The sequence below is a fragment of the Manacus vitellinus genome, unplaced genomic scaffold (genome assembly GCF_001715985.3).
Source record: "Manacus vitellinus isolate BGI_N305 unplaced genomic scaffold, ASM171598v3 scaffold_46_pilon, whole genome shotgun sequence".
In the NCBI taxonomy this organism is placed as follows: domain Eukaryota; kingdom Metazoa; phylum Chordata; class Aves; order Passeriformes; family Pipridae; genus Manacus; species Manacus vitellinus.
The window spans coordinates 1,460,395-1,602,945 of NW_021940578.1; the positions used below are offsets into that span (position 1 = coordinate 1,460,395).

The following is a 142,551-nucleotide window of genomic DNA, read 5'->3' on the forward strand; positions in this document are numbered from 1 at the left end:
TCTTCTGTTTTGTGCAGAGCTTTTTCAGCATAGAAGGTCTGTAATAGAACAGCTTCTCTTCACAGGTTGACCTCATGGTCATGAGCTAAGAGCATTCTCATTTCCTCACCCTAGAGCCAGTGAAGAATCCTGGATTTGCCTGGGACAAGGCAGCAGCCACCCATCAGGCAGCTCCTCACAGTTTGATAGCTGTATAAAACCACTGTGATTTGCTTCAGAAGACAACTGTAGTTATTTGTTCTCTGGAGAAACAAAGCATTCCTCTCCCTGATGAAGCCTTTAACCTCGGATCGAACTGACAGATAAGAGTCTGATGTGGAGATAAACAGAAAAGTGCTGGGAGATGAAGGGCACTGAAATGCTTGGGGAGCTGAGCAATCCTGGGAGCCAGGCAGGTTTCACAGTATCACAGCCAGGGATGGTTTGGGTTTTAAAACACTCTGTGCCCAACTGCCAGTGCAAATCCAAGCCAGCCTGTAACAGTGCAGGCTGTAGGACCCACAGGCTGAGAGTCACCTGTATTTGCATTCAGTGACTTTTGGGGGGTTAGTTTTACCACAACTATCAGCAGATACAAATAATTTACCTGTGAGAAAGAGGGAGAGACTGAGCTGTGCTTAGGGTGCCTCCCAGAGCAGCATCTCCTGAGCAGCTCTGACTGACAGGCTCATTCACAGCTCGTGGCAGTGTCTCCAGAGCTGCCCACAGATAATGCCAGGATAGCTGCACTCCCTTGAGGAGACTGGAATTGCTCCCCTCCCACCTCTGACAACACACGGGCTGAGGGCCCGTCTGAATGAATAAAGGCACATATTTGTCCCCTCGCAGCATTAGAAAGGCTTTATTTTTAATTGTTCCAGCACTGGTTCAGTCGATCCAGAGCTTAGTTTACCACCTCTAAACGTACTGTACTTATTCCAACCACCTGAGTGAGCACTGCTTTTATGTATTTCACTACTTTCAAAGACTCAAACCATAAAGAAATGTAACTTCCCTGATACCAGATCCACCTGTGAAGAACTTCTATTCTGCCTCGCAGCGGTTTTGAGGGAACACAGGAGCTGCTCCTCTGGGTAGAACCCCGCGAGTGCCGGCAGGAATAGCATCACCCAGAGAGCGGGTTCCGAGGCAGGGGGACCTTTGCAGCCCCGCCGAGGCTGGGGCAGAGGCAGGGGCGGTTCGGAGCACAGGCTCCCCCAGCAGATGGCAACAGAGACACAGCGCAGGGACGAGCGGCAGCCCGGGCTGGGACCGCGAGTGCCCACGGGCTGCTCCTCCGGCTGCCTTTGTGCCGCTGCCCACGGCGCGATCCCACAGCGCGATCCCACAGCGCGATCCCACAGCGCGATCCCACAGCCTGCGCAGGCAGCAACAGATGCGTGAGGGGGACAGCGGGAACGCTCGAGGGGGGAGATTTTGCTGGAGGTGGAAGAAGAAACAGAAGGTAACAGGTGATCTGGTTTCTAATCCAGAAAAAACACCGATTCTGCAACAGAGTCCAGTCAGTGCCTGTTATCTCGTTTTCATAGTTAACTTTTACCACAGCAGCAGAGCTGCCTTATAAACTGAGTATGCAGGTAACACTCCCCTTTTTATTACAGTCTCACGATTGACCAGCACAGAGCAAAGAAAGGTGAGGCCCAACTGCAACATTCCCACTGCCAGTGGAGCACGACCAAAGCAGTGTCTGAAGGACAGATCCACAGATTCACAACCTTCCACACAGTTATCCCAACAAAACTCCACGAAGATAAAGACAGGTGGCTGTCAGTACTTCATGACTCTAAACCAAAATCCCTCTCCAGGGCCAAAGGCTGTGTGATCTGCAGACAAAGTGCCCCATTGCAGGTGTCAATTCAGCAGCAGGCTCCTGCCCTCCAACAGATTGCACTGGGAATGTCTGTGCCCCCCTAGGAGTTAGGAGACTAAACACCTTCAGGCATCTTGGCACAGAGCCTCCAAAAACTACATTACAATACACTTCACTAAAAAAAACAGGCCAACAAAACCCCCAACCAAACAAAACTAAGGAAGAAATTAACCTAGAAAGCCCTATAGATTTTCATTGCCTGTTGAGTCTATTTGGGCTAAATGGCAAAGCATAAAAAGCTCATTTGATTCAAACTAATCTCATTAAGGAAACAAATATACATTCCTCAATGCCAGAAAACAGGAATATATGAGTCACATCAGCTGAAAGACAAGACACCAAAGCTCAGCAGACCTTACCATAATTATTTCAGTTCTGTATGGCTGAGGTTGAACATTATTATTATTATTATTTGTATTTCAGAATAGGTAATAAAGACCCAAACACAGCTGGGAAGTGTCTGTTGTGCAGTTCCCGTTTATAATCAAAATAAGAGACAACAGAAGGGTGAAGTTACAAAGGCAGCCAAACAAGAAGTCAGTAACAGAATCAGAACCAGAATGTGGGTCTGCTGAGCAGCCCAGGATTGTATCCTTAGACTTGTATCTCTGTTACAACAGTCTGTGGGCTCATTAACATAAATTAGTATAAGCTGACATTGCCAACAAGGGAACAATGGTGCATTCTGCAAACCTCACTTGTGCATTTCTGCCTCTGCAGCGAAAAGGAGGACAAACAGCAGCTGGCAGTGCTTGTTCCACTACAGCCTTACCCTCCACTCAGGGAGCAGAAAAGGTGTGGAAAACACAGAACTAAGTGGAGACTGTGCAAAAACTTCAGGACTCGGTGCCACAGTTTTGTAGCACCCACTGTAACAAATCGAGGGGAACTGAAAGTTCAAACACCAAAGGGATAAACAGCCCGTTCAGATTGGATTCAAACTCACCACCAAAACCCAAACCCAAAGCAGGTGCTGTTCTTCACTCACTCACTCCTACAAGCAGAACTGGTAGAGCCACAGTATCAGGTCACACTTTATTTTAACTGATGGGCAGTTTCACAGAAATCTCACTTGAATTCAAGTGACTTTCAGACAGCTGGTGCCAGTTCAGTAACATCCCCTGGGTGCCTGTTCCTCAGCTCAGCCTGTCCCAGGTTTGGGCTGGCAGGACCTTTGCAGGTCCCCCAGTGCCAGCCCTGCCAGGGCAGCAGCTCTCCTGGGCAGGCAGATGTTCCAGCCCCAGCTGAGGGCCAGCTCCAGCCCTTCTCCAGGCTAATCTGGTACCACATATCTGAGCAAACAGGATTTTGCATGTCTGTGCACAGCACTCTTTCATCAGATTACAAGGGAAGAGTGAGTCTAGACATGTCAGAGCGTATTTGAAAAATAGAGGATTACCGAATTTGCCATATACCTCCTGGATTCTGGACTCTCCCAATGCTGCTGTAATAACGTTTAATGACATTATATATAATCAAATTATGTAAAAGTTAATTGCATTCCACTCAGATTTCCTTTTTACATAGCAATCTTCTGCCTCATCCATATACAACCTACGCAGACAAGAGAAGTTTTTACTCCAAAAAAAATAGAAAGGCAAGAAGTTTTGAAAACTGTCTCAACTGATAAAACACCTCAAAGCTGCACAAGAGTGCCAAGAGTTCCAAGCCATCTAAGAGGAGTAAGTACAGAAGTAGATTGCAGGTAGCTACAAAACTCTGGGGCCAAATGATCAATTGAGAAGCTTTTATTTAACTGCACTGGATTTGCTCCAAGCAGTGATTTTACTCTCCAGCTCCATCCTTTCCTAAGTTTTCCTGCAGGTAAACTCACCCAAACAAGCAAAGGAAAGCATCCCATGTGGGAGGCTGGGCTGGACTGTTATTTGTGAGGGCCCAGCTGCCCCAGCAGCAGCTCAGCAGGGCCAGGTCAGTCTGGGCAGGTTGCTCAGCATTGGTTCCAGTGCAAAGGAGGGAAATCAGAGCTGTGCCTGCACTCAAACCAGTCCTGGAAAGAGTTAAAGAGGGGGTGAGGCCAAGCTCGAGTGGGTGCTCTGACCCAGCCTGCAAAGGGATTCCTGAGCCCACACCAGCTTTTGTTCAGGTCCAGCCCCACTGGCATTGGAATGCTGGAAGTGCTGCCTGTGCACAATGCAGACTTTCTCTCCCTCCAGCTATTCCTGGTTTCTTTGCACTTTGTCCCAGGTTTGCACACTGGCAGAGCTTTATGTCCAGGAGTATGGAATGCACAGTTACAGAGCCAACAAACCACAGACAGAAAATGAGTTCCCTGAAAGCCAGCCTGGGTGATACAGCACCAACTGGGACACACCATCTCACTGCTGCAGTGCCAGGGATGGAATCCTCCTATTGCACCTCCACATTTCTGCACTTCCCTTTTTCAAACCTCTTGCAAATCGATTTATGGAAAGAAGCATGTTCAGACAATGATAAAACATGATGGCTACCTCCACCAGGGAAAAAAATAATATTACTGAACATATAAGAAAGATAAGAAGAAGTGTAATGACAGTTAATCATGGATTATATTCCATTGACAGGCTATTTTTAATACACCTGTATTAAAGATACACATGGATATATTCAGCTAGTAAAAAATATACTTATCAGCCCAAACTGGAAGCCAGCAGAAAGCTAAACTGATCTCACAATTGCTGGAAATTTAACCAAGACTACCAAGTTAGTTCCTGTGAGCCAAAACTTTTAGTGTTGTCTACTTCATGACTGTAAGCAGTAAATGAAATGCATTTACAGCAAATGAGTCCTATGTTGAATAAATGAAGTTCTGATTTAAATATTGAGCTAAATCACCTCTTTTTTTTTATTTTAAATGCAAAAAACCAGCTCCTTCTCTCTCAGATCTCTCCCATAGCACAGATTCATCTGCCACAGACATCAGTTACACAATTCCCTCCCTCCTACCCATCTCCAGTCTGCACTTGATGTGCACAATCACATCTGTAATCTCCAGAGCTTCCTAAGAGAAGAGCTCATTTTCCTCTGCCGAGCTGTCAACACTGAAAAAAGAGCAACAGCCAACAATAGTTATTCTTTGGGCCCTGCCTCTCTCAGCTCAGTTCAGACCTCGTGGCACAGAGCCACAACCCCAGGCACTGTAAATCCCAGTCTCATCAACTGCAAGAAAGATTTTCCAGAAGCACTTGAAAGAATCAAGGAAAAAAGTTGCAATCTCTTGACAGTCTCATCCTACACTAATTTACTTTTTTTTTCAAATTTTAGGAATTCTACAGATGAGGGTCCCTTCATGTGACTGAAACCTCACAGTGCACAAGCAAGGACAGAAGAAAGATTGATTCCAAGATATCCTTAGTGTGCAGGGCAGTAGTTGTCTTTTTAACACACTTTACACAAACTTTAGTCACCATACCAACCGCACAGAAAAAAGGGATTGAGGAACACACAAGCACAATTCCTTCCAGTTTAAAGACAACTAGAAGTCCCAGATGAAATCTCAATGCAATAAAAGTCAATTTGAAGGAAAAGAAAAGAATCTCCTCTCAGTACCAAACTCAGATGAGGGAACAGGAACCTTCCACTTACCTCCCGTGAGGCTGTTTGCAGAGAGGAAACGGAAGCAGTTCCTGTCGTGGAGCGTGGATTCTTCCCTCTGTGTCAAATCCCCTGCTGCAGGTTTTGGAGAAGGCAGAGCCATCTCCAGCTCTCAGAGCAGCACAGCCACAGAGCCTGCTCCCAGCAAACAAAGTAGCTCAGGGCAGATATCTGCAGAGAGTCAGGCGAGGAATCAAAATATCCCAGAAAAAGCAACAATTTCAGGATGTTGCCGGCTTGCTTTGGAAGGGACAGTGAGGGCCTTCCCTGGAATTCCACATTCAGGAGACTGTCCTGCTTCAATCCTGCTGCCACATATTCCATGCATTGAACAGACTTTGTGGTATCAGAGTGGAGGAAGAACCACCGAGCTCAGCCCTGACGGGAGGGATGCGATGGCCTTTCCCAGGAGCACAGGAGTCACCAGCATTCCATGGACCTTCCCAGCACCTCCTGCATGTTGCTAACCTGGAGAAGACAATTTTTGTAAATAGTGAAACTTACTTTAAGTGTTTATTATACAATATTTACTAGAGGAACACAGCTGGATGACTTACAATGGACTGACCCCAGCAGACAGAACTCTTCTTTCCCTCCCACCAGTATTTTCACAGAAACCTCTGCTCTTCCAGCAGCAGCTTCTCCAGAAGCCAAACTGCTCGTTTTATACACACACAAATATATATATAACAGATACACATACACCTGACCCAGCCATTCTGCATAACAAGTGACTGTCTCAGCTGTATTCTCAAAGGACAGCTCTGAGGGCTCTGTGTGATGTTGGCTTCTTCACTCATCTCTCACCCCTAAAGCTCCTTTCTCCTCTTACCTGCTGTCTTTGCACTGCATCCTCTGCCATTGCCTGGCATTCTCCTTCCCTTTTCCCACCTATCTTCTGCCCACTGGATACAGGAGACCCAGCTTTCCCAAACTCTCAGTAGGCACCTTCCTCAGAGAAAGAAGGTCAAAGAAGGCTCACTCCAAAACACCAGACAGAGACCTGGGATCCTACCTAGTGCTGGTAACTGTTTGAATCTCTGGGAGTCTCCTTCAGTTTGTAATTACAAGCTGAGCTCTGAAACATTGCCCTAACATGTTGTGTTGTGAAAGCACAGATCCAGTTTGACATTATTTTAAAGAGAGAGGGCCATGAGGCTCACTATTAATTTGCAGTGAGCAGAAATAGAGGAGGGGGTTTGAGACATTTGTAGCAAACCCTGAGTAAGAGACATCCCTGGTGGAGCACCTGCCTGTTTGAAGCTGTACCTCTCGTCCTGTCTTTGGTCCCTCATTCAGCTTCTTTGGGAAGTCACCTCCTCCCTGCCATTATCTTTCCACCAAGCCCCACCTTCTCCATGCTCTGTGTTGTCCAAACCTCCTCTGTTGAAAGGGAACATGTCAATCAGTGAAGTAACACCCACACGTGGAGCCAAATGCATGGAAACTCATCCAGGGCACAGCAGTGCTTAGCAATATTAGTCCTGGAGGAATTCAGTGTCAGTAAAATCATTTGTTTCCACATTTAAATGGCAAATAGCTCAGGGGGGCATCCCCGTGGCTCTGAAAGAGTTTTGGGCATATCAGAGGATGACATTCATTTGGTGAAGAATGTGTTTATTCTGGAGTCACCAAAACCAAGATTATCAACTTAGGGCAGATTTCACAAACTGACTGGAGGTAATAGATTATCAAAGATACCCTTGTATGTGCTGTCATCTGTAATTGTACCCCTTCAGCATTCTCTGACACATATATAATTGGTTAAAGGAATACAGAGCAAACATGCTGCTTTAGGCTGAAAAAAAGCAATTCAGACATTTCCATGTATTCATTTTGCACATCCCCAAATAAATGTTTGTGGGGTTTTTTTTTTCCTTTAAACTAATCCTTGAATCAACACCAAAAATACATTTACTCACACAGAGCTGAGTTGTTTTTTTAAAACAGAACCAAAACTAGATATTAGATGGCATCTCAGAATTTAAATCAGCTGTGTCCACTGCAAAAGCCAAAAGTGCACTGGACAGCACTTGTGGAGCTGCTGCACTGCAGCTCTGGGCAGGTCTGGGTACAGCTGACAGGCACTGCCCCACAGCCCGGGAGGGATCCTCTGCTCTGGGCAGCTCCCAGCCCCAATTCCATAGCCACTGGCCACAGAGGGCCATTTCTGGCATGAGTGCACTGGGTGTTTAACCCGAGGTGAGTGCAGGAAGCCACAGTTCCCAGGGCAGATGGAACTGCTTTAATACAAGATCAGCCCGTGTCCTTCTCAGAGAGCTGAACTGGGGGGTAGTTACTTGGTCAGACTCTCTCACCTCTTTGCTTCAGGGGTTTTTTGGAGGGTCATTTCCTGTGCTGGAAGTTCAATCACTGTGACTCATTATACACCAAAGAACATATCCATGAGGGTGAGGAAGAGTGACTGGGCACGGATGTTCCTGCTGGCATGGACTGGCACCATTTCAGTGAAAGCAGATGAGCTGCAGTGCTTTATGGTTCTGTGGCTCATTAAATATTTTACTGCCTTGAGTTACATCAAATTCATGTTCTTTACTCTTTTTTTTCTGCTGTGAAAGTGAAGCTACTTCAGGCAGCTGATCTCTGAACATCTGTTTTCATACAAAAGATGTTCTTTCTTCACTCAGCCCTGCCTTTTACACCTTATTACAGGTCCTTAGAGTTCCCTTCTTCCCCTCCTTCTCTGTTCAGAATACCTGTATTGTTACAAAAAAATCAGCAAACTGAATGTCCCCATGTGCCAATGGAAAAGCACACAATTAATCCTTAAAAATACAAACTGGTATCTCAGAACAAGATTCAGGGGCCAGACTTCCTATTAAAGCAAATGAAAGGAGCTCAGTTGGCTTCCCTGGAAAATTTCTTGTGAAGATTGTCTAATGGAAAATATCAGTTACATTCTCTGAAAATATCTGATCTTTGTTACACTGGGAAGCACTCTGGCTCTGAGAACAGCACTGCTCATTGACAGCAGACATCAAATAGCCAAAAGAGAGCAACTCTATCTGTTCAGACCACACCAACAAGATTTAAACCGACTGCTCAGGCTAAGAGCCCTACCTGAGTGTTATTGTGTGAGGTTCTGTATTCCCTTGGAAAAAAGGGACTTAGGCCCTAGAGGCAGGATACATATCACTTACAGACAAAAGAAGCTGTGTATGCCATAACAATCCTCTAGCCATTTTTATATCACTGCAGTATTAAAGCTTAACCCCACAAGACCTGCTTTTGTTCAGGGAGGTTTTGTGTGGCATCCACCAGCACTCAGACAAGCTCTGATATCCTCCCAGAGCAGACACCCTGATAGCGGGGATGAAACACAAACTGAGGCACTTCAACCTGAACAGTTTGATCAGGAAGCAGATCAATGGATAAAAGATCAAAGTGTTACCAAATGGGAGAGGAAAGAAACTACTTCAGAGCATTTAAATGTGAGAGCCGGGCTTTGCTTTCAAGCTGTGTGCTGCGGTTCCCTCTGCCACGCTGCTCCCTGGAGGAATGCGGCTCCTTTCCCGGGCAATCCCATCCCAGATCCCCTGCACGCCCGGGCATGTCACTGCACTGCCAGGGAGCAGCCAAATGAAAGGAGTCTGGTGCAGTCCTATGGAACAGGGGTGAGCCCACACCTCCGGGGGTGAGCCAACATTCCTTTTCCCAAGGGACAGAGCACACACAGAACACCCTGACATGCCACCGAGTCCTCTGGCAAAGGGCTCAGCCAAAAATGGAAGGGGAAAGTGGGGAAAAGGCAGTCAGGAAGAGAGGACTTGGGAATACCTTGCTGGCAGCCTGATGGGTTCACCTTCACCCAGAACAGAGTCATCCCACTTGAAAGGAACACTCAACATTTGTCAGCTTTTCCTCACCCGCCCCTTGCAGCCTGAGCTGGAGCTGCACATGCCAGAGAGCCCTGCATTTTTGTTGAATGATGTAACTGAATATTCCTTATGCAAGGAAGGAGACATTATTAAACCCAAATTCTTGATTTCAGGTTCATAGGGACTGTGCCATATGACTTTATGAAACCAAACGTGGCATTTGCAACAATTTCTATATATAGGGGATGGACTTGTTTCTAATCCCCTTCTCTATTTATCCCAAATTGCCAAAACCTCTCTCGGTTTCACCAGCATTATTTATCACTCACCAGCTCCCAGACTGTCTGAAGTGGCAATGGAAACAGCACACAACAGCCTCTTGCTTCTGAGGAACATTTACATTTCATATTAGCAAGGGAGAACTGGAAATTTCTACTAGAAGACCAAAGGAACTCATTAAGCAAAGCTCTAAATCTCACCCAATAGCTTGAGTCAAAAGTACTTTGAAAATACAGGTTTTGTACTGCAGACCACAAAAAACAAACAGCCTCAGAGGAGAAATGGGGAGAGGAAGATCTCCTTGTTTGGAGACAGATGGGAAATGATACTCTGGAAATGGCTCTGCTCACTTGGGAATTTGTGAGTCATGCTGAGGAGGAGATAGACTATGGCTCCAATGCCACTTGTAATCAAGTGATCTATAATTCTGATAATGTTCCTGCTGTCAATTATGCTGCCAGTCTTGGTCACTGTCCAGATTTATTATTTTTTTTTTTTCTTCAAACTCATCTAAAGGAGCAGGAATTTCTTTTAAGAGTAATGCCTATGAGCTTTAACCAAAGTGCTTTAGTTCCATGCAGCAGTTTATTGCTGCTTTGATATTAAGGAATAACTTGTGCTGGGGGACTTAGAATGGAGGTGGCAACTTGTGTCCCTTTCCCAAGTCAGTGGCAAACAATCAGCTTTCTGAGGGTGCCTGGTAGGGCCAGACCCCAACACTGCAGACAAGAAAAAACACACTCACACTTGGCAACCCCACGAGGAGGCTGCATTTTTTAAATGTTTTCTTTTGCCAAACATCCAAACTAATTTCTTAAATTAATGAATATCCTTTTTCATTAGCAGGAAGGGGTCTGGGAACCACTCAGTCCACTCTCATTTTGCCAAACAGAGACGTGCACAAATGGGAAATACAAGGTAGCAAGTCCTGGTCCAATAAATGCCAAAGTCCAGCTCTGCTTTGCTCACCACCTTATCACGGACTTCAGTACCTCATTAGTCAATAAATAACATTACTCCCATAACCTCATCTCCCTCAGAACCTGCCTAAGCCCACAGAAGCAGGACAGGTCACTGCAGGAGACAAAAAGCCTATGAAGTTATTTAACAGATGATCCAAACCCACAGACTGCAATCTCACTGCCCAAGGCACACAGCTCCAAACCCACTGCACACAGAACACCCAGAGCCCACATGCCCAGGGCAGAGGGCAGCTCTAAGTGGGCAGTACAACAGTTGGGAAATCCCACCTTTAGCCAAGGCTCACTCCCAAGCCAAGGCAGTTCATGAGCTTCTTCCTGGCACTTCCAGCCACCTGAGAGCCCCTCTCCCTCCCCTCACAGCCACCTGCCTCCTACAACCCAGTGTGGTCACATCCCTGACGCACCAAACCAACCAGAAAACATCTCACTTCGTTCTTGCAGCAATCCCACTAAACAACAACATCATAACACATCCCAAAGTTGTGTTTTTGAGGTTCTCCTCTGCAGGCAATAAGAGCTTCTTCCAGGCACCTCAACTGCAGCTGCCATTGTTTCCTCAGGCTCCATTCCTTGCTCTGCTCTTGTTTAATTAAATAGAACACGAATTACATGTTTTCAGTCAAAGGCAGAGAAAACTTCCAGAAAATACATTCCAGCATCTAAGGGCACTGGGAAATCTGGAATAACAAGCTGTAGGGGGGAGTCACATTGAAGGGGAGAAGGGGCAAGGAGAGCTTCTTTTAAGTTACCTTATGGTAAGTAGTCCTGCAGGGAGAGCTGGGAAGAGACATCTCTGAACACCAGATTCAACACAAAAAGCAGTGTTGCAAGTCTGTGCATAACGGCCTTTGGCAAACACAGCCGAGGGGATGGGAGCTGCTCAGGCTCTGCAGCACCTCAGTCTCTCCCAGCAATGTTAACATGGAAAGCTCCTTCACCTTCCCACCTGGTTTCCCTTGTAATTCCTGAGGCAATCCAGAGCTCCCTGACAACTGTGAAGATGTCAGAAGAGTCTCCAGGAGCCATTCCCTAATTAACTGGAAACAAGTGGGGCTGTGATAAACAATAAAAACTGTGGGGCCAGCTCAGAACCAGGTACACAAAAATCAACCTGTCAACTTTCATGCTGTGTTTCTGATGCAGATGGACCTGCAAACCTCGCTCAGGTCGTGCTTGCCCTGCTGTCTGCACCCAGAATTCCCCTCAGCCAGCCTCATGTGCCTGACAGACAGTGAGGCACAGAAAAATGGGAGGCAGGAAACTCAGAACTCTGCCTAAGCTTGTGTAAAGATCTGTCACAGCCTGCACTGCTCAGGTACCTGTCCAATGACTCTGCTGTGCACCCACTGGGCTGAGGGGAAGTGCTCCACCCCCACAGAACGCAGGCAGATTAAACAATGAAGAAGAGCTTTGGAAATTCCCGGCGGATTTAGAGTCCTTGGAGACCAGAATTCCATAGTGACTTGCAGCAAACCCTGGGCTGAGATGTTCTCCCAGGTGGTCACTGACAGCTGTCCCTCTGGCAGAGGGCTTGGCTCGTGTCACACAGGGCTTTCCTCTCCCCCAGCTGTTCCTGCTGCTCCTTGCACAGCTGCCGTCAGGAATTACCCCCGGGAGGGACGGGAGGGTTTGCCACCATCCACAGAGCCAGGGGGATCCTGGGAGCAGAGCTGAACTCCCAGGGAAGGTCAGGACAATGGAAGTAAGGGAAAGAAGATTCTTTCTTCTTCCAGAATCTATTTCAGTTGTAAGATCAGATTAATTTGGGCTTATCATGGGAAGAAGTGGCTCATTTTGGAGATAACCAACGCAGAACTGAGATATCTGGGTGCAGGAAAATTGTGTTGCAGTCAGTTCAGCTGATCCTCAGTAACTGAGAGACTGTCTTTACCAAAAAATCTCTTCAGCCTCATCCTGTTACCCACTCAAGTTCATTTATACAGCCATTTTCTCAGCTCTGGACAAATGAACAAGTTCCAGTGATATTCACAAACAATTTGGCCCCTTCAAACACTATATTTAGGAACTGAGGGCTCTGTGCAATTTATTTCAAAACCAAACTGACATTGTGGTGTTGTGAAATTGTGAGTACAGAACCCTACACCCTATATTTTTTATTGCTTTATTGTTCCTGCAGCACCATTCACCAAGGTGCTCTCAGACATTTTAGGGTGAGTGTGGAGTAGCTTTTAATTGAGCTAAATTACAGAAATGGTGAAGGCCACATAAGAAAAAAACAAAAGCCTTTTCAGATAATGTAGAAGGAGCTTGGCCATAAACTAGAACATTATCATCATTTTTTTGCAAGGCCAGAACAAAAAGCAACCAGGAGCAATGCATGGCTAAAAATTTTGCAGTGGTCTCTAGGGCATGAATTTAATGGTTTTCACCAAAATTTGCAAGCAAGACATTCCCTTGAAAAGTCTTTTTTACTTACCAATAACAAGGCATGAGTTAACAAAGAAATCCATGCATCTGTGCCCCTAGAAGACTTGTGGCTCTATAAGAGGAGAATCTCCATAAGCTGAGATGACAAAAAAAATAACTTTCCAAGACTAACATAAAGACTGGACAAACTACTGATCAGAATGATAGATTTTTTGAGCTGAGAACAATCAAAATACAATGCATTACAGGAGCACATCTTCCCAACACAGGCATTGAAGATAAGAGTCAGCAGGCCCTAGTGTTTCATGGTTCAGTTGTACAGGTTTATGTATTCTCTGTGACAGGTAGTTCTGGTAGGAGAGCTTGTTCAGTGAAGAAGCCCCTGTTAACTGCTCTGCTGTGTCAAACGTGTCTGTACCTGGTCGTGCCCTCAGTTCTCTACACAGTGAGCCCTCAGTGCCCCAGAGCAGAGCCTGGACCAGGCAGTGCTCCTGCCAAGGAGCTCAGAGCCCAGGGAACACCTCTCCCTGTCCTTCACACTGGCTCTGAGGTCCTCAGAAGGCAGGAGCCCCCACAGCCTGGCCTGCAATGAGATAACTCACATTTCCTTGGCCCTCACAAGCCCTGTCCTTCATTTGCACTAAACTGTTCCCCACAGCTAATCTGACTGGGCAAAAGACAATTCCCCCCAGCTGAAGTATCTTCCTGCTCAGTAAGGACAGAAAAAGCTCTCTTAATAGCCAAAACTTTGACCACATTCTTTTGAACAATAAAGAAGCGAGTTAACTTTGAGCTACATTCTGAACACGGCATCAGTTTCCTATCTCAGACTAACCACAGTCAGGAGTGAATCATACTTTACTTCTAGGTTATTTTTTAGCAGTTAACCCACCTCTGCCATGAAACAAAACATGACTGTAGAAATTATCACCCTGAGGATTCGGGGTATGTTTCAGCCCTACATCTAAACTCTGGAGCCCGAGGCACTGGAGGCAGATGCAGCACTGGCAATCCATCCATCCTTACTATTTGCCATATCTCTGCAATTGTAACCCGGAATTTTCTGTTCTTTCCTGCCATGAAAGGTTTCTCCATAGCCCAGAAGAATGACCAAAAAAAAGAGAAAAAGAAATGCATACTCTTTTGAAGTGTTGTGCATGTCTTTCCTTCCAAGTTAAGACTTTGCTGTTCAGTCACAGAACCATATATTGCTTAACCACTATTTTATTTAAATACCTGAAGTTTCTTTTATATCCAACCTCTCCTATCCAAGTCACTTTTCGTTCTGGCTCAGCACACCTGTGAAAGCTCAGGGCTCAGGTTATCACTTCAGAGTGAATGCACTGGTTTCTCACACCAGAAAATGCATTTCTCCAGTTAGAAAAGCCTAAACCTGAATCACAAATGAAGTTTGCTTCATCCCTACAAGCTCAGAGTCTAAAAACCTAGGACTAACAGAATTCCAAGGACCAAGGACCAAAACATTCTCTCTCTTCCGAAAAAAAAAAAAAAAAAAGAGAGAGAGAGAGAAAAGCAAAAGTAGTAGCAAACTCTTGCAAGCCCAAGGCTGGACAATTCCTGCGGTAGCCCCTTAGAAACTTTGTTCCTAACGCCCAAGAGTGAGAAAAAGTGTTAAAACTACACCCAAATGCTCGCTGGAAGAGAAAGTAGCCAAGCAAACCCCGAGCACACACCTCTGTCTCTCCTGGGCGGACGGGCTGTCCCGGCTCCTGTGCGCGGAACATCGGGACCTTCATCCCCGGGACGAGAACGGGAGGAGGGACCTGCGGGGAGGGAGCGAAATCCCGCCCCGGTTTTACATGTTGAGGGCTCTCAGCTCTCTGATCACAAAGCGGCTTTACAGCCCCTGTTCAAACAGTTCAGCTCCAGGGTAACAAGTTCAAAGTGGGAGGAGGCAGAAGGGACCGGAGGGTGGTAACAATCCTGCACAGACGTTTCGTTCCCTTTCCATCTGCAGAACCTGTTCTTCAGGTTGGGAACTGAAACATCTGCCTGCTGCCCTGTTTGAAAGCTGCACTCCGAACCTCTTCTCTCCTAACAGGTCCGCGGAGGTAAAATCATATTTTATAATGCACAGACAAGCAGCCTGTGGGAGGAAAAGTTAATCATTGCTGTGCACCGAGTTTGTTTTACATTTTGGACTTCCTTGTGGTAACGTCGGTGCAGCAACTCACTCCCCTGTCGGGTCTGTTAGAAGGAAAAGCAGAGAAGCATCCCATGGAAATTAAGTCTGCACAGAAACCACACTTTGACTGTGCTGTTAAAAATAACTAACTCCACCAAAAAGAAATAGAGTGTCATTTACCACACAATCCCCCCCAAATAACAAACTTTTAAGGAGTGAAAATCTGACCTTCAGATGCCTGAACTTGTCTTCAGCTTCATAAATGGTTTCCAGTCTAATAGTTAAGTGGTCATTAGCCAGGATTTCAGCTTTGGAAAAAAAAGCTCTCAAGCTCTTCTTTGCTTTCTTGACCTATGAAATGAGAACACAATATTCACCCACCTCAATAAAACAGCAATAAATATGTACCCTGCCCACTTAATAAAACACCTCTCTCTCATACAGAGAACAAATGCCTAGCACAAGGGTCGACTCCTCTAACAAGTGTTCACAACCTGGATCTAGCCCTAAGATAAGTCAGCAGCAAAATGAAACCGTGGTCAGGATGCACTTCTTGTTCTGCCTGTCGAAATAGCAACCAATACTTTTGTGGTGAGAAAAGTTATCGAGTGCTCTAATTTCAATCACACTCTCCCCCTGTTTGGTGTTTTTCTCAACAGCTGAGACACGTGAGAGGCACCGTGGAAACCACGAACACCGAAACACCTGGGAACGAACTGGAATTCCGAACAAAATCATTCAAGGATTGGTCAGCTAATTTTAATTCTGGTTTTTGGGGTTTTTTTTTAATGTTGTCGTTTAGGGTGGCAGCTTCAAGTCTCTTACTTTTGGGACGCAGCAGATCCTCAGAAGTTACCGTGGGACCATCCCATTCCACAGCCCCTTTCCCGCGGGGTTTTTCCTTATGCAGGCGCGCCCTCTATTGTTGCGCTACATAAAAGGCCCCAGCGCTTCCCCTTGATTCCATCGCTCCTGCAGCTGCGGAGGGAACCGTCCTACAGGAGGGAACAATCCTACAGGAGGGAACCGTCCTACAGGAGGGAACCGTCCTACAGGAGGGAACAATCCTACAGGAGGGAACCGTCCCCGGCGCAGTTTGTGCCGCACCCGCTCCCAGCGGGACTGCACCCGCCCGGGAGCCCTCGGGAGCTGCACTTTGAGACCCCAAACACCTCACACTTCCCTTACCCTGTGTTAGGTGCCCCTTCCCCTCCCTTTCCCCTTTCTTCTCTCCTTTTCCCGCCCTTTTCCCCTCCCCTTTCCCCTCCTTTTCCCTTTCCCTCTTTTCTCTCCCCTTTTCCTCTCCCCTTTTTCTTTCCCTTTTTCCCCTTTTCCCTCCCCTTTTTCTTTCCCCCTTTTCCCCTCCCCTTTTTCTTTCCCCTCCCCTTTCCCCCTTTTTCCCTCCCCTTTCTCCCTTTCCCCTCCCTTTTTCCCTCCCTTTCCCTTTTTCCCTCCCCTTTCCCCTCCCCTTTTCCGCCCTTTCCCGCCCCCCCAAGCCCGCCGCGGTGACGCGATATCCCTGCGGCGGCGCGCGGCGCTCCGCCTCCGGGGTGCCGCGGGCCGCAGCCGCTCGGGCCGCGCGCCGTGTCCGTCCGCGCGGGGGCGATGGCGCCGGCGGGCCCGTGCGCGGCTGGTGCGGGGCGGGCAGAGGACGAGCTGTAACCGGCCGGCTGCGCAGCGGGCCGGCACCGCGCTGCGGGCTGGCGGGTCATGCCGGGGGGCGGAGGGGCGATGGGCTGGTGCCGCGCCCGGAGCAGCGGCCCCTGGGCCGCACGGGTGGCGGTGGACAGCGCCCCGTCCCGCAGGTGCCCGGCCCTGCTGCACGTGGCGGCGGGAGGTGGAGCTGCTCTCCGATGTGGCCTATTTCGTGCTCACCACGCTCTCAGGTAACCTTTGCTACCAGTTTTTGTCATTTCTCTGTCGTTTCTCCCAGTACGTTACAGCGGCTGTGCTGGGGATCACCTGCCGAGGCTGCTCCTCGGTTCTCTTTAACGAGGGGGTCTGTTAAAACACCTTTTATTAAACGTGAAACCACTAAACTGTCCAAGCACTTTATCAGCACAGATTCATGTTCTTCTAAAAGCAAAAGCTTTTTACAAAAGGGCTGTCTGACACCATGACAGGTACCCCACTTTAGTCCTCCATCCGCTGCTGATACCGATGCTGCAGATGCTGATGTAACCAAAACACTTGTTAAACATGAAAAAATGCAATTATTTCTCAGAGTGCAAAGCCTGCTGAGCTGTGAGCTGAGCAGGCTGTCCCCACAGACGGATCCTGCAGTTGCCATCTCACCCTGGTCTCTGTTGCACATTTACCCAGGGTACCAGACTCTGGGCGAGGAGTATGTGAACATCATTCAGGTGGACCCCAGCAGGAAGAAAGTGCCCTCTCTGCTCCGCCGGGCCGCCTTCATCTCCCTGCACACCGTGGTGCCCTACTGCCTGGAGAAGGCCCTGCTGCACCTGGAGCACGAGCTGCAGGAGGAGGGTGAGGAGTCCCGGAGCCCCGGGAGCAGCCCAGCACCGGCACTGCCCAGCAGGACCTTCCTGCGCAGCTGGATCCGCAGGCGGCTGGGGCAGCTCCCGGAGCAGCAGAGGAAAACGGCCTCCCAAGCTGTGTATGTCCTGAAACAATCCATCCCCCTGCTGCACCGGCTCCACCTGGCGCTGTTCTACATCCACGGCACCTTCTACCACCTCTCGAAAAGGGTCGCGGGCATCTCGTATGTGAGTGGCGTGTTCCTGGTCCCGTGTGTGAGTGGCGTGTTCCTGGTCCCGTGTGTGAGTGATGTGGTGTCCACAGCCCTGCTGTGGCCTCTCCTGGGATGCCACGTGTGTAACAGGGATAGGGATGTGGCTGTGGGTGATTATAATGGGAGGGAAGTTTTTTGCATCCCTGCAGTCGAGAGGTTACGGGTAATAAATGTGAATGTCAGAAGCTGTAAGTTCTGACCCTGTGTAACTTCAGTGTGTCTGCCACAAATACACCAAAAGTGAGAAGGGACTTAATAAACCCGCAGGAAATAATGAAATATAGTTCTGAACAAAAACCAGTGCACATTTATAGAGCATTTTTCTGTAAAAAGAGCTTAATTTTGTATCTTTGCAAAAAACCCCATCAGCCACTGGCCCAGAAATGCCTATAGACACAAGACTCCTCAACAGTTCCCAGTGTTGGTGTGGAAAAGAGGTGTCTGACTGTTTGCTCAGTGACACAAGAAAATCAAAACAATTAAAGCTGCAGTTTTGATGGACAGACAGACAACTGATCCTGCATAGCCAGCAGCTAAGTCCAGGCTGACTGAAGGTGATCAGACCTCCTCAGACACAGCAGCTTGAGAAGCCCTACAAACATGTCAATTTTTTGGACAGAAATGAGAATCCCAAATCAAGTTTATTGAAAGAGGGGGGGAATAGTTTCATAAAACCCCATCTCTGTTTCTGTGAATCCCACAGCTGCATTTTGGAGGACTGCAGGGAGAAGATCAGAGTGTCCGGACAAGTTACAAGTTCCTTGGAATAATCTCCCTCTTCCATCTCCTGCTGACCATTGGAGTTCAGGTGTACAGCTTCAAACAGAGGCAGAGGGCGAGGCAGGAGTGGAAGCTGCACCGCAACCTCGCCCACCAGAAGTGAGAGGTGGCTTTTACTTACTAGGAAAGAGGGGGGAGCAGTGGTGGGAATGGCAGAGCTGCCACGGACAGGGGGAGCACGGGACTGACACACTGATTTAAGTTAGAACTTGATGTTATGTTTAATTAATTAGCAAAGTTAATTCCTAGCTGTTTTAAGCATCTCTTAGTTTTCATGCTTTGGTGGTTCTGAGCAAGGGTTAGTACCTGAAGATGGTGGTTACTTTAGGATGGTGTTACCAGCTATCTCTCCCAGGCAGGCTGCATCATTAACCTGTGACTCTGTTCATTAGGAACACGAGCAAGGACAAGGCTCCTGGGCGCCAGTCCCGCTGCACCCTGTGCTTGGAGGAGCGGAGGCACAGCACAGCCACCCCCTGTGGGCACCTCTTCTGCTGGGAGTGCATCACTGCCTGGTGCAACACCAGGGTGAGTGCAGGGACAGGCACACACTGCTGAAATCTCCACCTGAAAACACCCCTCAGCCTGGCTGTTGTACCCCTTCTCTCACTGAGGCACCCAGAGTTACCAGGACATGTTTACTGAAACAGAACGACCAACATTACATTGGGAAGGTTACATGTAAACATTTATAAACAGGGGGATTATATTTATAAATATATAAAATATATTTATAAATATATGAATTTTATATAAATAAATAAAAATATTTATAAATACATTTAAATAATATATAAATAAGCTGAGCAGCTTAAACTGGGCCAGCTCAGAGTGCTTTATGTGGCAAAAGCTCGTACCACAAACAGGACTGGAAAAATGGTTTGTGAATTTTGGATGCTGATTATTTTCTAAAAGTAGCTGAAGTTATATTTGGATGCCTTTAAACTTTTCAGTAGAACTATTTGGTATGTCCTGTATCTGATCTCTTTTCTGCAGGCAGAGTGCCCACTGTGCAGAGAGAAGTTCCATCCCCAGAAGCTGATCTACCTACGGCACTACCAGCTGTGAAGGACAAACCCATCCTGGGCCCTGGCAGGGCCTCAGCTCCCACTCTGGACTTGCCACACAGCCCCAGCTGGGCCAAGGAAAGGCTTCAAGGACCTGGAAATGCCCATGGCAAGGTGGCACTTCAGTCCTGGGTTGCAAATAAAGCCCTCTCTGCCTCTAGCCTTGTCTCTTTGGATATGGTTCCTGACCATATAAAAATGTGTTTCTAAAAAGTGTTGTTAACACTCAGCTGTTCAGAAGGAGTCATCCCAGTTGGGAATTTTAATACTAATAAATGTCCTGGTTTTCTCCCTGATTTCTCCATATTATTCAGAAACTCCAGCAAGCCTGAAAACAGCTTCTCCAAGTCAGGGCTTTCACCTTTTTAGGCAACAAACCACATCCACGACTGGTGCTTTTATAAGGCCTGTTCTGGATCCTGTTTCCATAATTTTAAGTGTTTACATTCCTAGTTTTCACACTGCTAATAAAACAAAACACATGCAAACAAACAGAAAGCAACGGGTCAATGTGAGCTAAAACTACCTGTCATGTTCCCAGGACTGCTGAATTCCAGAGCTCCACAAAGACTTCACTTGACAAAACCAGAGGAAAAGGTGCCTACATCTATTTCCCAATTAGGTGTCTGTTGAAGCTGCCACTGTTCTCCATTCAGAATCTTCAAAAAGCTGATCTTTTCCTACCTTCTGCAAGTGAATGGTCCCTGAGGAGTTGGAAAAGGCATTGCATGAAGGTAAGTTGAGGGTAACCATTACTGAAAAGGAGCCATAAATGCTGTTAGATCAATAGATGTATATAAAGATAGAGAACAAGTAAAGGGGAACACTGTCTTTTAATAAATTTTGGAATTAAAAAGTCACTTAATAAAACTGCAGTCGTATCACATGAAAAAGTTTACATGCAGGTCATTTATGTCTTATTTCCCCCCCCCCCCCTTATAAAATGAAAATCTGTGTTAAAACCCCCACCACTGTCTGTTCTGGCCAGTTTGGGTACTTTCTGTGGGGCTGCATGAAGTCAGCTTAAATTATTCATGAAACCATTAAGTACGAAAGAAACTCCAACTAAGAACAATTAAAATATATATTTTTATAATTCCAGGTCCTCAAAGGAAATTGTGATAAGAGTTTGAACAAAGTTCTGAGTCATCACGAAAGAGCCCAATTTTAGCATCTGCTCGGAGATGGAACAGTGAAACTGGCATTGAAACCCAACACAAACGAGTTGCTTTAGAAGCTAAAGGAGTATTTTTTTTCCCCTACTGCAAACCCATAATTTAGTAGATTTCTTATTCCTACCTATTGGGTTATAACTCAGTAATACCATGCATTTAGGAAACTGGCTTAAGTTCTGCAGCTATTTAAGTCTACTGAAGGTTTCTATGAGAACAGCATCACGTGTGCCAGCTTACACTTTCCTCCACAGATGTGCCCAGCACTTCAGGGTGATGGTGAGCAGGAGAGCTACGTAAAAACATCCAGCTCTAGGCCATTAACCTCTCCAGTGCAATGGATCTTGAAAGGAATACGTTAGCCCAGATCCGTGGGATTATCCAAAGTTTCTCCAACTTCTTCCAAAAAAGAGAATAAACTCAATGCAATTTGGTTAGAATGCCAGTTTCCTCAAGAAACTGAGCTGATACTTCAGATAAAAATAGCAAGATCCTCGTAAAATGAAAATTCAACTGCTTTGTCACCACTCTGTTAATCATTTTATGAAGAAAAAAGGCATTGTTACAATGGCTCAAAATCGTTCCTTTAGTGAGCAGTAGAACTGGTCAGCAGGGTGTTGCTCCCTCTAGCTGGCAAAGGTCTTCCCCACATCCTCCTTCCCTTTGTATTTCCTCTTGCCATGTGTGAAGGGTATATATCTGTACTTTATCATGTGCTGCAAAGAGAAAACATCAAGTGTTGAGGCAAGAAACTTGGGGAATATTTAGACACAATGTTTTATAATGCACATCGTCCCCTAGAAAGGCAGTTCATTCTACACCAGTTTAAATCCAAACAGGTGTATGAGATCAGCCTCACAAATCTCAAATCTGGGTGTACCCAACAACTCCTACAGTACAGTGAAGGTCACTGACTGAGGGACCACAGGAAACTGGGCAGAGCACAGAGGAACTAATTCTTTACTACCCTTTAATCTTAAATTTCCCACTCAAATCACAGTTTCTGTCCAAAATTCTGAATGTCTGGGAAAAAAAATAGCTTTTTAAAATGCCAACAAACCATAAGTAACTTGTTAAAATGGTCAGGATGAGTTGTCTCTGTTCTGCTTCCTCTTTCCCTCACCTACTTTCTTGCACCAACTTGTCAGAACTTCCCTTTTCACCCATCAGAGATTGTACCACACCTCTTCATTAAAAATAGCCACAGTTAGGACAGGAAGTGGATGAGAACCTGCATAAACACCTGATCTTGCATTCTAAAATCAAACCCTTTTGAAAGTGAGAATAAAAGCTGCTCAGAGCTGCAGATGTACAGCACAAACAACTCATGTCCAGGTGCTGGCTGCTGGAGTTGCTGCAGGACCACGAGTGTGTGCAGCACATTTCCCACCAAGGGCACGGCCAGGCTGGAACAAAGCTGCACCTCCTGCCCCCACAAAAGCTGCTCCCTGTTGCTGGGGGGTTACCTTGATTTGCCTCTTCATAGTGATGCAGAAGAGCATGATGAAGTACATCACCAGGATGGGCCAGAACACAGGCACGTTGAAAGCCTCGAAGAACGTACACGCCATGGCAACCAGGATTCCTTTGGTGGCAGAGTGCCTGGAAAACAACAGCCACAATCAGTCCTTGGAGCCCAGCTACCACTCATTAGAGGCAGGTATTTGTATTTTGCAAAGCCAGAGCATGGGCAGACGGATCCACTCACCAGAATTTGAATTCTGGGAGCCTTCTAATGAAAGGCCGAAATTCTTCGTTTTGCCTTGTAGGTAAGGAAGGACCATCATCTGAAAATAACAGGGAAAAACCAAACCACAAACCCCCTCACAGTAGCTTTCCACACTATTCAGACTCCTGATTTTTTTTTACTTTTTATCTTAAAAAAAAACCCTAAAAAAATGACAAAATGAATCCACACCCAATTTCCACTGCTACACTTAGATCCCAGTCACAGTTTAATGTAACTAAGCACTGATTCCCCAAAAGAAAATAAGGAACAGAAATGAGTGCCAGGTCACTATGGGGAGAATTTAAGTCACATAAAGCTCCTTTCAGAACACAGAAAACTAATACAATATGGAATATGTTCAAGTCCCACGCAAGAGAGGACAAATTTTATGGTAACTCTTGATGTGAAGCTGCACAGATTTTTTCCAAGTCTAAAAAACACAACGTCCTGCTGACATTGCACATCTTTACAGACTTCATCAGCCCAAGGGGTCTGGAAGTTTGGCTAAGTTCTGAACTGTGGCAAAATGAACTGTTCATCATACCTGAGTCTTCCATTAGAGAGGGGTCTACCTTTGGCGACAGGAAAGCTATGAAGAGGTTTAGGTGGTAGATTCCCAAGGCATATGTCACAATGTACCAACCCTGCACAGGGAGGAACAGCCATGGTTAAAGTCTTCCTGAAAGACACTTGCTGATACTTCTTTTTTAACAAGATTAAACAACCTGGGTTCTTTGCTTCCTTGAGAAGCTTTTCTACCTCCTCTCCTTAACTGAAAGGTTTCTGGACTAGAATATTAACAACATAAAAATAAAAATATTAACAATTCTGACAATATTAACAATATTAAATAAAAATATTAACAATTCTCACCTATCAAAACATGTCTTAGAACACAAGAGGAGTGCAAATCCCTCATGTACACAAGAGCTGCTCTCTCTTCAGGTTATCCAATTTACCTTCTACCATGAGCTAAACGACACCACACGTGGTTCTAAAGTAACACCACACTTCAAAAATACTCTTAACAGGACACACAGGCCAGGAGTGATAGTAAAAATCCCTTGGCAGTAAGTGCAGTGCTCACCTGCAGTAAATAAACTCTAATCATGTAGATAAAGCTCAGCCCCAGCGTTACAATCCATCGCACGGCCGTGTAGGGGGTGGATTTGTCTAACCAGGACTGGTAGATCTGGGAGGAGACAAAGGGACACGTGAAATACAGGAGGCACAGTGAGCACAGTTCATCACAGGGCAGCACTGGCACAGAGAAGCCTTTGGGAAGACTATTTTGGGAAGGGCAGTAATGTGAAATATCTGTATTCTTCATGAATAAACTGAATCACACATCACTGTACTTTGAAAAGTTCCGTGTTTTTATGAAACCCCTAATGCTTGGGGCATTGTACAGCAATTTAATATTTCTGTATCTCATGCAAGTTACTTTCCTTAAGATCAATTTGACCTGAAATCTGAAGTCACTCCTTGTTTTTGACAACATATATTTTCACTGTGCAACGTCACACATACACCCCTTAAACATTCCAGTAAGCTATGTGTAATATTTATCAGTTTTTAAAGGCTTCAGAAGAAATCTGAAGATTTTAGCATTTTAACAACTCATCCAAAAAGTAATGAGCTTAAGGAGCCACAGTGAGATCTACTCCTAAAGCAGTCAGAAAAATCCTTCCCCAAACCAACCTGTCCAAGTCTTGAGAAAAACCTATAGACCACGGAGGGTTTTCCATGCACAGACTCCCCAATGCTGTCCCCTTCTGACATGGTGGCTGTGGAAACAAAACATGGGACACAGGGAACACTGAGACCCAAAATCTGAGCTCAGAAAGCTTTAAAGCACATTCTCTGAACCAGCATTTACACACAATGTTCTTTGGGCTTGCACTGTTCGAAACAAGTATTTTGAACGAAGTATTCTCAAAGAGGGGACACTTATGCAAAAATGAATTAATTTTTTCCTAAAGTAATTGTCCAAGGCAGCAAAGAACAGGGTGTTTTACAAAGGCAAGACAGGATGCAGTCCATTCTGGGAGGGAAATAAAGAAACCCATAGAGAAATGCAGGAAGGAGCCTGGTTGGACACCCCCTTGCTAAGGCAGAGGCTGAGTTACAACATCTAAATGGTGAGACAGGACCTGCAGCACCTCCCTCCTGCCCCCTCAGTCTCCAAAGGCAAAGAACAAAATCAAAATAAATATACATATATTTTTTTTAAAGCTGCTTTGGATTTTAAGTGCTCAGTAGCCAGACAGTGAACAAGGAAGTTCAGGACTGCACATCAGTGCTTTCAGCCTCTGCCAAAGCACCAAACCCAGAACCTTGCTCACACTAGAAAGAAGGCAACGACTTTCTCTGTCTCTTGAGCATGAAGAGCTGAGCAGTAGCAGGAAAGTTTTCTGCAGGAGCAAAACTGTGCAGTCAAAGGGCCCGAACTCAAGTAAAAACATCAACCAAGGGGGTTATTTTTCAGCCCACGCTTCTGCTACCGATTTAAGAGCTTTATTTTCCTTATCAGTTAAGGTTAACTGGGTTGTGCAGCTCCCTTCGAGGTACAGGCCAAATAAACTCGATTCTAAACAGAAACGTTTTGCCACATCACCGAAAGCAATCCCTGACACTACTTCCTGGAATCCTCAATTGTGGGTGGGACTATGTAGCCCTGGGATACTGGGAGCACTTTCAGCCCACTCAAGAGCCTCAGAGGATAATAAAGCTGTGTGGAACATAAATAAATAAAAAAACCAGTACATCATCTTAGATGCTGCAATATGAGTGACTGCTGCAGAAAATTTGAGACCAAGGACAATCTGGGGAGGCACAAAAAGTTGTGTATTTTTCCTGCAGACATCCGAAAACTACATCCTATGGAATCATTAGGAAGTAAAAAAAAAAGAGTCCTGCTACACTTCAAAAGCTAAGGGGTTTCATCAGGAGGCTCCAGGAGCTGAGTCCACTTTAATTCAAGCTAGAGTTGAAAAGAAAAAAAGAATCAAACAGAAACTCATACAATATACAGATTTTTCCACTACAGGCAAAAGGAAGTGATTATTCCTCTCCCCACTCTCTGCAGGGCAGAAGTTACTCAGCCTTCTCAGCTGAGCATCATTTTGGGCTTTATTCTGGTTTTCTTTTTTTTTTAGAAGTCCTGAAGTATCAAGGACTGTAACCAAAAGATATTCAGCCTATTGACCAGAGACCAATGAAAACTCTCACATTTTCAAAATTAATTGTCCAGATACATCCAAATATAGCAAATATGGGCTACAGGCAGACCTAAGGTGACAGTGTTGTAAATGCCACCCTGTGCAGAGCAAGTGGAAGATCAAGATGTGAGGCTCCTGAAGGCTTTCTGCTGCAGCAGGGATTTTGCTGGGTGAAAAAAATTATATGTGATTATGTATGACTGTTTCTCAAATACACAGTTCTTCCAGAGCAGCCCAAGAAACACAACCAGCTGACACTGTTCTACTGCAGAGGGGCTCTCTACAGTTCAGAACACTGGGGTTTTATTGGTTTAAGGGAATAATTAATATAACCAGTTGCAATCATGGAATGGTTTGGGTGGGAAGGGACCTTAAAGACCATCTCATGCCATTCCACCCCCTGCCATGGGCAGGGACACCCTTCCACCAGCCCAGGTTGCTCCAAGCCCCATCCAGCCTGGCCTTGGACACTCCCAGGGATGGAGCAGCCACAGCTTCTCTGGGCAACCTGTGCCAGGGCCTGCCCACCCTCCCAGGGAAGGATTCCTTCCCAACATCCCATCTCTCCCTGCCCTCTGGCAGTCTGAAGCTGTTCCCCCTCGTCCTGTCCCTCCAGGCCCTTGTCCAAAGCCTCTCTCCATCTTTCTTACAGATGTAACATAAATTCACTGTTCAGCACGAGGAGCTGTGACAACCCTTCAGCACAGCCAACAATCAGAAAGTCACACATTAATACAACAAACGAGTGAATAGGTCACTGCCAGCAAAACTGAGGCTGCTGCTAAAACTAAACCATGTTAAAGGAGTTTCCTCTGCTGAAAACACCAGGCAGGTGAAAGCAGGACCTTAATAGATGACCTTTTCACCACAATTGTTATGGTAATGTCGCTACAAACATGATCGCTGAGTGCTCAAAACCAGAACCTGGGGCAGTAAAAACATTCACTTTCTGCGGTGACACACAGACGAGCCGAATTTCCAGAGAGCTCTGATTATGTGACAGGTTTTTCTTGAAGTTAAAATACAAACGGAGGACACCGGCAGCAAACCCACACTCCTGCTCGCACAGCCTTCCTTATCTCGTAGAGGAAACACCTTCGAAGAGCAACACACTCGAGGGATTTACTGTAACAGGGTGAATGGACAACCACGGGGCACGACCACGCTGGTGGCACAGCTTGGGTTTTTCACGCTAAAAAAAGACACTGTTTCATTTTATCCGTTCCGGCAGCAGCCGAGCAGCACCTGCGGCTCCCGGGGACTTCCCCGGCCTGGGCTGGGCTCAGCCCGGTCCAACGAGCGCGGGAGCGGCTTGGAGCGGGGCCGGGCGGACCGGCCCGGGGAGGCCCAGCCCGCGCAGCCCCCGCACCCCGAGGGCCGCTCGCCCCGGGCTCCGCCCCCCCCAGGCGGGTCCCGGCCCGCAGTTGCCCGCCGCGCCCCGCAACAGCCCCGGGCGGCCTCAGTACTCACAGGCGGCCGAGCCGGTCCTTCCTCCGCTCCCGCCCCTACCACACACCCGATATGGCGGCCCGTCGGGACGCGCTTCCGCTCCGGGGCTGGGGTGGGACGAGCCCGAATGCGGCCCCGCGGTTGGCCCCGGGGGCAGCGAGGCGGTCCCGGCGGGGAGGCGGGAGGCGGCGCGGGCGTGAGGGCGGGCGGGACGGGCGGGGGACAGACGGGGCGGCACCGGCGGGACGAGCGCCGACCGGGCCCGCCCCGCTGCCTGAGGGGCGCCCGGCCCCGCCCCGCGCCGGCGCAGCCAATGGGGAGCGCCGCTGAGGCGGCGCGGCGCGGCCAATGCGGACGGCGCGGGGGGCGGGGCTGAGGCGGGGGGCCGGGCCCGAAGCCCGAACGGAGCGATCCCGAACCGAGCCCAGACGAATTAAGCCGAACTGAGCCGAATGCGGCCGAGCTGAACCGAGCCCAGCCGAGCTCAGCCGAACGGAGCCCGACCCGAGCGGAACCCGAACGGAGCCGAACAGAGCCGAGCCCGACCCGAACGGGGCCGAGCGGAGCCGCCCTCACGAAATGAGGCGAAAAGGTGTTTAAGGGATTTTGAAGTTTTAAGGATTTCAGTGTGTCATTCCATGAACACGTGAACGCTTAGGAATGAAAATCGGTAGGAGAAAATGAGAAACAGTTGTTAGAGACAGAGGTGACACAAAAAGTCCCCACACGCGCTGTGGTGGGTTTGTCCCGTTGCCACAGAAACACTGACAAACAAACGGGGGGGGGCTCGAATTTATTACAGTTTATCCTCATTTATTCCCCTCTCACTGCTCACGGGCTGGTCTGTGCAGTTCTGTACCTCCGCTGGGCACCACTGGGCGTCTCCCCAGCACCTCTTTTGGGGCGGAATCCGTAAATTCTTCAGGCTCAGTGGCTGCTCTGGCACCGCAGCACTTGGGACTAAAGTTTACACTCAATATGTGCTCAAAAGTGACAACAAAAAGTCCTGACACTCCTGAATGTTGATCTAATATTTATGTTATGCAAATATAGGTATATATTTATTTATTTATTTAGTACATATATTAATTTTACACTTATATGTAACTATATAAATATGTAGATATATCAATATATAGATAAATAATCACATGCTACTATATATGCTAATAAAAATATACAAAATATATATAATATATCCATAGGTATATATAATAAATACATATTTATCTATTTACACATATTATATATTTACACGTATATGTGTATATATATATATATATATAAGTGATCCCTCACCACATACTGCTTTCAAATTATATGGCATAACATGAAACAATAAAAACATATAAATATTTTTTATTTCCAGGCAAAATAACAGGTTAAAGTTCCCTTTTAACCTCGTTAGATTTATTTATTTATTTATTTATTTATTTACTTACTTACTTACTTATTATTTAACCTGTTCCCATAGATTTATGGAAGAGCTGACCAGCTTTCTGGGGAGGATCTAAGACAAACCTGTGAGCTGCACCTTACAGGTGAGTGATTCAGCCATGGGATTCTGCAATTTTAACCTCTGCCCTGCTTTGATGAGCTGTCATCAATGAAAACCTGGTAGAAACTATGTGATCAGTCAGTCTGTGGGTTTGTGTGCACAGGATTTGATAAACCCCAGTTCGCACCAGCCCATCCCCACCCCTTGGGGTAATGGATCAGTGCACACTGCAGTCCACCAAAAACCAAGGCACGCTTCCAGCAAAACGTGAGCCCACATAGTGTGGAATAAACTGGAAATATGTGAGAGCTGATTAGAGTCAGGGAATCCTGGAATGGTGTGGATTGGAAGGGACCTTAAAGCTCGTCACTAGAGGAATTATGTCGGGGCAGCGCAGGGGACAAAAACCTGGTCATAACAGAAATGGTAAACCTTGGTTTGCAGCCCAGAAAAGGGCAAATTTTTAAGTGAAGGATCTGAGAATTCTGTCAGCTTCGTCCACGTAAGGCTCTGCACGTGAGATTTTGAAATCTGTTTGGCTGCTCAGAATGTCAGATGTTATTGCTGGTCAGTCAGTGTACCCAGACATCTTACAAATAGCTCTGTGCTCGAAAACTGCATAAAACTGTAGGAATTTTGGAAAAATCTGGGTTGGTTGTCTTGTTTTGGGGTTTTTTTTACCTTTAGTGAAACAGTACCTTGGCCATCCTGAAGTAATCTGCTGGAACAAAGAGAACGTGGGCAAATATTTCGAGCCCCAGGGTATCCCAGCATTACTGCTGTGGGGTACAGAGCAGGCTCAACCATGGCATTAATGTTGAATTTGTCCTCAGTTTTAGCTGCAGCAGTGTCAGGGCTGGATTTTTAGATCAGTCTGGCAAGTGGCAATTTTTAGTGAGTGGATGCTGTCAGTTGTAGTCTGGGAACCTTCAGAGGTTCAGGTCGATGAAATGTCCAGTAAACAAGCAATAATTACAGCTGTCAACAGAGGAGTCCCAAAAATAACAAACAGCTCTGATTTATCTCCTGCTTAACCATAAAGCTGATTTCATATTGGGCAAAAATGTTATGAAGAGGTGCAAGATAGACACTGCAGCTGAACAGTAGGGGACATGAAACAACACAAAGTGCCTGAAAGCTGCTTTTAAAAATAAATAAATGAACAAACCCCAGTGACCTGTGGCGGCCTGTCTGGTTTTCCTGCATTTGTATGTGCACACATTTGGGAATGAAAGGGAACAATGACACGTGAATGCAGTTTGCAGAGGCTAATGAAGCAAAACACTAATTTCTGCCATGAAAGGGTTTCCTCTCTGTGATGTCTCCTCACCTCCCAGGAAGCAGATGCCGTGTTCCCCCCTGTCCCTGGCTGTGTTCTGGCTGTGTTTGCTGCTCCCCCTCCCCAGAGGGAGCCCTGCTGTGGGATGCACCTGTTAACAGGTTCAGTTCTGGTGCAAATCATTTAAACTTCTGGAATTTCGGTTACTCTGAATTATGCTGGATGCGAGTGGAAAATATGAAATCTGAAGACACAATAAGTCTGGATCATGATTATACTTGCAATACAATGATGTATATTTTTATGTTATAAAAATATAAATAATGCTGTTGCTGATATAAGGGCCTTGAATGAGTTTCCCCACTAGTAAGTGTTGAGCTCTATTTTAATTGCTTGTGGAGGGCACCACTAAATTCTGTTTAGTAAGAGACTACCCTGAGTACAGCTGCATGTGAATTTCTGTAGTTAATTCACTACTGTTTGGTTGTTTTCTTAGAAGTAGTTGTTTCAGATGAATAAATCTGTAACATCTCAGGTTTTTCAAACACAAAGTGATTCATGCCAACCTGTTTTCATAGGCTGCTGCAGAAATGAATTAATATGATAATGTGACTCTGTGAAATTACTACTGTTCACGTACTAAATGTTCTTATTTATTACCCATAACATTTAATTGTAGTTTAAATAAATTCCATATAAACACATTTACTGCGGAGTTTAGAAACAATCCACAATTACACGGTGCAGTTACAGGAACAAATTCCCTATCACTGATTCCTAGGAGAGGAGGATTTCTGGGGTTGATGCTGAGCTGCTGATAAACAGCTTTGCCTTCATCAGTTCCTGTTTGTCATGAACTCTTCATAGAATCTGAAATGATTTGGGTGGGAAGGGACTTTAAAGCTCATCCAGTCCCAGTCCCTGCTGTGGGCAGGGACACCTTCCACTGTCCCAGGTTGCTCCAAGCCCCTTCCAACCTGGCCTTGGACACTCCCAGGGATGGGACATCCCTTTCTGTTTTGTCTCTCTCAGTGGCTCTGTGTCTGTGGCATCCCGTGCCTGGGAATCACAGAAAACACAGGACCTTGCTAAAACATGAGGATTTTGGTGTGTTTAAGGCAGAATTTCCAGTTCTCGTTGAAAATCAAAACCCAAGACAAACAGAACCCCCCTCAGCATAACTGAGCCCATCACTGGGAGCCTGGGGGCTTTCCCCTTTGCCCTGTTCCTGCTCCCTCTGGGCACCAGTGGCTCTTTTCCTGGAGGCCCCGGTGTCCCTGCGGGTGTTGAGCCTTTGTCTCTGCAGAAATGTGTGATGGGGAGATAGTGCTTGTGTGGACGTCAGCATTTCCAACCCTTGCATGTGTTGCATTGCTAAGCAACTTTTAGCAACACTTCTCCCGCGTCCTTATGCCATCTGGAAAAGAGGATTAGACAAGGAAATGTGCCAGGGAGAGACAAAGGCACATGTAAGAAAGAGGTGGCTTAATTACTTGGGAGGATGAGTGACATTAATAGCAGGCAATCAGCAGAAGTGATTGAAAGCAGGCACAGTGCTTCCCAGGTAGTGAGAAGGAACCTCTGGGAAAGGTGGCATCTTTTATACCCCCTGGCCTTTCCCCTCCCTGCAGGAGCTGAACCCCAGTGCTGATTTCATGGATAGTTTAGACAGAGCTCCAGTGACAGAGTCTCTTCTAGACCCTCTTCCAGTTGTTTTGTACACCCTGGATAACTGGCTGCCTGCTGCTTGAAGGTCCCTTCCACTGAGGCAGAGGAGGTTGTGGAATGCCAGTGGAGTGTGGAGCTTGTGCACATTAGTTCCCAACAGCCCTGCTCCCCTGGGATAACTGCTGGGGATGCTTTGAGGGGATGGAAGGGATAGACTGGAGCATGTGGTGTCAGAAGGGTATTCTGTCTTTGGTGTCATCTTCCAGCACACCTGTAACTGCTAAAGGTGCAAACAGAATTTTTACTAAATCCATCTGGAGCTTCAGCTGAGTTCACACACATTAGAGAACTATAGGAGCACTTTTTTGGTACCTCTGCTGTTACCACACAAAAAGCCAAATATCCAACTTAGTAGAAGAATGACCACTTCAGATTTGAAACATTCCCCCTCTCTGGTTCCTTATGCACTCTACTATTGGAAGAATGTTGCCTGACAGCTGAGCAGGATTTAGCACCACATAAAACCAGCAAGGTTTGTTACTGAGTTGTTTTACTTCCCATACCTGGACTTTTGACTGCACTTTGCCCACTGTCTGATTATTTCTGTGCCAGTTGTGACTCTGAACTCTCCCAGTGATATGGAGCAACCCACACTAAGGTTCAGTGCCAGCTCTGTGCTGCAGGGTGGTTTTTACACATACTTTGGAACAGAGCTGTGGACCACAATGTGCAATCCTACACTTGCTCCTCCCAGCTGGAATGAAACCTGTGCTCCTGCCATGCCCTCCCCTGCCTGACCCTGTGTCAGTCCATGGCAGTGGAATGGGGGCTGTCAACTAATCACCTGAAGGTCGTGTTGGGTGGCAAAGGGGACCCTGGAGACACTGCACCTTCCTCATGACATCACACTGGGCTGCAGTTACGTGGGCAAGGTTAATGTTGCCGGAGACTTTAATTGGCTCATTCCTAAGATTCCCTGGTATTTGGCTCTGCTGCCTTAGGAGTCTTTAAACTTTTCTGCAAAGGGAATACCTTGGGTGAAATGCAGACTGGATTTAAATAACCAAGGCTTTTTTGAATTGAATTTGGTACACTATTTCACTTTTCACAACCTTTAAAAGCAAAATAATGTGTGATTCTGTATGTGACAAAGCAGTTATTCATTCTTGCCATGTAATTTAATGCGATGTTCTATATGAACTGAAGGGCTTCACATAATAGTATCCCACAGTAACAAACCTTGGGCAAGAAATGTTTGATTCTCCTCCCTTTCCCCTTTCGAGGAGTGCCACATAATCCTTGGTTGTTGTGTGGTCTCCTATTCAACTTTTCACAAAAATGTTGGAAGGGTATTTATAAAAAGCCTTGAGGACCACCCACTATGCTATTGAAATTTGGCTGAAATAATCCCTTCTTTATAATTTAGCTGTGGTGTTGTCGAAATTTCAGTTCCATGTGGGTTTCTGTTTAAAGGGGCAGTGGGGAAATGACGTCCTGGATGGACAGGGAGCCGTGGCCAATTGTTGTGGTGACACCTGTGATGGGCTGGGGCTCAAAAGCTGGCTCAGACCTTCATTGTGCCCTCCAGTTATTAACAGGACTTGGACATAATGCCTTGGTTGTCCCTCTTGTGATGAATATGATCTGACTGTAGTGTTCAGCATCCTCTGAGTTCTCAGCTCTCCCAGAACAGCTCCCTCTCTGGAGCAGGAGGGACAGAGACCTTTCCTGGAGTGAGGGAGCTGCTCGTTCAAAGGAAATGCAGAGCTGCAGTGAGGTGTCCAGTCTTCTTGTAATGGATTTTTATTCCTGTGATGAGAGAGTGGGTTTTTTTGGGTTTAATAATGTGGATTTTTAATTTTAAACTGAAAGCATTTTGGAATTAAGAAGTTGGAAGGACAGGAAAAGAACAGGCTGTGTGTGTGCATGGCCTGTGTGTGTATGAGAGTCATCCCAGGCAGTGTAAATTCTGTCACTGCACACAGTAAAGAATTGCTCAGCAGGTTCTAGTTTGGTAAGCACAGAGCAGGAATGAATCCCACCCCACTGCAGAGCCATGGACTCCCCAGCTGCAGGGAGAGCTTGTCTAATCCAATTGACTCCTGTGTGAGGGGACTGTTGGCACAGCACACGCGGTTCCAACCGGAGCACAGCTGGTCAAGAGGGGCTCACAAGTACATTTTTGGATTGCCTCACTCAGATATGAATGTATCACCTCAAAGGAAATGATCCAAAAAACTTGAAATCCAGCATGTGTGCATGTACTCTTGGTGTCAGGCAGCAAAACATATGGAATGGAACTCAGAAGGACAGATCTGTGCAGCAGCACAGCCCATCTAAAGAATATTTGCACTTCAGAATCTCTACTGTGGGATGTTAACACTCCCAAAATTAAATATTTAATAACAAAAATCAGAGGAATATAATGCACCTGATTGATTTATTTCTACCTTTAATACTAGACATGCTTGTGATTCTAGGTCACGTTTTCTGAACCCAGAATAAAAATGTTTGGTTTCAGAAGCATTTCCTGTGAAGGAATAACTTTTTGTAGGTTTCAGAAGTCTCACAGTAAAGTGCTTCTTTAATCCAGCCAAAGTTGATAGTAATCAAAATTCATAGCAATGTTCAAACCCTCTGGAATGTGGGGATGGTCTGTTCCATGATTAGTTAGCAGATGTTAACTTTAACAGGCCCTTTTTTCTGGCACTGTGAGCTGAACAATAAGGAATTGAATAGGTCTTGAAGAAATCGCTACACAATCACGGGAGTATTCTCTTCAGATTACTATAAGGATATATTTGAAGAGAGGAAATTTGTTCCTCTCCTGTTCATTGGGTATTTAGAAGACTTAATTTTCCCTTTTCTCGGCAGTGCAATCATTTACATTCTGCACTAAGAAAGCATGATATTCCTGTTTATTGCAAAAACTTAATTGTTTTTTAAATCTTTTTAAAATGCCTTTTTGAGGTTATTCACAGGACTTCAGTTTAAACATCTAGATAAGCATTGCAGGCAGAATGATAGTTTGGCTTTGGGGAAGGAAGTGCCTTCATTAAAGGGAGTGAATTTATCTTCTTCCCATCCCTCTGGGAAGACAGGTTTGCTTTGCCACTGCCCAGGAGTGAGGACTGGGGGAAAGGAGTGCAAGAAACAACCCCATGGAGGGCCCCACAGCAGGGCAGGGGATGTTCCCGGGGGGAACTGCTGCCCATGGAAAGCCCAGGCGGGAGCAGCTTCTCCCCTCGGGAGCTGTGGGTTGTGGAGGAGCTTTGCTGAAGAGGGGAACACCTGAGGAGGGAGCAGCAGCAGGGAGGGGATGTCCTGGACCCACCACAACCCCATCCCTCAGCCCCCGAGCCCTGAGCGGGGAGGGACAGGAGCTGGGAGTGCAGAGATGAGGTTTTATACTCAGAAACTTTACCTGAGTTTGTGATGTTGTGCCACAGTAACAGTGAGAGGTAATTCAGAGACAGTTGGGACATACTGTTTGTTTGTTGCTCTGTTGGTGATCTGTGAATAAACATGGTGTGGAAATCGGGGCTGGCATCAGAAACCACCCAATCCCATCCAGGTCTGCAACCAACCTTGAGCTCCTTGGAAGAGCCAGAAGAAAGCTCTGCTTTGAACTGCTGTGCTCGAGCAGTGGGGCAGAGACAACTTCATTCTACTTGCCTTGAGTGTGTGTAGAATAACCCAAAACCAGGCCTCACAAATTACAGCAAATGTGCAAGTGTTACTCCCTAAAAACAGTGGCAAATACCTTTTTTGAGATGCTGGGGAGTTTTTGTGATCGTCAAATATAATTTTATAATACAATATTCAGCCTTTAAAGAGTGCAAGCTGTTCACTGCCCTCCCTTGCCCCATCTGGTGGCTCCTGACTATTCAGGGAGGGTACAGCAAGTTCTGTCTACAAAAATTCGGACCATAAAAATCATCCTTCTAAATACTGATTTGTAATCCTAAATTAATAATTGGTTTCTGAAGTATTGAAGTCTCTGGAAGCTGCTGACTGTGTTAGTACTTCTAAGAAGCCAAGAACCTTTAAATCTCACTGAAACTTGTTTCAAAAATCTCACCCAGCATTTGGTTTCTCTCTATATTTTTATAGCAACATTGTTCTTTTTTTCCTTGTCAAGGATAATAGCTGATGTCAGAATTGTAAATACTCCACAATAATTATTTGAAGTGCAGAACCAGATGAAATAGACCCTACAGTGAAATATTTCTTTGAAGCTGTGAAACTTGATTCTTTGTTTATTAGGAAAGTCACTGCTTTAACTTTGTACAGCATTTCAAAAGACTTGGAAAACACAAGGAGTAATTTAAATGAATTCTAAACCCCCATTTGTCAACTCCATCTCCAGTCTGACACAATCTAATTGACTTAAGTTGTTGGAGAGGTAGTTTTCAATATGATGCTTCGTGTATGTTTTCTGCTGGATTCCCAGCTGTAAATTCAATATACTGAGCACCTAATGGGGTCATGCTGATTTCTTCCTTATATTTGGACTTAACTAAGATTTCAAACCTATCAGCACAAACAAACAAAGTTGTCAGAACTCCTTTCTCTGCCTGGCTCTGGGTGTATAATCTGTCTTTTGACATGTGTTGCATCTGGAAGCCGGGAACCCAAATCTCCTGTTTCTGTCATTAGCAATTCTGGATTTGCAGTGGCTGATTTGCCATTCCCAGAGGGAGACAGAGCCAGGATCTGGATCTGACACCCAATGTAGAGCAGGAGATGCTTGGAGCAGCCAGCATGGGGAGTAAAGATAATGGATTAGTTGGCTGCTCAGCTTTTTAGTTAACTGAGAAAGGAAAAAATATCTTTGCACAGCAGTAAAATAACTCAGGGATGTAAGAAACAACCTTTGTATTACAAACAGGCAGCTTCTTAGTGATTTTTTTTTTTTTTAGCAAAGTGCTGAGTTTCTCATTAAAAATACAAACAAAATAATTTTAGGACATTTATTCTATTTTATAAGAGAAATTTTTCCCTCTTGGGGTTTCTTTTCAGTTATTTTCATCAAGCAAAGCATAGTGGTGTGCAGTAAGATCAAAAGAGTTTAAGTTAATAATTTCTACAGTCTTAATTCTTTAACCAATAATGAAATAGGGACTAAAATTTGAATCTGGAGCCCAGACTTTATACCCTTCACTGATGTTCAGAAACGCTGCTGGAACTTCACAAATTTCCAGTAACAACTTTGACATGTGAGACTGGTCCCAGAAATAAGGCAGCTCCAGGATCTCAAACTGTGGGAGTGCTGGTTTCAGGGAAAATTGGGAATATTCAGGCACAAAGGCTTTTATGTCCACACAAAGCCATTTCCCCATTTTACAAAGGATTCAAGCCGATAGTGGGGGCAGAAATGTTTCTTTTTTTCCTGATTTAATGTTCTGTCTGATTTGTCGTTGGTGGTGGTTGAGCAGCTGCTTTGACCTGGGAAGTCCTTTGGTGCTGGAGTGACAAGTTCCAGCACTGCCACTCTGAGCAGGGAGAAGCTGAGTGTCAAACCCCCATTTTCCCTCCAGAAACACCTGATTTGCCTTGTTCTGTGAAGCTTCTAAAGGTGGTGGGTTTGGCTTCTGTTCACTCCTATTGTGAGATTGGGAACACGGGAATTCAGAGTCTCTGTGTCCATAACACACGTTCTCTTGATGCCCTGACTGCAGGAAGAGCTTTAAGAAAAAAACCAGAATACTCCTGGCCATGTAATAAAATGAGAAGAGTTGGCAACTTGGATGTGAAGTTCCAAATTTGATGCTCCTGAGGAAGCTTTTGGTGGCTGGGGCTGCAGAGGTGACTGTCCCACCTGTGTGACTGTGGGAAATCAGGGAGAAACAAGGGGGTGCTTTTTCCAATCCCAGTGCAAATCCTGTCTGTGACTCATGAGTTTAATCAATTAGAAGCAAAATATCTTGTGACTCTCTGGATGGGGCACCATATGTTGCAACAGAAAAAGAGCACTTCAGGAGGAGGCATTTTGGTGTTTTTGGAAAGATGACATTGCAGAGAAAATGTAGAAACTGTGGTTTGCTTTAAATATTAGGACTTTTCTGTTAAGGCATTAATTATTCTCCAAGACCTTTTAGAAAAGGTATTAAGGACTGCCTAAAGTAGGATTGGATGGGCTCAGAGCAGCAGTTTCCCCTCGGCTGTTTCAGTTTGCCCCTCTGATGGAAGCAGTGCGTGCCTGGTGGGGAACGTTCTCCTCCATGTTCCTGATGTTATTACGAGATATCCCAGGGCAATAAAGAAAACAATTCCTGGGCACTGATAGCAGTGACATAATGCTGCTGCTGGTCCAGATCTCTGTAGTGCCTCTGGTTTCCATTTGCTCTGTATCATCACATTTCTGCTGCATCAGCTGAAATATTTTTCATATTTCTGGACTGAGGAACGTTATTGTCCAACAGGTCTTAAATTGACGGGAATTTACAGGACTCAGGAACAAGCTTTCAATTGAAACCAGGGCTGGGAGCGCACGGAGCTGGGGGATGAGGCCAACTCAAACATCTCCCTGGGTCCCTGTGCAGAAGGCTGGAGCTGTAAAAAGTTTGGGTTTTGGCTCCTCCTGTTTTTAGGTCCAAGTGCTTGGCCTTAAGTGTTCCACCATCTAATTCCAAATGATCACTATTTGGTGCTTTTTCATCCTTCACCCTCTGACTCCACCAAGTTTCACTAAAAATTCATCTCATTGAGGTCCTTCTGCGAGGGTTCATTCCCAGGGAATGGATTCCCTCCTCTCACAGTTGTGAGGATCCCAGCATCAGTTATATGCTGTAATATCAGTGTTTATGACTGATAACACTGGACCTGAGTGGGGAACCAAACCCACTCAGGGGATGCAGCAGCTGCTCCTTTTAGTTGGTCATTGAAGCAGAAGGACCAACAGCTCAGACAGACCCACCTTAAAATGACTGGCTGAGCAGGACACAAGGCACACCAGGCTGCATTTCCCAGAGTGGAGCTCATGGAATTGTAGGCAGTTTGTTTGACAAAAAAGGGAACAAAAAAGGGCACAAAAAAGGGCTGCTCTTCACATCATCGTGTCGTAGCTCTGAGCTAACAAAAAGTTGACTGGACCCATAAATTTAATCACATAATCAGTGTTTTAATGGATTAAAACCGTGTGCCTGGGCGAAAATGTCCTGTTTTCTCCCCGCTATTCCTTCATCCAAGAAGCCCTTTTTAGACTATTTGACAAAAGTGGATGTGTAATTGAATTCAGGAACAGCATCAGATGACACACAGGCTGTCATATGTTAGTCAAAAAAAAAGAAAAATAGTTACCATAACAACTGACTCACCACTTGTGTTTCCAAGAGGAGAACATCTTAAAGGAGAATGCCACAGGTCAGTCCCATGCGTGTTTGTGCTGTTGGGGAACAGGCAGGAACATTGTTTTCATGGTGCCAGGAATGATGGGGGGGTTCTTACTCAACTAAGGATTTGTTACCAGAAATAAGATTGTGCTTCTTAGATGATCATGTCCATAGCTGGAAGCAACAGCAAATAAGTATGTTTAAAAACAAAATGAAAAGTCCTGAGTACTGGATTTTCCAAACATATTGGGGATCACTCTTTTTTTTCTGTTAGAATTGCTGCTTTTACTTTTCTTTGGTTCATTGTTGAGGACCTGAACCTGCTCATGGCTGAAGTGTAGGGGTTTTACCTTTGACATCTGCATTTCCCTGATCAAGCCTTAACGTGATTTATTTTGTATTTTGTGTCAGCCCCTCTGAGCCAGCTTCAAAGCCACTTCCCCAGACGTGTTTCCTGCGTCTCCACTGAAGCCCTTGGTGCTAAAACTCTTGACATCATCACTAGAAGTAGCCTGAGGATCATCAGAGTCTTCTTTGAAGACTTGGTAGTAATTTCCACTACAGACAAATATTCTGCTGAAAAAAAGGTTTTGCCTCTGCCCCCTCTGTCCTGCAGGCAGTGATAAATAAAGAATTGCTGCAAAATCAGATTACTTTTAATGTGACATTTCATACGTTCTGCTGGGTGAGGGCAAAGGGAATCACAGAGTCGTTGAGGTTGGAAAAGACCTCAGTGAGTGATTAACCCTCTGTCTGTGCAGAGAGTTTATTCTCTCTTCTACCTGCTCTTCTGAAATCCTTAATATGGTGATCCTGTGGCTGAGGGGTCAGTGCCCCAGATGTGTGTGTGAACGTGGATAAATGTGCTGGGGCTGGTTAGTGGAAAACACCCGAGTTCCTCCAGCTGGGATCCCACCCCTCGGACACCTGGTACACACTGGGAGCCCCACAGAGCTGTGGGTAAAAAGCAGCAATTCTGGCCAGCCCCTGGCAGCCCTGGGTTGCAATAGTGGCCACATAATTTGTGACATTATTAGAGTTCAGCAGAGTCCAGGAACTCCTGGCTGATTTTGACCTCTCTAAATATGTCCCTCTCTGAATCATGCAATAAAACAATTGGAGAGTTTGAGTCTGCCCATATAACAGGACCACTGTGAGCCCTGGTAGGTGTGGGGTTCCTTTTGGTGCTGAGCTTAAGAAAATTTTAAAGAAAAAGAAGTATAGAATGCTTTCTTTTGGGTCTTTGGGTTGTTTTGTTTCAGACTTTCAGACTGGCTGTTTAGCATTTTGCTCAAAGAAAAGCCCAGCTCACACACATGGAAGATTGCCAGGGACTCTAATCCCTATTTTGGTTAAATTACAGTACCCAGATTTCGGTAACAAAGCGCATTGATTTTATATTCAAAAAGATTTTTATATTTAGTCTGTTAACCTTTTGTAATTCCCACCCACAGCTCTGCACTGGGGAACATTTTGATGCTAATTGTTGTCAGTGGGGAATCTGCCCCGGCCCCTTGGGAATGTCAGTGCAGTGAATGCAGTGCAGGTGCTGGAACTGCAGCTCTGGAATTGTCTCTGGGCAGCAGGGATGGCTCAGACAATTCCCTTCAAACTGCGCTGGAGAACACTTAAAAACATAAATCTGGTAACCAAAGATAACCTGACATCATATCTGCAATAAGGAAAAGAGGGGGGAGAATTCTTCCCCTCATTTCCAAGGGGGTTTTCCAGACTCACTGTTTAAATCACTCCTCGCTGGGCAGATTCTGATTCAAGAGTTACTGTGCAGTTTTGAGAAGTCCCCCGGGGTTTAGGTGTTTGTGGGAATTCTTGTCTGGTAGTCCCTGGAAGTAGTTTGGTGGAACATCCCAACCCAGTGGGAATGGAGGGAAAAGGAGGGTTTGTGCTCAGAGCCCAGACCCTGTGGGTGACACTGGACACGTTTCCTTCAGCCCTGCTGCCCTCAGGATGAGACAACAGCCCTGCTTGTCCTTCCAGCAACTCCAACCAGACTGTCCTGGGATCTCAGTGGGCACATGGGTGTGTTTGCAATCCATAGGAAAACTCAACATCCTTCACTTTGCTGGAATCTTCATTACACTCTTTGTAAGATCTACGTGGGGCAGAGTTAATGATTATGCAACAGCAGTTTGTTTGGAATACACAATATGCTAAAGTACTGCCTGGGAAAATATTTTAAATACAGAGCAGTCATTACATTTATTAAATGATTATAATTTTAGTGGGTTTGATGAACCCTCCCCCTGAGTGAAGTCTTTGTTTCCACAGAATGCTTTAATATGGATGAGAGTCATTCTCACAAGAAAAATCTTTGGTGAACTGAAGTTACTATACAGAGGAAAAAGGGAAATTTAGGGTCAAAAATAGAAGATTCTTATAATCTTCACTGTAAGATAATATTTTTTTTAATCAAAACCAGTAGAATTCAATTTTAATTTCCAAGGATTGTATTAAAACTCCCCCTGGCCCAACTCGAGGCTGTTTCCTCTTGTCCTGTCCCTTGTGGCCTGCAAGAAAGGCCTGGCACCCACCTCCCCTTTTCACTTTGCCAAAGCTATAAATGAAATAGAGTCACGTTTGGGGGGTGTTTGCATGCACACTCTTGCACTTTTTGCATGTCCTGATGTGTTTATTTGTGCTCTCAGAATTTGGCCTCTGCAGCAATGCTAATGGGATCATAAATTTTAAAGCATGTTTGCTTCTATACCACTGTTCTGCTGAGTGCATTATTGGGATGTATCACACTTGATAATTTTCTTTGGCATCAGTCCAGTAGTGAAATAGTCCTCAGCAACTTGAGTTAATAGTACTTTATTTAACAAAAGTTAAATATATTTTGTTTTCTGCTGAATAGATCATCTTTTATCTCCTTCCCCCCCCTCCTTAATGAACAAATCTCTTTGGTGAATTGACTCCAGCATTAAAGACTAATGCAGTGTGTCTGGTCACCTTTAAATGAAATGGCTATCACCCCTTAGGACCAATAACCCTGTATTTTTAAAAAACTTGAGTTAAACGAGGATGATCTTGCAGCATTTCCCCTGCTACAGCCAGAGAATAACTCTCTGTGGGATGTGAACAAACATTTCCCTGCCTCTGTGGGGTCACAGCCCCCCAGCCCTTCTGAGGGCTCTTCCCTGCCAGGGCTTTCTCCTTCCTTCCCCCTCCCACCCCCAGCTCCGGGCTTGATGTCCTGCACAAGTGACTCGTGTGCTGTAATTGAATCGGCTGTAAAAAGATAATTAATTGATATTTCGCTCCCAGAGAGGTCAAGCTGCCCTCTCCTGAAGGGTGGTTATGGAAGGAGTCGTTGTGCTGGCACTCAGCCCTCAGAGGGGGCACAGGAGCTTTGTCTTGCCGGCAGCAGTAATTGTTGTAATTAAAATTAACATGAAGGGGGGACTTAAGGAGTGATTCTCTGATTTAGATGCTTTAGCTTCGCTTGAAAGCCTGTGAAACTGGAATTTATTTTAATGCCTGGCACAAGGCTGTGCCATTTGCTGCCTAAACCTTCCTGTGCCACGTTACCAGTAATGTGGGAGCACAGAAATACCACTGTAGGTGTGTAAATTTGAGATGGCTGATGTGAAATCCTGTCAGGCACCTTGAAACCATTGATTTTAAACACCTCTCTTTGAACAGCTGCTTATTGTGAGATTATTTCAGCTGAAGACTGGCATGAAGAATTCTTTCAGTAAATGGATTATCCAAACGTAGGACTTCACTGATGTTTAAGAGGCTCTTAAACATTTCCTTTGAAACTGTGTGTGGCACAAGAGCTATCAATTAACAATATAATAATATTGAACCCACATTAAATTTAGTGACACAGGAACCTTTCTGAAACTGTTGGTGCATTAAGAGCCTGGAGTTATCCTGGAAGGAGTGTGGTTCTCACTCATTGCCCAGAGAATAAATACTGCTACTACAGCAAAAGCTAATGGAGAGAAAGATGTTATTTAATGTCCTTGCAGAGGCAAAGACTTAACTTTTATCACACCTTATAATGATAAAGTTACAGCCCTGTGGAGAGAACTGCAGCATTCCCAGCTGGAAAGTCCTTATTTAAGGTCTCCTAGGTGGGATAAAGAACTGCAGGGGGAACACAACCCTTCTTTTCACTCTTCAGCCTTAATGTAAAATTCCATATTTGCATGGATACAATACATTAAAATGAGGAAAACAATAGTGTAGGCATCTAATTCCTGGAAATAGTCCAGAAAATAACCTGTTCTACAAACTGAAGCTGTATTGGGAAAATTCTGGGGAAAAGCCTAGATCCTATTGTTTGAACTGAGAAAGTAGGATGTGCCCATTCCCAAAGTTCAGGTACAGATAACTATTTACTATTTATAGATAACTGTTTGCTTCACTCCCAGTGAGAATGTTCCAAAAGGGAAGAGCAGATGAGAGTTTCAGATCAGACAATTTGTTCCAGCTTCTGGTTTCAAATTCTTTTGACTGTTGAGTTGTACATTCTGGCTTTTGTCTTTTCACTGCAGGGGATGCTGATAGTTTTAGTGACCAGGATCTAATTTTGCTTACAGAAATAAATAATAGGAAATCACGAGAGAATCTTAATATATGTAAATCAAACCCCAGCATAGTCAAGTGCTGATGATTTTGCATTTGTTCTTAAGTTACAAATGCAAAGGAAAACACTAGCACATCATAAATTACACCAGTTTTGGCACTTTCCCGAAGCACTACAGAAATACTTCTTTTTTTTTTTTTTTCCCCTGCAGAAAGGAGGCAAAAAGCCAAGTGGCAGGAGATCTGCTGAGAAAGCTGAGGATGACAGTCTCGCAGGGGAGGAGGGAAGGCAGCAGGTACGTGTGAACCAGGACTGTGCTGCTCAGCTGGGGGCTGCTCCTGCCCAGGGCAGGTTTGAGCCCTGCAATCCCCCCCTCCTGGACAAGGGCCCTGCTTTTTGGTTCCCTGACCCCTCTTTTATCACATTTTATGCCAGTACACCTTTTATTCCCTCATAGCCTTGGCTTGTGCTTGCAAGAACGGTTTTCAGCCCTTAACTTTGGAGAGTGGTTGGTGGTGGGGTTTTGGTGGTTGGATAGCTTTTTGAAGTGCTTTTTTTGTGTTATTAGATCTTCCTAATGACGTAGGTGGGGGGGCTCACTACACTTTTATTATTGCCATCAAATCTACTTTGCCTGGTTTTTCGGGTAGGAAAACTTTTCCAGCCAAGTTTTGCAGTCTGCTCTGATGACTACACCTAACCTTGCCATTACATCCAAAGTTGCCACTTGGAAACTGGTGTGTTTAAACAAACCTCCATAATTGCATTTCATAGGATGCATACAGTTAAAAAGAAAATAATTACCTAGAGAGGAAAAACTTCTCTGCTTACTGTGTTAGTCAAGTTTTGAAATGGTGGGTTGAGCTATGGCAATGCAATAATTATTGTTTATGCAAGCACAGAAAATCTTTGCTCTCTGCAAAAATAAACCACCAAAAAACATCAGTCTGAGTTTACTGAAAGTCTGGGGTGGAATTAGGTGTTGAAAGTATATTCTGACCCTCTGTGGTGTTAATGGATGAGAAGTTACCCCCAGCTGTAGATTTTCAGTGCGTCACTGATGTGCTTTCACTGTTTGAAAACAACACCAGTGTTACATTTTTTCTGTTTGATAGGCAAGAATTAACTAACTGGATAAACTAACAAGAGTAAACTGTCATTTCAAGTGGAGTGAATAAACCTTCCTTTTTATGAGTGCCATCTGAGAGCACAGTAAATAAAGCCTCTGGTTTTCAGTAACTGTTTAATCGATGAACAGCTCCGAGAGCAATCCTGGCTCCTTCCCTGCCCCAGCCCCAGATGTGCTCCCAGCAGGGCTGTGGTGGGAGATGGCAGGCAATGAAACTGCAGCCACAGCAGCAAGGACTGGGGGGAAATGAAAACTCCTGACTCAGAGGAGCAGGGCAATGGCAGAAAGACTCCTCATTATGGATCTCTTCACGGGGAGAAGAATGACTGGTAAATGAGGTTTGTGTGGCACAAAGAGGATGGAAATACAGTTGGACTCAGGCAGAAATTGTGCTCACTGTACAAAACAAACAGAGGAGTAGGGCAGGGCTCATTTGCATTTCTCAGCTGACACAGTGAGCAGGGAGGTGGAGATCCTCTGGCACGGGTGGGAGATGCAGCAGTTCAGAGGAAGGTGTTGTTTAACTTTCCCATTACTTGGGTTGTGATGAACGTGACTTTTACTACAGCCTGTTATTACTGGAAACTTGTTCAGTGTTTGCTTTAATTTCTTTGCTGTGCAGTAGTTACAAGCTCTTAAAATGCTGCCTTGGGCAGGTCTGCCCTGGTGACTGATTGTCACCTTTGTCACTGGTTCAGCAAAGCTCCAAACCGTGACGGTGGCACTCGCTGCCGTGAGCAGACATGGTGATCCCATGCCCCTGCCCCACTGAGGTGCAGTAGTTTCTCTGGAGCAGACAAGGTGTTTTCTCACCTTTAACCACCATGAGAAGTCATGTTCAGGCCACAGCAGACAGGACAATGTGCACTGGCTGACCACAGAAATCAGAGGTGTGGAACCCAGGCTAGTGGGAGGTGTCCCTGCCCATGGCAAGGGGGTGGAACTGGATGGTCTTTAAGATCCCTTCCAGCCCAAACCAGTCTGTGATTTATGAACTATTTAAAGCACATCAAAAGAAGTTCCATTTACCACATGCAGCGTGTCCCTCACTCTTGCAGTGTGACCAGGCAATCCAGTGTAGACTGGGGTTTTTTTAAACTTGAATGGTCTCACGTGGCTGCATTCCAATCCCTCAGTCTGAACCTGGTTTGCTTATCCTATTAAGTGGCCTAAGGAGTTGCAAATTCCCAGATTTATGGATCTAGAATAGCTGGAGATGCCTTCATATAAGACACCATCTTGTGTGGTCTGTCTTTGGGCATAAGACATTTTAGTGCTTGTTTTAGTGCTTGAAACACAAAGAAGTCCAAAGTCCGTTTTTCATCAAGATCCTAATTCTTAGATGGACTTCCATCCATCCTGTGATGTGAGGGATATGTCCTTGTGTGCTGAGGAGGGTTCAGGTACCCAAGAGGCTCTAGGAGTACTTGACTTTTACGTATTTTCTCCAATTAAAGACCAGGAATAGCAGCAATGCTCACCGTGTGCAGGAAAAGCCCAGTGCTGAGTCTCAGACAGGTCACTGGCAGGTGTCTCACCGTGGATCTCACCTCTGCTGATCCCATCCAACCCACAGCAGGGCACACACCGAGTTATTAATTAGCTTCACCCCCAATCAGCCCCTGCCCGCAGTGGCTCCATTATCACAGTGTGTATTTCAAACAATAGAAATGATTGAAACAGGAACTCCTACATTTCTGAGAAGATTAAGAATGGCACACCACCCTGTAATTTAGGTAGTTGTGCAAGTTTTCATTTGCATTAGCAGAGTAGTGCAGATTGTGTTGAATTATTCCATTAAAATATCTTCAGGTTTTGAAAGATTTCCTGTGCCATCTGTATGCTGTTTATTTTGGCGTGTTCTGGTGCCGTGGTGATGGATTTTGTGGTTGTTTTAAGCGTATGTGTCTTCAGATGAAGATAAAACTGAGCTCCATTAATTCCCCAGAAGCCCAGAGAGTGGCACATTTGAGTCTCAGTGCTGGTTTTAAGCCTTGAGAGCCACCTTAAAACTCTGAGTGACATTTATAGAATAGCTGAATTTAATTTTAAATCTATCACTCAATTCCATTTCCTTTATTAGTAAAATGAACTTCTTTCATATGTGACACTGACAGTTACTGCAAGCAGAGATTTGTTGTCACATATTTTTGTTTTCTTCTGTTATGTGGTAAGTAGGGTCAAGATTGTGTTATGATTAATTCAGAATAGTTGAAATTTGTATTTAACTGAAATCTGGATGAAGCTGGTTGATGTAGATTTATTTTTCTGTGACTTTGACTGGTTTAGCCAGGGTAGTACTTAATGAGGCCAAAAGGGGAAAATGGACATTACAGAGTCATGTAATGTCTTAAGATTCTTTCCATCTTTTTTGTCCCTTTTGTCCCTCCATATTCTGAGCCCTATTTTCAGTCAGCTGGGTACTTGTTAAAGCAGGATAACACAGGAGGATGTGAATTTTCAGTGTCACTGCAGAGATCTTCCTTACCAGGACTGTTGCTGGGAATGCTTCTGGTTAGGAAAAGCAGTAGTTGAAGGGTCTTAGTACTAAAAGTTGGTTCCATTGTTTTAGAAGGACTGGAACTTACTTGGCCCCTAATTGTGCAACTGCAGCTCACACCAGTGCTGCAGATTTGAATTCAGGAATTTGAAGGACAGGAAAGTTGTAGAATTGGGCATTTGTTGATATATGACAGGGCTGTACCATCTTCTTTTTCCCCACTGAAGCATTTGATTTTAGCTTTATAAAAAGCCTTGTTTTATACATGATAGTGTGTTGTCACCTGGGATATGCAGAGCTGTTGCAGCCAATGCCACACAGACCTGCTGTGGCTGCAAATAAAGATTTCTACAATTTCAGGACAGCAGGCAGCAAACAAAACATTTTGTGTTACACTTTGTACTCTGGACTTTAATATTTCATGTGCAATGTTTCATCACAAAGTGGAGGTGCTGTGGATGAGTTACATGCCAGTGGAAAGCTGGTTCCTCTAACCTCAAGACACACTTCTTTATTCCGTTAGACATTTTAATACATTGTTTTAAATAGCTCCCTCTCAGCTGTTGAGGTGGAAGCAGCTCTTGTTGTTTTTCCATAGCAGAGGTCACTATGCATCAGGGTCGTCAGGTGGCTGGCAAATAAAACTTAAAATAAGTGTCCCACGGCCCTCCTGCTTTACTTGAAAAGGATTCTTTTAGTTGCCTGGTCATTTTATTCATGCAGGAAAAATTCCTGGCATATTGTGGAATTTCAGTGTGAGGGAGATCCCTGTCAGTCCACAAAGAACATGGAAGTGGTGTGTGGATCTGGGCTGGGAGAGGAAATGTCAGCTCCCTGTGTCATTTGTGCTGAGCAACATTAGTTACCTGCCCTGTGCTTGGGAAGGAGCAGAGCCCAGCTGAGCCCGCTGCCATCAGTGGGATGTGAGCAGAAAGTTTGCAGGATGACCTTGTGAGTGATTACTCATCTGCTGGCTGTTAGGAACAGGCACAAATGGAATGTGACATGCATTAGAACACATTAATGATTGCCTTCCTCCCTCCATCCTCTTCTGTACAGAAAAATGATTTTAATTAAGACTTCCGTGATTAGTCATTTAATCAGTCATTAGGCCAATACAGATGGAGTCAATTAATTTTTTTACACTTGAATAGAGACTTGATGCTACTGCAAAACGTACAAGCTATTTTTTTTTTAACATTGTATCGTGGGCAATTGCCTCGGTGTCTGTCTGGGGAGTGGCATTACTGCTCCCCAAACTGGGGAACTGTACAGCACGTGGGGATTGTGGCAGCCATAGGTATGTTCTGTTCCATGCTGTCCAAATTTCAGTGAATCCCTCTGGGTTTGAATTCAGACCGACAGTTGTTCTTCTTGTGGAGTATCCTTGATTTTTCAAAGAGCAACGTGGCAGAGTTGCCTTTTAAAGCATGTTCAGCATCTCCTGATGTGTTTTATTACAGATGATAACTCTTTGTGTTTCAGTGCTAAATTTCATGCAAGAATTTCAAATGTTTGATGAACTTAAGGGCCTGTTTTGATTTGGTGTGGGAAGGCTTTCTGTGTGCTTGGCTGACGCAAAAGACGAGGTGAGTGAATTGCAAACAAGATGCAAGTTTGCTCCATCAAACAATAACCTGCTGTGCCAGGGGTGGGAGAGGAAGCACTCGGGGAAGTGTTTGTGCAGGAAGTACAAGGAAGTCTGGTGAGTTAAGTGCAGTTAATTAGAAAGTTCCTAATGTAGGACTGGCCTGTGGCACGAGAGAGAAGTGAAAAGGAACAATTTCTGGGTCCCTTTCTGGAAAAATGACTCCATAATAAAGGACAATGAAATGCCTGGGCAGTGTGATCTCCTGAAAGGGAACAGGAAGGCAATTCAGAGGGGTTGCCAGCAAACAGGCTCCCTGGGATGGAAGCTGGAAGTGAGCAAAAGTGGGAACCTGCTGCTTAAAGTATTGCATGAAGGATTCACCAGCACCCAAACCTCTCCATTTCCAGTGCAAGTGAAGACAAGGCAGCTGAAATCTGTGGGAGTGAGGGGGGTTCAGGGGCTGTGCTAACACAGAGTTTTGTGGCTGATGGTGTTCCTGTTCCACTGGGATGTTGTCCCCATGGGAGAGGACAGGGAGCTGTCCAGCCTGGGGTGTGAGTGGCTCCTGTGGGTCAGGTCCTCGCTGTGTCAGGGCTTTGCTTTAATGTTCTCTTGCAGAGGCACAAGGGGAAGGAATAGGCTGATTTGTGTCTTTCCTAAGAAAGCTTGTAAGGACTGAAAAATGAGCCCTGTCTTGTCTAGCCCAGGAATAATAAATAAAAGCAGGTGTGAGGTGTTGGAATTGAAAACAGCTGGATATGACGGATGTGATCCGACTGCTCTAGAGCTTCAGTCTTTAATCCCTGTGGCTCAGTGTGAATATTTCCCTCCTGATGCAATGCAGAAATAATAAATAGAACACAGCATATGGAAGGGTTCCTAGACCCAGGGAGGAGGAGGGAACAAACCCTCTCCAGGCTCCCTTTGCCCTGTCCATGTGTACTCAGGAACCCTTCTCAAGGCATTCTGCTCATCCTCACCCACCGGTTCTCGGGGTGTGCAGCAAGGAATGTCAGGCTAAGATGACAAAACTAGAAACCTTTGGAAATTTGTACTGCAACTGGAATCTACCTTAATTCCAGGCAGTATTTCTGGAGCTGTCTAATGATCCCCTCCCTGTAGCTTTTTTTTTTTGGTGTAGCTTTTGCACATAAACACTTCTTCCCAATTAAACACTGAACCATCACTATGAATTGCTGTGAAATGCCTCCTGTACCATTAAAATGATCTGATATTCGATTAAAATAGAGTCATCCAGCCTTATTCTGTCAAATCCTGACCCTTGCAGTCTGCCAGAGGGTGGGTTTGTCCACTGGAAAATCTAATTCAGAGAGTTCCATACAAGGAGTGGATGGGAAGAGCAATTCTGTTGATTAGAGCTAACGTGGTAATTGAGGTGACATCAACTGATTCATTACATTTGTCTGAGACAGCAGGATTCAAAAATAGCCACAGTGCAATTCTACCCTACCCAGTAATGGTTTTCTGTTTAACCTGGGCTTAAAATGCTCTGAATGTCGGGATGAATCCCGGGGCGTGGACGCGCAGGAGGATGTCAAAGAGACAGCACTTGGGTAAATGATCCGTGGGTTCTTTCCTTCATGTTATTCCATTCCCAGAGTTTGCTGAGCTCCATCAGGGTCCCCCTTGGGAGCTGTCTGGCAAAGCAGGTGATGCAGAGGAGTGTCCTGGCCCCCCGTGGTTCCGCTGTACCCTCCGGGCAGGTTGTGCCCAAAGGGAATGGTGGAAACTGCTGCCATGGAGCACAAAATCCCGGGATTCCTGACAGTGGGGAGAGCCATTATACATTCACACCTGCAGAGAAAGAGCATCTAAAATTGGAAGTTTTATTCCTCTCATCTTTGATCCTGATATTATTAGATTAGATTTGCATCATCCCACACAAGGCTCTGGAATGGGAGCAGATGAATTCCAGGCGGTGATTTCCTCACCTCAGTCACTCTGTGGGCACTGTGTTCAGAGCAGCTCTGGGTGCCCAGGCTCTTGCTTTGTGGTCCCAGGCTCCTGGGAATAATTTCCCTTTCATAAACCAAGAATATAAAAATCACTCAGCTCAAATCATTCCACCCTCCTGAACAGAAACTTTTTCATACTTCTAAGTATTTGGAGGGTTTATAGCAAAATAAAGATCTGCCACCTGAATGTTTTAATCTGTACCCAGGGGAAGGTTAAAACTGGAATGCAGATTTTTGTCTATTGTTGTAAGGGAACCGATAGTTTACTCAGAGGAATTAAGGCAATATTATCTAAAGTTTTATGAGCAGATACAGTACCAACATTGAGAAACCAATTAAATATCCAATAGCAATCCAATTAAGTTATTTTAATAGCTAGATGATAAGTTGCTGGTAGTTTATTTGTAGGCAGCAATTTAAGCAGATCTGAAAGGTTACATACTGCACAAAAGAATCTGAGGAATCTGAAGACCTCTGTTGTAAATAATCATTTAGTCTGGACATTTTTTACCATATAGACTCTGGATTCAGCTAAGAAATAAGCAGTGCATTGATTTTTCCTGGTTTTATTTGATAGGGGAAATGGAGTGTGAGTTAATTATCCAGAATTAATGCCACTGCATAGAAAATGTCTCCATCCACGAGAATGTGGAGATTTACTTGTGTAGTCAGTATGAGTTCGTGGTTTTCACCCTGAAAACTTAAAAAAATTAAACCCCTCTCTGTTGAATTCCATGTTTTTCAAGTGGAGTGGAAAATCCAGCTGCCAGAAGAGCAGGAGGATGGTTTGTGCATCTGTAGAGGGTGGAGATGCCTCTGCCTGTCTGAGGGGGACTGATAGGAAATCATTCATCTGGTTTATAAAAGGCAGTTCTCTGAGGAGAATCGGGCTGTCCAACCCTGGAACTAAAGAAACACTGTAGGAAATGTAACTTTGATTTGTGCAAAGAGAGAACAATGTTAAAAATAGGATTTCATAGGTCCACAGATTAAATTACTTGGCCTCACAGTTCCGTCCACCAACAAGGAATGCTCCTGGAATGTTCAGAGCAGCATCTCATCCCCAGAGCCCTGGACACATCCATCATCTTATCTGCTCGTGGAACATCTCCTGGGGGACTGAGATTTGGGTTTTCCAGGTACATTTAGTGACTGGAGAGGTTCAGTCATTTCTTTGGCCATGTTTGCTGGGTTCTCTCAGCAGTTTGTCCCTGGGACAGGGGGATGTTCAGCCATAGTTAACTCACTGAAACCCTCCAGGCAGTGTGTGGAACACTTCATTTGCTGCTTTGCCCACGTGTAGAGCAGGAGTGACCCGGGGCAACGTCCACCCAGAAGTAAAGCTCTCCCTTGGAAACCTTTCCCAAGCAGCAGTGAGTTGGAAGTGCCTTCATACAGGAGGAATAAACCTGTTTTCTTTCCCATCTCAAGTGCTCATTTGTACAATTTTGAGTGATTAACTCTGAAGACTTTTAAATCAAACGAGTGGCAGGTTCTGAGCCCCTCCCCTGCTGTATTTGATCCATGGCTGCTGAAGTTCTAACAAAGAAAAGAGAAAATGATACTCCATTTCTAATTAAAGAAGTAATTTTCCTTTGCAAATAGACTTTTTATCTCAGCTGCAGTGTTAAGGATCAATGGGTTGTCACATGTATGTCTTTTTAATAAATGCCAGCTGAGATGACATTAAAGTGATAGACTGATCACTGTAATCAATGCAATTCAAAATTGCTTTATGTCTTAAATGAACGTGGTTCCTTTCCGTGATTCTCCTCCAGTTAACATTGTCTGAGCAGTGAAGTGCAAGGTTACAGCTTGGTTTGAAGGAAAACACGATGATGAGATGGAATTAAGGTTTTTACATGCAGGTTTTGCAGTTTAACCCCTGGGTTTATGTGATTCAAAGGCCCTCGCTGGAGATTCTTCTCGCAAAAAAAAAGAAAGCAATGAGAGAAGAAAACATGAAAGTAAAAGGAAATAATGTGAAGATGCTGCAGGTTGGGATGACAGAGGAGAGCAAACACCAGGGCACAGCCTGAGCCTGAGCTAAAGGAACCTTTCCCTGCCATTATTCTCGCAGTGTCTTTAAAATCTGTTTATGCAGAATACTTCAGAACTCTTTGCTTGTTCTGGATTTATTTTTTCAAACCCCCAGAGGTTCTGTAAAAACTCTCAGGATCCTTGTAAACCTTTTTATTTCTCTTAAAGCTGGCAGACTGACAGGCTTTAGTTATGCTTAGTGCTAAATTATTTATCTTCCTTTTCCCTCCTAGCCCTGACTTCTGAATCTTTAACTTGACTCTTGGGACGTGTAGGGTGGGTTTTTGGGTGGGTTGGTTTTTTTCCCCCTGCTTTAAAGCGAAGCCATTTTTATCTTTTGTCTGTTGAGTTTTACCATAAAAAATGTACATGTAAAATTTGAATGTTTAAGGATGTTTAGGATGTTGTGTCTGATCTTTTGTAATTGTAATTCAAAGTGTAACAAGATAACTAGGACATATAAACCATTTTATGTTTGCTTGGGTATGATTCTTACCACCTACATTCAATAGTGGATCTCGAATTGATTTATTATTTTTTTAAATGCCATTCTTATACTATCTCATATCATTTGTTATAGAACAGTCTTGAGGCTTTCCCATCTAGGATCAAAATCTATTAATTGCCAATACTTTTTCAAGGATAAAACAATGGATACAAGTTGAATTTTAAACACACAGAGTATTCAAAATGCTTCTTATTCATCTTGGATATTTTAGTTTCGTCTTTCTTCATTCCAAGTTGTTGACACAGTAGATTTCCTGACCTTGCTCTATTAGACTCTTCAAATTCCATGGATGGTACTTGCTCTCTAATGCTTCTGTTTCGTTTTTACTCACATTAGTATCAAACAGTAACTTTCTGTTCCATTTTTGAAGTTGGTGACCTCTGAAGGATTTGGAACTCTGAAAGTTTCATTGGTGAAAAAATCTCTGATCTCGTATTCTGGAAAGCCTATGGCTCATTAACTTATGTCTATTAATGGCTGCAAAATTCATAAACCTTTACATAATGATTTTCTTTAACTGTAGTACTATTAATTTTTATGGTAATTTTACTGTTATTTATGGTCGTCAAAAGAGTTGGTTGGAGAAGGAGATAATCACACGGGGCTCCCAATTTGTAGGGCCTCTCTGCATTGTAGGAATTGTTGCAGGCTCTATTAAAGATTAAGGAGGTTTCAAGCTTTGACTTTATAAGGTGAAAGTAATTCTTTGAAGGAAAAGTTATATTATTAATAGTGATTGGAATTGATTACTCAGAGAGCTGGAGTAATTTGTTCGTGAATTCCATTCGGGTTTACTTCTCAAAGGGCTTAAAATGTTTTTATCTGATCTGGGGCATCCTAATTTCTTTTTGTCTGTCTGCTTAGCGGTTATAGGAGCTTTTCCACTCCTAAAATAAATAAATGAACCAACACACAGGCAAACAAAAGAATCAACAACCCAGCGATTAGAAGCTGTTCAGATTAAAAAGGTAAATTACTGTTCTCTGTGAAAGCATTGGAGAACAACCAACCTGCAGTCCTGGTTATCTCTCCAGAATCCACAGAGCACGTGGTGGGCCAAGTGCCACACTGCCCACGGAGTACAGATATTTAAAGAGCCCTCCCTGTGGCTGCAGAGCCCCAGGGGTGGAGCAGCTGGCAGGTGTTTTCCACCGGGGGCACAGCAAATCCCCCTGCTCTGGTCCTTTTTACATGCCCAGAGCCAAGCAAAGGAACACGTAACACAGGCAGGAAAAGCTGAGTTTTAGGAGATGTTGGATTGCTTTCCTTGGCACCCTCCAGCTTCACAGGTTCCATGGGAAATGCCTTTGCTGTTCCTAACTCAGAGGAGCACCAAGAGCTGCAGCTGAAGGGTCTCTGAGGATTTGCATGCGAGGAGCCCCAGGCTCAGGGACAGATCAGTGGGGTTTGTGTTCCAGTGTCAATGAAATGCAGGCAGCACCTTAAAAACATTTCCTTCAGAGCTGCTGCACCATTCCCTGTTTCCTGACACGGGTGGAAGGAATGTACAGGAGTTACAGCTGCCCAGAGAAGCTGTGGCTGCCCCTGGATCCCTGGGAGTGTCCCAGGCCAGGCTGGACAGGGCTTGGAGCAACCTGGGACAGTGGGAGGTGTCCCTGCCCATGGCAGGGGGTGGCACTGGATGGGCTTTGAGGTCCCTTCCCACCCAAACCAGTCTGGCATTCTGTGATGTGGAATGAGATTTATGGACCTCTCTCCATATTCAGCTGGGGAATGAAGGGAAGGACTGGGAAATGCTACAACTGTGGTACTGGTACGTTGAGAAGTGCAGTGAAAGCTTTATCCATAACACCTCAAATATTGCCATTGTTAAGGCATTCTGAAGGAGACAGAAAAGCTGCTTGGGTGGACAGCAGGAGAAATTCTCTGTGTCTCTGCTTCCCTCCTTTGCAGGCAGGATGAGCAGTTGCTAAAGCATTTGCTTTAAAAAAATAAGTTAACAGTCAGCCTATCTGGAATATATTTTTCAAAAGTTTGGAGTTTTTCCATTAGTATGTAAGTACCAAGAAATATATCATAAAAGCCAGTTGGCCTCACAAACTTTGAATCTAATACCAGTTAATTGTATCAAGTTGCAGTTGTTTTAATGTTTTCTATGTAAGGGGTCAGAGTTCCAGCAAACATGTTTCTGGCGTTGTTGGCAGCTACAAGAGAAAGGCTGCTTTATTGCTTTTTCATAACTGCTCTGATTTCCATGGCCAAAAAAGCACCATTAGGGTTTTTATTATTTTTAATTTTAAAAATGCATTAGAAAATATATTACACAAGGACACCTGCAGGAGCAGAGGAGTTCTGAAATTCTGGAAACCAATTCTGCTTTGGAAAGGAACATTTTCTTTTATGTGCTGAAGAAACCCCAGAATTTGAAGCCCTTTATTCCTGGCTCTGTGGCAGTGCTAAACCTTACGTAATGAGCATCTTTCTGCTCAGCATCATCTGGTCACATCTTCACTGGGCTCTTAAACCGAGACCAACCTTTGCTTTCATTGCGCCTTCATTCCCACTTATGGCTTTTAAGAAGTATTATTAACGTGGATTTGATACACACCCTCATTTCCTAATGCTCATCTGGTGTTTTTCCCCTGAATTTTTGGTCTGTTCCATGGGCAGAGTCAATAACTTTTTAAAAGAAGCTGCAGATGTAACTGTCAACTCCTCCGGTCCCATATCGAGGTGGGATTACGTAATCACAGACATCAGAGGTGGAAAAATCCTATGAGGTCATCCTGTCCATGGGCTCTGCCAGCTCCAACTGCCTCCCTGCAGGACGTTCTCCAGTGAGCTGCTGAGCTCAGTTCTGGACAGTTCCTTTGCAGGGACTGCGAAGCCTTTCCCAGGATTCTTTCCCTTGCCTGGTTTTGGTTTTACATGGCAGGGGCAGATTGTGTTTCTGAAAAATACTGTGGCCGAGTCCTAGGTTAAAATTTGGGGTTCAGAGAGAATGATGCCCTCAGCACATGGTTTTCACACTTCAGTCTCATCACAAAAACGAGTCATTGCCACTCTGAGCTTGATTTCAGAAGTTTCCTTTAGGTTTCTAGAAAAAGGAAAGGAAAGCCCTTGGGATGGCTGAGTGCTTTAATTCTCTTTCCTTCCTTGTCCCTGAATGTCCAGCACTGTTCCAACAGGCCCCAAGCTCCAGACGTGGTGACTCGAAGGACCCTCCGTGAGCACTGGGAGTTCACCCCATGGACATGAACTGGTTTGGTGGCCATTCCCCAAACCCCACAGGGAGTTAAATCACATTAACTTCACAAAGAACTAAGACATTTGTCTTTATTCTGACTGCAGTGTCTTCTCTTGAAGAACTTACTGTTCTAACTCCATCCATGCCCCTGGAGATCCCTCTGGATCTGTCAGGGACTGTCCTGTAAGGACGTGCGGAAGAAGTTGCATGGGAATTGTGAGGAAACATTCTATATATTTTCTACATAAAATTCTATATAAAAATTCCTATAAAACTTGAATTCTGATTTATTTGTGTGTTTACCTCACAGTGCAAATCAGGAAGGCTCCAAAGAGCTGCTGGGGTTGAATTGAGCTCTGACTGCTGCAGGAGGGGGAGGAACAGCCCGGGGTGAGTGTGTGAGAGCTGCACCCCAGCCCAGAGAGGGGACAGGGCCCTGCTGTGCTCCCTGCCCAGGGTGGGGTCACCTCACATGCCTTCTCTCTCTTCCACTTTCCCTTCCTCTTGAAATTGCTTTCACTTAACATCTGGAACATTTTTCCTAATCAACAGCATTTCCTCAGCTAGAGCCGAGCATTTTCGTGATTGGGGAATTCCTACGGCTGAGATCAGCCAGAAAAAAGTCAGAGAGGTTTTGGCTCCCCTTCCCTTCTCTCTCTTTTTTCTAGCAAGTGAAGAAGTGTGTCTGAAATGTGTGTAATGCCTTGTCTAACTGCACTGGAAAAATTAAAATTCCTTAAAAGGAATACAGCAAGTTGGAGGTTTTACTGGGAATCTTTGTTTATCTTTGGGACTCTCAGAGCTGTTCCACCACAGCCTCAGGGACACAGGGAGACAGTTCAGTGTCTGTGGCAATTCAGAGCTGAAGGCACAAAGTGTGTTGTGAACTCCACTTAGGAGTCCCAATTCCTCTAGGGAAGTGTAAGAGAGGTATGCAGGGATCGTGCACCTCTGAAAGGGGAGGCAAAGCTTTTTAACTTCAAACACAAATGTTTAAAAACAAGTGAAGAATCTGTAGGCTTTGGAATTTCCATGGGAATGTAGGAAGTGGAATATGTTTGTTGTATTTGGAATTGAACACTGAGCTGGAAACCCAAACTTTTCATGCTGTTCTTTAATACCATGGAGTGGTAATGAATTCTGTGTTTTGTTGCACCCAGAAGGAAGCCTTTCCTAACCCAGGGTCCTGTGAGTGTGGCATTCCCCAGCCAGGGGGAGGTTTGGAGCAGCAGCAGGGATGTGCCAAACCAGCCAGGGAGTCTGGGAGCGTCAGGCATTCCACGGTGGTGACTTTGACCCAAAGCACCTCATGTCCCTGTGCTGTCTGTGCACAGCCCCACCACGGGACCCCTGCGAGCACCGGTGCACTTGTTGTTTCTGGGCTGTTACACAGGCTAAGTCTTACCAAAAAAAATACCTGCACACTTCCAAAAGGAATTCAAATCCCTCTTGCTTCCATGATCAGTCTCCTAAGAGTGTGATGATCTTAACATTTCTTTCCAAATGCTTTTAAGACTCTGTTCCTCCTTGGCTCTCCTTCGTTGTGAAAAGCTGTTTTTGGTTTCTCAGCCTGATTTTTCACTCACATAGTTAATCTTCCTCTGGCTTCTGATAAGCTGCCAAATGTTTAAAATCTGCTTTGGTATTCCCTTGTAAAAGAGGTTGGATTTAGCAGAGTTCATCACTGTAAACTTTTTCAGTTTTCACTGTTTATTTTGCTGTAAGATCTCTCTAGTAAAGGAAGGAACAAACAAACCTCCTGACTGTCAGGAGCATGAACTGTCACTGATCTAATGGATCCCATCCTTTCCTCTACACAAACATTGCTCTCCTCATTTGTAAGGATTTTGTCCAGACCCAGTGGGGCTCCTGTCTCGGAGCTCTTGCAGCCACTGACTGTGTTTGCAGCCCTTCAGATGTTGTCAGACAGGCTCCAGGCTCCGTGTGGATCCTTCTGGAAATGCTTCAGATGAACTTGCCTCCATCTCACCCAGCAAACTCTGCTCCTGCCTTCAGACTGACATCAAGGGTTTCTCCACTGGAAGGGGTGGTTCTGCCTCTTCCCCTGGGCTGTCACCGTGCTCAGACATTGCAGACAGACACAGTTTGCCCTTTGTACATTAATTACCACCTGCCAAATGTGGCTCTGAAACTCAGATCTCTACCTACAGGACCTGTTTGGCATCATCTGCTCTGACTTCCTGCAGAGCCCAGGCTGGAGATTTACCCCGAGCTCAGAATCAGTCAGGAAGATGTTGGATGAACAGGAATCTGGGTGAGAAGTGGATCCTTCCATCAGATTCCCTTGCAGGGCTGGTCATATGTCACTTGTCCTCGTGCAGTTCTCATTTAAAGGTGCAAATTGTGATGTTGGGCTGATAGAGTTTTGGGTGGCCTTTGTGAAGGGTAGGACTTTCCTGAAGCACATTCATCAGTGTGCCAGGGGAATACACAGGACTGTGGGTAAGACAGACAGGATCTCTGTGGAGAACAGGGGAGCTCCCAAGGGCTTCATCCAAACACTGGATTTCCGATTTTAAATTTTCCTGGCTTCCTCTTAAAGCCATTGCTTCTTCCTAGAATCAAGAGTCAGCTGATGTCTAATCTTTCCATCCTGCATGATCTATTTAAGTCACTTGTCAATCATCTTTTTGAGATATTAAATAACTTTCTTGGACTAATAATTATCTTAGTAAAAGCAAATTTTTCCAGACCTCCAATAATTTCACCCTATGTTAGTTCTTTGTGTTGTATCTCACTTCTTGGATTTTTTTTCAGAAAACACTCATCACTCACACAACACTTAAAATTAAACTTACTAGGTCTCTGTTGCCTTTGCTTCTCCATGCATTCATTTCTTCAGAACACTGAAATGGCTTCACTGAACGTGCTGGTGGACTGACCTGCAAATGGCTGGAATCTGGATCATCCAGAGGCTCTGGAATTGTCTTCAGTCTCTGTAATGCAAAAATTAATCAGAAGTGATATGTAGAAACCAAATCTGCCTTCTAATTCTGCTGATTGCAGCATAAATGGAGTTTATACAGCGACAGAAAGCGTGTAGTCATGAGTTTGTTATGATAATATTGCATGCTAAGGGAAGCCCAGATTCAATAACGATGGAAAGCATCACTCCCTGTAATACATACGTGTGTCTGCTCGTGTTCCAAGTGTCCCTGGGTGGGGCCATCAGGAAAACCAAGAGCAGCTGTGCTGGTGAAACAGGGCAAATAAAAGCCTGAGTTATTGTTAACACGTGTACCAGTGTAACAACCCCACTTTGGTCCCCGACACGAACAAACCCCCTCTGGAGATGTTTGTGTTCCAAACTATGTCGTAAGGAAAGATTAACAGTTTTGGAAAGGGATCTTTTCCTTGGGATGAAGATTCCATTTCCTTGCCTGGTACTGCTGGAAGCCTTCCAGGAAGCTGAAAGCACAATAAAACAATCGTAGGATGGTGTGTTACAACCTGACCCGTGTCTGGTTCAGCCAGCCCAGCGATCAGGGCCAGAGGAGCTGACTGCAGGCAAGGCTGGGCTCCTGGGGAGGGCACTTCTGCTCTGGGAGTGAGGCTGAAAAGCTTAGGAGTCATTGCACTTTGTGGTTTAGGGAAAAAAACCCCAAACCTAAGTCTTATAAGAACATTTTTTCCTCTGCCGTAAGGAAACAGTCAGCTTTCTCAGATTAAGGGGAATTTTTTCTTTAGTATGGGCTTGAAAGAATTTCACTTTCACATCTCCCTTCTGCCCTTTTTTTTTTTTTTTGCAAATAAAATGTTTTGGTCTTTCTGGCTTCACATCTCAGTAACATCCCACTGCCCAAATCCCACCATGTGAGTCAGGGAGGCAAATCTGCACCCACTGACAAATGAACAGTTTCAGGGGGTGAATAAACAAGGCCAGCTCATGTCAGTGGGACTGCAGGGGTTTTATCCCAAATGACAGTCATGTTTAGGCAGTTTGTCAGGGGGATGTTTGCACCCCCAGTATGGCCCTTTATTGAGCCATCCTGCCCTGCAGTTCTTCACTCACCCCTCAGGGGAGCAGCTCCTCAATCCCTCATTCTCAGGGTGCTTGTGAAGAGCCCAGATGAGTTCCTGTTGTACAGTCCTTCTGTACAATGAACTGTAGCCAGAGGAACCAAACACAGAGTTAGTTATTGCCTCACCGTCCAGGTGAGTGCAGTGACACCTGAGTGCAGGTCCTGTACTTGAATACCATGAAAAACACTTTTTCCTCTATAAACCTTACATTCACAAAGCAGGGGGGCTGCTCTAGGGATGGAAGAAGCAGTGGAATTCAGTGCTCTTCTTTGGTTCTTTCTTTTTATCTTCTATCATCCATTGCCATGTATACTCACACCCCTCCTCTATCCATCAAAACTGTGAGCTATTTATCCTCTCCCTACATATTTTCCTGAAGGGGACTGTGCATTTAGAGCCTCCTCTGCAACACTGACCTCTCTGAAGGGGCTGTGGGTGTTTGACTGGGATTCCTTGAATCCAAACCTCGTGAGACAAGGAAGAGACAGCGAGCAGAAGCTTTCCTGTGTCTCCCAGCTGCCTTCCTATCAGAGTCAAGATCTGATTTCATCCCTGAAAGGTCCCATTGTTTCCAGTAAGGACTGTGAAGCAGCTCCTTGTGGAGTGCCAGTGAATGGGAGGGCAGCTGGGCAGGCAGGGATGGCTCTCCCTGAACAGCTCACAGCAGATGTGAGGATTTGACACCCCTGCTCCCCTGGGGCTGACCATGGGAAGCTGCTCTTCTCAGCCTGGATGAGCCTTTGCATGGCAAGTACCTCTCCAGGTCTGAATAACCTCCACCTCCTCAAGGAGACACTCAGGTGCTCTTTTGTATCATTCCCAAAAGGAATGCTGGATTTTTGATCCAGGTTATTGCTGTAACAAGAGGACTGTTGTGTCACAGGGCCAGGACAATGCCAACAGTGTGGCTGGGGATGGGGGCACAGAGCAGGGGGGTGACAAGCCAAGGGCTGGCAGCTCATGGAACTTCCATGTGGTTTTTTTGTGACTGCAGGAACCGCCCTGGGCAAGTCCAGCCCGTGTTTGTGACAGTAACATCTGCACACAGCTGGCCCATTTCCAGCGTTCCTTGGTTTGTCCATACCTGAGGCAGTTCTTTGTGCTTTCCAAGGGGTGACTATTCCACCAGCTTCAAAGACATTATTCCCAGTAGTCATCCTGAGATTTCCTGTTGCTTTGTTTCATTTCATTGCTCCTAAATTTATGTTTTCACTGGGCAATACCACACCTTTATCTCTAAGACATCACACCCATAGTAAGTTTGTGTCTTACTGTTTGTTTTCACATTCTCACATTATTTATTGGTTGGCTGAATATTGAGCCAAAATTTAAAGTCTGAGGCTTTCTGAGGTTTGGACTAATTAGTGGGAGGGTATTAATTCCCAAGTAAAAGAGCTTCAAGTATCACTCAAAACTCCTGCAACAAATAAGGAATGAATTTTAAGGGAACAGTTCAAAGTTCCAGGGTCTCAAAATTTAGAGACAGACAAGACAGGAATAGAAGAGAGACCAAAATTTATTTCACATCTGTTATGGAAATGAGTGAAGTGGTAGACAGCTGAGAGCTTCCTAAAGTTGCACTTCATATTTTTCTGGAGCTGGAGTTTGTGGGAAACCAAGAGTTAGAAGTTGAGCAGCTGCTAATGCTGACGAAGGGCCTCTTGTCAGGATCCTCATTTTATACCCTGGTGAGGGGTCTTGTGTTGGAAAAGGAGGAGTGAGAATCACACTGTGCATTACAGAGTCTCTCTGTTCCGTGGTGGACAGCACGTGCCTCCTCTGCCACTGCCAGCCCTGGAGGCAGCACCCTGTGGGGCAGCAGGAGTGTCCTTCTGGCACTCGAGTTCACGTGTCTCAAAGTGGGAGACAGGATGTTGCATGAGCCTCTCTCCCACCACAGTAAATCCTTTCCCCATTTGACGGATGAGAAAATTTTGTTGGCCAAAGATAAATTTGGGTTTGTGTTCTCCAGCACCTGGGCAGCAGCCACAACAGAAACTGCTGATTCCCTGTGCTTTACTGCTGCCCTCTGTGCTCTGTGAGCGACAGAACTTCCTCTGATTTCTGAGGCAAAGCTGTTTTCTAGTGAACTTTCTCAGCTTAAACTGGTAAAAAGAAAAATAGTGCTGGTACAAAAGAATAGGTGATTATAGCAATAAGTTAAGCTGTGGGGCTCACGGTGGGAAGATCATCAAATCCTTCCTTCCTGTAACAGCCTGTTCTTATACTTCAGCAAGAGGATATTTGAGAAATGGGCTAAAGCAAAAATCTCCAGCTGCTCCCTCCCAGACAGCGGAATGCTCCCGAAATACAGGCCGTGGGTGGCCCAGGGTCTGGCACTCGAGGGGTTGATGTTCCCTCGTGCACCCACTGCAGTGACTCAGGGACAGAGGGACAGGGAGCCACCACAAATGGCAAAGAGCAGCCTGGACACCCCGGGGGGAGCTGGTAGGAGCAGCACAAGCTGTCATTTGGCTGGCAGTGGGAACAATTGCCTTTTCCAAAAGCTGGTCTTAGTTTTATAGGGTGGGAGTTCCTATTGGGGATAAATGCCATTTGCATGGTGCTTTCAACAGCCCATGGTTATTTGAAGGCTATAAATAAAATAGGACAAAAGCAGCTACCTGCATGGAGTCTGGAAGTGCTTTTAGGAAGGAGGGGAATTTGTCCTCCAAGCAGACAGATGTAATTTCATTACCCCATCCCTGTTCCCAAAGCCCTGGAGCAGAACCATCCCCAGAGCCTCTGCTGTAGTCCCAAGAGTTCTTGAAGTCAGGGGGGTTTGATGTAGAGAGTCTGAGATCCCATCAGGGGCAGCCCTGGTTCTTCCCTTGAACCCAGTTCTGAGGTGCTGCCAGCAGTGTGAGATCCCCTCCCTGGGCCTGCAATGAAGGACATCAACTCCTCTGGCCCCAGGAGCTGATCAGCTCAATGGCAGAACTCAAAGATCAGGTGCAGGATCCACCAAAAAGCACAAACCCAGTCCTACATGTGCACATACATGTCCACTCTCCAAAATACTTGTCTCTACCTGAAACTACATGCAGCCACAATCCTAATTTTGCCCCAAAATAAAAAGAAGTAGATACCTGTAAATAAGCACACACCAACCCAGAGCATTCCATGGACACATACCTGAGCCCAGGCTCACAGTCCTCATCCTCCTTTGCTTCCTCCAAAGCCACCTCCAGCAAACCAGTCCCCAGCTGATACTCAAACATGGGTGCTCATATCAACAAAAAATACTTCCACAAATAAACTCTCGGGGCACATCCATATATTGCAGTAAAAATGCTCCTCAGCATATTTCCACACACCCAATGTCACTGCTGAGAGGAACAAAACCCCACACAGGCAGCACATCCACACACACAAGACAGGAATCACTCAGCAGCTCCAGTGTTTTTGCTGGCAGGAGAACGTCAGTCACTGAGCAGCCTCCAAACAGATGTTTGATTGTTTTTGGGTTGTGGTTTAATTGTTGGATACTGTTCCAGCACTCAGAGGGGATCGAAAATACTCCAGGTCTGCAGCTGCAGCAAATGCCAGCCTTGAAACAAGGCGGATTCTGAAATCATTGCTCGGGGGGAAACTGCTTGCGCGGGAAACCTCAGCCAAACTCTGCATTAATACCACTTTGAAGTTAGAAAATTAATCTCTGCCATTTAAAAAAGTTCTGTTTTTTCAGGGCCTTTTGTAAGTTTATCTAAGACAAGCCAATTCCTTCTGGGCAACTGTGACAGTTTATTGACTTGCCCAGGCTTAGATACTTTACTGGGCCTCTCTTCGTTTTCCAGAAAATCTCTCCTGGATTCTGTCCTGCTCTTCAAGGTTCCTGGTGGAAGTGAGAAGCAGCTTATTAGCCAGCCTCTTAGTTGCCCCTCAGGTTTTACTTCAATAAAAGACTTACTCAAAATGATGGCCCTTTGTCAGGAAGGATGACCATTGCAGGATGCATCTCTGCTTCTCCAGCCACACGAGGCAGCAGGAGGCAGTTCCTGGATAAGGACTTGGGGATTGGTGGCAGATGAAGGAGGGTGTGGGACAGGTGCTCCACGCTGAGCTCAGGTTTTTGGGAAGGACCAAACAGAAGGGAGCAGGAAACTGTTCCCTTGAGGGCTAGAAATGAGGGACACTGAGAGATATTCAGAGGATGTCCCAAAGAAAACTTTTTTGAGGATAACCAACATAAAATGTTGTGTAAGGTCTTTGTTATCTACGATGTAGAGCAGGTAACTCTGGGTTCCTTTGGGACAAGATGCCAGAAACTTGCAAGATCTTGTGACTGTTGTGAATATGAATGAATCCTTTCTCTATTCTTTTGAAATCAAGAGGGATATTTCCTGCAAGGAAAAGTATAGGTCCAAGCCCTGAAATCACCTTTTCTGCTTTCACCTGGCATAAAACAGCACAGACAGAGAGTAAATTATTCCTTTGGTTCTCTAATCAATCCTAAAATGTGCAGAGAAGGTAATATCCTGAAAAGACAGCCAAGAAAAGAACAAATTGCTTCTGGGCAGGGTCTGTGTCCCTGCCCCACATGTCCAGGGGTTCTGTTGTGTCCCATGCAGTGCTGCCCTGACAACCCCAAACTCCAGCTCTGCAGATTTAATAGGTGTCAGGAGCAAGGACTGGAGCAACAGGCTAATGGAATGACCTCATGGAAGTGCCTTGGGCAGCCCCAGGTTAGGTAAGGCCCAGCACAGCTGTCTCAATGACATTCTCCATTGCAGACTTCCTCAGCTCTGAAGTTTGGGCCCTGCATGGGCTTTTTTCACTGACATTTTTCCATTTCCATTCCTCTCTTTCCCTTGGAAAAAAAGAACAACTATAATTCCAATATTTGTTCCAGCTTCTGTAAACTACCACTGCTGCTGCACTGACCTGTCCAGATGGTGTTCCTTCCAGCTCACACAGACCAGTCAGGAAAGCAAAGAGAAGGAAGCATAAACTCTTTAAAAATGCATCCTGTACAGTCTGGGGGACAGAGGACAGCAGTGGGACCTGCCTCACAGCCAGATTTCCCTGCTGGATTTCTGTAATAGCTTGTTTTGTCTTCCTGTGGTCTGATATTAGATGATAGTTCTTTAATCTTTTCTGAAGCAAACCCAATTTCCTTGTCACATGCATGCACTCCATCTCACTGTGATATATTCACTTCCAGACCCCGTTAGAATATAAAATAAACAATTTTAAATCGCTTTCCACTTCATCCAACATTCTTTCCAGGTCTTGTGACTCTCCCAAATCTAATTCTTGACCTCTGTGTAAAATCCTTGCTCTCTTTCCCCTCCAAGAGCTTTTCAACTTGGTTGCTACATGTCCTCTGATTAACATCCCTTTGCTTCCCGACTTCAGTTGCAGGATTTTCAGCAGAATACTGAGGGTTCCTTGCTGGTTTCCTTCTCCTCAAACTGTTTTCCATGTTATGTTAATTCTTCTCTGCCTTTCTGAAGCTCATCAGCCTTACTGGAAAACTCACAGAGTGCAGAGAGGGAAAGGCAGAGGAAATACAATCAGTGCCCAGGTAAAGTGAGTTATCTGCAAGGACAACAGATACTCCCGAGCTTCACCAAAAATCAAAGAGCTTTCCTGAATCCCAAACCTTTCCTGTTCTGCAGGAAAGCCCCAAACTACGATCCAGGGAGCCAGATCCTCAATTACTTTTAAATTTATCCTTAACGGTTTAATGGTGCCAAAACCCAGCAACAGATAAAACTCAAAATGGAAAATTCCTGGCGTAGGAAGAATAATTTATCATCTACTCTGTACATTTTCTGAAAGAAGATTTCTAAACAAAAAAGAGCAGCGGGGGAGAGGCTAATCCTATGGCATTGTCCCTCCTTGTGGGAAGAATGGAATGATTCCCTCATCCAGGACTCCAGCAGAGCAGAAGTCAAGTGGGTCTCAGCCCTGTTACCACCATATTTTGTAATCTAGAAAAATAATATCACTTCCTCCATGGCTTTTCAGCCAGGCAATGCCCAAATGCCAAAGAAAAGCCAAATTTCAAGGCAGATTGAAGGGTAGGTTAAGGCTGAATGGTCCACTAAGATGGAGCTTTCCCTCTTCCCCTCTTCTTCTGTTCTTCCAGGTGGAACCAGGTGGAAGGAACCTGGGAATGCTCAGCCTGATCCGTGCTCAGAAGTTTCCCAAGGTTTTCAGTCTGTCACTTGTAGCAAACTTCCAAAGCCTGACTGCTTAAGGAAAAAGTTGAAGCAGTTGGTTCAGTTGACCTAATTTAATTTTATTCCGTCTCCTGAACTGAGCTAAAGCTGCTCAACCGTGATCCCAATGCTGGTCAAGTGTTGGCTTCTGTTTAGTTAAACAAGTTCAACTGAGCTGTAGTTCTTGAAAGAAACCCCTTTTTCCTGCTCTAGACAAAACCAAAGGGCTTTACAACCCAAGTAGAGAGGACCAGGTTAAGACAGACCCAAGTTGAGGCAAGACAGAACTACTGTGCTTCCACTGCCTTCCTCAGAGTGTGTCTTAAGAGTAACAATGAAAAAAGCCAACCAGCACCTGTGAGAACTGTGCTCTTTGCTGCTTTAGGTGGCTGATTGGTTTGTTAAGCCAATCTTTGAAATGAAATCAAAAATAAAACCATGTTTTTTTCCTGCACCAACTCTTCAGGTCCAGGAGCATATACATTTTTAAACAATGACTGCTAATCCTGGACTTGCTTTATGCTCTGAGAAGCCATTTCAAACATGATTCCTCACAGAACCAGGATGTTTTCCCCCTCCCACTTGCTCCCTCCTCTGCCTACTCCAGCTGTGCAGCAAAAGTTCTGCAAAGTTTTCTGGAGGGAGGATCCTCCTCATGGCCAAGTGCTGGAGAGTTAATGGATCTGCTGCTCCTGCCAAAGGCTCATCCAGAGGGAGGTGCTGTGCATGTGCTGGCTGCAGGAGGGTTTAGGGAGGGGAAAAGCGGAATAATTTATGCCCTATCCGAGGCCCTTTTAATTCTTTCCTGTTTGTTTTTCTCCCTCCTGTGGCAGCATTTAGTCATCTCCTCACAGTGTGTCTTCGAGAAGGGAAGGGATGAGAAGGGAAAGGGAACATTTTCCAGGAAGACATATCATTCTTCCCAAAGTGGGTTATACAAATTAGAGTTTAAGCAGATCAGACCCGTAGGGCTGGGCTACTGAGAACGTTCCATAGAGCAAATGCTGCCATGAGGGGAGGGAGAACGTCAGAGCTCAGCTCCCAGACGGCTTTCGGAAAACACGGTGTCAGCACATCTAATTCCTTACTCCTCTGAGACATTTTTGACTCATTTCATTTGAAATTGGCTTGAGACAAAGAAGCAACGCAGAGAAATCTGGAGAACTGGGTGTAAACTGCGAGGAAAGGAGGAGGCATGAAGTCAACTTGGAAGGGACAAGCAATTAGTCCAGGCATTAATCCTGCCTTTACACCAGCACCACCACCCAGGAAGGGGGATCTGTGCAGTTCTTACTGGTGGTGGCTTCTGCCAGTAACACCAGCTCACATTCCCCCTGTCACGGAGGGTCTGATCCCACTCCTACTGATACAAAGATTGCTTTGAAGTTTCGGTGTCCATGAGCTGAGGATTCATCTGGACCTGGGGAGAACATGGACACGGATCAGGCTGTGATTCACCTTCCATCACTTCTCTCCAACTCTTCTCCTGCCATCCATGCCAGAACACCCAATGCACTGCGCACCCATGATGGTTCAGACTTGCCTTAAAGCCACACAAGTAAAACACAGTCTTTAGGGGAGACTAGTAAAACATTTAAAAAAAAAATAAACAAGAAAGGTTCTCACAGATCTAAGACATAATTAACTGTGTTTGCATTGATACAAACATTCTGTCAGATTTAAATGAGTATAAATGGTTGTTCAAAAATAAAGGAAAGGATTCTTTTTTTAAAAAAAAAGAGCATAGTCTGCTCTAATGGGATCTAATAACTCTTAATAGTCTTCTATAAAAGTAATAGTGCACTTAAATCTCCACTTGGCAAGAATCCGGGGCAGAAAAAAGTGCATTTTAAAAATGGGAACAGCTCAAGGCTGCATGTTCCCAGCCAGCAACGACAAGCTGAAACAATACAAGGAATCCAGATAATGAAGCACATATGTCTTTCCAGGACCACGGAGGGAACAGCTTCCTCATTTACGCAATCCAGAGGGGAAAACGGTCCCCCCTCATCCAGCACCTGAGGTGAAGGGCTGAGGCCTGAGAGCGAGATGAGCCCTCACATCAGGGTTCACTCGCATTTACATAAGTGAACTCTCCTTGTGCTTTGATTTCTCCTCTCTCTTTCCTCCCCTCTCTTCCTGGGGCATACGTTTTCCAATGCAGGGACCTTGGGAAAGCAGATTAAAGCCAGCCCTGGAGGTTCCTATAAACTACATGAGGCACATGGCAGGAGGCCTGGCATGGAACGCCGGGCCCGACCCGGGAAGGAGCTCGGAAGCACATGTTTAAAGTTTAAAATGGATAGGTCTCCTGGCCACAGCTTGTAGCAGAGCTTCTCAACAGAGTGAAGGAGAAGGAACCTGTGTCAGTGGCTCTTTCAGTGCTTTGCAGTAACTCCCTCAAGGTGCTTGTGTTGGTGGTGCTCTGGGCTCAGCCCAGGCCATGGCAGGGGGACTCATTGCAGGTCTGCTCTTTGCCCCGCTACAAATACCTGTTAACATCCATTTACACTTTCTAGCTGTGGAATATCCAGGGTTAAAACGACCTTTTTAAACATGGATATAGAGGGGAGAGGTAAACAGAGAAAATACTGAGAAAAATCCAGGAGGTGTTTCATTTCAGGATGTACTTGAATGAAAAGCAGCACATTTTTCATTCTGAGTTTTAAAGGCATCTTTCATTCGTAATCAACGCAAAACACTCCCCAATCTACCACTCTAAAACAAAAGAGAGGCAACTTGTGGTTGTATATTTAGGAAAATGAATTCCACTTGAATTCAGAGAGGGGTTTTCTCTTTCATAATGGGAGTAAGAAATCCCTGCAGAGCGACGGAGAGCAGATCCCATTAACTGCAAAGGCCAAAGGGGGATTGACAAGTGAGTGATTTGGCCACGGAATGAGGTGAACTAATTTGCAGAGGAACGAGTATTTCTGAGCATCTGGTGGCTGGCCTGCCTATGGCAGCAGGGCTGAACTGCACACAGACAGGAGGGTCTGGCTCCACGGACAGTGAACAGCAATGGCCCCAGAACTCTCCAGAGATTTGGAGTTTACAGAGATTCTCTGCATTACCAAAGAGTTTCTTTTTCATTAAACTAAGCTCTTCTTTCCTACCCAAATGTGTTCATAGCTCTGTTCAAAGCAGCAGTGAACAAAGACTATTCAGGCACAGGGCCCCAGATGTTTCCCCTGTTTGTGTGATCTACGTGGAGCAGATATTATTCCATGCCATGTTATCTCAGAGATTAATGATGGGCAAGTTTCAAAAGGTTTGAAATTTCCAAATAATTGATTTGGAGGAACTCCCATAACAACGAAGCTCCTTTGGATCTTATCAAAACTCCCTGTACACGGTGGGTCTGTGTGAGCAGCCAAAGATGACTGAACCAGCACAGGGAGCCCTCAGCCCCTGCCAGGGCAGGGGGGCACGACTCACTCAGCACACACAGAAAAAGAAATCACTTCTGCCACTTCTGGGGAAGGAAACAGTTGCAGAGAATTATGTTCCCTAGGAACATGTGCTCATTTTCCAGAATCATTTTGATTCTGATTTTGTGGGGGGAAAAAAATAGCAATTTAATCTTTTAAATATTGTTATTTCATTACCTGAACTAGGTTTGGATGAGGAGTCTTGTAGAGATGTCCCTTGATTTAACAAGGATGAGGACACAGAGCCTGCTAATTAGTTATACTGAAGTGTTCTTCCTACATATTTTTGGTTTTGGAAAAGCAATGGAGTGGAATTATGAAATGTGTATTCTTGCTTGCTAGAATCAGCTGCCTTCTTTCTGAAAGCATTTTGTGAGAGAAGGGCTGAGGAACAGGAGAAATAGCAGGCTTTACTCCGGGAGTGTTAATTGCCATTTCTCATTTGTTGCTATTCTCCTGCTACATCAGCTTGCATACATAAAATCATAAAATCCACAATTTTAAAAGTTGTTGCCATTAACTTCTTGTTTTGTGGAGTTCTGAGAGAGCTGCTAAAAGAGAGAAGTGAGGTCTCTAAGGAGAACTATCTTTCAGCTCTCTGGTTCCTGCCTATCTTTAGTCAGGATTACAGTCAGAACAAGCAGCCAAGTGATTTGGGACGAGAGGACAGGGAACTGATTTGAATTTGTACCAAGTGGAAAACAAGGAGAGCCAGAGCAACTTCTCCAAGTGATGTAAAGCTGGAATAAACCTTGCGAGGCCAAGGAAGGAACAACAAAATGGAGACAAGAATGAAGACCATGGGATGTTTTATTTCGGCCAGTTTTGTTCATTATTCTGTACTTTTGTCTCTTCTTTCCATTAAATCGAGTGCTCCAAGGTGGTTTTCCCCCTTCTCATTCCCAGTTGCACTGCAGAGGGAACAGCTGATGCTGTGCCTGCTTCCCCCTTTCCCCAGGGAAGCCTCAGTGTCACCTCAGCCAAACCTTCTCTGCAACATCAGCCCCGGGGCAAACCCTCTTCCTTCCCTCAGACCAAGGCTCAGATTCTCCAGCTCACTGCCCCACCTCCAGCCATGGCTTTGCAGGCAACCAGCTGGGTGGAAAAGGGGCCCTTCCACTGCCAGGAAACTTCATTACCAACGGCCCAAGAGGAAGGATGAGCTACTTCACTGAAAATGCATTTCCAAACTCCAAATGTATTAAGAAAATGAGTTTGGTTTTTTTTCAGCTGCTGTCATGAAGGAAAGCACTGTGTAGGAGGACAGGCAAAGTCTTTGGAAACCGCTCAGCCTATTTATGGCCACTGTCAAAGTCAGATTAATGATTTTTTATCAAAATGATACACAATTAATAATTTGTCATTATCCTTGTAGTTTGGTTGGAAGTAATAACCACATCAAGCTCTGGGTTTGCACATCCTGGGGCCTTCCAAGGCAATAGTTGTGTCTCAGTGCTACGAGAGCTTTAGTAAAGCTTTGTGGATTTAGTCAAATGTTATATTGTAACTTTACAGTGCATTTAAACTCTCAAAAATTCCGACCTCTAATCTCATATCTCTTATACCATATCTTGTGTAGTCCTATTTTTTAGTCAAATTAAATGCAAAATACCACTTCTAATATAAACTTCCACTTTTATTACCAATTTCTTATATCCCTTTTGCGCAATTGAAAACACTGAAGCAAAATGCAAAGCCAAGCACTACTTGTGGCAGCCCAGCAAAGCAGATCTGCTCCTCTCACAGAGCTCTGGGCCCTGGGCAGTGCCCCTGGGGAGCTGAGGGCAGGGCAGGGGGCCAGGCTGTGCCAGCACCTCTCCCATGGGAACACAGGACTTGCTACATCCACAGGGATGCTCTGTCTCACCTCAAGAAGTCTCTGCCTGTCTTGAAGAATCACCAGCCTGAGAGCCCAGCCTCCCAGTCTTTACATAAACTGGAGTGGGAATAACAAAACGCCCTCATTGTGTCTCCAGCAGTGGTACAAGTCCTGCAGGGCTGGTGATCCTGCACTCCCAGAGCCTGCTCAGATCCCAGGGATGGGGCTGCTCCTCCCAATGGCTCCATTCCCGTGCTCTTGGCAGCTGCCCTGGTCAGGAAATTGTAACGGAGCAGAGACATAACAGAGACATTGCAGGGAGAGCTGTTTACATTCCTGGAAGGAAAGCTGCAGGACCACTGAGCGCCATCCCACAAAGCTCCTCCGCCGAAATTCCTGACCATTTCCTGCAGATTGCTCCTGGGGTGCTCTCGGCTCAGACATCCCCAGTGATGCCTTTTAAATTCTGGAGACATTCCCAACACCTCGAGCTCAGTGGGGCTCAAGTCTGACCGTGGGGTTGGGGTTGGTGTCGTCTCCAAGTGGAGAGTTGTTGTGTTTCCAAGAGACAAACTTCTGGGCTGCAAAGTACAGAGCTGAGAACCTTCATTTTGCATGAAAATCAATATAATCTTATATTTTTGTTCAAATTATTGCGGTATCTGGAAGTTCAAGCTAAAGAACCATTACTCTGAGGTGTGAGTTAGGTCTGGTAATGCCTGGAGGAAGCCAGTCCATCAAGGGCTGCTTCCAGGAGTAGTTCCAATATAAAGCACCACTTTCAGCTGCTCTGTAATTTGTTTGCACTGTTGGCTTCTCCCTATTTATCCAAGGTGTGGTGGAGACAGTAAAAAGGTTAAGCTGAAGCTGTGAGGAGATTCTGTCCTGCACATCACAGACAGTCAGAGTCAAAATCTTAGAGCCCTGAAAATCAGCAGCACATAACTTACAGACTGCACCAAGTGTGTAACCTCGTTGTACTTACACAAAGTAATTTCATTTTGATTGCCTATTGAATAAGTCTGATTATTCTTTAAGAGTCACTCTGGAATGGAGCCTGAAGGTACAATATAAAATAATTGAATTGAGTGTAAAGTTCCAGCTGGTAACCTTGTCAGTAATTCGAACACAGATCTTGTATCTGTAATTTAGGGAGCTGGGGATGTGAGTGAGAAGTGGGTTCTACCAACACTTAGAAACTTACCCCCTCCTTTTTCCCCCCACCAGTGTAACTTCTGTTCTTCCCAAGAAGCTCATTTTGATGGGATTAACGTACCGGTTGATGGCAGCACACTGGAGTGGGAACTGTATGGTTGGCTCAGATTTATTTCCTGCTATATCACAGTATGAACTTGAGGAATGATTTCCGGGACACCAATCACCACACTGCACTGAACTGCACCCTAACTACAGTCAGTAGAATGACAGGATTCTTTTTTTGTCTTTTCCAAGCTATTTGTTGCAATTCTTGAGCCCCTTAGTGAAATCTTAAAAAAGAGGAATCCTAGAGCTGCAGCCAAATGTTCTTTAAGAAGTGACAAAATATACTGTCACTAATATCCTGGAGAATAAAACCCAGGCCCTCACTACTTCTGGAAGTGGATTGGAGTGTGTCATAATTTGAGTTCTGGCAGCTGCTGTCCCTGGGCCAGCTCTGTGCTGCTCTGAGGGGAAGCTGCAGCTGTGCAGAGCAGTGGATTCGCTGTCACACAGCTCCTTCTGGCCTCAGAATTCAATTCAGGGGTTCTTCCACAGTCAGGGCCCCCCACCCCTCAGACCTGTCCTCCAGCACCTTCTCACTTCCCAGGTGCTCCATCAAACCTGGACAAAGTGGCCTCCAGGAGCACAGGCAGCAGTCCAAGGGCTCTCCTATTCCCTGGGACAGCCCGTCTGCTGCAGAGAGAGGCTGGAGTTGAAATCACCTGGCTGTGAACTGTTACCCAATATTTTGCCCCGATTTTACCTTGTGCATAAATGAATGAGAAATTTCTCTTGCAAACCCAGACAGCTCCCTTTTCAAAGCCTAAATTATTAATAACTGCTGTAGTTATCTCGTGGAGAAAACAAAATACTGAGGGATTGAAAATTAATGCTGTTTGGGATGTGGGGATCACACAGAGCTTGTTTCGCATTGCTTAAAATCTGCATTCAGATAGAAATAAGTTTATCCACCTTTTTTTTCCAAAATTTAGGGTGCACTTTTCTCCTGTTGCAGAGGCAGCTTCCTCACTTAGATATATCCAAATGTGGAAATCAACTTTTTGGCAGCATCCAGACAAATGGGATGTTACTGTGGCATTTGGGATGCCCTCTCATTCCCTGGGCTCTGTGTTGCTGAGGTGCCAGGCTGGGGCACAAAGCAATGGGTCATCCTGGTCTTCAGGTAATAAGATCAAAGTGCAAAGCCAGTAGGATGCAATTTTCCACCAATGACAAGTGTCCTAATTAGAAGGGTTTGATTTTTAAATCCTATTTGAAGTAAATGTTTTCTGATCAAAATAAGAGACTAGTTATTAATAAAATCCAATTCACGACTGGGGTTTAATAGCTGGTAAATTTGCCAACTGGAGACGTGCTCCAAACCCCCACATGTGTGCTTTTGGTGCCTTCCTTGGCCCCCTGCCACGAGCCACCGTGAGTGACACCCCCACCTTGGTTCCCCAGCTCTGCTCAGCTCTGCCTCATTCCATGAAACGCTTCACGGGAGCGGTGCCAGCCATCCCATGATGCCGTTATACCTCCCTCCTCCTTTGATAGCTCCCTTCTTATGGCCCAGCTGGTATTCCTTGGAGCTTTGCCTCTGGTAAACTGCCATATATTCTTTGCAAATATGCCACAGCTATTCACTTTTCCTTCTGCAAATGACTCGCATTAGCTTCTATTGTTGTTGCATGTCAGGGAGAATATAGTTCCTTCAGCTCACTAGCTGCTATTATTTTTCTCTAGCTATTTTCCATTAAGATGCATTTCCTCCCAAATGTTATGAAAATATAATTTTTTTTTCGTTTACTTAAAATTTGTAAAGCTTTTCCCATGGATAAATATCTCCCACAGGAGTGAGTACAGAGAGTGTGAGAGGTTGTTCTTATTGTTGTTGTTGTTCTTTTCCATCTGAAATGCAATTCCCCCCCCCTTAAATTTCTGTACGTGCCTGCCCCTCTTTATGGGTTCATGTGGGAAGTTACTGCTCTGGGAAAGAAGGGGCATCTAGTGATAGGTACATGTGTGTTTGTGGGGAGAAGGGCTGGTTTGGGGAATATCTGGGGAGAAGGGCTTGTGTGTGCCCGTGGGCAGTGTGAAGGCAGCACTGATCTCTTCTGGGGTATAAACAGGCACCCAGGAATTCTGTTCTTTAAGATCTCGCTGAAGGTGATCCAGACAGTTCTACTAAAGATAAAACCTCCTTCTGAGGCAGTTGCAGAGGTGAGTTCCACCTGGTGGGAGAGGACTCTGAGCTGCAGGAAATGATGGTAACTCCGGGAAAGGCCGGGATTGTTTCCTGCACTGGGTACTGTCTGAGTGGGCAGAGAGCCCTGAGCCTCTGCTGGGCACAGGGACACGGAGCAAACCTCAGCCAGGAGCATGTTGGGAGGGAGGGAGGCAAGAGCAGAGACAACTCATCCCCAGACACAACAGAACATGCGTAGGAACGAGGGTCTAACGCATGTGCTGCAGCTCAGGCAGAGCCTGTGCATTTAAAACCACAGTTTTCACAAGGTTCATCCAAACATTTGTGTTCTGGAGGGCAGATAACCTTGCAGAGCTGTGGCACTCAGTGTTCTGCTCTGGGTGACGAGGAGGGGTCAGTGACAGGTTGGACTCGGTGACCTTGGAGGTCTCTCCCAGCCCCAGTGATCCCGTGGTTCTGTGCTGCTGGCTGAACACTGGCCCTCAGAAAAGGGGCTGCAGCCCAAACTGGCCCCCTCAGCACAGCCCTGAATGGAGCACAGGCACTGGGGGCACCCAGACTCTGCTGCAGGTTTGGCTGCATTGATTAGGGGGGCTTGTGCTGAACTTCAGGCTGTGGCAGCAGTGGGTGTCTTTTTAGGATGTGCAAAAAAGTACCAAGAGCAAATATTTTATCCAAATAGCTTGATTTCAGTTCCCCTCCGGAATATTTGACCCTTCCATCAGTCAGGAAAGAGGCTCTGCCATTGCAGCTGGGCAGTGGGGATGGAGTTACCCACTGGTACCACAGCAAAAAAGAGACATTCTCTGCTTAGATTAAACAGCACAAATTGGAAGGGAGGGAGATGGAGTGATTTTTCACATAACCATAATTGTGTGCTAATTATATCATGGAATGAAAGCAATTGCCCAATTATAAGACAATGTATCACTCTATCACAGGCAGTGCTTTGAAGGTTTATGTACTTTAAATTACTGTGACATTCCCAAGGCTCCTTTGTTTACACATTTTTCTCAACATCTTCTACCAACAACAGTGCTATGACTAAAGCCATTAATTAATATATTCTCTGTGTCTTTGCAGAAGTTACAGAGTCCTGTTCAGACTGAATTTATGCTGTTTTGTAAAGCAACTTGATTTTCCTATTACACTGCTAATGGCCACTCTGGGTTTGATAACTCAGTAGGTGCAGTTGGTTTTCTCCTCCAGTCTCCTTGCAAATGTTTCTCCATCACTGTGCCCTCTGTATTACTGAATTTTTGTGCCTCTCTGAACTTTAATATGGCTGTACTCCTCCTTCCATCAGAGCAGGTTCTCCAGTCATGACATTATTACTTTCTTGATACCCAGAATGAGTGAGAGAAAAATCTTGACCAGTAAATCTGTTTTCTTCTTTTCTACCATTTATGGGAGAATACCTCATACACAGACCAGCATTGCCATTTCTTTTTCAGTTATCACCAGGCATTTGTCATGGCAGGCAGGTACAATTGTATTACATGCTGTTGTAATAACATCAGGCACAGCTGACATCCAGGGACAGAGACTTCAGCATGGTCTGTAAAAACCTGAGCAGAACCCCCAGTGTGTGGTCAGATGGCCTCAGTGCACAGAAGCTGAAATGTTTGCATCTTCCCAAGTATTGTTGCTTGTGTGAGATTAAACCTGGTGTAAAACTACCTGTAAAACCTAATAGGAGACAGGCTGTTATTTGCCATTATTTGTGCTTTAAATAGATAATGAAAATCCCAGAGCACTGGGATTTAGATTCTTCTTCTCCTTATCAGGAGCCCTCATCCTGGTCCATCAGTTGAATGCACCCCTCTGGGGCAGTCCTGTTGTCTCTGCTCTAAACCTGTCCTGTACCACCCCTGAGCCCCAAACACGGACAGCAGTGGGGGCACAGCAGCACTGCTGCTCCTGCCCTGCCCTGCACCTTCTAAAACTGCCCAGACAAGGAGCTACACCCTCATCCCAGTGCAAACGGGGCATCCAACACCTCCTCCTTTGGGCCTTGGAGGAGGATGGATCCCCCCAGAGAGTGACACCCCAAACGAGGAGACAGGGTCTCCCCAGGAAAGGCAGGGGAGGATTCTCTGCACACTGTTGGTCCAAACCAGACTGCCAAAGCCCACAGGTAACTCCCGAGGCTGCCGTGGGGATCTGGGAGTGCCCAGGCTGTGGGGTGGCACAGAGAGCACAGCACCCTGCAATGTGCCTTCCTGCCGAGGGAGCCCAGGCAGGCCTGACTCATTCAGCACTTTCACACAAGGACAGGCTTGGCAGGTGGCACCAGAAGGGGAGCTCTGTTTGGGATCCCTTCATTAATCCTTTGCAAACTTCAGTGGATTTTGAAAGGAACCATATTGCCAGCACTAGAGGCTGCACTCTTGCACTGATCTGTAAAACAGACTCGGGGAGGGGCAGTGCAGGCTTTACCTGGCTGCTGATGGTCCTGGCTGAGCATTCCCTCTTCTCAATGGTGTTTTGTGGGAGTGAGAACACACTTGTCTCTTCAAATTATTTTCTCTGGTTAGAGGTTCATTAGGGGTTTCTGAACTGTTTCCTCTTATTAAAAGGAGACTCATGTGATCTTCAGTGGAGCTGCTTGTCAGCAACATGGCACCAATTTGTTCCACTTTTTTTTTCTTGATTTATTTTTGATGCCTTTGGCTGGGTTTTACAGCTATTTATTTTGGATGTTTATCAAAACCTGTTGTTATCCTGCCTTCTTTGCCATTCTTTGTGAAACGAGTTTTATAGATCTTGGTACAGGATTAAATTAATGGCTAGATCACAAAAGGCACTACTCAAAGTGCTGGTAATTGGCACCTCAACACATATTCCCAGCAGAGGCCGAGGACCAGATAGTTTCAGAGATGGAATGACCATCTGCCTCTTCTTGGTGGTGCCTCATGGCTGACTGAGCAATGTCAGGAAAGCTTGTCTGCTTTACCTTTCTTGGGGACAAGTCAAGGATTGCTCTACGATCCATCTGGTACCTGATCCTGGCACTAAAGTCTTTATTATTTTAAAGATAATTTGTCTTCCTCCCTGGCAAAGCATTTTAATCCCCTGTCCCTTCTCTTTTTTTGAGTGGCACCTCAAGCAGAGGAGACAAACACACAACCTGCTGTGTTTTGCTGCCGGGGGTGATGCCCGTGGGCATCTCCATCCCCTGACCCAGCACAGCTGAGGTGGTTCTGCCACTCCAGGTCCCCAAGAACTCGGTATCTGCCTCCCCTGCTCCGCTCTGGTATTAATGCCTTGGCACATAAAAAATGCCAGCAGATGCCATCAAGTGTAAAGAGACAGGTGGTGTCAGTGCGTCAGAGGAGGGACTTCCTCCAGCACGGCGGCACTCGCTGCGTTCCGGGGGCTGCCCGTGCAAACCCTCACCCTCTCCCTCCTCGAGAGACAGCCCCGCGGGCCCTGGGAGCCGGCTCTGTGCCACTCACAGCCCGGGCACAGGAGGGCACTGCCCAAACCGGGGCTGGCACTGTCCAAACCCGGGTCTGGCACTGCCCAATCCAGGGCTGGCACTGCCCAAACCAGCTCCAGGTGACCACAGAAGGTGTCGTGGCCAGGGTTCAGAAAGCCTTTGGTTGTGTCTTTTGCATCTTCAGGGCCCCTGTGTTGAGTCAGATACCCAATGAGAGCACTAAACATCTGCACACAAGTTTACTGCTCTCCCACAACCTTTTCTCTCCTGCCTTCGGGCCAGAGGTTTTCTGTATCTCCTCTTACCTCGTCTGTGTTTTGCTTCATATTTCCAGTCATAAAATGATTAGATGAGCTCTAAGCCCAGACCTCTTTTTTTCAGCATCAAAATCCTTCAACAGATAATAGGCTTAATTCTCTAATATGGGCAGACAGCTTAATGAAATAGCTAATCCCCAGACAATGAAAAAGAAGATTTTTTTTGTCTGTTTTTTGTTATATGTCACTACTGACCTTTTATATAACCCACCATTATATCATCGTTCCCGTGTGTCAGTTCAGGGCTCTGGGATCCAAGGTGGAAGATGTGGTTCTCTGACTTGTGTCTCCCTTATGGGTCAAGCTGCCCAAATCTCATCCTTTTAACAATGTAGGTGACCCTTCTTCCCATCTATACCTGTACGTTATTACTGTAGTCTGTCATATCTTCTGTCTCTGTTCTGCCTGGAGACCTCTCCCAGAATCAGGACTGTGTAAATGCAAACCCAGGAACATCACCCTTGCCGCTGGAGAGCTCCCAGTCAAACACATGTGACCTCCTGGGATGGACTGGGAGAGGGCTAAAATCAAACAGCTTTGCTTTCACACAAATATTGGCCTTTCTAAAAATACTTCAAGGTGGCACTGGGATCACAGGTCCACCAAGTAATGATTACTTTTCTGACAGGATGTATCAAGGGTGGCCTGGCTGGCAGACATCCCCTGCCAGACCAGCCCTTGCACGTCCCATCATGGCCAATAACTTCTGGCTGAGGCTTTTCAGCAGCTTCCCGTAGGGTGGAGGGCTCCTGACTTTGATTCCAGATCCATGAGCTGCTTGCAGCCTGACAGCCCAGGGCTGTGGGCTGTGCTTTACTTGCCTTTTGTACATCCCTAGGAGAGCTGTCCTGCCAGACAGGGAGCTACCAGGGGGTTGGGATCTCAGCAGAATGAATTATTTACACCCGCCGTGACTGAGTGCTCAGATATGTGTCTGCATGTTCTGTGGGAGCCAGTCTGCTCACAAGCTTTCACCAACCCCACTTGGGCTTTCCTGAGTGCGAGGAGCAAACTCTGCTCAGCTTTTGTGTTCTTTCTTTACAACCACTGAGTGCTTAAAGCTAAGGGGGGGGCTGGCTGGAGATATAATTAAAGGCAGAACTTGCCTGCGGTAGCTTTTCAGGGAGATGAAGGGCACTCCTCCTCTCCAGAAGGTCCCTGTTCCTTCCCAGGGATGCTGTAATCTGTTGCTAAGGCAGTGGCTGTGCTGTAACACTGTGTTCTCTCTCTCATTGTGTTTATGAGCAGGTGGAGCAGAAATTGCTTGGTTTCTACACAAATAGCTACAGAACAAATGTACCAAAGGAAATGGGAGGTGGGTGGAGAAGATCCACAACACGATTAACATGAAAATAAAGAGATGTGAGAACATGCCATATCTGAATAGTAAATATATAAATAAAGTTCATCGTTGAGCACCTTCTCAGCGTGAGGGAGTCCCATTCACTGAGGATCAGACTAAACATCAGGAAATCAGGATTTTATTCTTAGCTCCTCCAGCAGCCTGCTGACTGCTCTTAGCCAAGGTATTTTCTGATTCCGTGCTTCAGTTTTTCCATCCTTATAGAGTCTCATTGTTTCTTCGTAAAGACTTTTGAAAGCTGGTGTAGAAAAAATACTGGTTGGTGTCTGGATTTTACTGTCACAGGGAGGAGGCATTTGGTGAGGTACCAGGGAGGCCTTTTGCTGAAGATGAGTTCAGGGGGGCAATAAGTAAAAGAAAAAGAAGTGATTCAGCGGGGAGAGTGTTTGTGCTGCTGCTCTGTGTGATTTTACAAGGCCAGAGGAGTGGAAGCCAAGCCCAGTGCAGCCCATTTCCACCCTGAGCCGTGTGTGCCGCCGTCCTTACCTTGACACTCGCGTGGGGCCGTCACGGCGCTGGCGGGAGCACAGCACGTCATGCCATGTACCAGACACATTCCCTGCACAGGAAAACAAAGGCAGATGAAGTGAGAAGTGGGAGTCATGAATCACTGGAGAAGAAACAGCGCACACAGGGCCCGCTGTGAGAGCAGCGGGAGCATCACTGCTCCCAGGGTTGCCGGCGGGGGAGAGCGCAGGGCCACGGCCCAGGGCAGGGGAGAGGGAAGGCAAGAGCTTTGGGAAGTCAAGGCAGGCACCTTCTCTCACGAACCCTCCTCATAACTTGGAATTAGGGCTTCTATGACCAATCTTCTGACATCATTTCTCCCCACAGCCCTGGCAGGTGTTGGGTTTGGACAGGTACAATACACACAGACTCTGCTGCCACGTCCCCTGGGCTGGAGCACCCCCTCCACGCTCCCAGGAGTGGAGAGAACCCTCTCCTGATGATGTTTGGTGTGTCCTTCACATCTCCTCTGGAGCCCTGATTCTTCACTCTCCTGAGTTTTACACTGGTGTGACTTCAGTGATTTACCCTCAAAAACAGGGATCAACTGAGAGCAGCAGGGTCTCCTGGCTCTTATTTACTGATAATAATTGATATACACTCTTATTTACTGCTAATAATATACTGATTTACACTCTTATTTACCAGTAACAGTTCAAGGAGTGTTTGGACAGTGCTCTCAGGCACAGGGTGGGATTCCTGGGGTGTCCTGTGTAGGGCCAGGAGCTGGATATTGATGATCCTTGTGGGTCCCTTCCAGCTCGGGATGTTCTGTGAGTCTTTGACAATGCAGGGTCAGCAGTTTTCTGTGGCACACTTACTGCCTGCTTGTTCTTCAGCAGGATTGCTCTTGTCCCATATTGCTCTGGTTTTGAACCAGTAAGTGTTTCCCTTGGCAGCAGGATGGTGCAGTTCACAGACACACTGATGCCCTCAGATGATTGTGTGTCCCTGTGCTCTGGGCTGGATGAAACAGTGAGGCCTGATAAAAATGGGTCACTGAAATCAGTGGTTCTGTGGCTCTCTCCTTTCAAAAGCTTAGGATATTAAAAGCTGATTCTTTCATCTATCCTTAAGGGAAGAATTTAAAGTTCTGGGTTTCTGGACCTTGTTTTTTGCCCTGAGGCCTGTCTGGAGTTCCTGTCCCTGCAGCCCATGCAGGTATCCTTTGGCTTTCTTCTCACCTCAGTGCTTTCTCCTGGACATCGAGTTACTCAGACCTCACAGGAAATTGTGAAGTGGTTTTCCCCCTTTGTTAGCAGGGGGTTAATTGCAATTACTAATTTTGAATTTCTGTCGTGGCCTATCTGATATTTTCTCTGATAATTTCATGAAATTCACCCCATGTCAAACTCTGTGGAAATTCTCATTCAGCACCACCCTGGGCCACGAGGGACCCTTTCACCAGAAGTGATGAGATTATGAATCACAGTCAGGACCAGCCTGGGCCATCAGAGACAGCCAGGTCAGTGGGTTTGAGGGGGTTTAGAGACCACAGGCATGAAGGGGTTCCTTCATCACAATCAGATTGTAAAGCTTTAGTCATTTAATGATTGCAATGGGTGAAAAGGAAAACTGGTAAAAGATCATTTAAAAAGAACCTGACTTGAGTCATCACAGAGGATCCTCATCTCAGCCCAAAGTCTAGGGGAAGTCTTAGCCTCAGATCTTCCATTCTCAGTGCACAGAACACGTGTCTATCTTGCTTTTGGTTTTAATTCCACTTCAAAACAATTCACTGTATTTTGCCAGCTATGACTATAAGTTCCAGCGAAAAAAAACTTGCTGAGTCTTGCAGAGTTTATATAGTTAAAATAAAATTACTCTGAATTCATAGGTTAAGTGTTGAGTTTTATTTGAAGTGAAAGAAAGAAAGCAGGCTACTAAAATGATCCAATTCCCTGACATACTGTCGAAGTGAATAGGGAAAAAAAAAAATCAAGTCACTTAATGCAAAGAAAAAAAAATCCAAAAAACTAAAAAAAAAAAAAAAAGCCAACTGCCAAGACAACATTTTTAACACTTACACCAGACAAACTGTTGGATTTCAAATTGGCAAACAGTCTGTTATGACAGTCCTGTGATGGAGCAATTCATAGAAAGAAAACTATCAGGAAAACTCCGCTCTGAGCAAGTGGGGCTTCTAGTCAAGGGATGGTGCCACTCAAATCTAGAGCAGAAAGGAGGCACAGAAATAAGAGACTTGTTCCCCAGTGCAGTCTGTGTGGGTAGGAGCAGCTGCAGGGTGGGATCCCAGGGGTAGCTGAGGTGGTGCAAACCAGGACTGAGCCCTGCCAGGGGCTCCACAGCTCTGTTGGCTCCTGGCTGATGTGGGTCAGCCCTTTGCAACCTCCAGTTCTCTTAAAGACTGGTGGTAAAACAGTAACTTCAATCAGTTTTCTGATCCATCCTGCATTCTAGAACCCAGAGCACCTATTTGGGCAGCCTTGAACTGTGGCTTAACTTAAAGTAGCCCCAAGTGATGACCCTCCCCCAGAATTCCTGAAGGCTTTGGCTGTTTCCTGGTGCTTCTCCAACATCCCCTCCCTCGTGTGGCTTCACTCCTGACTCTGTGTGTGAAGGACTCTGCAGAGCAGGAGTCAGGGCAACAATCCTGACACCTATTTCTTTCAAGCTTTCCCTCTGCCTAAAATACCTCCAGGTATTTCAGGCTTTGGGCTTTTTTTAAGTTCAGCGTTGCCAATCTTATACTAATAAAGGCATAAGCCTGTACTTCAAAATCCTGAGTGGCATAATTACGGCTGTAAAAATAGAACACTTTCTCATAAAGGCTGAGGTATTCAGATGACATTCAAGCAGCTGCATCTTCAAGAGAAACAGCACATATTAGGGTGCTGCTAATAAAATTGTAAGTACTGGCAGCACACACTTCATGCAATCCCAGGCCTCAGGACTGGCACCCACTGCTGGAATCCCTCGGGACTGACACATCCCACTGCAGGCAGCACTCCTGGCACAGCCCACTCCGGGACCTGCTGGCCCCAAGGGATGGGGACACCAGGCTGGTGACACAGTGTGGACTTGGCTGTGCTCTTTGCTTGGCCTTTGGGTGTTGCCTCGAGGAAAACCAACGTTCAACCCCAAGTACAGAATGCTGGGAGGCACTTCTTGATCCCAGAGCAGGGTTATGGACACAGGGGGCTGGATCTCCTCCCGGGGCGGGAAGGAACTTTCCCAAATGCCCCAGAATTAACCAGGTTCACGTGCTGTTATTCACAACCCCAGCTTTAAAATAGGACTGAAAACACTGCCTGATATTGCAGAAATGTTCAGAAAATTAAAGACTTTGAAGCAGTTTGAGATCTAATCAGAAGTGCTCCGAAGTGTCGTTAATTATGGTTAATTTGTTCTTTGGCTGTACGTAATTTTTAGCATGAGGTTCTCTGATACAATGATAATGAGGACTAAACAGGGATCTTAATGTGATTTCTGTGATTGTCAGTATGAACTTCACTTGCCATCTATTTCCAGCAAAGTGTGCATAAAATTAACTATCACAGCAGAGAATATTCAACGAGACATATTGGAACAAAAGCTTCAACTGATGCTCATAATTGTGGTATTTTCTTAATGAGTGACAGGTGCTCTGGTTGATGTGACGTTCTCACAAATCCCTTTTTCATTCAATAGGTTGATTCACAAAACCGTGCCCTGTTTGTGTAACCAAACAAGTGGGTTAAGAAAAGAGAACTTGGGCTCTACTTTTCCCTTTAAACTTTTTCTTTTGTGTGTGTGTGTTGCTGAACATCAGCAAGACTGCTTGAACTTTAAATCACTTAAATGGCTGTGTTACACCTACAGCTGAATGAATAATTCAGCTCCCAGTCACTGTCTGAATTTGATAGGAAGGAAAGGGGAGGGTCCCCGCGGGGCTGGATGTGTGAGCAAGGGGGAAGGGGAAGGCTAATTAATTACACATTTACAGTGGGGAATACTTTAAAAAAAACCCACTTAAGTACTGTTTTTTTGTTACATATTGCTGATCACAGCTGAGAGCATAATACCAAGGCAACCATAGCCCTGAAAACTTAACTCTTCATGGCCCATTCCCCACAGATGGAGATGGAGGGGGAAGGAGCCCAACCCCAAGCCCAGCGTTGTGTTCCATCAGACAAACGCTGCAGCTGAGGGGTGAGTCACCACCTGCTGATGTCACGTTCAGCCCTGGTGCCACTGCAAGGAGGATTTCTTTCCTTCTCCCTGTTATTTTCAGGGATTCTGTCTCGGGGAGCGGGGCTGGGCTGGCTGCCTCTCCCGGGGCGCTCAGGCACCGTGGCAGTGTCACCACTGACACCAAGGATGCAAATTATTTTTCTCTTGGCACGGGGAAGATTTCTGCTGCCAAGAGAACGGTCTCTAGATTAAGCTTTTTTTAAATACTGTAAACTATTTTGGTAGCAGCAAATTACTGTGACTTGGTGTACGTGATCCCTGACTATTTTTAATGGCCCCGTGGCAGAGCTGAGCGTGGACTTGTACGGTCATTTTCGGAAGGAACCAGGGCCCCTTTTATAGCCAGACCATTCCCATTCTCTGCACAACAAACACCAACTGCAGTTGGAATTGATTTTTTTTTTTCAAATAGCGTTGGAATTATCTCCCTCTAACAAAAAACTACCAATTCAGAAGCAATGTTTGATGACTGCTTTTGTTTCATATTCCCACGTGGGTTTTTTATTCTTTGTCATTTTCTTCTCCAAAAATCGAGCAGACTTTGATCCTCCATTGCTCATTAGTAAAGGAGCCAGCTTTTTAAAAACCTGCCTTGTTTCGTGGCAAAGCTGGTCATGGCATAGCATGTGTTTGGGAAGATGGTGATTACTGAATATTGGTGCATTTTGAGGCATTCCTACATCCAGCAGGCAAGAACAGTTGGAAATCTATTGCCACAGCTCTGCTTCCCTCACCCTGTGTGTGCAGTGCAGCCCCCTCCCAAGGGTGTGGGCTGCTATCCTTGATCCATGTTGGTTCATTGTGGAATCATTTCCTCTCATAGTAAATGACAGAAGACTGAAGTTTTGATGTATTAGAACTCTTTCTCTTATCTACAGCCATGGAGACGTGGCAGCTCTCGCATCATCTCCCGTTCTGTCCCCCAGGGTGGGCTCAGCAGTTTGTGAAACGTTTCAGAGTCCTTTGAGTGGAAAGTTCCAGTGTTTTGGTTTGGATCCCCCAGTTCCTGGGTGATATTCATTGCAGGCACCAGGGAGAAGGAAAAATCTGGGCCTCAGAGTGTCAATGGAGGCTTTGGGAGATGCTGGAACACAGAACTTTGTAAGAATGTTCAGAGTAATTTAGTTCTGGATTAAAATATAGCTGGCAGGAGAGATGGGCAATTACCTGCTCTTTAATGTAGCCAGGGAATGTGTTCTCCCTCCCAGCTATTATTGTCCATACCTATTATTTCAGAACCACTGGACACGGACAAGCCTTGCTGTGGCACAGCTTCCACAATGAGGTCACCTGCAGCTTGGAAGTACAGCTGTTCCCCCTGCCTTCATCTCTAATTCATAGGCTTGTTGTGGGTGTTAGTTTTTTTTATCTGCTGTTTATTCTGCAAGCCCCTTTTGGGCACATTGATGCCTCCAGCAAGCTTTGTGTGCCAGGGAATTATGGGTCCAGAGATTCTGCAAATCTGCATCCCAGCCAAAGCTTTTGAAAGCTGCTTCTTTTGAATGCCATGCATTTGGCTCACACTCCTCCTTTCCTCTCTGTCTGTCTCTCTCTCTCTCTTCCTCTCTTTGCCCTCCCTTCCCTCCTATTTCTCTCCCTTTCTCCCCCTCTTCCTCCTCTTCCCCCCCCCCCCTTTCCTGTCCCCTTCCCCCTTTTTCCTCCTGCTCTCTCATTCTCTTCCTCCCTTTTCCCTTCTCCCTTTCCCTTTCTTTTCCCTTTTTCTCACCCGGTGATCCCTCAGTAATGATGGAAACTGCCTGCACCACACAGTGAACAACTGGTCTGGGAGGAGGAAGAGGGTGCTTTTCACCACCTAAAGGATGATCTAGAAGCCTTTCTCCATGATGCTGTAGGATTCCATGGGCTCTATAAATGCCCACCTGAGCACCCCAATAAGTCAGAGGGCTGGAGAAGGTGTTGTGCCATCCAGCTCCTCCATCCCAGCTCCATCCCCAGCGATAACATCCTTCCCTTCTAGTTCTTTTTTCCCTCCCTCCCTATTTTATTTTTAAATATTAAAGCTCTCTGGGTTTCCCCAGTAAATCAGTGTGTGTGTGAAGTGCTGGTTACTTGTAGCTGGAGGCTGTTTTCCCCCTCTGATGGACTGTGAGCATTTTGTCTAAAACCGTCTCTTCTCCCCATCCCTCCTCCTGTCCCTCCTCCCCCGCCAGCCCCGGCGAGCTCAGCTGCACATAATGACATCCAATCTGTTCAGGAAAAGAAAAAAACAGGAGGGGGAGAATATTTCCCTTTGATTTATACAGAAGCTGAGTTGGCAGAGCGCTCAGCTCAGGGGTGGGTGGAAGGGGAACCAAAAAGCAGATTTGTGATGCATGGGCACACTCTCCCTGGGGTGGTGCCAGCCAGCACAGCAGCCAGAGCCGCCGGAGAAGCTTTGCAGGTTCCGTGTGTGCGCCCAAGGCATCCTCCTTCCCAGAGAATTCCTATCGCCATGCAAACACACACCCACAGTCTGGGGTTAATTTAATTTTAAAATGACACTGGAGATAACACAGGCCGGCTCATTAGCACCAGACAAAACACACAGAGCCCCGCGCAAAGCCGGGCTCAGGAGGAGGGGAGGTCAGGGCTGAGCTCAGCCCGGCAGCCCGGCCTTGAGCCGGGCCCGGCCTCGAGCGAGGAGGACACGCCTGGGCTCGGGGGGGGGAAAGGAGAACGGGAAAAGGGAAGGGAATCCTGTGCTGCAGTTCAGGTGCTGGACTGGGATCGTCTGGCAAAAATCCTTGTGTCAGGTCAAGGCAATCCTGTGGATACACATCCCACCACAGAGGATGTGCCCACATTTCATGCCACATTTTTCATCCATTTAAGACAACATAAAAAAAAATCAAGAGGCCCTGGTGCTCTATTTGAATGCTTTGGGAGTGAGTGCAAAGGACAGCAAGGAGTTGATGCAGGAGGGGTGGGCTGGTTCCATCTAATCCAAAGCCAGTATGAGAACCTCCTGTTTCCATAAACTGATGTCTGTGCACAACTTCATTCCAATCCTGGGTGTATCTCATGGACAAAACTGGTAAAAATAACAAATGCAGCACTCATTTGTCACGAATAACCCTCTAGTTAAGTTCTGCAACAAGGAGAACAGGGAATAGAAGGTGCTGCAGAACCCAGCTGTGGATGTTTGATGGACCAGTCTCCATCAATTCAGGTTTATTGGATATTTTCCAGCTAAAATGGCAACTCAGCCCAGTCCGAGGGCCATGGGGAGGGAGAAGCACTGGCAAGTGAACTTGATGTCAAGAGCAGAATCCAGATTGCCAGGGAAATGAACAGTGTGTGTCTGCTGTTATCAGGGATTGAACCAGATGACCTGACAGTAACGGAGGAGAGCTGGGTGGAGGAGCTTTGTCATCCTTTGGGGAACCAGCTCCCAAACCCAGCTCTGCTCACCCAATCCTGCACCCCCTGCACGGGAGAGAACCTTCTAATCCCCAAACATTTCATCCCCAAACCGAGGGGAGAACTGGGTGGGACGTGACTCCACGGCTGCCCAGGCAGGGGCTCCAGGGAAAGAGCAGGAATGCCCCTGTTCCAGGAGACAACCTGCACTGCAAGGTCACTTGTGACTGGCTGTGGGGCAGTGCCAGAGCAGGCACATGAGCCAGGCTTTCCCTTGGCTCAGCCCCACGTGTGGACACCAAGGCAAGCCCAGCCAAGCCTCGTGTGCCCGCGGGCACTGCTGGGCTCAGGGTAAAGGCTCTGGGCTGCTCTGGGCAGCAGTGGCTGCTCTGGCACAGCAGCACGGCTCCTCTGGGGTGCACAAGCCTGATGTTTCTATCCTCAGTGTCTCTGCTCAAAGGACTCACAGCATCCCACTGCATTTCAATATTTAATTCACAGTCTCCAGGAGGGTGGGTGAGCATCCTTATTCTCTAGGTAGGTCACCAGGGCATCCAAAGGTGACACAGTTACCTAAGGCATAAAAGTGTGCAATAGAAGCCTGACTTTGTGTCTTCTGGTGATGTTCAGAAATACCTAATCGACTAATTATAATTTTAAGGGCATTTGTAGAGCTCTGGGTCAGGCCCCAAGAATTTGGTGGCTCTGCAGATAAATGCAGCCAAGCAGATGTTGTGTGTTTAGTTTTGGACAGTTTTGGGCATGAAAGTCAGTTTTACTGCAAGGTGGGGCAGGGGATCACACACCACAGACATGAATGCACAGACTGATGTAAGAGAATAAACGAGACAATTCCATCCTATAGGTTTCATTTAATTGTTAACAACACCAGAATATAAACTAAGGATCCAAAAAAAAAAGTCAAGCCTGCTGTGCTGCCAGGTGCTAAACCCTTATCCTAAACTCTGCCCTCTACTCTCTCTCAGGTCTTCTACTGAATAGATTTCCAGTCTTCAGCTCTCCCTCAGCTGCAGGGTGAGGAATTATTTTCCAATTTCCTCCATAGGTCTGTGTGTGTGCATCTATAAATAAACAAACCAGCATTCTGGATTGTACCCTCCCCTCCCCTGCCTCAGGAGCATCTTGTTCCCATCTCTCTCCAGCGGAACAGTGAGCCAGAATGAAACGCCTGATTCCTGGTAAGCGCTGTCAGCACAGCAGCTGGGGAGAAGAATATCTGAGGGAAATGCACAAGTGCACTGGCATTTATTTATTTCCTGGGGATATTTATACAGCACAGACCTCAGAGCACAAGTGCACTTGATGCTCCTGTCAGCGAAGGAGGGGAAATGAGCCTGGAGCACAGGCTGCACCGGGCATGTTCTGCTCCCAGCGCTGCCAGGGACGGAGCCCAGGGCTCTGAAGGCCCCTGGGACTGACCCCTCGTGTCTGAGGGAGGCACAGAGCCATGCAGGGCTGGCACTGGAGAGATTCACTGCCACCACTGGTGCCACCACTGCTGTGCTGGCTTCTCTCCTCTAGGAAAAGTCCCTGCAAAAGGGTGGTGTCATTGGTGGAAGGCAGTTCTTTCTTCTTTGCTAAGGCAGAATTGCCTTGACTTCTCTGGGACATTTGCCTGAGCAAACAATGAGGAAAGGCTTTAATTGTCCATAACTTGCAGTCTCTGGACTTTCCCAGCTCATTCCCCCCTAATCACTAAAGATCCCTGTGCTCCCATTTCCTGTAAACTTTTCACAGTTTCTCTTTCCACTTTAACTTTCCATGATCTGAAGAGCCGAGATCCAGCATTGAGAGCTGGATCTGTGACAGCAGCACAGACCCCACAGTGTAACTGGGACTGCTTTTCCTGGGCATCCCCCGACCCTGTGCTCCCAGGGCTGAGCACAACTGCTGCCCCAACCTGCCTGCAGGAGCCCAGCCCCTGGGTCTGTCATCCTGGCTCATTCCTGGTTCCCAGCAGAGCCAAGGCTGTCCCCGCAGGAATATCCTGTGGGAAGAGGAAGAGGGAGGAAGGGCTGGGTCAGTGGTCATGCAAGAGCCTTCCCAACGTGCTGCCCTCATCAAAGGGACCTGCTGAGTAATGAACAGCCCCTTTCCACAGCCAGCAAGGCCAGGCAGAGGAGAGCTTTGTTCCTCTTTGGAGGGCGAGGGCTGCGGGAGAAACGAGGGAAGGGAGGGATGGAGCAGTTTGGCCCCGTTCCACCAGGACACACTGACAGGCTTCACTCACAGGGGCTGTGCATGTCCCTGAGCCTGGGGCCAGGCAGGCCCTGCAGCAGCATCAGGGCTGGCTCCTGCTGCTGTCACCGAGTGATTTACCACCAGAACGGGCCAGTCACTGCCCTGAGACCAGGATGTCATGGAAGGGAGCAAGGAACAACTGTCACGGAGTTGTTCTGAGCAGGAATTTATTTACTAAGAACTGGTATTTTAGGGTTGCTATTTCCTAAAGCTGTTCTGACTTCAGAGGAGTTCTGGGCAGATGATTTGCCTGCAGGGGCATCCCAGTGTTATCAAATTGCTCAGTATTCCTGCTCCTGTTCAGGAGCTGCCATTGTGGAAAGAGCACTCCAGATCCTGGTTGTCTTTTCTGCCCAACTGATGTGCACCCAATTGTTTCTGTAATTGAGACAATCTGTATTCTGTTCTCATTAGATTACTCCCACCTACAAATCTTCTCCATATGTCTTCAACCATGAAATGACCTGCTACAGCAGCAGCTGTCCCAGCGAGCCCACTGGAACTGGTACTCACATGAGTAAGGCCCAGAGCACTTATCCCAAGCTATTTAGGCTTTAGTCACTCAGTTACTGCCTGGTCCTATGGGGAGGAGGGATGACTCTGTACAGCACAGCAAGCCAGGAACATTTGATTCACCATCACAGATTCCTTTGCCCATGTCTGCCTGTTTGATTTAAAAATATATACATGCCAAGGGGCTTGATGTGTCTCTTGTGCCCCATTTAGCATCTGCTGAGCGTCCCAGAGCAGCCTGCAGTGCAACACAAGGCACTGGAGGATGGATTTGATAGAGGCAAAAAACAAAGCAATTGATACCCTCAGGCTCCAGAAATCTTCAAACTGATTCTTGCTGACTACGGGCAACAAAGCAATTCGTGGCAACGTGGCTGAAAGTTCCTTTGATTTCAAAGCTGCTAAACCCTCCCTGGCACTTAAAGTCACTTTTCATAAGGCAAACCCAGTAAGCTTGCTGGGTTCCCAGGATCTCAGCCCCAGGAGTCAGAAGAGACATTAAGCACTGGGGAGGAACTGGGGAGACAGAAAACAGAAATTAGGGTTTAACATGGGGCCATAGGAAGCTCGGCAAAGAAAAGGCAATTTCTCCCCGTGTTATTTCCCTTTTATGCATCTCCCTTCTGGTCAGCCCTTCAGCAGAGCTGTTCCTGTGGCAGTGGCCCACGTTGCCCAGTGAATGGAGTGCACTCTGCAGATGGGAGCTGGGGTGTTTGGAAGCGGGTGTTTGGAAAGTGGTAGCCAGATTATTTTATTTTAAGGCTCTATTGCAGCAAAAGGCAGGAAAACAGACAGGGGGAGAGTGAGTGAGTGGTTCACTGGCACCGATTGTCTACCACAGCAGGTTCAGCACTTGGATTTGAGTGACTTCTCTCTCCAGATGGTTGGTGGGAGCTGACTCCCCAGATCTGTGCTTAGCGTGCTCCAGAATGAAAACGTATGGCAGCACTTGTGAGCTCTGAGGAGCTTTTTTCCTCAGCCCAAGTTTAGCTCCCTGTGTTATGGATCCCTTTGTGCCTGATGCACAAAGACCAGGGCTCTGTCACCCCCCAGCCAGGGACTGGGAGCTGGGAGAGCCCTGGTTCCAGACAGGCTCTCGTGCTTGTACAGCTGTATAATCCCACAGTAATGGAGAGGAGTCTTCCTGCCACAGAGAAATCGGTAGAATGGCCCTGATTTTCCATACCATGTTGCCAATTTGCATGCTTTTGTCTGACCTAAATATTCAGTATAAGGGGTGGTTCATACACAGTCACTGATTCTGTGAGAACTGAGAACTTCAAGGAATCGAAGGCATTCGACTCTGTGTCCTCTCACAGAACAGCAGCTAGTTCATGGACTAACAGAGGCACCATCTTCAGAAATGCAGGATAGACATTTCCAGCTATTCCAGGGTGCACACCAGAGTCTGGTTTTTCCAGCAGTGCAGGATACTTGGGTTACTTGCCCAGCAGTACCTGCTGATTTCGCTTGAATAAGGGTCAGAACTATATTCTTCTGAGTTCTGGTGCCCAAAACAAACTACTTCCCTTAATATTGTAAAACAGAGCAAAAAAAGTCAAATAGGTTTTGCTCCAGTAAACTACAAGCTGTAAATCGCTGTAATTCAGGTTTGGATAAAATCATCATGTACCAATCTTTTTCTGTACCAGCTCTCAGGGACATTTTGCCTGGTGTGTTGTCAGAAGCACCCAGGTCACCAAGCCCTGCTCCTGTTCAACATAGAACTATTTCCACATTCTATATGTTCTGGATATGAAAAAGCACAAATCTGCCCTCTTTCATGTGTCCCCAGAGCCTTTGAAGCAGTCCAGTGGCCTGGTTTGTTGGTTGTTTGGATTTTTTTTCTCAATGGTGTCAGGATTTTCCATCTCAGTCAGTACACGAGCCTGGGCTAGGTTGGGATCTGCTGACTCCTTCCAGGTTGAAGTAAATCCAGGTTCCCAGAGAGCCGTCCCTGTGCTCTGGTGAAACCCAGCTCGTGTGTGACACATGATGTGTGTGACACACTGCATCCCCTTTGTGTGACACACTGCATCCCCTTGTGTGACACACTGCACTCCCTCTGTGTGACACACTGCATCCCCTTTGTGTGACACACTGCATCCCCTCTGTGTGACACACTGCATCCCCTTGTGTGACACACTGCATCCCCTTGTGGGACACACTGCACTCCCTCTGTGTGACACACTGCATCCCCTCTGTGTGACACACTGCATCCCCTCTGTGTGACACACTGCACTCCCTCTGTGTGACACACTGCATCCCCTTGTGTGACACACTGCATCCCCTTGTGTGACACACTGCACTCCCTCTGTGTGACACACTGCACTCCCCTTTGTGTGACACACTGCATCCCCTCTGTGTGACACACTGCACTCCCTCTGTGTGACACACTGCACTCCCCTTTGTATGACACACTGCATCCCCTCTGTGTGACACACTGCATCCCCTTGTGTGACACACTGCATCCCCTTGTGTGACACACTGCACTCCCTTTGGTCACCCCAACTGCTCATTTTCCACCCGAGCCGTGGCGGGAACTGGGAAATGCAATCAATGGGAAGAATATACAGGAAATAGAAGCCATAAACAAAACTGCCTGGTGGAGTCTCCCTGAGGTCTGGAGAACAGTTGTTGAAACAAACCACTGGTGACCCCGAAAGATCTGAAGCTGAACTTGATCCTTTCAAGATGGAAATGTGGGACGAAGACGGCAGAGACGAGCTGGTAACAGTCTCATCTTTTCTTTTGTGGGCTCTGTTCCACATGGAGCCTTAAAATAACAGCAGCACGTTGGACCCACAAAAGGGCAAGGCCGGGAATCAGGAAACCTTCTACTGGGACACTCACGTTGGGCTTTGTCTCCCCAAACCTGGGGAGCTCTCTGTTAAAGACCTCAACAGCCAGAGCTGGAGGAGTGCTACCAGAATAATCCAGGACTTCTAAACTTTACAGTCTATTTCTGGGGCATAGAAAAAGGAGAAAATACCTGATGCTGGTGTCTGAGGTGGGCTACACAAGATGGCTCTGCCCAGCCATAAAAATCTACAATCCTGTGTAAGTGTCCAGATATTCAGCGAGCAGCAGCTTCAGCCTCCATCCACGAGCACGAGGGGAACAGGGACTTGTGTTGTTCTCAAGACAGGGTGTAATGAGGGGATGTTACACGTTGTTCTCAGCGAGAGAAACTTGGGTTTGAGCTTTGGCAAATCTGGCTGCTTCTCCCAGCTGTTGAGAAGAAAACCCAGGGGTTTGGATTCTGCTTCATGGCATAGGTGCTAAGCCAGCTTGAAAAGGTTGGCATCATCACTAAATGCCAAAGTTCACTACCCCTTGTTAAATTCAGCTTTTTCCTGTGTGGTCAAACACTGGAGCAGGTTGCTCAGGCAGGTGGTGGAATCTCCAGCCTTGGATATATTCAAAATCCAACTGGACATGGCCCTCAGCAAACTCCTGCAGCTGAACCTGCTGGACCAGAGGAACCCAACCTCAGTGATTCCATGATAAACCACACCTTGATTGCATCCTTAGGAGGAACACAAATGGGACTCAAAACTTCTCCCATTCTAATAATTTGAGAGTCTTGACATTGATTTAAATGGGAGTGAGATCAGGTTCCAAGATGTCAGGATGGCAGGAAGCTCTTCATCTCATAAAGCTCCTGGACATCTTTCACTGGAATTAACTCTGGGCTTTTTTCCCTTCAGATATTCTCCAGCCTTTGCAAAGGAAACTGTAGTAACAAATCAGATTCTGCAACATTTTAAGTCCTGAAGCAAAATTCAGCAGTTTTAGAGGGACAGCATAAAAGGGAATGGGGCGGGGGAAGTGGGGTGGGAAGTATTTATAATCCCTTTAATATTTTAAAATTTAATTATATCCAAATTGGGTTAGCGAGACTGACAAGAATACTGCATCTAAAGCATGGAGCCCAGAGGCAGCATTGGAAAATGAGAGGAGAAATTAATAATAAAAAACCCCTATTGCTTCAAGGCAGCAGACTGGAACACTGACATTCCATTACTCGGTCTGTCTGCTGAATTCATTTAGCATCTGTGGCCTAAATAGGCTACTTTTAAAGAGCCATGCTCCAGTTTTCCTGTTGGCAGGGGGCGGGGGCTGTCAGAGGGTTTTTCTTCCCCGAGATGTGTCTGGGGAAGGCACCTCAGGCTGCAGGTAATGGGGGAGAGTCCCCCTGACCTCTCAGCAGTCGCAGTTAAATCATTTCGGGGGTGGTTTTGATGCCTTCCAGCCCGGGGGCTGCAGCACTGGGGGCACTGCAGGCACGTTCCCGAGGGCAGGGCTGGAGCAGGGGTGCTGTGTGTGGGACTGGGGGTTCAGCTCTGGGAAGGCACCACCTCAGCCCTCCCTGAGGTGCAGCCACGTCCAGCAGCTCTGGATCAAAGCACGGGGTTAAAAGGCATCCCAAGGAACTCACAGTGCAGATTGTCCAAATTTTCTCCTCTCCCTTCCCTGGAAGCCCCAGCGGTGCCCAGAGCAGCCCCTGCCCCTCCTGTCCTCCAGCCCAGAGCCCACAGCTCTGCCTCAGGATGCTCCTTTCCCTGCCAGCTCCATCCACCCTCGAGGCTTTGGGAAGAGCTGGGACCAACCCCGGGGGCAGGAGCTGCAGGGAGCTCACCCTGGAGGCCAGGGAGGTGCCTTGGCAGCAGGATGGGAGGGGAAGAAGGGAATGATTCTCCACCTCATTCCTTAGAAACCTACAAGTGTTTGACTTCTGGGTCTCTTCTGAAACATCTGGATACCAGGAGGATAAAAGGTACCAGTGGAACCTCCCAGGAAGATCAATTGTTTAAAGCTTTCTGTGTGTATTTCCAGTCCTCCTGGCTTCCTTCCCAAGATTATAGAAACAGGTCTGTGACTTTCCTTGGAGTAGAATATAATGTGTTCTGTGTAGTTCTATTTTTTCGGTTTCCATTTTATGCAAATAAACTTTTATTCCCTCTCCCCTGATTTATCATCTCCGAGGTCTTTGTGTAAATTACGCAGAAAGGAAAACCATGGATTTTATGGGAAGTCGTATAGAAGCTGTTAAAATTGGCCTTTTCTCCTCCCCCTCATTGTTCTTTGCTCTCAGTGTGGGTTTTATCAAAAGTTTTTATGGAGTTTAATGGAGATTCCCCAGCAGACAGGGGCACGATAAAGATTTTACGGACGCAGTTTGCCATGAAACACGGCCGTGCTCTTGGATTTCACGCATGAAGGGTCTTATCCAGCAGAGTCTGAGCTACCTGAAAGTCCAAGTGTTGGCTGTCCCAGCTGAGGGAGTCCCAGGGAGTCCCCAGGGCTGGTGGAGAGTGGCTGGAAGGGCCTGGAAGGGCAGGGCAGGGCTGAGACCCTCGGGGTGCTCAGGCCGTGTGCTGGGAGCCAGAGCTCAGGAACTGCCCAGAGCCGTTGCCAAGGGGACACTGCTGATTTCTAAGAAAATCTAATAATAATATTTTGGTTCTGAAGAGAATCTTGCCTGTTGTCATCCATCCAACACTGACACAGGCATCCTCCAGCAAAACAAGTCCTGCCCTAAAAGTGTAATCATAGTTTTAATCCTTCCACTGGCGTTTTTTTTCCATCACTGAATACCATCAGTCTCCTCCTTTGGTCACCTTCTGCTTGATTCCACAGACACTGAAGTCAGAGCTAAATTGTTTTAAGAATGTGTAAATACTGCACTTGATATCATCCCCTTACCGTCTCCACCTTGGCTGCTCCTAAAACAGCTCCTCTGTAAACTTCCTTGCTTTGTCCTGAACTACTTATTTCTGCTTCCAGGAGGGCTGTCTTCTCTTTCTGCATTTCAACAGAACTGGAAACAAATACCTGGCTTGCATCTCCCCCAGCACGTGTGCTGCAGGGGAGCCCAACCACTGGAGAGCTGCTCCTGAAGAGCTGTGTTATTCCTTCTTCCTCCCATTAGGCAGCAGTCCAGCCAAATTTACCTTTGCTTTGACTTAAACATATTTCTTTTCCCTTCTTCTCACGCAGCACCAGCCTGGCCTCAGGCAGCTCTCCTGGGAGCCTGGGTTCAGATGCACCTGTGCTACACAGGCACAGACCCTGCTGCTGCTGCTCCCTGGGCTGAACACAGCACTGAACACAGCAATATTTCACTGGGGCTCTTACAGGATCCATCTCCCTCACAAAGGAAATGTCCTGTAGTGTTGAAAGAGGACTTAATTTCAGTTACCATTATTTCATAGAATGAGAACTGTACAGTTGTAAATCACCAGAGAGTTTTCTGTGGTGTTCATTGAATTCTTTCTGCTTTAGGCTCACAACTATTTCTTCCAACTCGCAGCCTTTTCTACTGAACTTCTTTCTTTAACCTCTCACTTCTGCCTCTCCTTTTTTTCTCAGTGTAGATCAATAACTCCCAATTAGACCCATGCCCAAAATTATGCCAGATTACTTTCATCTTATTCCCTTTGCTTGTGTATCTTCATGGCAGTGTCTGCCTCGTCTGTGTTGGTAACAAACAACTCTGTAATCACACGAGAACTGGCAGGAGAAGACCTGTTTGTGATGAGCACATACAGGTTCCTGTTAGAGATGTGTGTATTTATGGCAATAATAAATCACTGGCTGGTGTGATTTCACTGACTTGTGTTTAACTTACACTTGACAGGTTCCATCTCTTTAAGAACTTTCCTTCAGGGAGAAGCTCAGTTCGTTTTGCTGAAAAGAAGCAACGCCCTCCCCCAGGTTGTTTCTTGACTGAAGTAATTGCTGTGACTCCTCAGGTCCCAGACAACCAACAGATAATTAGTTCCAATTAAGTTCTCTCACAGGTGCTTGTGAAACTGCCATTAGGAAGCAGCAGGTTCTCCTGGAAGGTGAACTGAGTAGTGGGGAAGGGAGCACCAAGGATCAGAGGGAGAGGAGGAGCAGCACAGGACCAGTCCTGGTGTGGTGCTGCCTTTGGCTTTAGCAGGGGTATGTACAAGGTTTCTTTTTTACTTTCAGAGGTGGGTTTGCTCACTGTGGATCTTTGCTGAGCTTCTCTTGCTCTGTAAAAAGGAAAAAAAAAAAAAGGGATAAGCAAGAAGGAACCTTAAAGTAGGCACTGTGTGAGCTGTGCTGAGGAAAGCCCAGGGGACACACAGCACTTGAGCTGTGCTGGGAGGGCAGGGGCAGCCCTGGGAGGTCCCTGACCTCGCCTGGGTCACCTCCAGTGAGTCTGAAGGGTTTTCCTTGCAGTGTGTGTGTTGGGCAAGTGGAGCTCGAGGTGCCCAAGGGCTCCTGAGTAACCCCCAGGGTCTGATCTGGCTCGGGTTGGATTCTCACTGCTGTAACTTTGGGTTTGTCCAGAGAGCAGAGGGATCGTGTCTCTGACTGACTGTAGCCTGTTGCTTTTTGTGGGAGGCAGGAGGGAGTTACAGATCTTATGTTAAAAGAGAAAAAGCATCTATAAACCCAACATGTGACTAAAGGCACAAAAAAAGCTGTGGATTTTAACCCCTCTCCCTGTTGTTGTTCTCTCTGCTGTCCATCCTCAGTGGTGCTGTGTGTTGTGCCAACTTTTGGATGGGGTACTGGTCGTGTTTTCTAACCCAGAGGCACAGTTGCAGACTTGCAGGGTGCAGTGGATGTTGGTCTGTGCCTGCATCTGGGAACTGGAGGGCATCTTGCTCTGAACGTCAGTTTGTGGCAGTGCTTTGAGCCAAAATAGTGCTTTTTGTTGTAGGCTGCAGAGAGTGAGTGTGTGTAAAACACCAGAGATGTTCAACTCGTGCCAGAACAGTGCCAGCATTGCTTCACCTGCTCGGGGAGCTCTGCAGTTCAGACCTTCCCCGGGTGGTGTTCCCTCGCACAGCTGGGGGGAGCAGCCCCTTGATGGGCGCTAATTCCAGGTGATCTGCTTCACCTGGGGTGGAGCACAGGGGGCTCAATGCCCTCAGAGGCCTCTCCACCAGGTTATCTGTGACCCCACCAGGCCCTTTGGGCTCTCTGTGGCTGCCACAGCCCCGGCACTTGGGGCTGTGCAGGTATTTTGTGGGCTGTGTTTATACCTGGGCACCTCTGGAAAGGTGAGAAGCTTCATGGCTGTTACATTCCATGGATTCGAGGCTTCTCCTGTCTCTTTGTGACCTGTAGCCTCCCTCAGACTGTCTGTGGTAGCAGTTAAAGACTCATCAAGGATATACAAGTCTCAATTTACCGACTTCCCTAAAATTTTACTGTGCTTGAAACTGTTCCTTCCTTTGACATGACAAACTCTGCTCAGGCAGGGACAGGCTTATTTTGAATGGTGTGCAATACTTTGTTCCATCTTGTATTTTCTACATCTTGCAAAAAAAGGAAGAAATTATGTTTAAATAAGTGGAAGAGTATTTACTAGTTTCCATCTTTTCACTACAAATCTAGAAAGTTGATTACTGGGAGTTGAAGTGTGTGGGCTTCAGTGGCAAAGGGGGGGGGGGAACTGTATCACAGTCTATTATTAGCCCCAAAGAAAACCACTAGTTTTCCTTTTTTCCTATTATTTTTAGCCCAGGAATATCTTTCTAGTGACACAACTACTCATCCCGACCGTGTGTGGATCTGGGGGCCCTGAACCTCCCCCTCCCCTCAGCCTGCAGAATTCTGGGCTTTATTCACAAAATGCCACTGGCCGGGATACAAAGTGCCACACTTTGTGTGGGAGGCAGAAGACAGGAAAAATGCTGTGGCAGGTGGCTTAAAATAAATCAGAATCAAACCAGCTCTGTTTGGGAGCACTCAGAGCCGGGGGGTGTTTGAGGCAGCCCTGCCCTGGAGGGCCCCTGGCAGAGGGGCAGTGGCAATTATCAGATGGGTTTGCAGTTTTTGCATGGATGTTATTCCAACTGACACCGTGTGCACTTGCATCCAAGGAGATACATAAACTAACCTCCAAACACCACCCCAAGCCCTGATTACAAACCCAGACTCAGGGTATGTACCACAGACCTGGACACTAAATATAATGCACCTGAGACCAGGACTTGGCTTTAAAGTAGTTTTACTTAAGTTTTTTTTTTTTGCTGCCTGGATTATAATTTTAGTGATGTGAAGGAGAGGCTGTGCAGATGTGAACCAGATGCCAATATCCAACTGTAGTCCCACATGTTTCCATGTAATAACTAAGTGTTACTATGGTGATAACAGATTCACTGGAGGTTTGATTTAATAAAGCAGGATCGCATGTTAGTGTCTGTGCAGTTGCCATAGTTTTAGCCAAACAATCGTGCTGCTTCTGACTGAATTGATGGTGTTGCCACTGAGCTGAGTTTCCCTTGTAAATCTGTTTTTCAGGAATAAATTTGCTACGTAAGCAGGTTATAGTATATTGCTTTAATTGACCCCTCTTCTCTCCAATGGCAAAAAAAGGATAGTTTTGAATATGAGCACAAAAGACATTTTGCTTAGAGGTGGGGTTTTTCTTTGTCTCTTTTTCTTTTTTATTTTTTAATGCTGCATTTGACTTCAGATTTAAAGATTTTTGAGCCAACTGCCCAAGGCTTGCCAAGGAAGTCAGAATAAGCAAAGAATCTAAATTGGCTTTCACATGAGAACACCTGTGTTTGCAAGTGGCAGCAGAGGATGTTCAGTTTTACTGCCACCCATCCCAGAAACCGAGAGGGACTCGTGTGTTCTTATTTTAAGCTCATAAACTGCAGTGGGATGGCATTGAGGGCCAAATCCTGCTGCAGGTTCTGCAGTTCCCAGCTCAGCAGGTCTGTGTCGTTGGTCTGAACACACACCAGAACCACAAATACTTTTGTTGGTTCTGCCTTCCCTGGCTGTGCCTCAGTCGGATCCTCCCCGGATCTGGGGCAGCTCCGGCCCCGTGAAAAGGGGAAGGCCCTGGAGCTTCCACTCCCAGCAGAGCTGGGGCCAAGTGACTCAGTTTCTTCCCTGACCTCAGGCCAAGGACTTTTGCTTCTCTAACTGGTGGAAAGCTCTGTAGCTGTTCCTGGTGCAGGATCTCCTTAACCCTCTGGAGCTCCACTGCCTTGCTCTCTGCAAGTCCCTGACAGGAGGGGGGAGCCGGGGGGGGGTCGGGCTCTGCTCCCAGGGAACAAGGGACAGGAGGGGAGGGAACGGCCTCCAGCTGTGCCAGGTTGGACATCAGGAGGAATTTCTCCCTGGAAAGGGTGGTCAGGCCTTGGCAGGGGCTGCCCAGGGAGGTTTGGAGTGCCCAGCCCTGGAGGTGTCCAAGGAAGGCCTGGCAGTGGCACTCAGAGCTCTGGGCTGGGGACAAGGTGGGCATCGGGCACAGGGGGGATCCAGGGCTGGGAGGGCTTTCCCAACCTCAGTGACCCTGGGATTCCATCCGTGTGGCTGCACGACCTGGAGGGCAGCATGTGGGTCAGAGCTGGGAACTCATCTGCTTCCTGTGAGATCAAGAGGAGCTTCTGGCTTCTCTTATGTCTTAATAATAGAAGTAATAATAACAATAATTAATAACTCTAATGATAGTGATAACCTTCCAGCTGAACATGTGCAATTTGTGTTGCCTCAGCACTATTCCCAGGCAGAGCCTCATTGATATTCAGTGCATCGTCGTGTCTGTCACTGCTCTGTGCACTTTGGGTCTGGAATCCTTGGGGAGCCTCGCAGCTGTCAAATTGACTTCCATCATTTCTCTCGGAGCTGAGAGACAAATTATCCAGCCAGCCAGCAGCCTAGACTCTGCAATCGAACTCGCAATCTCTAAGTGATAAAATGCTGCCTCCCGGGTCAGACAAACAGTCCGGCTGTGAGGAGGAGGGGGCTGGCTGCGACTGTTGATGCTGTTTGCTGGTGTCCCTTCTTTTTTTTTTTTTTTTCCCCCAGAAGCTGCTATTAGGCTGCTTTTTTTTTTTTTTCCTCCCCTTTTTAAGCAGTATTCATGCTCTAATGATCTGGCAGGCGCCCGGGTGAGTCACTGGCATATGTCGGCCCGGAGTCCCACCGGGACAGACGCCGCTCCTGGGCGCTGCCGACACGGCCCGTGCCTGTGCCCGCTCCGGGGGGCTGCGGGAAGGAAAACGCGCTGGAAAGGCTTTCCCGGCTTTTCACCCGCTGTACCCGCCAAGGGCTTTGGGGGAAGTTTGTTGTGGCTCTGCAGCAGAGCTTTGGTGCTCCCCCCGCCGCTGCGCTCGGGGCTGGGAGCGGGGACTCGAGGGGACCGCGGTTCCATCCCGGACAGCCTGACCCGGCTCGGGGGGCTGAGGGGGCCGGGGGGGCTGACGGGGCAAAATCCGCGGATTTGGAAAAACCACCGGGGGATCACACAGAGTCCCGGAGCTCCTGGATGGAGGCATGGAGAGCTCTGGGATGGAGAGCTCCGGGATGAAGGGATGCAGAGCTCTGACATGGAGAGCTCCGGGATGAAGGGATGGAGAGCTCTGGGATGGAGAGCTCCTGGATGGAGGCATGGAGAGCTCTGGGATGGAGAGCTCTGGGATGGAGAGCTTCTGGAGGGGCTGCCCCCTCGGCACAGCCCGGCCCGCTCCTCCCAAACAGCCCGAGTTTGGAGACACCCAGAGCCATTCCCTGCCATTCCCCTTGTCCTGGCACTCCAGGCCCTTGCCAACAGCCCCTCTCCATCTTTCTTCCAGGACCCTGCAGGTCACAAGTAGGTCACCCCGAAGCCCCCGGGACTGGTGGTAAAATACTCTGCACTGAAATGTGGCATAAATATTCTGAAAGTTCAATAACGACCTCCAGCACTTCTTTTTTCCTCGGAACGTTCCAAAGTAACCAATTAGCATTGGTATCAGGCTTTTTTATACCGTTTGCTTTCAGGTTTTTCACTTTCCTCTTTCCACCACCTCAACTCTTAATTATGGCTGTCAGACAGAGCACAAGCCAGACGTGGCATTTAGCAACCTAATTCTACCATCCTTCTCCTTTTCCATTTCCTTTCCTGCAGCATTCACAAATGCCTCTACCAGTGGGTACCTCTGACATTTCCAAATTGCAATTTGACGGTGTCAGGAAGGTTCATGAATTATTAAAATGTCTCAGCATCACAGAGGCTGGAACATTACATGTAGTTTGACAAAACAAGCGCACACAGAAGAAGAAAACCCCACCCAGGCATTCCCAAATCAAGAGAGCACCTTTAAAACTTTCCTTTGAATTTGCTCAAAAGGCTGGGATAGTAGGAGAGCTGCGTGAGTCATTCTCTCTGTGTCTCTCTCTAGAACAGGAAAGCTCGCAGAGGGTGGAGGCATGTCAGCACAGTGTGGTACACTCTAAAATATCAGTGAAATGACTAGGCTGGAGAAGTGGGAGGACTGATATTAGTCACAGCTATTGCACAGCTCAGAAGATGAAGGCAGGAGGAATTACCGGACGGGCATCTGCCACTCGGCCCAGCCTTTCAGAACTCGTCCCTGGGCTTCAGATCCCCTCATTCTTCCTCTAGAATGCCCCTTCTTCCCTTTCAGGGTGAGTGAGAGGCAGTGCCTTGGCCTCACAGAGCAGCTGAGGTGGTTGAGTTCACCCCTCAGGCAGCACCAGCAGCTTCCATCCAGGATGGTTTTGCTCCAGCCTTTTGTTCCATGTCCCGCTGGACAAGCCCCGGAGCTGTTGCCATCTCCCAGCTCCAGGAGCACTGGTAGGGGGGATGAGGATCTGTGCAGAGGTGCCAAGCTCACAGAGGGCCCTCAGGTGGAGTTTGCTGCCCTGCTGCAGCAGCTCTGTGTGTCTGCACGGGGCAGTAACACACTCCCTGTCCCAGCACCCCCAGCACTGCCCAGGGCCTGCCCTGGCTCTGCTGAGCACCACACACAGCCCAGCAGCTTGGCTGGGAGCACCACGTCAGCCTCTGGGATTCCAGAGTTAAGGATGAGGCTCAGCACATCCCATTTCCCCCCAGCTGCCTGGTTTTGATGGTTTTTGAGTCCAGGCCCCATGCCTGGTGCCCGGTGTTGGTTGTGCTGAGCTGGGCTGGAGGTTGGTCATAAAGGCAAGCCATGGAGTGCCCCAGGCAGCAGGACAGAGGGGTGGGCCCTGTTTTGCCCAGGTTTTGGTGTAGTGTGTCCTCTCCAGCCTCATCCAGGGATGGGAGAGGTCTGTACTTGGATGAACTCCTCAATCAGTACCAGCCCCAGGCTCTGTCAGACCCTCTGCTCGAGCTCTGCAGGCACAGCCCTTTCATGCAGATGAATTTTTAACAGAAGGTGTTTCATTAAACAGCCCAGACTTGTCTCTGTTCTGTACTGTTTTATCTCCCTGCAGTACATCTGATAATCTTACATCTCACATTTAACCAAACCAGAGGTAAAACCTGCAACAGACCTTCCCAGTTGTCTGTGGCTGTCTGGAGAAGTGATTCCCTCAGCCCTGTGAACCACCAGGGGTTTATTCTTACCCACATTTCAGCCTGTGTGCCACGTGCAAACACTTCCTTAGCCCCACTGCTCAGGAAGCATTTCAGTGCCAGCTATCACACCTTTTCCTTTAAAAGAAAATAAAAAAGTCACGATCATTTTCTCTAATTTTCTGACAAATGCTGAAAATAATGGTTGGAGTTGTACCATTCCTCTGCCCTAATTGGGTAGCTGGGAAGCATCTTAGCAGCTGTCAGGAATTCTCAAGTGAGTAAAATACAGTGCTAAAGCTTATGAAAGTTTTGGTAAGTGAGCTGTACTAGCTGATGTTATTACATCTTTTCATTTGTTACGACATCCAGAGTAGTTCACCCTTCCCTCCAGGCTGGCCACGGCTTTTTTATGGCATTTATTGAAATCTCCCTCCCAAACCGTTATTTTAGGTGGCTGTTCATCAGTTATTCAGTTGTACAAACACACCCTGGTTTAATTTCTGGTTTAAATTGTTCTCATTCAGGAATTACTTCCAGGAGTCTGAGATCAGAAAGTGATCCCAATGACGTTTCTCCTGGTGTGGTTTCTCTCTGGTTCTGTGTGCTTTGTGAGTCTCTCACCTCAACAAACAATGGGTTAAAATGTATTTTTAGCAGGTTTCTGACCCAAACGGTTGCAGGCAGTTGCAGAGAGGGCTGTGCTGACTACACTGAGATTTCCCTGCAGTCAGGGACCTGACACTTCTCTGGAAAGCATTCCCAGCATCTCATTTCATTGTCAGACGTGAAATAGGTCACTGTGGGGCTTTGAGCTCTGCAGTGGATCTGCTCAGGTGCCCTCCCAGCAGCAGCCCTGCCCTGCCGGGCTGGGTTGGAGCAGCAACAATTTCTTCCCAGCACGCCCCTGCCCCTGCCCTGCCCGGGGCTGCTTTGAGGCAGGTCAGCTCTGGGGACTGCCAGGACTCCCTGCACCCCTCCTTTATTTCCCATTCCTGCCTCTGGGATGCAGGGAAGAGCTCCCCCCTCGTGCCCCTGGCTGGGCACTGAGCTGAGGGGCTCAGAGCTCCCACCACCAAGGCTCTGGGGGGGATGATCTGCCCAGCCCAGCCTGCTTTCCATCCAGCTCTTTGTCACTGACCCTTCTCACCCCATTCTCTGCCTTTCCCGTGGTTTTCTGGGAGTTGTATCATGTCTTTGAACAGGCCATGCAAGTTGTGGGACCACATTTCAGGTTTTTTACCTTGGGGAACCCTAAGGTCCAGAGAGTCACCTGGGTCTGACTGGGATGGCTGTCACTGAGTTCTGGGGTTTTTTATTTCCTTCTCAAATTGGGATTTTCTTTTCACATCTTTGAGTTGGATTGGCAAGCTGGTAAAAACAAGTACAGAATGTTACCACTGTTTTGTTTCATTTTTTTTTTCTTAATCATAGCGAGGTTTCCTGTTAGAACAGGTATTCTCAGGTTTCACTGGTGAGTATTGGATGCAAAACTTAAAATGTGTATAACTTTGTCACTGATATGGATGGGATAGTCCCAGGGTACTTGGCAGCTGCTCCTCTCCTTTATTAATGATACTGCACAATTAGCTATTACACAAAGGTTTGTCATTAAATGCATTTCTAAGGAGAGGAGATTTAATTTTCTCCATTTTATTGACTGAGGAAGTTAAGGCCTAGAGAAAGGAAGTGATTATTCAGAGGCCCTAGAGAGGAAATTGAGCCCAGGGTTCTGTATAATAGACCATGTAGACAATATAACATGCCCTGAAATACCCATTGCAGCTCAGCTATGCCTGTCCTGCTCTGCATTCCAGAGAGATAAAATATCTCTTGCTGCTCTCTTTAACCAGCTATGCCTCTTTCTTTCTCTTTTTTCCCTGCTGATGGCCCTGAGCAAAGCACAAACCCCAAAACAACTTTTCTCAGAGCCCCAAAATGAGTTCAGGCTCCTCTGTGGGGCCATTTCTGAGCGTGGGGGCTGAGCCAGACCTGGCAGGGCTCTTGCTGGGCACACCTTGGCTCTTGCTGGGCTCTCTTTGGCTCTTTCTGGGCTCTCTTTGGCTCTTTCTGTTTATCTCCCGTGAGGAAACTTGGAAGAAATCAATTTGCACAAATGTTTGGTTTTTTTTTTTTTTTCCCAGGAGCTGCTATATGTTGCATTATTGCATCTTATTTTATTCTTCTTTTCTCTCTCTCTCTCTCTCTCTCTCTCTCTCTCTCTCTCTCTCTCTCTCTCTCTCTCTCTCTCTCTCTCTCTGGAACTGCAGAAGTGACAGTGCTTTAAATGGGAAGCTTTGCAGGGAGCCCTCAGTCCCCGAGCACACAGGATGGATCCCCTGGTTTGGTCTTGCTCGGGCTCCCATAAATCAGCATAGCTAAAATATTTGTGGCTGTCTGTAGGAGATTTATGCAGGTGGGAGCTCGGAGTCAGTCTGTCATGGGTGTGGGGGCAGTGGGAGCTGGAAGGGGCTGGGAATGCTGCCTTGCCCCCCAGGTCGTTAAGCCAAAATGGAAATATCCAGGGCTCACAGAGGAGAGAGGCTTTGCCAATGCATTTTAGAGGGGAAAAAAAAGTCAAGAAAAGAAGTATTAATAGCTTTGAAGTAGCATTGCTGTTCTGTGCCTGTCGTGTATCCTATTAAACTTCAATGGAAATAATTTCCAGGGATGTGTGATACAGAGGGACAGAGATGTGAGTCTTAAATCAGATTTTTTTTTCTGTTTTCCGCCTTTGCCAAGTCCCTCTAAATCTTTGCAGTTGTAGAGAACAGCCTAAAAGCTGCTAACAGTTCCAGCTACAGAGCATAACACTGAATAAGGAGAGTCGAAAAGTTTCTGTCAAAACTGTGTTTAATGGAAAATAGAGTTTTGATAAAATAGCATTTTCACCGAAAATAGCTGCTTTCCACGGAGAATGTTGGTTTTGCACTGCAATATTTTGACAGAAATTTTAAAATCTTGGGTTGCAATGTGTACAGCTGTTCGAGTCCGTCTAGTGCCACTCATATTTCTTCACCTCCTCAAATCTGAGGTATTTTACCAACTCCTTGGTTTTTAACATTGTGGTACTTGGGGAGTTTTTGTCAAGCCCACCTCTACATTCATGTCACAGGACTCCTGGGCTTGTGTTTAAAGAGCTGAGTTTTCTGTGGCTTTTGAAGTTGGAGGAGGAAAAAACCTCTTGGAAACGTGATCCAAGAACATCAGGCATTAGAAATCAAAGGAAGCAGATGAAAGTTCTGTTTTCTTGTTTCAAATGACTCTCAAGATTTTTCAGCCATTTAAAAGTATTTCTATATGAAAAGTGTTATCCAATCTGATTAATTATTCTGAATACATCCCTCTGACAGTGCTTTTTTTGCCTGAGTTGGAAATGAGTGTTTTGTGAACCAGATTATTTCAGGAATGTTAAAAAACACACAGGAAAAACACAAAACCAAACCCACCACAATTTTCTGCTATGAAGTGAGTGACAGGGATGTTTCCTTCACCGGGCTGAGGACAAACTCCCTGGAAGTGGGCAGGGAATTGTGTGACCTTGACGTGTCTGAGCTGAGCTGGGGAGCCCAGGAATGGCTGGAGCCCAATCCCTTGGAGCAGCTCTGGATGAAGGGCAGGGTGGGAACAGGCCCCTGTGGGAGGGATGGCAGGAATCTCGTGGTCCCAGCTCCTTCCAGCATGACAGCAGACACAGTGCCAGGCAGGTTTGTCCACGAGAATTCCATGTCCTGTGCCCAGGGATGAGGAGAACAAATGGAATGCACAGTGATCCCTCCCCAGTGCAGGCTCCCATCTCCAGGGCTCAGGGTCCTGTGCTTGAGAGTCACCTTTTTATGTAGGATTTGTTGATGTTTTTTCTCCTGTTTGTCAAATTATTTGAACTTCAGTGTCTGTCGCAGTTTCCTTCACTGAGTTTGTTCTGTCTCTTTCCCAATCCTTCTCTCCACTTTCTGCACCTTTTCCAGTTCTGTTTGCCTTTCTGAACATCATGGAGCATTTGTCTGTTTTCATGGAATCTTTTGTCGCAGCCCAAAGGTGCAGTTGGAGTTGGTGTCTCCCTGTGTTCAAAGGACACTGTTTGTTGTGCTGATCAAAGGGGACTCGGAGGCTGAGGGAGGTGAGAAGGGAAACCTCAGGTCTGTGGGCAGGAACCTCTGTTCTGTGTGTGCTTTCAGTGGCAGAGACACGTCTCATTTCTCATCCCAGCCGTGGGGGCTCCTGCTGGGAGATCCCTCTCTGATTCCAGGTGAGGATCTGCCCCAGAGGTGTTGGAGTGGGATCTGCAGGTACTGCTGTCCCTGTTTGTTCCAGGGCAGTGCTGGAGGGAGGGGGTGGAATAAAGAAGTGAAGGTCTCACGAGCTCATGGCTTTCTGGCCAGTGCTCCCTGGAGCTGCTTCCAGACCGGCCCTGGAATCCCTCCTGGGAAGTGCTGTTAACTCCAGCATTCAGTCCTGCCACAATAACCCCCTTTTTTTTGTTTGCCTGGGTTCTCTGTTCAGATGACAGTGTCCAAGTACCAAAACTTCATTGTAGTGAGCATCTGGAAATCTTAGGCTGTGTCCACACTAGTAAAGTCAGGGATGCCTGGGAATGTTCCCGGGAATGTTCCTCAAACGTGGAACATGATACTGTACTGCTGAAGTGCTGGAATGTTGCTTGGCAGAATTTTGGCCAACGCAGGCTGATATTTTTCTCAACTGCTCCCAGGTAGGGACTGGAGTTGGAGACCGTTCCCAAGAAGTGGTTTTATATCCAGTCCCCCGGATTCAGAGACCTGAGAGGTTTCTCACACAGTTTTGTGTCAGCTGCCCTGGATGTTCGGGGCTGTTCCTGTGCACATTTAATGCCCTGCTATGAGTATCTGCTGCACAAAGTTAAAATCTGGCTGAGCCCTCCCCCCTCTGCCTTTCCTGTCACCTTTCCTTCCCCCAGAAGGAGGGGGCACAGTTGAACGTGTCTCAGGAGGTTGTTTACACGGTGTTTATTTAAATTATGCTCCTGTGAGTGTCGTTGGAGCTGCCTCTGTGTCAGTGATTCCCTTTGATCAGTCAGAAATACTGATTTAAAAAAAGGGGTTCACGGGCATGAACTCTTATGCAGCAGCGTGTGTGAATGTGTAAGGAACTTCTGAACAATATTAATTATTTTGTGATGTGCTGGCTATAAGGGAAGATCAAAGATGTGCTGCTCTGGAGCTGTGTTCGTGTGTTGGGGGAAGTTCCTGTCCCCAAAACACGACAGTTTTGAGGGCTAATCTACAAAGAAGTGTCTTGGGTTCACCTCTTTGTTTGTTTGAGGGTCCAGGAAAAGCAGGGCAGTGGCCAGTGTGAAATAAGTTGTAAAAATGAAACGGGTATGAGCTCAATATGCAGAATGGAGGCATCCTTTTTTTCCCATGGGTTCATCAGAAACCAACAGTTACTGTGGGTTTTCATTTTACAGGGTTTTTTCTAATTATTACCTTGATATAAGAATTTGGATTTCTAGACAATATATATTTACAAATAGCACATAATTATAAGATGATCATCCAGATTTCGCATGCACATTCGGAGCAATTTGAAGCTTGAGATGTCAAAATGAATTAAAAATGAGAGCTCCCCTTGGGGTTCTGGGGTGTGAACTTGGGGGCTGGGTCTGTGCTGGGTTCTGGTAGAACCTTAACCCTGTACCTCACTGGAGATGAAACCCTTCTCAGGGTCTCCCAACCTTCCTGGTGACTCTCCCCCTGGGCCAGGGGAATTCCCTGCAGGGGTGCAAGTGTTGAGGAAGGAGCTGCTCTGTGACTGTGAAAGCACGAGAAACCAGAGAGGGGCTTTCAAATGAATTTTCAGGTTCATTCACAGCTTGGCCGAAGAGCAGCTGTGGGAAACAAACCCTCTGAGAACTGAGAGAGGGGCTGGGCCGAGCCCAGCTCTGCTGGGAGGGAGGGAATTGGAGCGTTTGAGTGCTGGGGAAATGAAAGTGCCCTGGGCTGGTCTCACGCAGCCCGTCCTGCGGGGCTGGGGCTCTGCTGCAGAGGAGTTCTCAAGATACAGGAAGAAGAAGGAGTTGTTTTAGATTTCCTTTAGCCCTGGCGTGTCTTGAGAAGGGAAATATTTTTGTCTGAAGTTTCATTGCTAGTCAGCAGTGGCTTAACTCAGAGAGACGTTTTTGGAGGCAGTGGGTCCCCATGGCAGTCACTGAGTCTGCTGGAGAGGGACAGGAGTGTTCCCTGTATGGGGAGTGAACAAAGGTGCCTTAATTGTTGTCCCACCCCAATCTGAAGGGCTCATTTTTGGTGCTGGGATCCTTCTGGGAACTGGTGTTCCATCACAATGTGAAATATGGATTGTGCTTCCCTCATGGTTCTTCACTTTATAACCTAAATTTGCAGATTCATTTGTTCCAACGACTCATGAAGAATGAATGGGAACAATTTCTTAGAAGAGCATAATATAAATTTGATTGCACTTTGAAATCAGTGCCATTGGGACCCAGACTTCTGAGGACTCATCAGTGCTTTACATCCAGTGGCTCAAACTGGAATGAGACACCTGTCCAACTTCTGAAGGTCTATCATGACTTTATCTTCTAATTGCCCCTCTAATGACGAGGTGGGGCTTTCCAGGCCTGCCGGTGTCTGTGATAACCTCATCTCCTGTGTCCCTCCCCAGCTTTATCTCTGAGTTCCCTGAATGAGTTTCCATTTGTGCTCAGCCAGATAAGCAGCACCCTTGGAATATCCCCTGGCTGACGCAGGCAGCCCTGGGGGGAAGTCTCGATCAGATTAGAGCTTATCAGGCTGCACAAACACAGCCCAGACACTTGTGGTAGCTCCAGGGTTACCCTGAGGGCCAGCCTGCCCAGGGGTCACCCCTCTCCACTCAGGGAAGTGTTCAGCACGTGCTTGGGTGAGAGAACAGTCCCTTCAGCGGGTGTGCAGCAACCCCTGGGCTCTGTCAGCTCAAAGGTCAGAGCTGGAGGGTGGCTGATTTATCACCCAAGTATGAATCTGCAGGACAGAAGATGGTCAGAGTGGAAATGGGCTCTGCTGCTGCACAGCTCCATGAGGAAAACACCCACCTGCTAAGGGGGGAGATGGGAGAGCAAATCCCGAGGAGTCCTGAAGCTTGGGAAGTACTGGCAGGGGAGGAGAGTTTGCTGCAGGGAGGGCTCTTGTGCAGATGCCCCGTGTTGTGAACTCCTCCTAAATCAGATTTAACGCAGGAAGACCACTTGTGTAATGGATAATTGAAATATGGCATAAGGGCACAGGATTGGAATTCATGCTGAGGGGAAAAGAAATCCATGGAAAAACTCCATCAATGGGCAGGTTGTTGCCAGGGCAAAATAGTGTCAGTTTTACAGTAAAGAGATGTTTTGTATTCCATAATGTTCTTGTGTTGTAGAAGCATTTGAGCTGTCTGAAAATACCAGGACATTCAGCAGTTTGAGCTCACCTAGGACTTTCTTACTCATCCCACTAAAAGTGCCAAGGAAATAAAGCTGTTCCTTTGTATCCTTCCAGAGAGGGCAGGAATCACTCCTGGGTGTTCAAGAAAAGCACCAGGATGCCTGAAATTCAGGGGACTTGAAGATTGCAGCACCATACCAGGAGCTTTGGTGTGATCCCTGATATCCCTCCCAGTCTTTAACATCCCATTGCTTCCATCATTGGAGCTGGAGATGATGAACAGTCAGATCTGAGACATTTGGGTCACAAAATCAGGAGGTTGAGTGAACTTCCCTGTGCTGACTGTGATTCTGTGACTCCAGCCTGTCATAGCTCCTGGCTGGGAACCTTGTCTGTCCCTGCCCTTGGGTGTGTGGTTAATCCTTGGACTGTGGGATCCCTGGGCCAGTCTCCAGTGGGGCAGCCACGATGCCAGGCCTTGGGGTCACACCCAGTCCCATTCAACCCCAGCTGGTCAATGATTAAAAGCTGCTCTGGTAAATGATTGTGTTGTGCCCCGACCTGTAAAACGTTTATAAGGCCTGAGAATAGTTCATTGCCTCCATATAAACTGCTTATAACCTGGAAACGTGGTGTGGGGCTGAGGGCAGGGACAGAGGGACAGAGGGACAGGCAGAATGTTGGGCCTCTTATTGAGATCCACTGGATCCTCGTGCCGTGGGAGGGACAGGAGATCCTGCACAGATCTCTCCCAGATCTCTCCCTCCAGAGCAGAGGCAGGAGGAGTCCCCCTCTGTGCCTGGATTTGAGTGGGCAGGAGCTGGAAGTGTCAGAGCCCTTTGGTCCCTAATGCATCCTGAGGATACAGATAAGATGGGCTTGTGGTGACTGGCAGCTGGAAGGAAAGGGGGAATGCTGCCTGTTCCAGTGCTGGAAGGGCTCTGGGGGATGTGCTGAGTTCCCATGACCTACTTGTGTGGGGTGGAGGGGTCAGTCCCTCCTAATGCCCTTCCCTTGGCATCCCTGGTGTGTCACAAACCACTTGGGGCTGGGGCTGAACCTCACACTCCCTTCCATCCTCCAAGTTCTACCCAAATGTGAATAACCAACAATATACCAAAAGATGAGTGGCAGAAATCACAGGTATCTTTCAGTATAATTGTGATAAGCAAGTTTTCCTTTGTGTGCTCATCTTTCATTTAATGTTGTTGTTGTCTCAACGAAACTGGCAATGGGCATTCTGCCCAAAGCCGTGGTAGAGGATTGCAAAATCCAAAACAGGGCTCGAGACTTTCTCTTGGGCTCCCAAAGCTGTTCTGAGGCTGAAATGGAAGGTGTGCAGGGAGGAAAGAAAAGCCTCCCTGGATGAGCTTGACGTGTCCTGGGCTGCAACGTGAGCTCAGTGGGGATTTCCAGCAGGAGCACAGCTCCTGCTTCTTGGAGGTGGAACTCAGCCTCTTTCATTATCAGGTCTCTGGGTGGGTTCATTCCTTCCCCATGGAGCTGGTGATTTATCTTGTTTGATGGAGAAATTGCTATGACAAAATGCTAAAAGCTCTTGCTCGGGGCTATTTTTAATCTGCTGTAGGTGAAAGATCAGAAGACATTTTTGGAAGATTTATGTGTCATACCCCTGTGCTGGGTGGGATAAATGGGAGTTGACAAAATACAGGGCACAAGATTTAAACCATTGCCCTCTGACATCCCGAGGCATCCCAACCCTGTGTGATCACAGTTGTGTTCAGCAGGGGAAGGCTTTGCTCTGGGGGCATCTCAGATGCTCAGCAGAGGTGCAGAAATGCAGTCCCTGTTCAGTCTTTAAGCTTTATTGGTGGTGATCAGTAGTTAAACCTGCTCTCGGGCCTCCGTGGGTTTTAGTGCAGAATATTTTCCAGCAGTCTCTGCGTGCTCGTGGTGTTTGTGCACAGTAACACAGCCCTGTTCTGTGGGGAGGGAGAAGCTACTTAATGACAGTTCAGCTTGTGCAGACTCAGCGTTTTTTGCTGATCCTTTAATAGTCCAAACTGCTTCCAGCTCTGGGATCTCTGTCAGCTGTGCCCATTTCTGAAACAGGAGCCCTGACAAAGGCTCTTGACAAAAGCCCTCAGAAATTCCAGGAAACCTTTTTTTCACATCAAGTGTGAGCCAGGGCCCTGTTTCTGCAGCAGTGCAGGAGAGGGGCAGGGGCAGGGTGGGTGCTCTGCCCAGGTCACCCACAGCACTGGGACAGCCCTTCCAGAGCCAGGGACAGGGATGGAGGGCTGAGGCTGAGGGAGTGCAGGCTGACTGGAGAAGGGGTGGCTGAAGGGGAGGACTGGGCTGGCTGCAGGCTGAGACACTGCTCTGGGCAGTGCCCAGGCTGGAACCTGCACATCCTGGGATTTCACTGATTTAGTGCTGCCTTGGGGCTCCCCAGGCCTGCCCTGCTGCCCCTGCAGGTTCAGGGCTCTGTCAGTGCTCCTGGTGTTCACGTGCAGTTTGTGCTCCCAAAATGACACATCCTTGTGAGGCCACATCACCAATTAACATGTGGATTTGTTCTGCATGTGCAAGTCTTTTCTTGGGCAGGGAAGTGTCACAGAGACTTGGCTGAAGGAAAAAAGGAAACAGTTTAATCTTAAATTGTAATTGTCATCCTCTGGCTAACGATAAGCGATATTATGGCCTGTGTATCAGCTGTAATTAAGCAGTGAGACACAACAAGGTGTGTGTTACAGGCAGATAACACAGTGCTTAAGAGCCAGTGACCTGCACAGCACGTTATCTCCCAGCTGCACGAGCCCAGGGTGTCCTGTGGCTCCCAAATCCACTGTCCCCTCTCCCCTGCCCACAGGCTGCTGTGTATAGTGTAGGAATCCTAGAGGAAAACTGGTGTTGGAGGAGGAAACCCCAGTGACTGAGACCTCCCAGTGGCAGAAAACATGGAACAGGGTCAGCTTTGCCCTGCTGGGTCCCATCAGGGCACTGCTGTTTCCCTTTATTCCTTATGTTACCCCAATGAAAGTTTGCAGGGCAAAACTCTTTGATGTTGATCCCATTTCCAGTTTAAGCCCCGTGGATGTGGATCTGCTGCCCCTCAGTACTGGGCTGCTACAGAAAATTGCACAAAATTAATGTACAGCAGATCCAGTTGCTGGATTTTGTTCCTGTGTAACAATCTGTCTCACACTTATTTATTCATGTTTTTTCTCCCCCCAGCCATACAAATTAGAGTGTCACTGGGATCCTGGTAAACAAACTACTGGCAGAGGGAGGAAGGCAGCAGTAAGGTAAGGAGAGAAGCATTCCATCTGATGTCTTTTAGCCAGTAATTGCCAGAATATGCATGGATTGATTTCCCAGTTTTTGGGTACTGTTACCCACTGAAAGGGGTGGATTCTTATTTGGCTAAATGCAAGGTCTGAGCAGGGTGGGAGGTCACTCCTCTTGAGTCCTGAGTTGTGCTGTTTGCTGTCAGAGGCACAGTTTGGTTCTGGGGGTTGGGATGGCACTGAGCCCATCTGGACCCTGATTTCAGTGGCTGTCCTAGATATTATTGTATTAAAAATATAAATAAATCGAGTTAGGCTTAATACAAGAGCAGAGAGACAAGGCAGGGGCCAGAGCCAGCTGTCTCTTGCTCGAGTCCTTCCCTGGGTGTGAGTGCTCCTGATTCCAGCTGTGCACTGGGAATGCCTCTCCATGGCTGGGATAATCCATTCAGAGCAATTACAAGGGATCCATCACCAGCAGGGCCTGAGCCACGGGCTGCTGATGTGGGAAAAGGGATGGGAGGGAAGGAGGGAGTGCAGGGAGGGAATCAGTTCCTGCCCCGGGGGTGTGTGCCCCGGGAATGGAGCAGTGTGGGATCCCGGGCTGGGCACAGGGCTGTGTGTGCTGTGCCCCGGGCTGGGCAGGGCAGTGGGAGCTGCTGCTCCCTGGACACTTCCTGGGAATGCACCGACAGCAGCAGGACTGGGGTGGGCACGAGGAGTTCAGAAATTCCCACAGGGAACCTTTTATCCAACAGCCCCAGGCCCAGGTGGGATCCTGTGTCTGCCTCACATCCCATCCCACGTCCTTTCCTTGGTGGAGCCGCAATCCCAGCCCGGTTTTTCCGTGCAGAGGGTTGCAGGGGGAGCAGCAGGGCTGACATCAGGAACTGCACACTGCAGAGCCAGGACTAGGAAAGCTCCACTGCCTAAAACTGCCCTGTGTGATGAATCCCTTGGCACTGCAGGGCAATCCTGCCCTGGGAGCTGCTGCCAGGCAGGGGCTGGAATTTTGGGCACAGGGTTGGGGTTTAACATGCAAGGAGATGTAACAGGAGGGGTTTGGTGCCTCCCCCTCATCAGTCCCTCTGCCCCTGCACTCCCCTCGTGGGTTGGAGAGGTAACTAAAGGAACTGGTCACTCCTCTCACAAAGCAATGTTGAAATCCAGGAGCTGGGTTTAGGAATTCTGAACAGCTTCACTGCCTGGGAAGGGACACTTTGCCTCTGCTGACACTGCAAAGGCCCCCAGTGCCTCTGTGGAGAGGTTTGGTGGGTGATTCCTGCTTGGACCATGAGCAAACAGGGATGTGGATCCATGGAGGCCCCAGCAGGGACAGTGTTACTGGGGACACTGCACATCTGACCTCCTTTGAGGCTGGAAAACCTCATTTTCCTTTGAGCCCTGCAGGTTTCCTCTTGCTCTGTGCAGTTTTCCTCCAGCAGGTCACAGGTAAGGGAGAGGGAAGAGCCTTGGGGTGGGAGGTGGAGGAGCCAGAGGACTGGGAGAGCTGGGCCAGGATGGCTCTGGGGAAGCACTCAAAGCACGAAGCTCTCCAGGTTCCACCTCAAGGAGCTGACTCAACAAATACAGAAGTGAATTGCAAACCATGAGCCAGAGACCCCCCAGATGCTGTGCAGGACAGTTCTGCTCCCTCAGCCCAGCCCAGGGAGCTGTGGAAACTGTTCCCTCCCAAATAAAAGTGTATGGGAATTTGCAGTGCAGTCAGGTAGGCTGCAGTGCACATAAGCCAGCTCATAAAAATTCCAGGGGTATGTACGTCACCCAGCTGGGGTTGGTTGGATTCTGCTCTTCCCTGGCAGTGCCTGGAGTTCCCTGAGATCACCAGGAACACTCCAGGGCTTCTGCTGCCTCCCTGACTCCTGGCATTTTCCACACCTTTGTCCCTTCCTTGCAGGAGGTTCAGGTCTCATTCCCGGTGTTCTGGGTGTTATATTGAGTAAACTGAAGTTATTCTGGCAGATAGTAATAAAATTATTGTTAATAAAATTTAAAATAGATAATTTCAGTTAGGAAATCAATAAACTAGTAATTTTCAAAACCCAGTTACCCCCTTAACCACCAACACCCAACAGTTGGCCTGGGCTTTCCCAATTTGTGTTGTTGCACTCAGAGGTCCTTGGGGATGGAGCACAAAATGATGTTTGCAGCCTCTGCTGTTACCAACCCAAATCTGGGTTGGTGTTTGTTTTGTAGCAGGAATTCCATGGGAAGGAATTCTCTGGGAAGGACCAGCTCGTTCCTTCAGGGCCAAGTCCTGCCCTGCACCAGCTCCTCCAATGGTCCCAAATGCTGAGAGATCCCATGGAACACTGGGCAGAGGAATTCCTGTGGAAATCATATTCCTTGTGTAATGGAGCCTGTTCCTCTGAGTGTGCTGCTGAAGAACATCAGGAACCTTGAGAAGATGTGTCAGCTGTGCAGGAGGTAACTGTCAATGAACTTTGAATTTTAGAACCCGAACTGCCAGGAGCAGTGGGTGGGATCTGGGGCCCAGGAGCCTTTCCCAAGGGAGTGACGTGGGCCTGTTTGGGACATGCCCCCACCCCTGGAGAGCAGGGTTGGCTGAGGCACAAATAAGAAGTAAAGGTTTATTTTTCAAGCCCTTTGCTCATTCTCTGGCTTTTCCACTGCTCTTTGGGGGCATCTCAGAACCGTCCCGGGGCTGTGGAAATTCTGCAGCCACTTCTCAGAAACCCAGGAGAGAATTACTCTCACATATGTTTCCATCTTCTGCTTTTTGCATTTTCCCCTCTTGCATTTCTTTTTCTTTGGCCCGGAACAAACCCCTCTGTGCTCCCAATTCTCACCATCCCAAGGAAATGTCACTGCAGTGTCCCAGTTTCCCGGGCAGTGGAATGCAGGATTCCCAGTTCGGTTCCAGCCCCCTCCCAGGAGTGTCCCTGCAGGATCTGGGGAAGGTTCTTTCCCTGAGCAGGACCAGGGGCTGCCTGAGCACATTTGGGGGGCTGAGCCCGGGACACCCCAAGAACAGCCCCGAGCCCGTCAGTGTTTTCTGGACAAACAATTTTATTTTCGGTAATGCGTCTATACACTGTACATTCAGTCACTGTGGTATATAAGCATAGCTATTTTCATACATAATCTCATAAAGTCCTTTATTTTACAATATTATCTGCATTGGGGGGGAGGGGATGTGGAAAAGGGGGTGGAAAAGGACTATCAAGGTACACAGCGAAATAGATAAATATGCCAAGCTTTTTTCTTATTTTTTTTTAAATCAGGCATTTATAAACAAGAAAGCATACATTACTTACATAAAAATAGTTCTAGAATAGTAGAGTAAGTCATAATATTGTCATTAGCAGCAGCATAGGAGAGACCAGGATAACAAAAATGTGCTGAAATGCTATTGGCTATTATAAATGTAAAGATTTATTTTTCTTCAATTGAAAAAATGTCATTTCTGTGAGTTCTTTTGATTTAAAAAAAAAAAAAAAAAACAACCAAAAACAAAACAACAACCAAGCCAACAAAAAAAAACCAAAAAAAACTTCTCTCTAAAACACATGACTGCTGAGAGGGCAGAATGGAACAAAATCAACCTTTTGGTAATAAAATACTTTACAGTGAAAATAAGGACAAGTAAAATGCAAATGATGGAGAAAGGTTGTAACCCACATTGAAAACTTGCAAAAAGATTTTGTTTTGTTTTTTTTTCCTAACAGACAGCAAAGGTTCTTCTCAGTTAAAAACACAACTCATAAAACAAGACAACTACCAGGTAAGAAAGAGTTTTGAAAAAGTAAACACCATATACACTTATAATACAACAGTGTAAAATGAAAAAAAGTATTTACATGTTGAATTTACTTTTAATGTTTTTTTTACATTGGCTAGTTCTGTTTGAAAAGCAGAATATTATGTATAGAGTTAGCTGCTCCATAGATATGAATGTTATTGCTGTTGGTTTTTATTCCCTTCGTTAAGTCTTCGTTCAGTAATAGAAACAAGGAGTAATTAAACTGAATATACAAGTAGTAATATATTTGTAAGTACAGGGAGAGTCAACAGCCTGTATGAAACACCTCTTCTCCCTTTGAACTTCTTAAAGGAAACTAAAGCACAGATGAAGTGAGAGATGTGGCAGCTCCTGCACTCCGGGCTGGAGAGCCCAGGGAGTGCAGCAGGGAAAGAATTCCATGTGAGTGGGATTGACTGAGGTGCTGCAGCCTCAGAAATTACACAGAGAGCTCCCTCTCCTCCAGCACCTTCACACACTCTGCAGAGCCCCCTCCCCACATCAGTGTCTCTGGGGCTGCCACAGGGACAGTTCTAATTATTCTGAATTAGAAACACGTTACACACTCTGCAGAAATAACAATTTAACTGTTAAATGTGTTCAGGAGATTCCCAACAGTTTAAGCCATTCCCTGTGAGCCCCTCCTGGGGTTTGGCTGCTGCTGGACAATGTTTGTCCCCACCTTTCTTGCCCCTGATTTCAAACCTTCATTTATGGAAATGGCTTTTCACTCCCAAGCACTGAATCTGTGGAGCCTTAACTGGGGCAGGGTGAGTCCCCTGCCAGGCACTGCCCTCCTAGAGTGACCAACCCGGGGCAGAACAGGAAACCAACAGCTGGAATTTTGTTCTGGAGCCTTTTCCTGCCCCTCTGAGCCAGGGGAGGCTGCCTGGGATCACTGGCTGTTGGTGACACTGTTCTTGTTTCTCCTCTGAAAATCCTGCAGGTTCCCTTCCTTCAGGAGGGGGGAGCCTCCAGCCCAGGGAGCCCCCGAGCTCCCCTGGAAAAGGAAACCACAGGTAAGAGTCACTTTTCCTGGGGAAAAACACCTGGAGATGGACAGGCTGCCTTTGCTTCTTGAATTATAAGGGGAGAGACACTCTCAGAGATCAGGGGAAACCTGCAAAGCCAGGGCTCAGTCCCTGAGGGAGGCCAGGGCTGGTCTCTGTGTAATTCCCAGCAGGGCAGCAAAGCAGAGCACGAGGGACTCGAGATGCACAGAAGGGTAAGGACAGACACAGCTGTTTAGTTTCCCTTGAAGAAATAAGTGGATAATACAGCTCTGGAAATCATAAGGCTGAGAACATTTTTCTGCATACTGCATAACAAAAGAACCCCTTTACATAAGACAGTAATAATGCCCATTAATGACTATATGGCAGAGTTTAATCCATGCATATGATTTAATAATCGCAGAAAAAAAAACATACAAAGAAAATAAAACCCCACATAAAAAAAAAAACAAACAAAAAACAAACCTGCTCAAGCATAATCAAAATTCCTTTTGCATTGCACTTTAGAAGGAGATCTGCACCTAGAGCCAGTCTCCAGCCTCCCAAACACAAGGGCCAACCCCTGTATCCACAGACAGGTTCAGGTCATGGACTTGGTGTGACTGTTTCTTGCTCCCAACAGTTTTACATTGTCCCAGTAATTCCACTCCTTTCATATTTCTTCTTTTTTTTTTGTACCTAAAACATATATATGAACTTCTTTGTTAATGCTCACAGTTATTATAATGGTTATTACAATGGTTTCAAGCAAACAGCTCTTGTTTAAAAAAAAAAAATAAAATCTCTCTAATGTACTGTAAGTAAATACCATAATTTTAGGATTGGAAGCCGCTTTCTGTCTACTGGGAAATAATTTTGAAGCTTACATAGTTTGCATTAATGTCCAAAAGCAAATAAAGATTACTGGAAATATGTTCCTTTGTTTAGAGTAACTTCTGGGTATGATGATGCATAGGGGGGGGTTCTCTTTTTTTTCCTTTTTTTTTTTTTAATTTCTTTTCTTTTTATTCTTTTAAGGTAAAAAAGTGTCAGCATTGCCTAGAGAAGATGCTGAGAGGAAAAATGAGCTGGAAGGCACATCTGCAGCCCCAGATCACATTTTCACATTTGAGTGTGTCAGAGGTGAGTGTTTAGGGGTGAAAATAACTTTTCTCTTGATCAGTAAAGCACCAGCTTTATTTGTTAAGCACTTTTGGGAGCATCTCAGCTGCTCCCCAGCTTGGGTCAGATACACAGCCACAAAACCAGTCCCCTGGTCTGGTGAATTCCTGCTTGGGATGTTCTGGACCTGCTGGATCCTCCTCTGTGAAGTGGAGATGCTGATGGGAGGTGGCAGTGCTGGCAGGTTGGGTTCATGGTTTGCACAGCTCTCAGGGCAGAATCTAGAATGCTTGGCTTCAGAAACAGGGAATAAAATGCAGAGTAAGATTCTGACAAAGTGCAGGTTTTAAAAAAAAAAAAAAAAAAAAAAAACTCAGCACCACCCCCAGGGCAGTGATGGCTGCGTCGTGTCCCGGGGCTGCGGCTTGGACCCCAACATGAAAGTGAGCTTCTTGTTGAAAACAAAAAGGTTTTTAATAAAAAAACCATGTGGCTTATTCACAGCAGCAAAACCGTCGTGGTGTGGTCTGTGGTGGCCGAGGCTGCACCTCCCTGGGCACGGGAATCCTGCACCTCCCTGGGCACAGGAATCCTGCACTTTCCAGGGCATGGGAATCCTGCATCTCCCTGGGCACAGGAATCCTGCACCTCCCTGGGCACAGGAATCCTGCACTTCCTGGGCACGGGAATCCTGCACCTCCCTGGGCACGGGAATCCTGCACCTCCCTGGGCACGGGAATCCTGCACCTCCCTGGGCACGGGAATCCTGCACCTCCCTGGGCACGGGAATCCTGCACCTCCCTGGGCACGGGAATCCTGCACCTCCCTGGGCACGGGAATCCTGCACCTCCCTGGGCACAGGAATCCTGCATCTCCCTGGGCACGGGAATCCCAACGGGCAGCTCGGGACGAGGGCAGGGAAATACTGAACTCACGGCGAGATGGTGCAACGAGATGAGTTTTCCAGAAAACTGAAAGCTGAAGATTTCAGAATGACTTCAACACACAGATGTCTCTGCTTTGTTCCTCTACCAACTGATCATCCATTTCCTTCCTCCCTTTCTTTCTTCCCTTTCCCAAAGCTCAAGTGCTCCTGGATGAAGTCTCTGCACACCCCAAGGGTGCTGGCGTGGGCTGCACACGCGGGGCCCGTGGGGCTCTCAGTCCAACACCACCTCCTTCCCCACCCCCTGCACGCTCCTGCATCTTCCCTTCTTCTTGTGTTTAGGGCAGGAAATTAAGATAATTCTTTCTAAGGAAAAAAAAAATCAACTTGGAAAAGCACTCTGAACTTCCCCCACCCCCACGTGACGGGATGGAACCGCGCTGGCTTCCGAGATGGCTGGAAAACTGCTCCTGACATGGCACCATCACCAGAGAGGGGCTTCTGCACAAAGAATCCCAAAGCCTAGAAAGTCATTAAAAATTGTGCATCGAAGGTTTGTTGTTTTTTTGTTTGTTTTGTTTTGCTTTTAAACGTTCATTATAAAAAAATCGTGTTAATTTTTTTTTTTTAATACCAAGTCTGTATAATGAATTATTTTAAATAGCTTATAAGAAAAGTTGGTTTGCTTTGTCAATTCCAAAATGTTCCAACGGGCAGGAGAACACAACCCCCCTGCCCTGCTCTCCTTGGACTCTGGGTTCAGCTGGACGACGCCGCTTGCTCCGAGTTTGCCAGTAGAAAATTCTCGCTGTGGACTTAAAAGTATTTTGTTTTACAAACACTTTGTGTTTTCTAGGCACAGTAAGATGTTGTGCTATATGGATCGGGAAGGAGAAAAAAAACAAACAAAAAAGAGGCAGAATTCAGTGCTTCTGTTCTAGAGGGTAACAACGTTTGCCTTCCAACTGCTGCGAGTCCGTGTTCCCGCCGGTGCCAGGACAGCTCACCCCCCGCGCCCGCCCTGCGGCGCCGCTCCCGCCCTGCCCTGCCCGGGGCTCAGTTCTCCATGGGGCTCGAGGTGCTCTCGCTGCTGGGCTGGCTGCTCGACTTAGGCCACAGTTGTTCCTGAAGTTCCTTGACCACCTTCTCCAAGTGTTCCCGGGCCTCCCGCTCGTGCAGGAGGTCGGCGCGGAGCTGCTCCCGGTCGGCCTCGGCGTGCTGCAGCTTCACCTGCAGGTCCTCGATCTGGGGGCAGAGCAAACGGGGATGCCTCAGGAGCCTGCACTGCCCCACAGAGCTCTGCACAGGCTCAGAGGAGGGACAAAACCGTGCACTTCAGGGGTAAGACTATCAGGATTGAGGCAAGGAAGGAATTCCCTTTCCCATACTTTTTTCCCTGCAGGGGCTGCTGAGCTTTGAAACTTCCCAGTGACTCCAGCTCCAGCAAGGGAGGTGAAAGCCAGCAGAGTTAAGACACAGCCTAAGAATTCCTTAATGCAACAGAACTCTGGTCACTCCTTACACCATCACTTCTTGAGGCAGAAACAGCTCTGGCACAGCTGGAGGGCCTGGGGGGCTCAGGGGGCCGTGACAGGGCTGGAATCAAACACCAGGGGATGCTGCCAACCTGCCAGTCCTGGCTTCAGAAAAGATAAACCTGCAGAACATTAGGCTACTTGAGTTCTTTTTGAGGTGATTTTAGCCTTTTAGCTTGGGAAACCTCATTTATTCCTTCCCAAGGAGGGGATGTAGTAGGAGACTGAAATTCCCCGTTGTCACAGGCTCTGGAGCAGCCCCAGTGCCCGGCTGGACAGAGCTGGAGCACACCCAGCCCAGCCCAGGGGTTCACCTGCCCTGCTGGTGCCTGGGTTGTGTGCTCTGGGAACAGCCAGGCACGCCCAGGGCAGCAGCTCCCGGCGTGGCTCTGTTTAGTCTGGACACCCCTTATCAGTGAGACATCCTGTGATGCTGGAGAGGAAGCCCCACATCATTTCCTGCTCCTGCTCAGACGTGTCTCAGCAGCACAGGGGCCACTCCCCTTCCCGTTATCAGAGAGCCTCTGATTGCCAGGGCTCTGCTTTTCCTCTTCCCCTCCTCCCTTAAAGCCACCACACCAAATACCTGCAGCTCCCACCTGAGACCCAGCACTGGCTCCAAGGAGCCCCTGTGTCTGACAACACCCTGCCCAGCACCCCCCGCTCCCAGAGCTCCTCTGGCAGCAGCTCAATGTCCTCTGGGAGGCAGAGCCTGCCGAGGGTGACCCGTGTGTGGCAGGGCCGTGGGGGCGAGTTTGAACTCGAGGAGTTTAAGTCGGTCCCTGTGCCCCGTTTTTGGGAGTTCTGCCCTTTCCTGACGTGCTTTCCCCCCGGGCTGTCCCTGGGAGGGCAGTGGAGCCGCGCCCTGGCAGGGACAGGGACAGGACAGGGACAGGGACAGGGACAGGGCACAGGGACAGGGAGGGCTGTCCCAGCTCGGGGGGCCTCACTGGCCGAGACTTGCTCGGGCGCCCCGCCTCGCAGCCCTTGTCGCACACGGCGGATCTGCCGCGGCCTGCTCCCAGCTCCCCGCTGCAGCCGCACCCGCGACTGCGTCGCCTCCTTCATCTTCTTCTCGTTCTCGGCCCGCAGGCGCTCGATCTCCTTCCGCAGGTTGCGCTTGGCCTCGGTGGCTTCCCGCAGCTTCTCCTTCTTGGCCACCCTCAGGAACTCCAGCTCCTGGGCACAGAGGAGGGAGGTGTGAGCAGGGGGAGCAGAGCCCTGGGATCCAAACCCCATCCCCACCTCCCGCCGGCCGGGACCGAGGCAGCTCGGGGCTGAACCCCGCTCTGACCCTCGGACAAGCTCTTTTCCTTTAAATCCTCCGGGGTTCCTGCACTCCAGCCCCCCTGAAGTCCTGGATAACAAAAAGCTCGAGGGTGCAGCCACGTTTTGCTTTGTCAAGCAGAATGGCTGCGACCATCTGGGCCTGAATAAAGATGAAGTGCTGTTGGAGAGAGCTCCCAGCAACGTGCTCTGCTCCGGCTCCCCCCCAACTGCAAAGCCCGGGCTGGAACTGGAGGCACTGGAGATGCACAACATGGTAAGTGCAGGTTGTGAGTGTCCTTTGTGTCCAGCAAAGCTCAAGAGGGAAGTTCACAACCAGCAGCAGCTCCATTGGACCAAATCCCCCAAAAATCCACTTAAGGCAAGTTCAAAACACAAACTGTGTGTGTTTTCTAACCCTGGGTGCTGTGGGTGACTGGTGTGAGTCCCAAGTCTCCTGGCAACCAGCCCATGGACTGCCCTGTCACAACAGCTGGAGAACTCCAGGCTCCCTGGAGCTGAACTGAACCTGGGCACTGCCCTGGGCACTGCCCCTCCCACCATCCAGGATCTCAACAGGAGCTGCTGCCTTGGAATCTAAATCCATGGGAGAGGGATAAGGAACCTCAAGGTACACAGGAAGCAGCTCCTAAGCTGTTGAAGTCCACGTTCATCATGAGCACAGGGCTGTGGCTCACAGGTCTGTCTCCTAAATGGTTAAATTAGAAACTGAGGATCTTTCTTCCCCAGCAGCAGCATTTCCTCCCTGTCCAGCCCCGGTTTCTGTGCAGTAACAGTGCAGGCAGGGCATGGGAAATGCACTCTGACAATCTCACTTCCCAGCCAGGCCATTGTTAGCACAGCCCTGCCTCTGGAAGGGCACACAGAGCCTGGAAACACACACACATGGACCTTCTGGGACTGGGAACCCACAGCTTCCCAAAGGGAAAATGGTGCCCAGACACCCCTGACATGGGGAGAGACACTTAACACCTCACCACTCAATTCTGCTGCAGCAACTGCTTCCTGTAACTCCTGCTTTAAGTACCCACTATTTAGTTCAGATATTTAAATATTAGCTTTAAATATATATCACTTATAAAAGTTTACTTTTAAATACATAAAATAAAGCACAGATTTACTGAAACACCAGGGAATGAAGTGATTTGCTCAGGGTAACTAAGAACAAGCCAAAGAGCCCCAGTGCTGGTTTTGTGTCTCCCATGCTCCATATGCACCATCCCATGGATTTGTCCCAGCTTGGGAACAGCTCCACAGAATACTCAGAGAGGACACACAAATCTCCTGCCTTGGTTGTATCTTCTATTTCTCTGCACTAGTTCTGTCCCAGCCCCTTAAAAAACCAGTTCAGCCACCACTGGGCTCAGCTCATGGCCAGCACTGACCTGCAGCTCTGTCTGATCACTCTGCTACAACCCCTGTGTCCAGGATTTCCAGAAATAAGGAGCTGCTTCCCTGACTGAAGCCAGTGGGATGCCTGACAAAGACCTCAGTTCAGCTGTGGCCAAGCCCCAGGAACACCCTCCCTCAGCTGGGACATGGCAGGGTTTTCACAAAGCTTTTAAAACTCCAGCTAAAGCCTCCAGAAATGTTTCCTGTTCAGTGAGATGAAAACAAAATAAACTCTGCTGGACTAGGAGACTTTTTCAAGTAATGAAAAGATGTTGATTTTGGTAACCATGGACTTATAACCCAAGGAAAAACAGGTGGAAAGCTTAAAGGTGGAGGAATGGTCCCTGTGTTTTGGTTTCCTGGCTGGATTTACAAACAGAGCCCTGGCAAAGGCTGTTGCTATTTGGGATAAGTGAGGCAATTCCCTTTTCCCAGGAGGGTCCCCAGTGCCCCTGAGGAGCCCCCGAGCAGGGTAGGGCAGGGCAGGAGGGGAGGCAGTACCTGGTGCAGGCTGCGCTTGGCCTGCAGGGCCGCGTTCAGCTTCTCCTCCTGCTTCACCCTCATCTTCACCACCTCGTGCAGGAATTTCTCTTTGGCTTCTTTTGTGTCCAGGCCACTGTCCAGGGCCTGCCTGAGGTGCTCCAGCTCAGCTTCCAGGCCGCTGCTGTGGGAGTCAGGGTGTGCTGCCACCTCGTAGGAGCTGTTGACGGGCACGGGGGGCTGCATCCCAGGGGAGCTCATGTCCTTGGCAGAGCTGGATGAAGTGAAGGATGGGGAGGAGAGCGAGGATAAGGAGGAGGTGACTGGAAAACAGAAACATTGAAACATTCATTTAAAAATGTCTAAAATCAATACATGTATTATAGACAGCTCATACATAACTCATATTTAAGAGTTGGACTCGATGATCCTTGTGGGTCCCTTCCCACTCAGCATATTCTGAGATACATATTTTATATATATATACACATATTATATAGCTCAAAAGATGCTGAGGCCCTTTTATACAGACACTATCAATATTCAATTAAAAAAAAGAAGAAAGAAAATAAAACCTGGCTCGTTTTATACTGAGATACTTGAAATATGACACAAAGCAGCCCTGACTCAAGGGACCAACTCGCAATTTGTCTGAATTGTGACCGTGCAATTCACGTCACCATTGAGGCTTCGGGCTTCCAGAATTCCATTTGAACACCCAAAAAGCTGCACAGTGAAAGATCCAGCCCAAAGACAGCAAAACAAAGGCAGGTACGACCACCACTCACATTCTTCCCTGGTTTCTACTTCAATTTCTGCTTCCGACTCCTTGTCCTCCTCGGGGGCCGGGGCCGTGGCCTCGGGAGCAGCCACATGTTCCACGTGTTTCCTTTTCCTGGGCTGGGCAGAGCTCAGGGAGTCGCTGCCCCGGGACACCACGGTGGCACAGGGGGGGTTGCTCACGATCTTCTGCTGGGCTGGGGGGGCCAGGGCCACGTTGGGGGCCACGGCGCTCTCGAAGCTCTTGTAGGAGTAGAAGCTGGTTCAGAGCGGGAGGCAAAGGGAAGGAGAAGAGGGTCACATTCTCGGTTTTAGAATGCTTCCCAGGCCATGGGTGGCACTGGAATGATGGTGAGTTCACTGATCCACACCAGCTGAGAACCTGCTGTATCTCCAGCCCTGATTCACACCAGCTGAGAACCTGCACTTGTCAGTGTTTGCTCTCATTAAACCTGGAGAGGAGGGACAGGACACCCCGAGCACCCAGCTGGGAAGGGATCACATTCCCAGTGCCACGTATCCCAAGGGCACAAAAGGGATGGGACCTCCCAGAGCCTGCAAGTCACAGCACTGTCCCCTCCTGCTCCTGCACTGTTGCTTTGCCCAGCTGCACACTGCACTTGTGTCCATCCACAAACGTTCTGGGAGCTCAAACCAGCACTTCCCGAAGGAAAGCCATGGAGTGCCAGAGAGTCTTTGGTGTGTCTGTGATTTGGACACAGCACCCAAGTGCCCATGTGTAAACCAGAGGTGGAACAACCAACGCACCTGTGGTAAAGAGCAGCAGTACTGTAACATCAAATATGTAGGATTTTGCAAAAGGAAAAGCCAAGACTTTGTATCTTCCATTCAGCATCTCCTACACCACATGCCTTCAGTTATGTGTTAAAATTCCTCCTGGACCTGCTAAGGATGGAGCTGTGCTGGGAACACAGCCTCTGTCAGGGAGCTGCTGCAGGGCCCATGGAATGGATGGGAATGGATGGATGCTCCCTGACCACCTGCCTGACACAGTGACTCCACTGCCCTTAAATAAAAGCCCAAGAACTTCAGTGACTGTCCCCAGAGGGACCATCCCTTCCCCACAGCCTTTCCTTCCCATTTTCACAGCAGGTTTCACCCCAGAAAACCCATTTAATGAACACACAGACCACCAACACTTCTGGTTTCCCTTCTGCCAATCCCACCACTGATGGTGGTGCAGTGAGGTGACAAAGCCATCCCCCCAGAAGGAAGCTGCCCCTCCATGTGTCCTTACCTGTCCCGGATGAGGGCGGGGAGGTGGCCCGAGAGCTCCTTCTCGCCGGCCGACACCGCGGGGGACCAGGGCCGGAACGCCGAGAGCCGCTGCCGGGGGTGCACACACCCGATGCTCTGGGGACAGGAGTGACACCCACAGTCCTTCATGTCACAGCACGGGGACACCCAGGGCCACATCCCAGTCCCCAGGGCCACATCCCAGTCCCCAAGGCCACCCCACCGTCCCCACAACCACCCACCACGGCCAGGCCCTGCTCCCACCGGGAAAACCTCGCGTGTGTCCTGGGCCAACGAGTTCTGTGCAGGTCACAGGGACCACAAACAGCTCCTGAGTCCTGTAGGATTCCTGCACCTCAAAGGCAGGAGGGAATTCCTCACTCCCCTGTCCCAGTCCGGGTCAGTGGGCACTGGAGGGTGGCAGGGACACGGGGGGACAGTGCAGCTCAACGCTGACCAGGAGAAGGATGGAAATGGTGCTAATTTAGAAAACCTGGGCAGGTTGGTTCTCTTGTTTTCTCCTCATTTCCCCACTCCATGCAGTGATGCCATGTGCTAATTTGATCTTTCGATTACAAAATATTCAACAATCACCTTGTTGGATGAACTGGATAAGGACCGTAACCAACTGGACTGTTTCTCCTTCTCAGAAGAAGCTGGAGATTGGGAAGCAGAGTCATCTGTTTTGGGCTTTTTGGAAGCAGGAGGATCTGAAGAGACCTGAAACAAAGACAGGCAGGAAAACCCAAAGTCAGAATTCCTCACTTTGCAATCAGCTCAGAAACAGGTTATAAGGCAAAAGCCAAATTTGTATTTAAAAGGAAGAAACCTTGGGTGTTGTCCTGTAAGGCCAAACAAAGGAGTGAAAACAAGGGGCAGACACCAGCTGTGACATAACAGAGCTCATCCCGTCCCTCGGGATCCTCCAGGGCAGTGTGGAGGGTGCAGGAGACAGGGGCAGTGACCTGAGGGGGACACTGCACACAACTGTCGGCCCTTTATGATTTCTGTGTGCAGAAAGGTAAGTTTAATGTGGTTGCTGAACTGGAAAGATTATTTTAAACGAGAACAGACCAGACTTTGTTATTCTGTTTGCAGTGGTTGTTATGCCGATGACTTCACTACCCCACAGCTGCAGTGGATTCTGGGGGTGCTGCCAAGAGCTGCTTTGCCTTTTCCACAAGTGGCTCAGCTTGGCCCATAAATCATCCTCAAGCACAAGAAAGCCCTTTGGCAAGCAAACCCCCTTTCCTTCAACACTGTGAAGGAATAAAATTCCTATAGTCCCAGCGTGGCTTGCAAAAAAATTGGTAACTACTGGTTTAACTGGTGCTCTGGGGATCCCAGCGGGAAGCCCTGCCAGCACAAACACCTCCACGGGCAGGGAGGGAGAAGGTTCTGGACCCTGTGCTGCATCATGACCAGATATAATAAAAGAAACGTTCCACCTCCATTTCTGTCCCTCCTTCTGTCTTTTTGCAGCTCCAAACTCTCCACCTTTCCACATTCCCCTGCCCTGGCTCCCGGTGAGGTGGCAGAACCACGCTGCAGGAACTACTAAAGCCTCATTTTTGCATTAATTTTTTTCTTCCTTACACCCCTCTGTGGTCAAACAAGCATTGATACAGGTGGTAACATCCTGGGAGCCTGAAGTGCTCCAAACCCAGGTCTCCTGGTCAGTGATGGAAAGGGTCTCATTTGCCAACGTCCTGTGTTCTGAAAATCAGTCCCCTCCAGGCACCTTCAGCTGGGAACTCAGGGGCTGCTTCTCCAGGGGATTATTGAACCTTGTACCTGAGGAACTGTCCAAGGGCCCTTCTGCAGAGTCCCAACCCAGCAGCTCTGTAACTCCAGCCATCCCACCCCTTTGCACACCTTGATCAGGAGGAAATCACAGCCCCAAGTCCGTGCCCAGCCTGCAGCTCCCAGGGGAGCAGGGCAGGAGCCCGAGCTGTGGCTGCAGCCGTGGCTGCCCAGCTCCTGCCAGTCCCCCTGGCACACACCCACCCTGCCCAGCGTGCCCAGGAACGTCATCACACCGTGCCCAGAGGGCTCAGCACAACATTCCCTGGCACTCAGGGCAGAGCAGATGAGCAAGGATCCCACGGGGAGGGGGGGTGTGACCCCCAGTTACAACCAGCCCGTGCCAGAGCCAGATGCCAACTCCAAGGGATTTGCAGTGGATTCTTTGGGCACGGCCTCAGGCTTCCCCAGGGCCACTCAGACCCAGCTAGGAAAAGGCATTCCCACTCTGGAACACTTTCTGCAGAGCAGGACAATGCACTGGAGGAGGTTTGTTCCTGCTCTCGGAGATGCTGCCTGTGCAGAATCAGTGACAGCACGAGAAAGGTATTTGGCAAGTGCCCACTGATCCCAGCCCTATCCACTGGGGATGCTGAGCTGTGTGGGGAGGGGAGTCGGGGTGGAGGGTGGGGAGGAAGGGGGGCTTGGAATGGAAAAGGCAACAGGTGGCAGGACTCAGCACGGAGCCCGGCCCTCCCCCGGCCATCCGCCCGCAGGACATTCTGTGCCGGCCGGGTGGGACAGCCAGGGGACCATTCCCACCAGGACACTGGGGCCATCCCTGCTCCACACACTGGGGCCATCCCTGCTCCACACACTGGGGCCATCCCCGCTCGGGACACCACAGCACACAGGACACCCATCTCCAGGAGCAAGAGTCCATTCCCGAGAGGCTGCAGGGGAGATGTTCCAACAGAACGATCTCCTTTGCTCATCTCCAGCTTTCTCCACTCCCCCCCTTCCTTCCTCTCTAAATCCAGGCTGACACCAAGGGCCAGGAGGGCTCTGAGCACAAAACCTGTCAGCAGACCTGGGAAATGATCCTTAACCTCGTTGCCAGGAGCCCGTATTGATCTGGAAACGGGAGCTGCAGCTCAGGAGAAAGCAGTGAAGGAGATTTGTGCACAGGGGAAACAGGTCCCCCAGAGACATGGAAATGGGAGAGAAAAGGAGGTGCTAAGCAGGGCCTGCAGGGCTTTCTAACTTCAAGTCATCTCCCACCACGGGACTCCTGTATCCTGACAAACCAGAGCTGCCTGATGTGGTGCAGCCCAAAAAAGGGCTGCTGCCAATGTGGGTTTGGAGCTGCTGTGACACCTCCACCGCTGTCTCTCCACCCACTGTCCCATTGTGCTCACAAGGATCAGCTGCTGGCTGAGGCAGGAGCTGCCTCTTGGGAGCTGCTTCAAAACCCCTCCTTAGCAGTGTACAAAGGTAATAATTCCAGCAGCTTCCCCCCGGTCTGTGAAATACCGAGTCACTGCATGTTGATTTTAGTCAAGAAATGGAGGTTCCCCCTGAAACTCCTGACCCAGAACCACCCTTCTGGCCACAGCCCGGAGCCACTGGATTCCAATTTTGCAGGCTCTGACTCTCGAGGAGGCAGGAGGGAATTTGCTCTCAACTACAGGAAGATACTCAGATGTGGAACAAGACGAGTCACTGAACACAAAATCTCCTCTCCAGGTGACTCAGCCATTACATCCCACTCCAGGACAGATTCCAGGCACCAAGATACCCCACTCCAACACTCCTCTGGCCCCAGCAGCCAACAAACCTTGGTACTGGCTCAAATGGGGATGACTTGATTCCATTTCTTCTCTTTGCCAAATAACGAAACACACAGAGTTGCAAAAGAAATACTGAAAATCTGATGTAACTTTTTTGCCATCTTCACACATGATTTATGAAACCCTTGAACACAAACTCTGGGAGGCTGAAATAAGTATTTCCTGATTTCCTGCTCATTTTTTTTCTTCCATTGAAGGCAACTTAACAATCTGCTGTCAAATGGGCCCCGTGCTGGGCACACCCACTTGTGAATATACATTTTCTCCACTCCACAGCCACGAGAAACTTCAGGACACAAATGGGCCCAGAAACGCTGCAGGACACGTTTCCTTAAGCTTTGGGACTGCTGCTTTCTGAAGCAAACAAGTTTCAAGGAAAAACAGATACAGAGGGATTTACAAAGCTGCTAAAAAAAGATGTCAGGAGTCCAGTGCAGAGGGAGATTGGGGCCTGTGAATAATGTCAGCCATTTTAAGGCAAACCCAAATTAGGCGGCTCAGTTTGGCCTCCAGCCAACCAGGGCCACATTTGACATGTCAGATCAAATTTTCTACTTCAATTAAGTATTACAGTAACAGACCATGAGACCAGTGGAAAGAATTTCTGACACTCTCCCCCTCTCAGAAAGACAAACCATGCCCAGTGCTCTGCAGAACCAGCAGGTCTGGGCCGGGCACCCTAACGTGCAACTCTTCCTGCAACCACAACAGAAAATGGGCCCAGAAGAAATTCTGACATTTTAAGGTGTGGGAGTGCTCCCAGATATGATTCCTGGTGCCTGAACATCTACCCAAATACATCTCCTGAGGGAATTCACTTTCTTTTCCCTACTGGGCTGAGCAAAGGCTTCTGTTCCCTCCTCATCCTTGGCCCTGCTGTGCCCAAAAATGGGGCTGTGTCACGTGTGGGGCTGCACATGGCAGTGAAAACAGGGCTGCTTTTGCTTTGTTGAGAGTGAAAACATTACATGAAACAAGTTGAAAATGTTTAGGAGGCCTGCATGCCTGTGGAACTTTTAGCTTAGGAATATACTTCCAGAAATCAGCCCATCTCCAAACCCTGATCTACCCTCTGTCAGCAAAACCTCCCTGTAACTGGCTCTGAGTCTGGCACTGAATTCCAAGACCTCACTGCAAACACAGAGCTGGTGAATGGCCCATGTCTCTCTGTGCTGGTCCCTGTTCCCAGGCCAGCTGTGATGCTCTTCCACGGGGTGAGTGCAGGAATGGGAACTGCTGGCTCTGCTGCCCGGCCCCGGAGATGCAGCAGCTCTTCCTGCAGCTCCAGGAGCATCCGAGAGCCTGGGAGCAGGTGCAGGGACCCTCAGCTAAAGGGATGCTCTGCAGTGCTTGGATGAGGGCTGGGAATCCATCCCTAGGCCCTGTCCAGTCCTTTTGAGGATGGGAAACACGGACACCAGAGCAGCAGGAATCACGGCATCCCGTGTGGCATCCTTAGAAACTTCCAGGAGCACTTCCAGGGTCTGCTCCAGGGGCTCTTCCCAGTTTGCTGGTGACACAGAGCGGTGTCTGACACTGCTGAGCAGCAGATATAGGATGGGAAACACCCCGTGCCCATGTTTAAAGGGTGCTGGGACATTCAGCTCCTGCTCTTGCAGTGAAAGGATGCAAAGCCTCGTTTTAAGCCCAGGTCAGTCCCAGCTCTTCCTTCAGCAGCACCCAGGTCAGGCTTTCCAGGCTCCTGCTCCACAAGGATCTGTTATGTTACACAGCTCTGTACATGGTGTTTCAGAAGTGCCAAGGATTCAAAAGCTACTTCTGGAGGCTTCCAAGACCACGAAATTCCAGAACTCAGGAACTGAACTTGGAATTCTCCACGTGGCGCCTTCACGACTCGCGGGGCTGAGTCTCTCTAAGAACAGGCTGAGGAGAGAGGGTGTTCTGGCTGCCTTGAGGTTTCTTTCAGATCCCCAGTTCAAATCAAATTTAAAAATGCACAAAGGAGGCATCTTCCATGTGGGAAAGGGGCCCTTCATGCACATCCTTTAAGCCTCCAGGAGCACGTCGACGGGTGGCCAGAGCCCTTGCTTCCCAAAGCCTCTTTGTGACGCGGTCCAGAAGTGATTAATAAGGAATTAGAGGTCTCTGTAAGGACTGCACTTTCACGTGGATTAAAGGAATAAATATATTCAGGTACAGATTGAAAGCTGGGGAGGGTTGTCCCGATAATAAAACAAAGCTAAAAATAAAGCTGTGCCACGGAGCTGTAAGAAGATTTACTGCTTGTCTCCTGCAGGCATTCAAAAGAGAGAAAACCCACCACACTGCAGTGTCACTGCCAGGGAGCGTATGGAGCATTTGTTTTATTTTTCTTTTTCTTACAATTTTGGTTCCATTGGGCAGGAATCCAGGCTTCCCATCTTCCCATTTTTCGCTGCTCTGGTGGAAGCACAAAGCTCTCGTTTTACCCTGTCATTTTGGGACGTGTGATTACGGGAAGTATTTGCTTTCTATTCCTGCCTTCACAGCACATGTTGGCTGCCAGTGTGTCCCCCCAGTCTGACCCGTGGGGAATCTTCACAAACCACACTGGAGAGCAGAGCTGGGGAAAAATCCCTCCTGGAGCTGCCCCTGCCTGTGGAAGAGCCTCGAGGGCTCCCTTTGCCTCCTCCTGAGGGGTCTCCTGCCTGTGCAAGGCTCTGATTTCCCCTCCCTGCTGCAGAGCAAACACACCTTCCCAGCTGGCCCAGAAGAACTCCAGGAAAAGGGGTAATGGCTCTGTCAGTCCATCTAAAAAACTGGGAGCTGAGTTTTTCTCACACCTGTGCAAAAATCTTTAATTTCTATGGAAACACATCCAAAATTTGCAACAGAAGAAGTGAAAAGAGACTGGACTGTTTTATTTCAGACACCATCTCAGCTTAAAGCAAAGTCCTATGAGTCCCCTTTGATGAATTCATCTTGCACAGGCAAATTGGAATTATTTTCTAGAACACTCTGCACAGCCCCTGGCATAAGTCATCATCCACTTGCAAAGCTCCTTGGCTAGCATAAAAGAGAGAAAAAAACCTTTTCTCTCCTGTCTCAGTATTTCTTTCCTTTTATTCTTTTAGCACAAAAATTAGGCCAGATGACATCTGATGACTGCACTTATCCTTGGGAGCAAACACTGACACAGTTCTAGTGAGCTCTGCAGGAGCAAACCCAGCAACCACCTCCCAGGCAGACCCCAGACCCACAAACTGCATTTGGAAACGGAGGGAAGAAAGGCAAACCTCACCCCTTTTCTATTTCTCACAGACTGGTGAAGCTTCTGGGATCCTCTGGGACTTCACTGCAACTTGTGACCTTTTTCCCAAGTCCAGTCTCAGTGAAGTTGGGACATCACGAGGATGCAGCTCGTGCTGGAAACTTGCACTGACAAAAAATGCCCACCTGGCTGTTTAATCCCTGATCTCAACAACAATTCTTTTAATTCACTGTCCTCCTTGTACATCTATCACACAAAATCCTTCTCTGATATAGATCTCATCCTATAAACCCATAAAACTCTCTGCATCTCCTACAATGACTTTTTAACAGCCATTCTCTGGGTCTCAAAAGTCTATGAATCTTCAGTGGTGGCTCAACACAACCAGTTTTTCCTGTGTAAAGTGATTTTGGTCCCTGTGCCAGGGACCAGCACGAGCACAAACCCACCGTGGGGAGAAGCCCCTGCACGGATGGGAACACTGGGATAAGCCAGAAACAAAGTGAAAGCCACGTGTGAAAGTGGCTGTCAGAGCTCCCCCAGCTCCAGTGTGACACCCCTCAAATAAAGCACCCCCTGATCCTTTGGCTTCTTCTTTTAAAGCAGCATCTGAAAGGAGCTGATCATTTGTTACACCATGTACTTGCCTTTTGGCTCTTGGCTCATGCCACTGGAAGTCTCTTTTCCACTGGCTAAGAGTCTGTTTTGCCCTTCCAGTGGAAACTAAAAGTTGCAGCTTGAAAAGAATTCCCTGCCCTGTGGTTTGAAACAAAACAAAACAGTTCAACTCACACTTCCCAGCGTCTGAGCAGAGCCAGGGCTGGAGAGCAGCACAAACCAGGTCAGAGGGGCTGAGCAGAAAGAATGGCCCCTTTTCCTTGGGTCGTTTTTCTTGGCAGCAGCTGCCTGGGAACTCTGGGATGCCCTGTCAGTACCAGGGGAAGGAGGGAGACCGAGGAAAACAACTGGGATCTGCACTGCACACACGGGGATGGGCGTTCCAGGGAAAGAGGGAGCGTGTTTGGCAGTGGGGAGGAACCAAGGGGGGGAGTGATGCCATCAGATTCATCAAGGAGAACCAAAATTTCCTCTGTGACCAGATTTGCTTTGCCCAGTTGCCGCTGAATTGTTTGTGAGGTCACAGTCCTGGGCATTAAAAAGCCATTTGTGGACACAGTTCTCTCCTCACATTTTCTGTGCAGGGCAACCAAGGCCCTCCTGCTGTAACTGCACTGAAGTTCCAGCTCCAAACTCTGAGGCATCTGTTCCTGTGCTATGGAGACATGTCCACTCTGCCAGCCAAGAATCTCAGTTTAGTCTCAAATGCTACATAAAAGGACAAGTATTCCCTCTGTGATTTCCACCCAGGGCTCTTCCCTGAGCACCAACTCAGCAACCAGCCAGTTCATGAAGCCAAGAAAGGGCAGAGGGGGCTCTAAAACTGACCAAACTGACGGGCTTTTGGTGTTCTTCTGTCCCTCCTCCTGCAGTACCTGGGCATGGAGCTGCCAAGCTCCAGCCTGCCCTGGTTTGGGGTCTCTGCTGCCTGCAGAGCTCCCTGGGGCACAGAGCCTGCTCCTGATTCAGCTGCAGAGCCACCAGCACCCAGCTCTGTTAGTTCTGGGAGGAAGGGACAGCAGCACAGAAAACAGCCCAGTCAGTGAGCAGCCCTGCTTTAACAACCTCTCCCAGTTTGGCTGGAAAATGAGGCCACAGCCCCTCACCCCCCTCTTCCCTCATCCCCTAATCCCCTGTTTGTGCCAGGCTGGTTCTCCCGGGCTGGCACATGTGTGTGAGCGTGTGACACCGAGGGTGAGGGCAAGGGACAGAGCCTTTGGTCAGCCTAAGCCTGGGACAGAAGCCTCAGGACATCCCCAGGAATTACTCCAAAGCTGGAGAGCCAGCGAGCTCAGCAACCCCCACCGTGACCCAAAATCCCCTGCACTGCTGCCAGGGCTCTCCCTGCCAGCCTGCCCTGCAGCCCCATCTCCCCTCCCTGCACATGCAGTTTGTCAGCACATCTGGCTGGGCTGTGGTGCCATCCTGGGCACCAACAACACACCAGAGTAAGAACTGCACCAAACAACCAGGATCCTGAAAGGCAGCGCTGCCCTGGGGCTGCCCCACAACTGTTTTTCACTGGCATTTAATGTACTTGAGGTGACCACAGGGAAGTTTGGGAGCATTCTGGAAGGTGCAGTTTATGTGTCCAAGGAGAGGACCAGGAGCCAGGCTCTCTACCTTGAAGCCCAGCTACAACAAGGTGCAGAGAAACAACTGCCATGAGCTCAAATACGTTCACAAAGTCACCATAACACATCACCAGAGTCTGAATCTTCTGCTCTAACCAACAGACCGCTTCACATATGTATCAGTGAAAGTCAATACATTGATCATGGATTAATAGTTACAAATCCTATTAAGGTTACAACACTGCCACGGAAAACCCCCACCCAGGGAAGCAAAATGCAGCCAGGCCTCAGGGGAATCACCACCTGGAGCCTTTTTACCAGAAGATGACTGAAGGAGAAGAGCAGTAACCACACACTTATGGATATTTTAGGTGCCAGTGGCTTTAAGTTACTGAGCCAATTTAATACCATTCAAAGGAACTTGGTTTTCAGTCGAGGCCACTGCTGTAAAAACCCACTTTCTGGGGAGTAACTTCTCACCATCCGTACACAGAAGAGAGGAAAAACCCAAATTCCTTGCTTACAAAATGTTTTGAAAGCTCCAGACAGGCAGATGCTTCCCTAAGCACCCGAGAACTAACGTGCTCTCCAGTTCCAAGAAAGCCACAAGAAGCTCATCTACTTTAAGTAACAGTTATTACTTGTGAACTGTCCCCAGAGCTCCCGGGATAAAGGCAGACAACCAATTACAGTCTTAGACTTCCAAAGCTTATTTTGCTGCCTTCAGAAATAAGCATCACATGCTCTTTCCACCAGACACTGAGTTAAGGGGGGGTTAGGGGTGGTTTAAGAGGGGAGGGAGGAGGAGGAGGAGGGAGGAAGGAGAGGAGAGGGCCCTTGAGTTCAGCCTTTCTGGCACACCCGAGCAGCAGAGCAGCTCTGCTCTGTCAGAAAGGGTTTGCTTTGGAAGAACCTTTTATGTTCCAGCGAGTGACTTGTCTAAACAGAACTAATTTTAGCCACACCATCCACCAGTGCAGGAGTGACACGCTCAGAAAAGGACTTTTGTCCTTCGAAAGGGCTGGTAACGGTGAGAGAAGAGAAATCATTCCAAGGGTTACCAAAAATATTAAAATAACTGAGCAAAATCCCACGGTGGGATTCTTGGGGGTGTCCTGTGTAGAGCCAGGGGTTGGGCTTGGTGATCCTTGTGGGTCCCTTCCAGCTCAGGGCGTTCTGTGGTTCTGTGGAAATGTTGTTCTCTACACGGGGAAGATCAACGTGAACATCAGCGCTGAAGAAGCCTTTGGCAAACTGTCTCACCCAACAGACACAGTTTGGACACAAAGCCCACCCATTTCCTTCCCTTTTCACAGCACAAACTCCCCTTCTCACGCCAGGTGAGGGATCTCAGAGGAAATGCCCACTGAGTGTATGGGAATGGGGGGGAGAGAGAGACACAGCGTTCCAAAAACCCGCTCTGTGTAACATCCGAGGCAGCAAGAGATAATGTGAAGGGAAAAGGGGAAGGGGAACAGGACAGACAGGAGGGGGGAATCTGGGACACTACAAGAAGGCTTTCAGTTCTTGTAGCAGTGATAGATTTTAAGCCTTTAGGGGGAGAAGTGGCTGAGCAGCAGTGAGAGCAGTGAGCGTGCAGCCACAGGGCCGTGTCTGCCACAGCTCTGTTAGCAGGGGACACAGGGAGGGCTGGCTACACACCAACACCATCCTGCCTTCTGCCCCCACACACCCCATGTGGGCTGTCAGAATGCCCAGAGCCCCCAGAAGGAGCCATTAGAGGCCAGCCCTTGCTCAGCTGAGCCCTTCCCAGCCCCAGTTCACCCCTCGTGTCTGACAGAGCCCTCAAACCTCTGCTGCACCTCTCCAGCATTAACAGGCTTCAAACACAGACCCAGCTTTTAGTCCTGCCCTGCACAATGCAGGCCCAGGGCTGGTGTGTTTGTGGTGCCCCAGCAATAAACATGACCCTCCCCGGGCACAGCCTGTGCTGGTTTTGGCTCCCACTTCTCACTTTCTTGTTACAATGCAAGTTCTATTCCACGTCCCCATTCTGTGTGTGTAACGTGCCTGACCCCTATAAAGATGGTCAAATAAATATCTGGTGACCTCACAAGTATGAAAATAAGCTTATTTGAAAGAAAAAGTATATCTTCAGGGGGTTTGGCAGTAACTTTCAATTATTTTTAATTGCCTGGAAAATTAAAGTAAGAAAATAGTGTGGTATAAATGTTAGGGCACATTATTAAGCCGTTTTCATAATATCTCAGCCATAAGCTTAACAGACAAAAAGGGTTTTTTTAAGCCTGGGTCATCTGTTCAACATGAATGGCCTGTCTGTTCCCAGACTTCCTCAAGGGGTAACTGAACTGAAATATTCCGTGATAGAAACCAGACTTGGTTTGACCTGGTAGGCAACGAGAACTCCACAGAACCTTCGAAATTTGGGTTTAATTACAAACCACCACGGAGTCTGGACTGCAGCCTGGGATCAGACACACAAAGAAAGGAGCTGAGAGAAAGTTTGGAGCCCTAAACCCCAAGGTCCCTTCCCCCACGCCAATACTCCTTATTGTCAACACGAGCGACTCACAGACTGCAAAGTAAGCAAGATGTCCAAGGGGTCAGTCTGATCTGCCTTTTTATCATTCTGCTCGTGAGTTCTGCTGTCACAACACCAACACTGCACCAAACCCACCACGGGGACCAGCACGGGGCTGAGCTCAGCCCTGGCACCACAAAGGCCTCAAGGTCTCATGTTTTATTTTCTTGTTTTGTCTGGTACTTCAAGAGCACTTGGGCTGAACTTTTCTAAAGCAGCCTTCAATGCAGTGAGTGCCTGACTCACACAGGGCTTTGAGAAGTGCTGGGGGTTAAAACCACCCCAAAACAAAGCAAGACCTTACAGAAGCAGAGCTTTGTGGCCTTCCATGTCCTGGGCAGAGTAGAACCTGTGGTATAAACCAGCAATAGATGCCTGAGCTAAAAGCCTTGGGTCAAGGAAAAGCCTGAATCAGGCCCTGATCCATGAAAACAAACAGTGTAAGGTCGGTGTGAGCTGAAGGAGGAAGATGAGGTGTGTGGGAAGGGAATGTCACTGCTCAGGGACACACACGGGTCCCCAGGCCCTGCATTTCAGTGCCCTCTTCAAACATCCAGCATGCAACAGGTTCTACAGAGCTCACACCACCTCCAGAGCAGGGCTGGAGATCTCTGATGGCAGCAGCTGAAGTGAGGGGGGATCACACACAGAAGGGACTCAGTAACCACAGGCTGGGTCCGTGGGAAACGGGGATCATGTGGATGAAGGGGCTGGCATGAGACATTCCAAATACCTGCACACAGACACACACTTCCCTGCCCCTGGAAGGGAGGAAGGAAGGGCAAACCAGCCATTCCCAAGAGGACAGGTTTGGGCACAGGGTGCTGGGCAGGACAGTGTGTGTTCCTGCGCCGTTCCATCCACGTGGGCACCCACAGGGCAGAGCTGGGCTCTGTCAGTGCCTGCACTTGGGCAGGGACAAGGACAAAGAGCAGGAAGATGACTGTGTGGAAAAATGGCCTGACATGTCCCAGAAAGGCCGAGGGAAAATCCAAGCACACCATCCCCGGCGGTGTCACTGGCGGTGCCAGCCCCATCCGTCACATCCTCGGGAAGGACCAAACTACAATGCACTGCTGGGGGCTGGGTAATCCCAGGGTCTGCTTTGATCTCTGAAGATCCCCATAAGGATAATTTAACCATTCTTACACTGCCAGAGCTTCACTTGCCTTAAAGGACATCTAAAGAAACACAGAGCCCTGAGAAAAAACTGGTGTAAGGACTTCACGTATTTACAGACTATACTGCTGTGTCCTGTTGGACTGGAACACCAAAAGGAAAGAGGGCACAAATCAAACATCAAAGAACAATCTGAGATCAGACTGACCCCCCCACCTGTGCAACCCAACAGAAAAAGGAGAGCCTGGACAGCCAAAGTCATGGGTCAGACATTACTGTTAAAAGGTGGCATTTAATTTAATTTCATTTATTACCTGCTTTACCATGAGACTGTACATCACCAGTTCCAATCCCTGAACCCTTACCTAGCTCATATTAAGGATCTCTCTGTTCTGTTTTTCTGAGACAGAACATAAAAATACCCCAAACACCTTAACCTGGAGGGGGAATGGGACACACCTGTGTCAGGTGAAGCCCAAGCCCTGCAGTGGAAGAGCAGTGAAGTGTCACACTGGTCACTGTCCTAGCGGGACAAGGGGTCACTGGCTGGCTAAAAATCCCTCATCTCCTCATGCAAGGTACACATGTCCATCAGCAGAAGGGGATGAGATGGGTTTGGTGTGGAGGGATGACCCCAGACAGGGTAGATTTTTGTCTCCCCGAGGAAAAACCACACAGCCTGCAGGTATAAAAACAGCCTGTGGTGTGAATTCAGCTTCGAAAGTGTGAAGCAGAGGGAAGCTGACATTTCACCTGAACGCTACTGAGGCTGAGAAAATCAAAGTTCACCTCAAGGAGAGTCTTGCCAGCCAGCAATGGAAACAAAAACTATCACCTTTAGGGAAACATAAACTAAACTTATGTGGTGGAACAGCCAAGAGCTTCAAAGGCCTCAAACACGTTAAGGCAAAAATCCTTTGCAGCCACCAAAGCTGTTCCACACGTGCAGCTGGGGGATTATTGTCCAAGAAATTCGTGCAGGTTCCTCCAACTGTGACAGCAAGACTTGTGAGGAGGGAGAAGAACTGAACCA

At 47.4% G+C, this 142,551-nt stretch overlaps 3 protein-coding genes and 1 long non-coding RNA gene across 4 annotated transcripts in view; 2 read left to right on the forward strand and 2 right to left on the reverse strand.

Annotated features, from left to right (window-relative positions):
- Window positions 1-16,701: 16,701 nt before the first annotated feature.
- PEX10 (peroxisomal biogenesis factor 10) lies at window positions 16,702-19,992 on the forward strand. Its single transcript, XM_018079313.2, has 6 exons — window positions 16,702-16,729; window positions 16,854-16,982; window positions 17,419-17,825; window positions 18,555-18,730; window positions 19,024-19,159; window positions 19,628-19,992. Exons 1-6 carry the CDS (start codon window positions 16,702-16,704, stop codon window positions 19,697-19,699), a joined length of 948 nt encoding a protein of 315 aa, XP_017934802.2. The 3' UTR covers window positions 19,700-19,992.
- A 520-nt stretch (window positions 19,993-20,512) lies between these two features.
- On the reverse strand, window positions 20,513-27,423 carry RER1 (retention in endoplasmic reticulum sorting receptor 1). The gene is made up of 7 exons (XM_018079495.2): window positions 27,291-27,423; window positions 24,301-24,386; window positions 23,687-23,791; window positions 23,144-23,243; window positions 22,579-22,657; window positions 22,337-22,472; window positions 20,513-21,586 (listed from the first exon to the last, which is right to left on the reverse strand). Exons 2-7 carry the CDS (start codon window positions 24,379-24,381, stop codon window positions 21,497-21,499), a joined length of 591 nt encoding a protein of 196 aa, XP_017934984.1. The 5' UTR covers window positions 24,382-24,386; window positions 27,291-27,423; the 3' UTR covers window positions 20,513-21,496.
- A 376-nt stretch (window positions 27,424-27,799) lies between these two features.
- On the forward strand, window positions 27,800-115,317 carry LOC108640865. Its single transcript, XR_001921556.1, has 4 exons — window positions 27,800-27,939; window positions 28,744-28,810; window positions 43,815-43,898; window positions 115,273-115,317. It is a non-coding gene; the product is annotated as an uncharacterized LOC108640865 (long non-coding RNA).
- Window positions 115,318-123,119: 7,802 nt separating this feature from the next.
- SKI (SKI proto-oncogene) overlaps window positions 123,120-142,551 on the reverse strand; it is an 89,530-nt gene continuing 70,098 nt past the window's right edge. The window contains 7 exon segments of the mRNA XM_029962456.1: window positions 123,120-123,354; window positions 124,595-124,642; window positions 124,644-124,823; window positions 126,825-127,126; window positions 127,592-127,842; window positions 128,842-128,957; window positions 129,435-129,560. Coding sequence (XP_029818316.1) covers window positions 123,166-123,354; window positions 124,595-124,642; window positions 124,644-124,823; window positions 126,825-127,126; window positions 127,592-127,842; window positions 128,842-128,957; window positions 129,435-129,560 — 1,212 coding nt within the window. The 3' untranslated portion in view covers window positions 123,120-123,165.

Excerpts from the sequence above, each read along its gene's own strand:
- PEX10 (XM_018079313.2), top strand. The coding sequence starts at position 16,702 with ATGGCGCCGGCGGGCCCGTGCGCGGCTG. Across the intron at positions 16,730-16,853 it reads GGCGGGCCCGTGCGCGGCTG|CGGCCCCTGGGCCGCACGGG; the intron begins GTGCGGGGCGGG and ends CGCCCGGAGCAG. Across the intron at positions 17,826-18,554 it reads GGGTCGCGGGCATCTCGTAT|CTGCATTTTGGAGGACTGCA; the intron begins GTGAGTGGCGTG and ends TGAATCCCACAG.
- RER1 (XM_018079495.2), bottom strand. The coding sequence starts at position 24,381 with ATGTCAGAAGGGGACAGCATTGGGGAGTCTGTGCATGGAAAACCCTCC. Across the intron at positions 22,658-23,143 it reads CTCTCTAATGGAAGACTCAG|ATGATGGTCCTTCCTTACCT; the intron begins GTATGATGAACA and ends TGTTATTTTCAG. Across the intron at positions 22,473-22,578 it reads CTCCCAGAATTCAAATTCTG|GCACTCTGCCACCAAAGGAA; the intron begins GTGAGTGGATCC and ends GTTGTTTTCCAG.